Genomic DNA, 115,405 nt, shown 5'->3' on the forward strand with positions numbered 1-115,405 from the left:
ACTCCCTTTTGCCTTCAGAACTGCCTTAATTCGTGGCATAGAATTAAGGTACTGATAACATTCCTCAGAGAGTCTGGTCCATATTGACATGAGAGCATCACGCAGTTGCTGCAGATTTGTCAGCTGCACTTTCATGATGCGAATCTCCCGTTCCACCACATCCCAAAGGGTCTCTGTTGGATTGAGATCTGGTGACTGTGGAGACCATTCGAGTACATTGAACTCATTGTTATGTTCAAGAAACCAGTCTGAGATTATTCGCGCTTTACGACATGGTGCGTTATCCTGCTGGAAGTAGCCATCAGAAGATGGGTACACTGTGGTCATAAAGGGATGGACATGGTCAGCAACAATACTCAGGTAGGCTGTGGCATTGACACGGTGCTCAAATGGTACTAATGGGCCCAAAGTGTGCCAGGAAAATATCCTCCACACCATTGCATCACCACCACCAGCCTGAACCGTTGATAAAAGACAGGATGGATCCATTCTTTCATGTTCTTGACACCAAATTCTGACCGTACCATAAGAATGTTGCAGCAGAAATCAAGACTCATCAGACCAGACGTTTTTCCAATCTTCTATTGTCCAATTTTGGCGAGCGTGCAGGAATTGTAGTCTCAGTTTCCTGTTCTTAGCAGACAGTAGTGGCATCTGTGGTCTTCTGCTGCTGTAGCCCATCCACCTCAAGGTTCGACGTGTTGTGCGTTCAGAGATGCTCTTCTGCATGCCCCGATTGTAATGACTGGTTATTTGAGTTACTGTTGTCGTTCTATCAGCTCGATCCAGTCTGGTCATTCTGCTCTGACCTCTGGTATCAACAAGGCATTTGCACCAACAGAACTGCCATTCACTGGGTATTTTCTTTTTTGGACCATTCTCTGTAAACGATGGTGGTGCGTGAATATCCCTGTAGATCAGCAGTTTCTGAAATACTCAGACCAGCCTGTCTGGCACCAACAACCATGCCATGTTCAAAGTTACTTAAACCATGTGATTGGCTGATTCGACATTTACGTTAATGAGCAGTTGGACAGGTGTACCTAATAAAGTAGCCAGTGTGTTTAGATAAAAAATATTTACACTACTTTGTCTAGTTTCTCATCGTACTGTAGGATTTTATCAATGTCACAAAGAAAACACAATGACTATGCAGTGTGAATTTAAAATGTTGCTGTTAGCATTAATTTGAGTGTTTTGTATATATCAGAGGAATCTTGCAAGAATCTTTTACACTTATCATTTTATCATTTATCATGTTAAAGTATAGAGAATGCAAGAATGAAGCAAAAGCAAGAATTATACATGATTTTATTTTTAGATTATGTTAATATGCTCAATTACTCATTACCAGGTAGATTAACATAAGAGGGTTTTGTGTAAGTCTGTGTACAAGTTATAATTTTATGGAATTTAATTTAATCCTACAATGGAAACAAAATTCTACACACCCATTAAATTATAAGCTGCTGTAAGTTAAAAAATCTAAAATATCACCACAAGCTAAGAAGGTGACAGAAATTAACTTGGTGGATAATTTATTTTATTTTGTAATAAAGACATCTGGTCATATGGAAAATGAATGAACCTGAATTCATTAAAAAACCCATACCATGTAGCAAATTACAGTGGTCACAGAAAGAACAGTAGTTTTCAAATGTAAGACTAAATAGCAAGAATGTACAAAAATATAACCACAGGAACAACATGGATTTTAAAGGATCAACTGATTGAATTATTCTCTATAGTATAGCATTTCTTTTCAACTACTACTGAAACATCACTGTCATATAATTCTTCCATTGACTGGGATATGGGCTATTGCATGACTGCACTGATTATGTAAATTCAGCAATGCAAATTTGTCAAAGTTGTCACAGTCTATGAACTGTTTGGCAATTTCAGTGAACCAGATCTGATCATAAACTGAGAACATGTAAAAAAAATATTGTGAAAACGTGCAAATGATACCATTCCATAGCTTGAGACATAGCTCAACTCAAAGCATATTTGTAGATGTTTTAGTAGCACAATTTCAGTAAATACCTGGAAAAGTAAAATAAATGTGTATAATCATATACATTTCATTTACAATATGTAAGCATGTAGGTCCACAATCTCTTTGTTTTATTAAACAGCCAAACAAAGTATATTTGGCTGCTGTAAATATTTAAAAGTTTAATCATGTATGACAAACAGAACAAATGAATAAATGAAAACAGATACCTCACATCAGTAATAACATTACAATCAGTAATAAAGCACGTATTCTAAAGTATGCAGTTTACCCAAGCAAGGCTCACAATAATAAATAATTTCTTTCAATATAATAAAAAACCATGTTTGTTTTTTAATACAAATATTCTTAAATATCCAGTGTAGGACCTCAGACACAAAGGTAAGAATAGAAAACCAAAAGTCGTCAACTGTCAGTCATTTTAGAGCAGAATTACTGACCTTTGGGTTTGTTGGTGAATGAGTTTAACAACTACACCAGTGGAAAGCAAAACTACCTTTGAGATTCTTGCTCCTGCAGACTGCTAAAATCCATCACCACTTGATAAAAACAAGACCTGCTAAAAGACCATATCCCAAGACGAGGAAGAGCACCTTCAGTAGTCTATCATGCTTATCCTCCAGCTCTTGTGAGAGGATTTCAAAGAAAGTTATAAAAAGGAATGTACCTGCAGCGAGACCTTGGAGCACCACAGAAATAATACTTCCTGCCAGGTTCTGGGCACTCTCGATGCCCATTCCGAGGCCAATGCCAACGGGTATCATGAGACTGACTGTGATGGCCAGCTTGCTGGCATCTTGCAGCAACAGTCCTGATTTTGCAACACTGACACCTAAAGCCACAGCAGCCAGAGTCTCATGAATTGCCACTCCGATGAAAAGGCTTCCTAGCTTTGCCCCATCTTCCTGAAGCCCTAGGGCAAGACCTTCAAAAACTGAGTGAGCAGAGAGGGCCAGAACCAAGCTGGCTAGCCGCAGGGGCCCCGCACGTGTCAGTTCTGCAGGGCTGAAGTGTCCATGATGGTGCAAATGGTGCTGGTGGCCGGGCGAGCTCCGAGGGGGGGCAATGAACGGAGTGTCATATTCCGAGTCACTTCCCGCCTCCGAGCCTCCAGCATTAAAGGTCTCCAGATCAATGAAGGAAGGTTTCTCTTTCCTGAAGGTCAACACAGCCTGCTCAATAAACACTGTGAGTGAAAAAGCCAATAAAAAAGCCAAGCATCATCATTGTCTCTGCCAGTGGGTAGTCTGGAGTCTTATTTAGCATTTCAAGGACTTTCTCCACCTGGTGGAAAATAGACAAAGAATGAGTTCGTTTGTACTCACAAAAGGTTGAAGGATAGGCTAAAAAAAAAGTGAAAGCAATCCCTGCTAGTAAAATGATAGCTAATAATGCCATTTTCGGAACCTCGATATGGAAGGTTCTTGCTTTTACTTGTGCATAGAAACATTGGGAATGCTGTTTACCAAAGAAGAGGGGATCGGGTTCCTAAACTCACCTTTTCTCTAACAGCTGGCAGAAGAGCATTGAAACATGTAGCCAGGAAAACACCGCCTCCAAAAGAATTACTCAGCGAAACCACCTTCCTGTACCTTGCGGCTTTGTCCAAATCCGACTGTATCACACGCACCGGGATGAGAATGCCGCCCAGCATAAGGGCAAAGACCCCTAACAAGCACAGAATCTTGGCCACAACTATCTCCATGCTGTCGTGGGGAGGCTGTGGTCGACTCACAGCATGTTCCTCAGAAACTCAAGCGCATGGCTTGGCCACAAAAGTCTTCCCTTCGCCGTGCCACACGCAGAATGGAGGAGCGCAGCGGTCAGGCCGTGGTCCTGGGCAGCATCTTCCACTAAATAAAGGAGAATAAGGGTCTTAGCGAGGAGGCACCTTAGAAATAATCAGCTCTCTCTAACTGCCATACTGACATATTTCAAGAGTGAGGAGACAGCTTGGTCTTCAAGCTGACTGGAGATGTTTACGCAGCTAGTCTGGTTAGCAAGCTAGCCGACTCGTCAACTAACCCACCATAATTGTGCTAGCTAGCAAGGCCATAAGTCGTGATTGTATTCTTTTGGACAAGTTAGCTGCATTTTATGCTTTAAAAATTATTCGTTGTATAATATTAAGATGAACCCTCAAGAGCTAGCCACGGCATTGCTAGCTAGCTAGCGTCGTTTGCCAACACGAGTACAAGCGCCGTTTCACGACGGCACTAGTCCGGCGACCTGTAGTTTATTACTTTTGTTCAAGGAGCAAACGTCTCGGCGTGCGAGTGAAGACGACATGCTCGCTATCTCGCTTTTATTTAAGCCGTTACCTCCGTTTATTTGCCTTCGTTTCCCCCAGTACTTCCTGCCGTCTCCTCAGTGGGCGACGTGTTAGCCGGTGTGGAGGTCCGCACATATACCGCCTACTTTCTTACCAACTAACCGCCAGCCAGACATCCAAGTGAGCATTTGGTTCAAAACATCTTAATTTCAATCAACATCTTACGAATAGATGTAGTGAGTTTCGAAAGCACTTAAATGGTACGTGCCAGTGGATGACAAAGACGTTTTACTTGAAATTTGACATTTAATACCCATAACGTTGACATTGTACATATCCCTTACAAACTCCTCATCAAGGACAGCTGTGACTGTAGAGAGAGATCACTCTGGGGTCCACACTGCGAGTCTGCGTCCAGTCCATGTAGCAGTGACTTATGTATGTCGATCCATGATTGTGGATTAGTTACACCGACATCTTACTGTTAGACCAGTCTGTGAAACATCTGTACAACTGAACAGGTTTTTTGTGGTATTCTTTTGTTGGCCTGTCGTGACCTAAAAATTTTAGCTAGACTGGTTTCTTCTGAAATGGGGAAGGCAGGGAGTGGAGCCAGTCACACATGCACTAATTGTGATGTAAAATTGGTCTTGTCCCTGGGGGTTAAGAGAAATATTTTTTTTTTTTAAAGAAGAAAAAGAAAAGAAACAAAAAAGCAGTCAGCCAGACTTCGTGTGTCCCCATGATGATTCTTGAGCTATTGAGAAATAAAAACACAGGGAGTCTAAGGAACAGGGCAGTGACCATTTCTATTTTAAGCTTTGTTCCTGCATATGGACCTAAAACTTCACCAATACTAATACTTCATAAAACAGTAACTATGAAGTTAAAGTGCAATATGTTAACTTAATTCACAGGTATTTACATCTACAGGTGCAGAATGTATATAGTGCTCTCCCAGGTCTATAATATACTCATCAGTTCCTGCATTTTTTTTGTTGCCTTGTGTCTTGTTTTCTGAAAAGGGTTCATGTCTGGCGGCTGATTTGGTAACTTTCTCATCCTGAAAAATGTCATCACTGATTTAGTAGTATGAGAACAGAAACCTCTATCAAAGTAAACAATCTTCCACCAAGATGCCATATTAAGGGCTTACTGGTACATTTTAATATCCGCAAATGTGTGGTTATATGGTATGTCTGTAATGCAGGCATTTTCTTTTCCATGTGAACCTATTTCCATAATAATTGTATATCTAGGGATACAGGCTTATACATTACTTTTAGTTGGCTGTTTAGGGGCTGAGCAATAGTTGTATTCTTAAGTAAAACTGAGGTCATGCTCAGATATTCTCTTCATGACACAGTCAAACCAATATGCATGGAAATACCCTACTGTGAATTAAAACCCCCCCATTTGGCATTATATTCATAGTTTTTGTTTAGTTTTAAATATGCACAAGAGTACACAACCAAAATAATAAGAATTATTAAAAGTCCTCACTATGCATGCTCTTCTTCTAATCTTAATGTGCCAATATGAACTACTTCATATTTCTGGAATGCATAAATATATTCAGGACACACTATTAATCATGGTATTAAAAACATTACTGTTTTAGGTTGGACCAACAAAAGAATCAACCTTACCATTTCAAGCCTCACTGCTCCTCATTACTAGCACTGGGTGGCCGGCTTCGGATTTGACTCCTTAACTGCTCAATGAGCTCAGGATTCTGCTGCTGCATTTGCTGGGCAAACTGTTGGCCACTGTCCAGGAGGAAGAAAAACATGACTTCATATAAAAGCCACCAGCTCACAATGTGACGGCAGTTTGGCATCTTAACTTGTAGAGAAGCGACATCTGTGCTTACGCTTGAATAAGACCCGAAAGGTCTGAGGGAGCCGCCGCTGCTGCTGCGGCCGCTGCTGAAGATGATGAAGACGACGATGATGAAGACCCAGATCCTGCTGATGCGGTGGTGCCGCCCATAGGACCATACGCCCCCGACATCATTCCTGACATGCTGAACAGTCACAGCCCTTCTATATGATTTTCTGCTAGTGTACATGACTATGCATTTATCATATAATAGGCATGATCTGTGTTGTAATGTATTGCATACTACTCACAGTTGTTGCACTTGTGGGTTATTCATCAAATTAGAAGCCTGGAAATTAAACATCAGTTCCTGAATACAATTACTGAACACTGGCCGTGTTAGGTAGACACTGTCAAATATACTCACCATGCTCATGAAACCTGGATTACTAAGCAATCCAGCCAGATCAACCCCACCCATACCCCCTGTCTGAAAAGAGAAAGACCAAATAGTGAATCTATGTTTTTTTATTATTATTATTATTATTCTATTGCCAAATTGAACTGAATTTAGCTTGTAATTATGAGGACTCACTGGACTGGCTGTTTCTTTAAGTTTCTGTTCGGCTATTTTCAAATTTGATTTGTACGTCTCATTGTCAGGGTCCAGTTCCAGGGCTTTCCTGTAGTAGCTCACAGCCTCAGTGTGTTTGTTCAAACTGGCAAGAGCCAGTCTGGTTAACAGAGGAAAACACCATTTACTTACATTACAGCAGGAGTCATGTGCTATAAACATAGAAAGAATGCTTCACAGTTATTCCAAATGTTCCACTTTCATCAAATGTAATGGAAGCTTCTAATCACCAGCATCACAAGCTTCCAGTACTTGTTAGCTATCTTTGTTTTGTATTATAAAGAAAAGCAAAATGTACACACTGAGCATGTATTGCATGATCATCTACATATCAGGTGAAGGGACATCATGTCTAAATATGATCCTGCCCTATTCATTAAACACCATATATGGAATGGATCAATGTTTATGCGGGTCTAGTTATGGTCCATCTTACCCCATTCGTCCATAAGCTTTGCTGTAGTTTGGATCAATACCAATTGCAAGTTCGCAGTCTTGAACCGCTCCAGCATAGTTGCCAAGTTTGCTGTATGCTGCGGCTCTTCAACATCATAAAAAACAACAAGCCTTAGAACATTTTACAGATCAAATCAGGGTTGCTATTTCAATCGAGGTTTGACGTGTGAGGCATTACCTGTTGCAGTAATACACTGCATTTTGGGGATTAATCTGAATGGCTTTTGAGTAGAATTCCACTGCTGCACTGAAGTTTTCTACCTTCATTTGATCATTGCCTATGTTGAACACATTTTGCATCTATTACATAGTAGAATAACAGTGCGACACCTATACATCATCTACCTTTTCTTTCCTATTAGTATCTAACACATTTGATAACTATAGTTTTAAGACATAAAGCCATTTTCTTATGTTATTTGCATCCACAAAACATCACTTTACCTATAGTTTTCCTATATTCATATTCAAGAGGGATATCCAAACAATTTTTCCAAAATGTTTGTTTTATTCAAACAAAAAAATTCTGTAGAGCTGTTTTGTGGATACGCTAAAATTTCGTATATCCCCCCCCCCCCCCCCCCCCCCCACACACACACACACCACCTTACCATCGCTTTTGAGTTGTTCTGCTTCTGCAAGCTGTTCCTCTGTAGGGGAACTACAGGATGAGTTGATTTTAACTTGAGGTGTTTCCGGTAACTGGCAAACACAACACATTCAGTTAGGCAAATATTAATGAACAGAATTTCTGGTGGTGAGCTAGGAAACAGACTTGACATACGTTACCTTGGCTGTGGCCATTGCAAATATTTCTGGCAAGGTTTGAGAAACTTCTAAACTCTGGTCTTCAGTAGACACGCCAAACGCTGTCTCCAGACACTGGGCAGCAACTGGAAAGCAGTTCAGAAGTAATTACAAATCAGTAATACAAATCTACACTGAGATGTAGTTAATGAGTTTGAAATTAGTAATATTTACCCTCTAAACTTTCTTGAGCATCTGAAGACAGTGTCCCAGACCTGAGCTGGTCGTGGAGAAACTGAATAATGGAATAAGCAAGGCGCTTTGTCTCTGTCATTTTGGCTGGAGGGTAAGAACTCTCCAATTATTGATGGAGATCTGAAATACAAATCAACAAGAGCCACAATGTCAATGTTAATAAAGAAAAAAGATGAATCACCTTTGACTGTAAAAAACAAACAAACTGAAGACTTATTGGAACCATAGGCCATATAACATTACAGTCCACAAACGCAGATGCAGAAACAGGATTGCGGAGTTACAACTGAGATCTAATAACTCTGAATCATAGTTCCTTACAGTCTGGTGCGTTAGAGTAAGTCTGAGCAGGACAGTATAACTCGAAATCTAAAAGGCTGTTCAACAACTAACTGTTAAGTCCTTACCAAGTTTTCGGGTGGGTGGTTTAAATCGGAGATCTAACCTAACCCGCAGTATTGCTGCTCCCCTCAAGATTGGATTTGACACCAGTGTACCTGCATTACAATACCCACATTACTGACATCGAGGTCACTTAGTTGTGGCTAGCAATACCCATCACAGAAGACGCACAATGTACAAAGTACAAAGTTAGCCAACCTAGCTAGCTGATGTTAGCCCCAACCAACCCCAACTATCTAGTTAGGTAGCAAAAAGATTTTAGTTCTGATGGAGCAATTCAGTCTAACGTAGGTATGTTATAGTCTGTAAACCGGATTAAACGAATCAATGCAGTTATATTTTGGTATCTCATCTTGTGAAACTACTAGCTATCTGCATTTGAGGCAGAATATTCTAGCAAATACTGAGTACTAGGGTGATGTATAGGTTACGTTAGTCAACGTTAACGTCTCCTCCCTACATTATTAGCCATCTACACACGGTCTGTATTGGACTGCGGGTGGTAATTCACTTTGATTTAGGGCGATGGTCGCCAGGTGGGTTAGCGTGCTGCGTAAATCCCGCTAGCAACCCAACAGTGTAGCACGTCTGCTAACGACACTTGGCTAACTACATTATGCTATACGCCTAGCTAGCAGTCCCAATATTGTTTGCTGTTAGATTAAGCTCGCTGCGTTCCTTAGCTATCTAGCTAGCTACGAAAAAAAAAACAAAGACTGAAAATCACGAATTTTCCGAGATTAGGTGACATTTGAAATCATGTCCTACGCACTGTTACCATTCAGGCGCAATCAAATTACACAAACGACTGCGCTTTGCAGCGTCTTAGTACTCACTAATCGTCCCACTTGAGGGATTCCTCGCCCGCGAGCCTCTTTCCTGCGCGAGCCGCTTTCCTCCGCGAGACGTACGTACACTTTTCGCCTCGTGCGGAAAACGCAATTCTACGTAACACTGGCCGTCAATCAAGGCATGTCCGTTGGTAAAGGTCGCATATGTAATGTGTTTACTTATTTTACTGTCTTTAAATAAGTATTAAGCATTAAGTATCATTGGGGGCAATTTATTCTAGATATATGTGTTCTGCTTACGAATTAATTAAATTGTCTGCAATAAAGATAATTACATTCTAAGTGAGAGTTTTTTCCACTGAGGTTTATTTTAATAAAATGAATACAAATTACAAAGAGCAATATTTAAAAAGCATTTAAGATGGTATACAAAACAAAAAAAGCAGCGGTAAACTCGTAACTTGCAGTTTCTAGTTTTCCCCACGTTATATCCGACAGGCCTGTCGCAGTTCTTAAAGGGTGGGTCGCACTGATTGACACCCAGATGGTCCAATCGTTTTGCTGGGCTGCGTAACTCGTAATCTTAGGCGGGATTATCCTAGCAATTTACACGGGCTGCTCGTGGAGTATCGCACATTGATTTAGCTAGCTAGCAAACCGTATAAAATAATGGCACCTACAGGTAAGTTAGGACATTTGGGGATTTTGCCACAGTAACTGATATTTAAAAAATATATTTTACTTTTTTGTTCTGCTAGTGGTATATGTTGCCCAACAGTTCAATAAATAACATTTAGTCCATACCTAGCTAACTAGCTAGGTTGTATACATAGCTGGGAAAACATCACTAGCTAGCCACCAGTTATGCTACATTGTGCCACCATTACAAACACACGTTAACTACCTCTAGCTAAACCGCTGACCTCCATATCCTCTAAAGTGTTTTATTCGTAACAGTCGTTTTTTGGGAGGAAACGTCCTACTGTTCGGGTGTCAAGCCTTCTGTCAAGCCTAACCTGCTAGCTAGGACACCGGTGTCTTACTTGCGGTTAGCCGGTTAGCTAGCCAGTTATTATGATCCTGTCATGGTGAATTGTGTTCTGTCATTCTTAGTAAATTAATGAGAATTATAGCAATAGCTTTTCGACAGTAATTTTTCCATATCACTAGCGAATTTTAACTTATTTTAAATCCATGAATAATGGGGAAAATGTCTGCTTATATCTTAAAAGCATATCTGACCTGGCTGGTTCAATTAAAAATAAATACTTTTTACTGTATTCTCATTCAGGTGAAGTGGTATTTGGCAGTGTGAACAGAGTTTGTTCAGAGAATCGTTTGCGCTGGGATCTTACACCCGATCAAATAAAAGAGCAAACGGATGAGCTCATTGCGAAGACCAAGAAGATCTATGACATTGTTGGGGCCCTGGACTTGGCTAGTGTCGACTATGAGAACACCCTGAAGGCCCTAGCCGACGTGGAGGTGGAGTACACAGGTAATCACTTTTTATTCACGTGTATGTCGGATATGTATGTTTAATACACATTAAAAATAACCATAACATTTTTATTTTTCAAGGCAAGTGTTTTTCATACGCAAAAAACAGTTTTGGTCAATATTAATAGCTCAAAGAGACACAGAACGTGGGTCTTGGATCTATTGAATATTAACAGTCAATTCCTCAAAATTCTTGAGTTGTATTAAGATTTAAGGCCGGCTTTTCTCAAAGACAAGCTGTCGTGTAACAAATGGAATAACTTTCATTATCACTATTGTAAATGATGTAAAGGAAAAAAACAAAGAACCAAATAGCTCCCCTGACTCAGAAGCAAATCTATATGTAAAGGTATACACACCATTCAGCACTTTGGACATAAACACTGGCCAGCCAATTCACAACAGCGGTGGTTTAGTAACACTGTTACTGTGGTTTGGTATGGCACTGTTTTAGTAAAATAGCAGAGGCACTTGAAATGTGTGGTGTGTGTGTATGTGTGTATATATATATATATATATATATATATATATATATATATAAACTTAAATATAAAGAATGTCTTCTGTTCCTGTTTCCACATCGATATTGAAACTGCCATGATAGGCCCTTGTGTGGGATGCTTTCATATAAGCAGTCATTATTATGGGACTTACAATATCTTGATATCAAATCTAAACTCGTACTTGACTCATCTTGAGACATTAAACTACTGAGAACAGCCTTTTACTTTTCGTAGCATTAGTATCAGATGTGTGTAACCCTTGCTCTCTTTTTCAGTCCAGCGGAATATGCTCGATTTCCCCCAGCATGTGTCCCCCTGTAAGGATGTGCGCACAGCCAGCACTGACGCAGACAAGAAGCTCTCGGAGTTTGATGTGGAAATGAGTATGAGGGAGGATGTGTACCAGAGGATTGTTGCTCTTAAGGTCAGCTAAATGTTTCGAGGTTGTGCGTATGTGTGTTGTTATTTTTTCCCCAGCTAGATTGTTGCATTTATTGGAGTGCCTATTGCGATTAGTCAATCCAAGTGCAAAGTCACAGCACAAGGAGAAAAGCCATAAAACTGAAGGCAGCTCATGGCTTATTCATTATTATTAACTTCTCTACAGTAGGAATCCCATTCCTTCAGGATGACGATGACAAGTTATTTCATTTTCAGTGCTTCTGAAATGTCATACTTTTTTTCAGGAGAAACTAAAGGGGGAGAGTCTTGGCTCTGAAGCTAAGAGATATATGGAGAGATTGATCAAGTTGGGAGAGAGAAATGGGCTCCACCTTTCCAAGGACAAACAAGAGGTCAGACGTCATTAGCTGTTAACCGCTGTATAAATACTTTTCTTTTTAATCAGTGTCTTGTGAAGAAAACCAGTGCAGTGTAATAAATATCTTGCCTAAAGGGATTTTATTTCTTGTAACAGGAGATCAAGAACATAAAGAAGAAATTGAGTACTATGTGTATTGATTTCAACAAGCACTTGAATGAGGACACAACTAGTCTCTCTTTCACTCAGGAGGAACTGGGTTAGTATGAATCTTTATGGTTTTTTTCATAGTGAAATTTGTGTAAAAAGGTATGGAAACTTTGGCTTCAAAGTGTTGGTTATGATCTTTTCCTGATTTCTGACCAGCAAAGAACAATTCTGCTTAGGCTTGGTAGGTTTGCTAAACAACACCTTAACGATGGTCTGTCATAGGTGGCCTTCCTGATGATTTCCTTAACTCCTTGGAGAAGGAGGAGACTGGAAAGTTGAAGTTGACCCTCAAATACCCTCACTATTTCCCCACTATGAAGAAATGCTATGTCCCAGAGACGCGCAAAAAATTAGAAGAAGCCTTCAATTCCCGCTGTAAAGAGGTTGGAGTTCTGCTACTTGTGTTTAATGTAGAGTTATCTCGCACTTTTATATTTGTATTAGAATTGTAAAACTAAACTATATGATGCCATATTTTCTGGTTTTTAAGACCTGAAGCTTTAACCAATGAACTTTCTTTCACAGGAGAACTCTGCTATCCTGAAAGAGTTGGTGGAGTTACGTTCTCAAAAGAGTGCTCTGCTGGGCTTCAGCACCCATGCTGACTTTGTGCTGGAGATGAACATGTCTAAGGTGTCCCAGAAAGTTGCTACATTCCTTGGTAATCACTTTGCTTTCAGGTTCTGATTAAGTAGCCCAAAACCCAATTAATCTGTGCCCATCGGGAGGAACATTTGAGCATCTTTGCTTAGCTTTCAAGAGATGATGGTGAATAGTCTTGATCCTCACTGTTGGAGCATTCTTCAACATGTCCGTTTTGAAACATTGATGCTCATCGTTCCTGCCTTGTTCTTGTTAGAGGATCTGGCCCGGAAGCTTAGGCCCCTGGGTGAGGAGGAGCGCGCCGTCATCCTGAACCTGAAGGAGAAGGAGTGCCAGAAAAGGGGATTCCCCTTCGATGGCAAGCTGTATGCATGGGACACGCGCTACTTCATGACCCAGGTGGAAGAGACCCAGTATGCTGTGGACCAGAACCAGCTGAAGGAGTACTTCCCAATGGAGGTGGTGACCCATGGACTCCTGGACATCTACCAGGAGCTGCTGAACCTCTCCTTCCAGCAGGTGGAGGCTGCCCCTGTGTGGCATGAAGATGTCACGGTCTATTCTGTCAAGGACCGCACCCTTGGTCAAGTGGTGGGCCAGTTCTACCTGGATTTATTCCCCAGGTATGAGGATTTATTTTAACCTTTTATGAACACATTTTGCAAAGGAATTTTCAAAATTTTTTGCTAACATCCGGTTAAATGTTTTTTTTTTTTTTTTCATGATGTAGCCTGATGTCATTAATACCAATAATTCTTCCTCTTGGCAGAGAGGGAAAATACGGACATGCCGCATGTTTTGGCTTGCAGCCTGGCTGTTTGCTGCCTGATGGAACCAGGCAGATGGCTGTAGCAGCCATGGTGGCTAACTTCAGCAAGCCCACCGCCGATGCCCCTTCCCTGCTGCAGCACGACGAGGTGGAGACCTACTTCCACGAGTTTGGCCACGTCATGCACCAGCTCTGTGCCCAGGTCTGTAACCTAGACCCCTTGGTCTGTGTCCTAGACCCCTGGGGTCTGTAACTCTACCCTTCTTTACTAGTCCCACGACGTCCCTTCTGGTGTGTTTTGCAGGCGGACTTTGCCATGTTCAGTGGAACTCACGTGGAGAGGGACTTTGTGGAGGCGCCGTCTCAGATGCTGGAGAACTGGGTGTGGGAGAAGGAACCACTTCAACGCATGTCCAAACACTACAAGACTGGAAAGCCCATCCCAGAAGATCTACTGGAGAAACTCATCAAGTCCCGGCTTGCCAACACTGGTAACAACTTTCACTTCACTTAACATGGAGTAAACTGAGTTTGTGTTGGATTGTTGGTAGGCAAGGTTTTAATTTACACAATTGATTGATTAAATGTATAGTGTGTGTGTGCGCGCGCACAAACCAGTGAAATTGAGAACTGCTGTATTCAGAATCATGGAATCAGTCAGCTGCAAGGTACTCTGTGTTTAAGGACCAAACTGCTCCGTGACCAAAGTTGTTGTGTAAGACTTAAACCTTGCACTGCAGGCAGCCCTTAAACAACATAGTTGGCTTGCTTGAACCTTTTGAATGGACCTATGATAAAAAGAATTAGCTGCCTGGTTCTCTTTGTTCCATAATTTCTAGGCCTGGTGCAACTGATGAGCATCAATAGGGCCTTCAGATGGGCAGCCTGGAAAACTCCGCCCACATGGTTTAATTACTGCAGCTGGTTCATGGAATCATGAGCCATACATGTTCATCAATGGCATCACTTGTCTTTTAAATGCTGCAATGTGTGCCAAGATAAACACACGCACTGATGCTTCCAATCTAACTTCTTTTAGATGGGATAAAATGTTGCAATTTAAATTATCTATAAAAAAAATAAAGGAGTTTTTTTTTATTTACAGATTTGCCCAAATATCAATAATTGAAACATCAACATTTATGTAGCTTTAACACGCACATGGATCCTTTCACTTAATACACATGTCGGCAATGCTCCGGGGACCTCCTCAATAAGTATATGTACTCCCTTAAGAAAGATGACTTGACTGTGGTTTCGTCATGCACAGCATGACAAACAAGCACACACTCGGAGTGACTTAACGTCTCCGCTAGCCTGTTTAGATCTACATCCTGCTATAATAAAAAATTGGATTTCTCATTAAAAACAGAGGTCCTCTTGAATTGCTCAAATGCATTGAGTAAGTATTTTTGCAGTTTTTACAGCTGACGTTACAAAAACTCCCATCCAGTAAATCAGTGTTCTTTCAGTTAGAAAACTTATTTAAAAAAAAAAAAAATTCATTAGCTAATTCAGTATCCTCAAATCGTTAAAAAGCATGGACATTGAATGGAACACATGATCAAAATGCCCGCAAGCATCTATTGCAGGTATCACCAAATGGCGGACCGCGGTCCGGATCCGGACCCGAACGCCGTCCTGTCCGGACCCAATTACATTCCTGATTAACTGGATACGGACCCAAATGCCAAAAAAATTTTAACGGGAGACTATATTCTAAACCGGAGACGAGTGTTACGTTCGCCACCCCCCCCCCCCCCCCCCCCCCCCCCCCCCCCCCCCCCCCCCGCTCAACAACTTTCGTTCGCCACCGCGGACCCGGACCTAAGGTCTGAGCTATCTGCCAAAAATGGACCGCGGAAAGATTTAATTGATTACCCCTGATCTATTGTTTCCTTTGTAACCGTATGGTTTAGTGCTTCTGTGCTCAGCTGGTTGTACATGTGAGAATGCTTCATGTTTTCCTCAAATGTTTCCTCTCACTGACCTGTTTCTGTATGTTGCTCAGGTCTGTTCAACCTGAGGCAGATTGTGCTGGCTAAAGTAGACCAAGCTCTCCACACCAAGACAGGACTGGACCCAGCGGAGGAGTATGCCAAGCTCTGTCAGGAGATCCTGGGAGTGCCAGCCTCCCCAGGTGAACACACGCTGCCGTTAGCCACATCTCTGCTGTGGCCCTGGGCCTTATGTCCACAATTATTTTAAGGGTTTACTGGAAATGGAACATAAGTGTAGATCAGAAAGAGGTCAGAGAAGAATGGAAAATCGCGTAAAGAAACTATGCCTAGTCTTAATCGCATATTCAGCATTGGTGTGTAGAACGTCAGCTCAGAACGCTGTGTCTTAATAGTCTTTGTCTACTAGTGGTCAATAACAGTTGCGTCAGGTGAGAGTTTTGTCCAGTGGGACACATTGTTATCAGAACGGCACCAGTGAGGTTTAGGAGAAAGTAGGAGGGTCCTGTTTGGAATACAGTCTCCCAACACATCGATAAGATCCCTGGAGAAAAGTAGCAGGATCCTGATGGATTTGAATTTGGTACAAGCACCATGAGGCATGTGACATACATCAGGTCAGCTGACTGACTGAACCGGGCCCTGTATGCTGGACCTTATGCATGTTGTCTGTCTTTATGAACAGTGCTAACGAGAAGACTAGTTTTTTAAAAATAATAGAAATTGCATCTGTATCGAAACCGTATTCCGAAAAGGGTGTAGAGCTAACTGGGTTGTTATTTTGGATGCAGGGACAAACATGCCGGCCACCTTTGGCCATTTGGCAGGTGGGTACGATGCCCAGTACTACGGTTATCTCTGGAGTGAGGTCTTCTCCATGGACATGTTCTATGCACGCTTCAGAAAGGAGGGCGTCATGAACCCCAAGGTCAGTACAAACTGCCATTTACAGCTGTGATTAATTTACGACGAGTGGAAGAGAAACGCTTGAGATAAATCATAACATGACTTTGCTGTGCCCTCCAGGTGGGTCTGGACTACAGGAACTGTATCTTGAAACCGGGAGGCTCAGAGGATGCGGTAGAAATGCTGAAGAAATTCCTGGGACGAGAGCCCAAGCAAGAGGCCTTCCTCTTGAGCAAAGGACTTTCAGTTGAACTGGAGCCGGGCACGCCGTGTGCTTGCTGACCAGTTACACCTGCACTAGAGTGCATTATCCATGCCTCTCTGGGGAAGATGTATCGCGCACTAGAGACTGATCACTCCGATCTGTCTTACTACCCTAAAATGTCTCTTATTCTCTCACAAGTTATCTCAGCAGTTATACTTGATCTATGGTTCAAAACATGTTCAGATGCTGTTCTCTCTCTCTCTCTCTCTCTTGAGCCATGGATAGTCGTTTTAAAAATGTAAAATTGTATTGAATCAAGTGAGCAGAAAAGAAAACATTTAGCAAAATGACCTTTTGACTGTGTACTTCGTTTTTAGCCCTAGTTGTTTGGTTACTTTTTCAAGTGAAAGAATCTCCATAGTAAATTCACTTAATAGTCATCACTGTATGAAGTGAAATGTGAAGAGGTTAATGTGATATGAATATTCGTATACAAGTTACCAGTTGCTGGCCCACTGCGTAAATGGGAAAATGTGCTTAATCATATTCTCAATTTGAGGCAAAAATCATTCCGGCTATGCAGGTGTGTGTGTTTTGTTTTTTTATTACTATTTTTTATAAGCTGTCAGTTCTGCCAGGTGCATTCAGGCTCTGAGCTCTTGCTATACGATGTACTTGTGGACACTTAAGTCTCCGTGTCCCTTCAGGACTGTGCAGTGAGCCATGGGAGTCTGGGGATCTGTGCTACACGTGGCCACGTTTAATTGATGCAAAGGGTATATTGCTGCACAGTGGAGTTGATGAGTGTTTTATTTTCTTTTATAATTGCTCTTGAAGGTCTAGTAATACAGCAAGTGCAGGTTATTGGATTATTGTAGCCATTCCTGGTGAAATTACAGGTTTAGACGAGTGAAGGCTTATTAAGATGCTGTGGGAAGCCATGTGCACTTTGGAAAATGTTGAGAAATGCACTCAAACCCTTTAATTAATGACATTTTACAAATGCATTTTAAATTATCCTTGTTGTGAGAAATCACAAGGCATCTCCAACTGTTACACTTTATGCCTAAAGGCTCTTTTAACAGGCTAACCTGCTCCAGGTAATTAAGTGGAGCAACACCTGCTAGCTCTCCCAGGGGTCCATCACTAAGGCAGGGAGAAGGTTGTAAACAAAAGTTCCTCCAGGTGTGCCTGGTCTCTGTGGATAAAGTGTTGAAGAAAATAAGAGTACAAATATGATCCGATGAGCAGTCCACCACTGTCTTTAGTCCAGGTTGTAAGCACCTTCACCACAGGAAGGTAAGTCGTGTACGCTGTGTTGCCAACACGCTCACCGATGGCAGCAGTGTGCAAATGAGGCAGCGGTGCCTAATCGAGTCCTGTGCTTCATCGTGAAGCAGTGCGGGAGATCGGAGCAGAGCGGTGACTCGCCGGCTGGAGCTGGTAGGTGGCGGGGGGCAAGCATGGCTGTTCTGGGGATGGTGGAGGCTCTGGACGTGGGAGCACTGCGTGGACACAACACTCACGGTCTGCAGCTCCAGTCCAGCATTGTGAGGATGTTCATCAGCTCTACGTTCTCAGGTACAGAGCCTGCAGAAGAGTCTCCCTAGTGGCTTAGGACATTTAGATTAGCTGTAGGACTTTTTAATTTGTGAACTATTTGGCTAAATATTTGGTCTTTTGTAACTATTTTAACTAATTCAGTGGAATGATCAATGAAATTATTTTTATCTATAAAATAAAAATGTCAATAATAACAATTTTGCATATAAATATAGCCAAATGCCATGGTATAGTTTTCCTTGTTCATAGCATACATTACTGTAATTTCTCTTAATTGGCATCTGCCAGATTTTGCCAGTGAAAGGAATGCGTTTTGGGACAAGGCCTATTCAGATTTACAGGACTTCTGTCAGAACCTGGGCTTGGTCCTTGAGGTTTGTACTCTTGCTATGTCGGAGATTCTCTAACTCCAAACTAGAAACCTGTGTGCAGTTAATCAGTCCTAATGGTTTTGGGTGCAGAACAGAAATTACATTTTCACAATGATAATCATGTGTTGCTACTTCAAATAAATGTACTACTTTATTTTTCTCTTTTGAGTACATCATCTTATTCACTTATTGTCTTATTGCGTCTTAAAGACGTAAATGCCATTACTTAATTTGCTGTTTTTCGTATATCTGGATTACATTTTGAACTTAATTTTGAAATTTAAATTCTCTTAGGTTGTAGATTTTAGATGGGGTTTGAGCAGTTCCACTACTTTTGATCACCTGACTACTGAGCTGTGCCTAAAGGAGATACAGCTGTGTCATCAAGTGTCATCTGGCCCTAGTTTTATTGTAAGTGTTACTTTTCTATCAAATCAAAATGTGTTTAATGGATCATTTATAGACTGTGGCCTTTGCTGACTAGATTGGGTGTTTTCCTGTTCCATTGTTGGGCATTCACAGGCTTTAGTAGGAAGTCAGTATGGTCGTCGTCCAATCCCTCACGCCATAGCAGAGAATGAGTTTGAGCTTTTGCTCAGTAAACTTTCCAAAGACCAAGAGGGTTTGATGCTTCTTAATCAGTGGTTCATCAAAGACACCAACTCGGTACCTCCCGAATACGTCCTTCAGCCAGTCGCCGAGCATTACCCTCATTACGCCGACGCCGAGCCTGGTTCGGAGGCGCAGCACGACGCTGATGTCGTGGCGTGGACCGTAACGGAGGGTCGACTTATGCAACTGTTCTACACGGCCGCACTGGCAGCAGAGAGGGACGGGGACGTCGGTGCAGAACAGATACGCAACCTCTCCAAATCACGTGAGAGGATTTGATTTGATTGTCATAATCCGTTTAGTAAAAATGCAGATCTCACATCATGGTGTTTTTCTTTGCTTGGTTCGTCATACAGTGACGGAGTGGGAACTGGAGAAGGGTTTTCTCGCTTCTAAGCGGGACGGCCCTTCAGCGGTTGTGGTGGTGAGGGAACTGCCTCCTCTGAAGAAGAGTGAACAACAGAAGCGCAGCAGTGCGTTCTTTGACGTCACAGCCGATGGCCTCCTGGACACCGAGGCTCAGGAGCTCTTGAACGTCCTCAAACGGCGTCTTTATGACGCCCGTGCTGGCAGCCTCGACCTCCGCTCCATAGAGCTTGGCAAGGGCGCGATGGACACGAGTCGCAAAGAGCACAGGGACTACCTGGACGACTTCTGTGACCTGATCGCGTCTCGGGTAAAGGCGAAGATTAGCCGGCAAGCTGCTCCGCCCACGGGTCCCGGGTGGCCCTGGTTTCAGCAGGAGCTCCTCCATCATGCGACGCTGAGCGACGAGAAGTGCGCCATCTTCACCGGGCGAGATGGCCTTCTGGGCAAGCTCTGCCTCAGGATGTGGGAGTCCACAAACATCTCACACGCGCCCCTCGTGGTGTATGGACCTCCAGGGATGGGCAAGACCGCCATGCTCTGTAAGCTGGCTCGGGAGATGCGTTCCGTTCTGGAACCGCAGGCGGTGGTTGCGTGGAGATTGCTCGGCACGTCTCCGCTCAGCTCAGACGTGGACTCCGTCCTCAAAGGGGTGTGTGTCCAGGTCTGTGGCGCTTTTGGACTGGCGACCCCCTGCCCGCAGACAGCAAATACTCACGAGAAACTGGTGAGGTTTTTCCGTGCAATGCTGCAGACCGTATCGCAACAGGGAGAAACGCTCCTTCTCATCATGGATGGTCTGGACAACCTATCGCAGGCCAACAATTGTCATAAATTGCACTGGCTTCCCAAAGAAATCCCCCCCAATGTTCATTTGGTCGTATCTACCCTACATACAGGAATTCCTTTGGAGAGCTTGAGAGTACATGTTAACGATGATCAATATTTCTTTGAAGTGGACCCACTGACTTGCGATCAAGGGCAGAGCGTTGTGGACGCCTATATGAACGCCGCTGGGCGGAGACTCACCTCGGAGCAGGCAGACGCCATACTGCACAGCTTCCAGCAGAGCGGTAGTCCTCTGCACCTGAGGCTATTGCTGGACATGGCAAAGCAGTGGTCTTCCTACACTGCTGTGTCTGACATGTGCCTTGGCAGTTCTGTACATGAAGTGATATCACAGTACCTTCAGGCACTTGAGATGAAGCATGGTAGACAGCTCGTGTGCCACGCTCTGGGTTACATCAGCTTATCAAGGTTCGGACACTGTATTGACCACATCTGCACTTGTACACCATTTCTGGGAGGAGCTAAATCTGTGCTGTGCTGGGTTTTTCTTTTTTACACGTGTACGTTTGCAGATATGGCTTGTCAGAAGCAGAACTACGGGACGTCTTGTCTTTAGACGGTGATGTTCTGACGGAGGTTTACCAGAAGTGGCTCCCTCCAAACCCCACACTCCTGCGCATCCCCCCTCTCCTCTGGGCACGCCTCAGACATGACCTGGGTGGTCATCTCGCAGAGAGATGGGAACAGGGCATTTTTGTGTTGGGGTTCTCCCTCAGGTGAAATAATTTCTCTTTTTTATACTGTTATGAATCCACTGTTTTATAGTTTTACAGCAAATCTTTGATCAAGATTTCCTTGACTCCTGTTGTGCAGTGTCCCATGGGGGGTGGTGATATTCTTGCAAGCCAAACTCGAAGCTGACTCTCTAATTTTTGTTAACAGCCAGTTCACTGAGGTGGTACGAGAGAGGTATCTCTCTGTGGAGCGGAGAGTTCAAATGCACACTGTGCTCAGCGAGTACTTCTCAGGTCAGTGGAGTCAGGGCCGACCCAAACCGATACTTTTGCCTTTGCTGAAGACCCAACTGAATGCTGACAGAAAGGTATGACTGACTGAAATGGCTGCAAAATATGTATAGTGTGTTGTTGAAAACTGTGATAAACTCACAGTTTTAGGTGCCTTGTTTTCTCAAGGTGCCCTCTCAGCCCATGTGGTTCACTGAAGGAAGTGCCAATCTCAGAAAGCTGCAAGAACTGCCCTATCAGCTTGTGCATGCAGGAAAATGGGAGGAGTTGTGCCAGTCCCTGCTAGGTTAGGTTCAAAGATGAATATCAAAAGATCCCATCATAACTGCCATGGGGGATGTACTTAAAATCTGTGATTTCTCTTACAGGTAATTTGGACTGGTTGTATTGCAAGACTCTGAGCTGTGGAGTGGCCAGTGTAATCCAAGACTTGTCACTCTGTGCCAGTGTCATGGAGTCCCCTGAGATCCTCCTGATCCGAGACTGTTTCCTCCTGCTAAAGCCTACCGTAGACTTCATTGATGGGCTCATGGGTTTGTATTATTGCAGCATTATTGAAATATGTGGTGTGTTTTGTTTGTGTACACATCTTCTACATGGACATCACGTCAGTTGTATGTTGTGCAGCTGATTTCTTAATTCAAATAGTGAAATTTGGGGTGGAGATCGAATAAAATCGAATTGTTTACTGAATTCCAACATAGTAATACTAGTTTAACCATGCTGCATTAAGGATCAAAGCAGAAAGCCATTCATACATAAGCCTGACAATATTCCACATCAATAAGCTCTGAAGACACAACCAAGGCAAGGTGTGAGCTCCGCCTCCTTGTTTTGAGTCAGGTGCATTCAGAAAGGCGTTCGCGGCAGTGGTGTGGTGCACTTCCTGGCCTGCAGGTGAACTAACGTTGAGATGATCTTCTTCTTTAAAGACGCCTCCCTCCTCTTCACCGAGATCAGCAGCAGGCTTCAGCCTCTCACTCACGCGTACCCTTCCCTGATTGGACGCCTGTACTCTCAGTGCCAGGACTGGTTGGCTTCCTGCGCAGACCCAGTGCTTGTTCCCAGGTGCAGCTTCATGCAAGCCCCTGGTGGACCTTTAAAGAACACCCTCAGTGGATTTACAAAAGGCAAGCGACTATATTAATGATCTTATTGATTCATTTAGAGCTATTGGAAGGACCCATTTGCTTAAGCATGATTGTTATCTGACTAATTTCTGTATTTGGGGTGACCAATTCTGTTTGTTAATTCTAAGTGTAGCTAAACAGCACAAAGTTCCTGCTGTTGATGGTCTGTTCTATTTGCCTTGTTCATAGGAGTCACTGCTGTAGGTCTTTGCCCCAAGAGAGAGTTACTGGTAGCGGGTTCAGAGGATGGACTGTTGATTGCATGGGACTTAAAGCATCTCGAGGTGCTTCATGTATTTGTAGGACACACAGGTTAGCAAAGACTAATGTTTGTTTCAGGGTTTTTTTTGTTGTTCTTTGCAAATGGGCATGGAGGCGTGTGGTATTTACATATTCTCGCCTTCTAGGGGCGGTGCAGTCTGTGAAGCTGATAGACGGTGATGATCACTGCTTGTCTACTGGACTCGATGGCTCTCTTAGAAAATGGAGTTTGCTAAGCGGCAAACAGCTGTACTGCATTCAGGACGCAGTTGTAGTTAAAGCCCGGCCTGCTGAGCAAATCCATGTGCTGGAGTCCAGATCTGTGGTGCTGTCCAACACACAGGGAAGAGTACGCACACTTCCCGTTCTTTGTTTCTTTTGTTTCTATTTTGAATTTCATAGTTACTGCTATTCAGAACATGGACTACAAGTGTTATTGTATGTTTGTAGGTAAAAAAAAACGTGATGCATATCTAGGTCATCTGTGTATTCATCCTTCCTTCTAAACTACTGTACATGTGCAGATCAAAGCCTGGCATTTAGACACCGGTGAGATGCTTTATGAAGTGGATGGGGAAGGAGGTTGTTGGATCGTCGGTGTGTTGGGGGAGGACATGGCAGTCATGTCCCCCGATGGCCAGTTCTGGCTCCAGGACGGTTGCACTGGCCTGCAGAAATCCCACACGCTGCTCAGCTCTGCTGACAGTTTCACTCTAACCGTTGTCCTCACGCTTGCAAGGCATGGAAAGCTCCTCATGGCGTCTCGCCAGTGTTCTCTGATCTTGGTAATGGTTCCTGTCTGATCTTGGTATAACATATTAAGTCCTAACGTATTAACTTCTTCCTGCTCTGCTTCAAAGTGACTTTCACTTTGGCCTTTGTCACCAGGTTGCGGCCATGGGCAAGATGGCCGAGACTGAGCTTCCTGCTCCGGCTTCATTCATGTGTGCCTCTGATGATGAGAACACGCTCTTTGCAGGTCTTTTTCTGTTCTTCTCTTTAGCTGAATGTTCATATACATTTCCTTAATCTTCATCATTCACACCATTAAAGGGAGGGAAGGAGGGAAGGAGGGAAGGAGGGAGGGAAGGAGGGAAGGAGGGAAGGAGGGAAGGAGGGAAGGAGGGAAGGAGGGAAGGAGGGAGGGAGGGAGGGAGAGAGGGAGAGAGGGAGAGAGGGAGAGAGGGAGAGAGGGAGAGAGGGAGAGAGAGAGAGAGAGAGAGAGAGAGAGAGAGCGCGCGCGCGAGCATGCACTGATGAACATGCCGTGTTTGCTGTTCGTATCCACTGATTCCTCGGGTCAAGGCTGTGGAAGAACGCTGGTTGTTTTCAGTGTGAGGACAACATCTCTACACAGGACCCAAGACCTACTGCATGACGCTGCAGTCCTATCAGCCTTTTCCTACAGTCGTGGAAATAAAGTCATCACAGGTTCTCGGGACCAAATCATACGGGTCAGTTTCACTGGAACAGAAACTTAAAATCCTCTTTAAATGAATACCAACCAGTGTTGCGAATAACGTAGTTAAAAGTAACGGCATTAGGTAACGGCATCATTTTGTTAGTAACGGGATAATATAATTAATTACTTTTCCTGTCGTTACAACGCCGTTGACGTTGCTGGTCATTAAAAGCGATGCATTACTATATATTGATATACTAACAGTAATCCGAGCGACTGCTGCCCAGGCTAGTGAGGAGTAACAGATCTCGATAGGTCACAGTTCTTGGTGTAACACCTGTTTAACTTAACAAGTCAGTAAGCAATTGGCTAAGGCAGCGTTATGGTAGCCAATCAGAGTCAGTGTTTTTTACACGTGCGCCGAAGCACACCAGTGACACACCAAACGGAGAAGAGGCAGAAATGGCGAGTCAGGAGCAAGCCGAAGAAAAATTTGCATTTTCAAGGTGGCGATATAAACATTATTTAAGAAAATACTAGAAGTTCCTGAATGTCTACCAGACTGGGTATTTGATTTATTTAATTAAGAATAGAGATTTTATTGTTAAGTTTGCTTCTGTTGTGAACAAACCAGTTGAATCGGGTTGAGAAAATTTAATTTTATTTGATAGATGTAAATGCACTTTATATAGTGTAATCCTGCACTGGTCTGTTGATGTGCAATAAATATCAAGTTAAACAACTTTCTGATCTACTCATTTCAACTGACTGTGAAAACTGCTTTTCAAAAAATCCTTACTCATTGCCATATAACTTTTTTTAAACTGTAATGCAAATAGTTACTTTCCCTGGTAACGAGGTACTTTTATTATAGAGTAATTTAGTTACTAACTCAGTTACTTTTTTGAACAAGTAGTGAGTAACTATAACTAATGACTTTTTTAAAGTAACGTTCCCAACACTGATACCAACCAATCATTTTAGTTTGTTTTCACAGGGAGTCTAAACTGAAAACCATAGCAAGATAACCTAGTGACATGGTTCACTGGACTATTACATTGTAATGCACAAGGAACAGAACTGATGGCTGTATGCTGATATTCAATGTTGTCTGTCAATCGAAGGTTTGGGGTTTAATCACTGGACAGCTGCTGGATTCCATCAGCGGAATGGGGTCTCCTGTCACCTTCGTGTCTGTGCATGATGGCACCATCATCTCTGCATCCAGCAGCTCCCCCCGCCTCAAACTCTGGCAGCTAGCCTACGATCCCAACCACAGACGCCAGGCCTGTATTCCTGCCAACTGCTCGAGAGTGGTCATATCCAAAGATGGCAACACCATACATCTGGTTAGAGAAGATGACGGAACAAAGGTGTTCAACTGGAGCTCCACTGAAGGCGAGTCACCGTGCTGTGAACGTTTGTAGGAATTTGAATGTAAAACAAGTGGCTCTTTCCTTGTAGTTGTGTTAAGATCTTGGAGTTTTCTTGGAGTGGTGTGAATGTAAAAATGTGGGTTCCTCAGAGAGTACACAGTGTCACTGTGTAACAGGTGTGAGTGTAAATATGTGACTTCCTCAGAGAATACATGACATCTCTGTGTAACGGGTCTGACCGTAAACCTCTACGTCTTGCTCAGGTCTATCCCGTGAATCCATGGCGGTGTCCTCTGAGGTCTGCTGTCTGGAACTGGCTCAGCAAAAGCAGCTGCTCTTCTGCGGTTTGCGCACAGGCACCGTCCTCATCTACCCCTTAGCCTTTCCCGAGGAAACCCTGTGCCTCCCCCCTCCAGAGAGCCTGCCCGCCGTGCGGAGCATGGCCATCAGCCCCCGTGAAGACCGAGTGGCTGTGGCCCATGAGGACGTGGTGCACCTGTTCGAGGTCACGGCCAGAGACAGCTTCCCCTGCGTGGAAGGCCCTTTCCACAGCTACTCGCTCACCCTTCTGCACTCGCCCGTGTCCGCCATGGCACTTTTGCACGACTGCCGCCTGCTCTACGGCACCCTCGGCGGGGAGGTGGCTGTCTACGACTTCAAAAGCGCCAAAGCAGCTGAGGTCGACCGCCATGGGGATGCTATTACCTGCGTCGCGCTGAGCAACTGGGACACGCACGCTCTGATTGGTTCTCAGGACTGTGTCCAGAAACTTTGGAGTTTGAATCCCTTGTTGCTGGATCATACTATGGAGTACAAGGTAGTGAATTTTTTAAATGAGTCATTTCAATTAAATTCTGAATATTAATTAATACATTAAATATCTATATAATGCTAAATGCTAAAACAATTGCTTTCCTGTGGTATTTGATTAAGCACAGGAGATTTGGTCCCGTAACTCCACTTGAATTCACATGCATGTGCCCTGTGCTCACTCTTTGATCTTCTCCTTGTCCAGGGCTTCTACTTTGAGGGGGTCCTGTGTGCAGCCTTTTCTGTAAATGATAAGCATGTGTTCACTGGATCTCGGGACAAAACCATCAAAGTGTGGGATGTTACTACAGGTTAGTAGTTCTGATAGGATTCATTGCTCTGAACTGAATGACTTAGCAAATTTGTTTTATTAGATGCACCAACGACATGCCTGAACTTTGATTCATTTTCATTTAAAATTCAAATGAATGCCCCAGCTTTAATTCTTGCTGTGACTCAGTACCACAATTACATTTACATTACACAAATGAAATTAGTTGCCCCTCTTGTCCTCTGCACATAGCCTCTGTGTACCGCCATGCATGTTTTAATACACTCACAATTTTTTTTTCTTGTTGCAATTGCAGGGTCTTTATTATATATACAGTATGTATATGCCACAATCATGAAAGTTACCCCCTATAAGGATGGGTTTGTAGCCATCTCTCAGGATGGGTCTTATATTAAGGAGGGTTTCCGTTGTCCTGACAGTCCGTCACCGGAGTACAACCCACTCCGGAATTTCAGGGCACGTTACCGTGTAACTTCACGTGAGAAGATCCTTGAGCGACCCCACTCCTACCTCAGAGGGGTGCAGGATTATAATCCAGCACAGTTTAACTTTGTAAACATATTCAAGACAAAACAGTCCAATACGTGTGTTCTACTATGAGAAATATGTGCACTGTGTTTTTATATATAGTTAACCATTGTGGTAGTTAGACAGAATGCTTTATGAAAAAAGATTTAAGTAGACTGTAAACATATGATGTAAACAATAGAACACAAATGTATTTATTCACATTGAGGATGTCAACATTTTGGAAAAGGCTCATTCACAGGAATTGAAAGACCATGTAATAGATTTGGTAAAGTTTGTGATTTTTGAATTTTTTGTTTTGCTTCCTTGAATCACAAACTTTTTAAAGAATCTATTCCACAAACAGTAAATGTCCCATTACATTCACATTTTAACAAGCTTTATATGTGTAAGTGATAAATTTGTTGGACATGGAACATCAAAGGGCTTTCTCCATCAGGGTTTAGGACCTTCAGGAGATCCGGTCACCTCTGGGTTGCAGAACGTTTCGTTTGGCCACCTGCTTTCTTCATCTTCTCTTGCACTGTTTGAATTTGACCAATCTGAGCAGCTGCCAGTGTGATCATACATATCTGAGAGAAAATGGAGTTAAAGAGTTTGTGAAATGTATATTACGGTTATTTTACAGTGTCACATTTTATTGATGGATGGTTGTATACATTAAAAAAATAAATTACTATATGATTTCGGATTAGAATAATTCTATGTAGCATGATTATTATCTGATCATTAAGTGAAGATCAGTTTTAAACTGATTCAATAATAGTCTTTTAACTCTCCATATGGATAAATAAATAATTCTATTAAGAAGTCTTGTATGGTAAATTTAAAAGGAAATGAGATTCTGTATAATCTGATGTGATCTGTTAGCTGTTGCTCCCATGGTGTATATATGGATGTGCACAAGTCACTGCAAGGTGCGTGTTTCCACTGGCAATGTCGTGCTTTAAGATGCCATGTAGCTAAGCTGATCTTTAGGTCACATGCATATTTATTCCCCATGTGTAAATGTGTTTGAGTCTAGCTTTACTAGAAAACAATTTATGAAACAAATCATAGTATATTATTTTATGAACTTCCAGAGAATATTGCTGAACAAAAATGTAAGTACAGCGAGACTCACCTCCAGGCAGAGTAAACTGGTGCTGAATCCTCCCAACAGCAGAAGGTTCTGTTCCCCCCACAGAACTATCTTATCCAAGCAGCCGTGGGTGTAAATTTGTTTTTTAATTGAGGATTCTTCCTTCCTCTGACTCTCGTAGCCACACATGGAATTGAACACAGTCTGAAAACAAAACCAGTCCACAGCAACAGTCTTAAAATCACATGAAGGAACATTTCTGGAAAAAACTTTTTGGCCTTTGGGAGGTTTTTGTAGATCGATAGAAAATATTTAACAAATAGCCAAATAGGTTAGTTTAAATGCTTTCTGTAGGCTATAGAATATAAATGTAGAGATAAGCTGGTCACCATATGAAACACTTGCTTCCTGGTAGATAGCAGAAAAGGAATGTTTATTTTACCTCATCTCTTATTTTACCTCTTTCTTTTTTACTATGAAATCATTAAATGTAAAAACGTGTTGTGAATATGTTGCTACTGACAGGTTAGGTGTTACTGGGTTAGAACCTTTAATCTTTGGGTCTGACCTCATTTAGTTGTCGTACACAGCAAGAGAAAGGTACTCCACAAGCCTCCAGACTGGGGTTATTTTCAGAGCAGTTAAAATATGCGTTCTGAGACCAGTCTGTGTAGTAATCCACTCCACAACACAAGAACTGCAGATGACGAACAGGGATTCATGAGCAATGTTAGAAAAATGTAATGGCAGTTAATTTTTTATTAAATTCATCTCCACATTCTGAAATGTAGCCTTGCTTATATGTCTAAAATACCTTTTTCTGAACAAAGTCGATTACATTTTCTAGGTCCATATCTTCTCTATACAGGACAACGGCTTTCTTCATAAACAGTTCTGTCCTCTCTAACACCTAGAACAGGATGAGACATCCTCATTAATGGGTGAAATGTAAGTCAGTTCATTTTACAGCAATTTGTTTGCTTCCCATGTGAACAGTAGACTGTCACTAACACGTACCATGTCCGAGAAGAGAAAACCCAGAACAGCAGCCGTGATTTGCAGCAGGAAGATGACCAATAAAATACCCAAAAACTGAAAACATCAACAGAAGTTGTATTTGCTGCACATGAATAAACAATACGTGATCGGAAATCACCACATATTCTATCTTCAATACCAAACCGATCTTACAGCCGTGATTTAAAACGCCGTTTCTTATCAACTTCGCAATAGTAGCATTTCTCACCGTTTTCAGCAGTACTGATCCATCACGCAGAGCTCCAAAACACCCCAGAAATGTGATTACAAACATAAGGGATCCAACGGTGAGCACCAGGAGAGCTGGATCGGTGGTCAGAGTATCCACCACATCTGAGAAACATGACGATATTTACTGTTAACCGGCAGATATGATGAATTATAACACATGTAAGCACGGTCGAGGAGCGGTTTGTACTGAGGGACTGTACCGTTCTCCTTCGCAACTTTCGCATAAACGCCAACACATATCAGAACACCACTTGCCACCTTAAAAAACAATTTTTGAATTCAAATTAATATATAGCTAACATGACGCATTGAAATATTGTAAGATAACACCGCTAAACTACTAAAACCATGTTTTAACGTCACATGTGTTTCGTACTTTAAATAAATGAATACACCACATTTTGATGCGACTTACCCAGAATATGTAACAGCATACAAACAGAGTGTACTTAATGGCTCTATAGGTTTTCATTACTGATATTTTCTTTTATCTGTATTGTAAAATAAAGTAAGAAAGAAAACGATTTCTAAGCTTGACATGACCCATTCGGTTCCTTTCCTGTTCCTTATTTCTTTTCTTTCTTTCTTTTTTGGTGAAGGCATGCTACAGCTTGTTAGTAATGTATTCAAAAAATCTGTCTGACAGTGTAGTCTCGGTTGTAATGTGGGATACAGTGTATATATTTTATATAACTCAAACAGAGGATTATATCACACAGCATACGTTTTTTAATTTCATTTTAATTAAGCCTTCTGTCGTGTTAAAACACAGCGAACTGAACCACGGCGGTAGTTTTGCATTGTACAGTCCTTTACTGAAACACCTTATTAGTTTGTGACAGGGGGGTTGTCTCCGCTATCAAAGGTGTTGCTCTTATTCCCTACTGGACAAAGTCTGTCAGACTCCAGCTTCAAAATAGATCATGGATGCTTGTTTAATTGTGATCGGTATTACGATTCAATTTATGTTCGCTCACTGGCACTGGCACATAGTGTGATTAATAACTTGGGAAAATGAAAAAGTTTCATAATAAAAATCTTAGTCATTATTCTTAAATGAATGCAAAAACGAGTTCTCTTTTTCACCAGTCATGACAGGTGATCCTTCTCTCTCTCGTATACAATATGGAGCATCAGAACAGTAAAGCGGATTGACTGAATAAAGTCGCTCCTTGTTATGTCAGCGAAACTACCTGTGCATTAGGTGCAGCTTAAACGCCACAGGTGTTTGCATTTATGCCTATGTGTTGTTCATTCCTCAGTCTATACATGCAAAATCCCTTAATGGGAAATATATTGCCAGGTTACTTCATGTTTTCTATCTTTAAAAAGATAAAAGACCGCGTGGAGACATTTATGAAGGAGAAGAACTGTATAACTGATTGTCTCAGCAAACTTGAAGATCAAACCGGAATTAAGAAACGTTATCTTGCAGTGGGCAAGTTAAAATTCAATTTTGCAATAGTTTTATATATTGAATTAGTCCTCAATGTAATATAACAAACTGATAGAGGACAACAGTCATAATCCTTTGAGTATTACAAGTGGGACTTGTAATCAAGTTGGTATCGTCAGGTCTTTATTTAAATTTATTAAAATAGTGTGCAAAAGTCATTGTCCCAGAATTCTACAGACTTTTCTACTTCGGTCGCCCCTTTTTGTTGTCTTCGTGATCTGCCAGGCTGCTGTTTGTTATTACTGAACTCACTTCATAACAGTGTACCAGGCGCACACATTGAGGAAGAGTTGTGCTGTTCTCTGATTTAGCTATTCTCATATTCATTCCCATCATGCTCTTACTGAATGATTTGCTTATGATACAACAGCAGCAGACCACAAATGCAAACTGTCAGAACTACTTTAGGCCTTTTAGTTCTCCTGAATTAATATATTATGAATGAATGAACCGTATAAAAGTTATGCTCTTTGTAAATACATATGCTATGTGTAATTGATTTCCCCCTTTTCTCTATACACATTTACATTTGACATTTGTCATCACAAACTATTATTACAGTGATAACTCACTATATCCATTTGCCGTTGTGTCATCACAGTGTACATTACACTGCACATGTCTTCTGTTTACAGGAGCTGTTTCAACAATGGGACTTTATTTAATAATTGGCTATGGAGCCTCCCTGCTCTGCAACCTGATTGGCTTTGCATATCCTGCATACTTCTCGTAGGTGTAATAGTTCTTATGGACTACTTGTAGCTGAATTTGCTCTGAATATTTTCAGCAAATAAAGTGGCTGTCTAGTCACTCTGTTCATGATGAGGCAACTTCAAACTGCTCACCGCTCTCACGTTTGGTCTCTGTGTTGAATCTCTACTATAGTATTAAGGCTATTGAAAGTCCAAGCAAAGAAGAGGACACACAGTGGCTTACATATTGGGTCGTCTATGGATTCTTCGGCATAGCAGAGTTCTTCTCTGATATCTTTCTCTACTGGTTCCCGTTTTACTATTTGTTCAAAGTAGGTGTGTTTCATGTGCAGTCTCAATGGGCCACATGCTTTCATGTATTATTACGTGATAATGTCAAAATGTCTGTCAAAATTTCCAAAGGTTTTGTCTGTTGCCATTATATACAAACCATTTCTATTTTAGCGCATCTGTTGTTCGATGCTGGTCTTTTATGTTCCTCCGCCCCCCCTGCCACCTCTCCCTATACCCACCCGTTGGTGTTGTGATGGTGGCAGTGCGTGTTCCTGTTGTGGTGTATGGCCCCGTTCTCCTGGAACGGCTCTCGGCTGCTGTATCTTCGTTTTGTGCGGCCGCTATTCCTCAAGTACGAAGCTGCGGTGGATAACACCTTTAGCAGCTTCAACGGGAGGGCTTTTACCGCTGCAGAGACCATCACAAGAGAGGGTAGGTGTTTGGTTGAGCAAAGCTCTAATGCTTCGTTCCTCATCTACAAATTGTAATACCTGTTGTGTTTCTGTAATTCTGAATTTAGTTTTGTTTTTCTAAGCACATTTGCCTTGTATTGACTTAGTCTCACAAATATATCACATTGATCTCACTAGTAGTAGGAGATGACCACAATACATTGATGTACTTGTGTGTGGTTTTACAGTATTAGGCTACAGCCAGACTAAAACCTAGCCAGGGTGCACACACCAGTGTATTTTAGTGCCGGTCCCAAGCCCGGATAAATAGGGAGGGTTGCGTCAGGAAGGGCATCCGGTGTAAAAACTGCGCCAAATCAAATGATGCGGATCAAAAACAGAAATTCCATACCGGATCGGTCGAGGCCCGGGTTAACAACGACCACCACTGGTGCTGTTGTCCAACAGAGCATTAGTGGAAATTGGACTACTGTTGGGACAAGGAGGAGGAGGAGGAGAGGGGGGAAGAGGGTTCTGAAGATGAAGGAGAGGAGGCAGAGCAGGAGGGTGGAGGTTAGAGTTGGTACGTTGAATGTGGGCTCTATGACAGGTAAAGGGAGAGAAGGAAGATAGATATACTGTGTGTACAGGAGACCAAGGAAGGGGAGCAAGGCCAGGAGCATTGGTGATGGCTTCATCTCTTCCATCATGGTGTAGACAGGAAGAGAAATGGAGTAGAGTTAATCCTGAAGGATGAGTTTAGTAAGAGTGTAGTGGAGGTAAAGCGAGTAAGTGACAGGGTGATCTGTGTAAAGTTAAAGATTGATGGGGTGATGATGAATGTCATCAGTGCTTATGCTCCTCAGGTAGGTTGTGATGTGGAGGAGAAAGAAGAATTCTTGAGAGAGTTAGATGAAGTTGTTTTGCAGGTTCCTAAAGAAGAGAGTGGTTATTGGAGCAGATTTAAATGGACATGTTGGTGGAGGAAACAGTGGTGATGAGGAGGTGTTGGGTAGATATGGTGTTAAAGAAAGGAATACGGAAGGACAAATGGTGGTAGATTTTGCTAAACGGATAAAGATGGCTGTAGTTAACACTTACTTTAAGAAAAGGGAAGAGCACAGGGTAACGTATAAGAGTGGGGGAAGATGCACACAGGTCGACTATATCCTCTGTAGGAGATGAAACCTGAAAGAGGTTAGTGATTGCAAGGTGTTACCAGGGGAGAGTGTAGCTAAACAGCATAGGATGGTGATATGTAGGATGGGTTTGGAGGTGAAGAAGAGGAAGAGAGTGAGAGAGTGGAACCTAAGATCAGGTGGTGGAAGTTAAAGGATGAGGACTGTGGTGTAAAATTCAGGGATGAGGTGAGGTAGGACCTTCAAACTTGCAGCAGGGTGGTCAGCTCAATGATGATTTGTATTAAGAGATCTTTAAAGTTTTCCATTTGAACCTCTTGCACACCAAGGGCCTACCAGGGGGTAGAGCAGGGCCGGAGTGGGCCCCTTTTTCAGCCCGGGAGTTTCATGCCCAAATCCGGTCCAAAATTATTTTTCCCTCCCAATCGGCCCAAACTAGAGATTGACATGAGCTGGCCCATCGGGAATCCTCCCGAATCTCCCGAATCTCCCGATTAGCCACTCCGGCTCTGGAGCCTCACATTCCATCATGGTATTTACATACCTTTCATGTTCATCTCTGTGAAATTACCAATATTTGCTATTTACTGAAAAATATGCAATACAAGTAAAAATACAATTAAGAGCTAAGTCAAAAGTCTGGAGTTTAAGAGCTTAGGCTATTGGCAGTTGATCTTTTCTCATTGTACACTACGTTGCATTTCATTTATCCTCATCTTAGACGGTTGTACTGTCTTTTGTCAGTTCTTCAGACTCTGGCAAAAAATAGAGCCATTCACCCCACTGAGTCACCTGCTGGAGAGATGCCAAGCTCAACTCCTGTAAGTGATCCACTCTCCCTCCACCGTAATGTCAAGTGCAGCTATTTTGTCTTAGAACGGTTCACCTCAGAGCTCATGTTCCTCTTGCATATGCTGATTTAACATTTTCTGAAATTATGTACACACCTCTCCCCCATTTCTATGCCTCCACCCTGTGATTCAGAAAGACCCCAGTGTAGACGAAACTGTAAGTACTTTGTAATCTTGCTCAGTAATCAGTAGATTACATATTTTTAACTCCCTAATGTATGCCATGTTTGATTTACACACAGGGGGCTGCATCCGCTCATACAAAAGCTCAAGATGTGACCGAATGAAATGGAAATCATACCTTAATCACCAGGACATCAGCATTCAGGAGAAAACAAGCCTGTGCAATAGCCAATCAGGAACCTACATTAAGACTCATGGCAATTATGTGTGCCAGTGCAGATTCCATGTCAGGTTTGCACAGTTTAATCCTGTATTATTTAAATAAGTGTCCTCATATGTGACGGTACGGAGGGCCCCCTGCCGGTTGCCCCCGTCTACAACGGCAGTTGTCTTGTTGTTGCGTTGCGTTCATCCCTCAGGTGGGCGGGACCTATGATGGTCATTTGTTTGTCTATATATGTCTTGTCTTTGTAGCGGTTGACTGCTGGTTATTATATCTTTAATTCAGATCGTGTCAGATGTTTTGCCATTTGTGGATCGTCAGCAAGACACCATTGATTTCCAGTTAATGGTGATTAACCTCTACTGTGTGTTATGATATAGAGATTCTAAAAACGCAACACAACTGTCAATAATAATCTGCAACAATAACTACCTCACCAGAATGAACATCCAAGCACAAGATCTGCTCCCCAGAACCATAACATGACTACCATAATCACTACAAATGCACCCTCCCCCTCTTCTCTTGTTTACCTATACTTCCCTATTTCTTTACGTTACACTATTATTTTAGTTTGTTAATCTGATTTTCTTTCTTGTGTTTTGTTGATACGATCCTCTCCTGTAAACCATTATTATTATCATTGTATGGACAATTGATATCGCAGTCAATCAATAAATCAATGAAATTGCAGTATTCATTCAGAGAGTTGGGGGAGCAGCAGCATGTTTCTAATAAAGTGGTAGATTTCTGTGTTGGCTTACAGTCATGATAGTACTCCGGTTCAATATAAGCTTTGTTCTTAAGACATGATTCCCCACATACATTCTTGTGCTGTGAGGATGCTTTTTTTCTAATGACATATGGGGTGAATAAAAATATTTGAAACAGAATAAACATATTAAACATATTTCTGCTCATTTGTGTCGTACAAATCTATGTTTATGCATACACCGTTTATGAAAAATTATACAAGACATCGTTGTATTAGCTGTGACGTCACCCAGACCCTCCATTAATGACCAACTCGCACCAAAATAGTGGAGAAGGGTAATGCTGCAGGCCGGAGCCCCGGTGGGCGTAGGTAAAGGGCGGAGCATGTGCCAATCATTTTCGACTGCAGCCAATCAGGTACTAGACTTTCGTTGTCAATCAATTTTTATTAAGCCAATGATAATTGGCTTTAAAAAAATGATTGACAAGTCTAGTGTAGCCAGAATCTGCTTCTCTCCACGCCAGCAGGTGGCGACGTGTGCGCATGTGCGGCACGCAAGTCGGCCCGACGTAGAAACAATAGCTGTGACGCGTTGTGTGTTGCGCGAGTAGCAAGCTACCGTTTAAAATGACAGTAACGTTAGACATCTAATCTGGAAATGACCAGGAGGTTTTTTATATTTTAAATAAGTTTGTTTCCTATTCTGATTTTATCACTGCTAAAAGTCATATGTTGTCACTGCAAGGAGTTTACAGGGTTTCTGAAATGGCTAACTCCCTCCTAGTGAACTGAAAAGCCACAGCTAGCTGAGAAGCTAATGCAGTTCTAACTGCTAGCAGACTAGGTTGATTAGTAACAGAAAGAAGATGAACATGGGGTCCAAAGGAAAGAAGAGAATGGTGCTGCCAACTCGACCTGAGCCACCATCAGTGGAACAGATCATTGAAGACATAGATCGCGCCTATCCCAATGATCCAGTCTTCAGTATTTTGCAAGATCCAGTTTGTAAAGAAGGTGATGTATCTTAGCTAGTTACCTGATTAATGATCACATCTAACTTCACATCGGTTAGAGTGTTTTCCACCAACCCCTTTATTTATATTTAATATGTTATTTCCTTTGTGGTTAAGTGTTGGTGTGCAGAATATTTTACGCCATGATGTCTGTTATCTTTGCCTTTGAAAATACTAACTTGCAATATGTAATCTTAATTTTCCAGATTTGACAGAAAACTCAAACAACAGTGAAGTGGAAGCCAGGTATCTCCAGAGCAGGCGGTACCTGGAGCTGAACGAGAAGCTCCAGGAGGCACGCGCTGACCTGGTACGAAGGCGAGAGGAGCTCAGGGTTGTGGGGGAATCTTTGGAGCAGAGTGTGGCAGAGGTAAAGGGCAGAGCTGTTTGAACGTCTGTTATGTGCAGTTGGGACACTCACTGAATGAAAAAGCCACGTTGAGGAGTTACTTTGAAGTCTTGAATCTACTGAAATGGCCAATACCACAGATACAGCGGTACTGTCATGCGATGGCACATCAAAAAGGCCTCAACTATTTTGGAAGCACCAGCTTTGCTTTACTCTACCATGACTCTGTACTTAAGTGCTCTTTTTATAGCAGTTAGCAAATTTATCGAATATATCTTGAAATTTATCACAGACCCAGGGCCATTTTATTTAGCTTTCCAAGACATGAACTGTTTTGTTTTCTCAGTTTTGAGATGTTTGGATGGGAATGAATATCTAAGTTAATGATTTTGAAAAGGTTGTCAGGGAAATCAAAATATTTCCAATCATTGGAAGGTATTTCCAATCAAGGTGCTAAGGTAAAGAGCCAAGCCATCAAAACATTTCACTACCAGTTAGTTGAAGAGCTCGGTAGAACTACTGCAACAATCCAAAATCTTTGACAGGAATTGAAACACTGTATCTTATTATTGCCTTAATATGTGATTGGACATGTAAAATTGTTATTTTTTTGTTATTGTGTTTGATTCATGATACATAAACACTAGATTGCTGATTTTGCATCAGCAGAAAACATCAAATCCACCCTCTTGTCTATCTGTAATGGACAAGTCTTTGATTTTGAATCATGATGTTGCTGTTCCACTGTGGCATTTCTTCACCCCAAACATTGTACGAGTTAATAGTAATTCATCTGGAAATAAATATTCAGTCAACAGTAAGTCATTTAAAGTGCCCGTTATTAATTTCCTTTGGCATTGTGCTGGTAATAACTTGGCATGCTATGATTCGGGGTACACTAGTTAATGGCTTTAGATTTTTTATTTTTTATTTGTATTTAATTGGTTCATGCATAGTATATAGATGATTCAGAGTATGTATGCAAGGTCAGTTAAACAGTGCCTAATCTGTTAAACGAGTCTTAAAATCAAATCCATACACAGGCTTTGTGAGAACATTTATTATGGAAATCAACTCTTGGCCATCACTAATAATACTGTTGGTGACAAACACATTCAGAGTTTTGCATTTGGCAAATGGTTCTTAACATTTCCATGTACAAGTATGCTGGCCTATAGATTTGAGCATTTTTCCTCAAAGAATATAAGTACACCAGTAATTTTCGTCCTGCTGCTAACTAGTGAAATGCAACAACACTTCAAATAAGACATTTTCACTCATGGACCTGTACAGTTTCTGTATCTCACCAGCTAATGAGAAATAAAGGGATTTTTATTACGTCATTAAAGATTTTTCATAATGACACTGATTTTAAAACATTTCTGTTGACATGAGTATATTTACATGTCCCACACAAAACACTGTGCATGTCATTTTTATTAGCCACTGAAGTTCACGTGTTTGTTTGAAATGTTCTGTTGTAGAAATAACTGATAATTGGGGCTTTAAATATATGTGGTTCACTCTGTGTGGGCCAACAATGATCAAGTCTCCACACCATACCTTCAAGATATGCATTTCAGTTTATAGAGGTCACACACACACTGTATATTTGTTTGATTGTTATTAATTTCTCAATCAAGCAGGTATAAAATAGCTACACAAAGATTTTTAAACTACTGCACTTAACCATTTGCTAAATAATAAAGGATGTTATATCGTATAACTAGGACAAGAGTGGGTTTACCTGTTGCTATTCTGGTATCATCTGCTTGTGCAATGGTGGTCTGCCTTTGATTGACACAGCATTAGTGGTACTGCAGCATCGCAATGTGCTGATTAAACAGATACTTGTCGAGAAGATCGGGGGGCTTAGTTCCTCTTGAATAATCCAGAGATTTTCACCTCATTGTTGTTCTTCATGACTTAAAGCATACCTGATCATACACAAAATTACATTACCGAAGCTTTTCATATGCAGAAATATGTTAAACCAGCTAAGTGTACTACTTACAGTTGCCAAACAGTTAACAAGTATATTTTTTATTCAACAGAATAGAGATGTATGTGTTTTTTCCTCATTGCTTTCTCCAGTTTTATTATACCTCGGAGGAAAAGATTACTCAACATCAATAACGCACAGGTGTGCAAACAAGGTGAATATAGCACAGTGGTATGCAAATCAAGACCTCAAATCCAAATCCGGTCCTGTATTTTGTAATCACTAGTAGTTGATCAAATGATTAATGAAGCTTGTTGCTCACTTTGTAGTCACATTTGACTCATAGGATGGAAATTCTGTAGGACCTGGACCTTGAGGAATTTGATTTGAATACCTGAGATATACAGCATGCTATCAGTAGTGGTACTAGGAGCGGTTTTTGCTTACTGGGAAGCATTAGAGAGTATTTATCTGCAAATATGTACAGTATCACTAAATGCCAACAAGAATTACATTATGTTTTTGATGTGGTGATTTTAGCTGCTGTACCACAAATATATTTACCTGCAACAATAAAATGTGAAGGCTACGAGCTTCCAAAATCAGTGTTTGTGTGGCATAACGGCATACAAGGAATACCGTGCACAATGCATACATTTGTGGTTTTTTCTCTTTTTCACTGTAACAGTCTTATCACGTTTTTGGTGGTAAATGTTTCAAAATGTATAATAAACAAGTCTCTAATCTTGGGTGATTTGCATATTGATTTACAGGAATGGAGAATTATATGTGGTCATCCATTGTGGTCCATAAGCAACAGTATGTGTGACATTTTGTATGTTCAAGTGTTCAATGTTCAACAAAAATACCAATGGTTCATGTGTGAAACTGTACAAAAATATAAAAAGAAAAAGTGATCATTTCACTTGTATGGTAAGTTCCATATAATAGCTTATGTTCATTGAGAAACTACAGTTCATGCTTGTTTTTCTACATCCAATGTCCAGTGATAGAAAGCTGATAAAGACAGTGTTTGTCAGATAAATAATTTTTGATGCAACCGGCAAGCACAAGACTGAGCATCCGAGGTAAAGAGATGAATGTTGCTCACTAAACCACCTGAGTTTTTACAGCATCAGAAACAAAGTCAAGCTTGTAAAAAAATGAGAGTTTAGGCTTCAAGTTTTTCACCAACCTTCTCAGGTGTAGTTGGTGCTTGACTCTGTGTTTCTGGAGAGCAACAGGCCATAGGGCTAGGAACATAGTTGAATGGCGTGACTCTAACAGCTTTGCTAGGAGAGCTCTGACGAAAGTGAGCTCTGGGAACACTAGAAATGCTCTCCATAGATTGAAAGGTTGAGGTGGAAGCTGTGCTGTAGTTTTTGAGGGATCCATCGGAATCTCCGTCTTGAAGGGTATTTCCCGAAGACTTGCTGATTTTTCTGAGAAGAGCAAGCTTTGTGGCCTCCTCTGAAATCATAGTACCATTATCATTTGTAGGGGAGGTACTTGAGTTGGTCTTATTGGTTGAGACATCTTCAGTTTGAACTGTTGCATCACTTGTTTTGCGTGATATTAGTGTAATTGTTGGTAGTTTTCCTGGTAGTCGTGGAGGCATTGGCTTTTGTCCTTCTGGAGAAGGCATCAGAGGCAGCGCAGTAGGTGGAAGCGTACTCTTTAAAATCTGAGGGACATCTTCATCACGAATCCTTCTCCATGTGACTTTATTATTGTTTCGTGATCCACCTCTGTTCTGCCTCTGCTTTGTGTCCCTCTCACTCTTAGCCCGCCCACTTGAGTCTGAAGATGACGAACGCAGGGAAGAGCGGCTAGTGACACGGCTTAAGATATTTATACTGGGAGAAGAAGAGTATCTTTTGAATGTATCTTCTCTCTTATCCCTTTGCTTTGGCTCAGGAACATTTTTCTGAGGCACTCGTGAAGGACTTTCTGAACTTGTTCTTCTGGCCGGACGCTTCACTGTGAGATTCCTGTCACTGGAGTTTGCCCTTGATAGTACCGTACTCTGTTTAACGATGCCTTGTTGTTGTCCATTCCTTGGCCCTTGAGCTCCCTGCACTCTTCTTGGATCTTGTACTGCTGGCTTTAGTTCCTGGCAACGAGAGGAACACAGAAAAACTGCAGATGCTCCTGGACATGTTCTTCTTGGAGATGCATGCTTAGATGTAGGAACAGAGCGTGAGGAAGAAACATTTTGTCTTGAGAGGTTTGAAGATTCCTTGATGAAAGTCAGCTGTCTCAGGAATCCATTGCGATCTGATTCACCATTGCGTGACTGAGCAGATGTCATGCGAACTAAATCTACTCGATTAGATGGTAGGATTCTTTTCCCTGAAAACTGACTATGTTGTCTGTTGATAGTAGGTTGGTTTGTCACTAAGGGTGAAATTGCTCTTGATGGATTCTGCATGAACGGTATTCTCACAGGGGATTTTTGTGTTTTGTCATTTGGAGATCTTGGGTTTTGATTGGTAGTGGAATTATTTCCTTTCTTCTCTGGTGGACTGTTTGGAGCTGAAGATGCCATTTTCTGACCTTGCTTCATTATTTGAGTTGGGGAGGTTAGCTTTTTCTGAGGCTGCGTGGAAGGGGTTGAACTTTGAGATGATCCTGATGATGAGCTCTTGGGAATCCTGGCAGGAGGAGTTGAGCTTCTCTTGGGCAGTGATAGCTGAGTAGAGTCACTACAGCGCCCTAGTCTATGAAGACTTCTGGACCGGTGTTGAGCCAAATTTGGATTTTTGGGGGCATCTGTTTTGGGGTTTACTTTCATAGGTGGTGGTCTTTGTGAGAGTGTTGTCTCTTTTTTGGGCATATATATCACTGTTCTACCTCTGAAAACTACAGGCAAGTTTGGAACTGGTTTACGTGGGGCAAAATCAAGTGGCTTATTAGACTTCTTGTTGTCTTTGATAACTTTCTTCTTGTCGTTCATGTCATTTTTGGGGGTAAAGCTTGATCCAGACATGAATGAAAGAACAGACTCTGATTCTGATGATGGTTCTTGGGACTTTGAAGCTTGCAACTTTGTGATTATTGTGTTAGCTCCTTCCTGTATTGCCCGCCATTCAACACTGTTGAGATCTGAATCTTTATCAGATGCCATATCATCACTGTCCAAATAATTTTCGTGACCCCAGTCCTCATTTTCTTTTTGAGGAGTTGTTTTCTGTTTTTGTTTTTTCTCTCCTTTTCTTTTTCTGGAGACTTGTTTTTTCTTTTGCTTTGGCATAGCAGATGTTATGCATTTTAACAAAAGATCATCCTCAGAGTCCATACTGACTGAACTTGGTGAACTGTTATCTTCAAATTGATTTGGGATGTTCTGGGATTTTGGACATTGAACTAGGTTGGACATCAAATTTTGTTTATTTCTGTACCATACACACTGTGATTTCCCCTGATGTTCCTCAAAATCAGCATCACTTAAGGAGCTGAGAGATGAGCTGAGGGAGTAACATGGGGGTGCTTCTTCCATAATTAGATTTTGCTTGATTCTGTGAAATCCATTTCTTTGGAAATTGTCAACACGGCCTTTTGTGTTAGCATAGTGGAGCCCCATATTAATTTTACATGAATCGTTCAAATGTTTCTGACGATTCCTTGCCACCATTCCATCTTCATTATTCTTGTCATTATCATAGAAGCAGTAAATTGCATCATCCGTGGGCACTGGATGACAGAGGGACTGAAAAGCAGTGTTGTCCTGTGCATTACTCCTGGAATATGCCTTTTGATTTTGATATCCTTCTGTGCTTTGCTTTCTGGTTGGCAGTTCTAAATGAGGCATGCTCTGTGATAGGTTCTGTCCCTGCTTTTGCATTTGACAAACTGGGGATTGGCTTTGGACTCTTTGCTGGGTCATTTTTGCTGCCATCTCCTTAGTTTGTATGAGCAACCTCTGAGTAGGTGTCATCTGTTTGATTGTTTTGTTCATTTGGTTTGTTATGTCAGACTGGCATGGCATTTTACTTGATTTGTGGAAGCGAGAAAAAAGGCGTAGTTCTTCAATTCTCTTTGCCTCTATATCAATAAGCTTCTGTGTCTCTTTGTTGCGGGAACGCCAGTCCCTTGACCCTTTTACCTTGACAGGGTATTGAAGTGTCTCGTCACTTAATGAAGTTGTGCTCGAGAAATAAATGGGAGTACCTTCAGCAGAATCAGTGTAGGAAGAATCATCTTGATGAATATCTTTCATAGATGATCCAACCTTTCGGCCAGAGCACATCTGATTGTTATTATTCTGAAGCACCATATATACTGGTAACTGCACAGACCGTCGAGCTTGGGAATTGATGGCAGTCATCACAGTAGGTCTTACTTTTTTGAACCTTGAGGGCATTGCTGAATTGATGCATTCCTTGAGAATTTCAATGTCATCGTCCGAGTTGCCCTCACTGTACTGATCTTGATCCATACATGATGGATCATCGATAATGTCCCTCTCCTCAGAGTATTCAGGGTCTTGCTGATTTAACAAGGGAGTAAGCTTGAGCTCTACATCCTTCTGCACATAGTGCTCATGCAGAGGAAGGGCACTCAGACTAGAGGCACAAGAAAAGTTCTCCACTGGTTTTTCAACAGTGAAGTAAATCATTGTGTCCAGGTCTGGAGGTAAATTGAACCGCTCCTTAAAATCTGCAATTTCCATGAATTTCCGCAAACTGTTTTCCCACTGGCCTCCAATGGCACCAAGATTTTGCTGCTCTGGTCCATTTGTTTCAGCACAGCATGGGGTTTTACTGCGACTTGGGGGCATAGTTTGCCCTGGGCTGTCTGGGAGATCACTTGGGCTCACAGTTCCACTTATCATTTCACTACAAGGATCACTTTGTATAGAACTGGCAATTGAAGGGGACTCAAAGCTGCCAAGTGAACTTACAGAGCTGCAACGACTCATCACTAGAGGAGTTTCATGAATATAGTTGTCCGAGGAACTGGATGGGGTCCTGTCCTCTTGTATCATTGGTGATCCTGCCCTGAGGAATGTTTTCTCGTGTCTCATTGGAATCTCAATTGGATTAGTGGTACTATTACTAGTGGGACACACTTTCTGGTCAGTCATAAGCAACTGGCTGTCACTGAAATCCTCTAGAGTTTCATCCTCTTCCTCCTTCCTCACCACATCCCCATCTTCAACCTCAATGATTTCAAGAGACGAGTCACTCTCCAGCTCATTTTCACTTTGGCTCTGTCCATCAAGGGCTCCATCACCAGAAGAAAGAGAGGATAGAGAACTGCAACGTGAGAAGCAGATTGGAGTGTTCTCCACTGAATACTTTTGTGGTGTCTCAAGCTGACCTATTGTTGGGCTTCTTGCAGAGCATATTGGGGAGAACTTGCTAATACTTCCTCCAGTCATCACAGTTGGGACCCAGGCTTGTCTTCTCATTGCTTGAGCTGCCTGTACATTAATAGCTGTCTTTGCAACACCAAACTTGGCAACACTCTGGATCAGTGGAACATGTTGGTAGGAAGGAGAGAGCTTGATGGTAGGTACACTGGTATCAGAAGATACTCTTGTTGATACTGTTGCTGGTGTCTTTTCTTCATCTGTGCTACCATGATCAGGTAATGGTAGATCTTTTGCAGTCCCGGAATCTCTCTCAGGTATCTCATTCTGACACATTACTTTGGAAACACCACCACAATTTAGCAACTGCTCATGAGCTACTTTAAGTTCAAGCTTGTTTGGACGCCTTTGATCTGTTGTTCTCACAGAAGATTGAATCTGGTCCTTACTTCCACAATAGCCATCGCTAGTGCTACCACTGTTAAGGCTGTCATTGGACAAACTTGAGTTGGCCGTTTTTAGCCGCAGAAGGGCATGGGCTCTGCTGAGGCGATCTTTGTGTGAAAAAGAATTGGTTTCAGAAAGGCGACAAGGGGAACAAGAATTGGCTCGTGCCTCATGGAGATCGTCAGGTCCATAATTCCAATCTGCAAAATGGTCCTCAGAACTGAGGCTGAAGCTGTCTTCTGAGGATGTGTGCAAGGTAATATCGTCCACCAGCTTGTCAATTTTTGCCACAGTGTTGGTGATCTTTTTTGCTAACTTTTCAGCAGCCATGGTCACTTCATCTTCAGGAGGCTGGGTCTTTTTATCCTCTGATTGTAAGGGTTCTACATCTCGCTCAGGTTCTGTCTCCCTCTTGCGAGGCTGATTCTGAAGGAAGTTGGAGTTGTTCAGGAACATAGAGAGCATGGAAAATGTTCCTGTGTCTAAGCTACTTGAAACATTGGGAGCTTCATCATCATCAAAACATCCTGAATCTGAGGCATAGTCTTTAGCCAAGCTTTCAATGTGTCTTAAGGGCTTGTTAATATTCAAATGCTTAGGGCTTTGCTTCTCAATTGTATCAAATGTTTCAGCCAGGTGCTTTGCATCTAGTTCAGCTTCCAATGCTTTCTGCTTCCTCATATAAAGTGAAGGCATGCAGGAGCCAGGTGATACGACAGCTGCATCTTTGTATTTGAGTGGTCGGTTTGTGAGGAGGTTTCTCAGCGCTGCAGCACTTCCCATGGCAATCATTTTGTGCTTTGAATGGATGAGATTCCTTAGCATGCTCACAGCTCCTAGGTCCCACAGTAGTTCTTGGTCCTTTGGACTTCGAGCAGACAGGTTCCACAGGGTTCCACATGCATTGCTCACGATAGTTAAACTGTGAGATCGCAGATGCTGTAACAAAGTCTGGAGGCAGTTGTGATCCCTGAGGATTTGTCTGGATGAAAAGAAAAGGGAAAGTATTACTGATTCAATAGGAACAACAACCAAAATGTAATATTTGTCCAAGAAGGAGATCAGAAGAATACCTGTAGTCATCCCGGGTAGCAATAAGACTAGACACGTTGCGTAGAATACCTCCACCACTCTCAATGATTGCAAGTGAATTGGTCTGACAGCGATAGGTAAGGGTACTGACCAGAAACCCAAGAGCACCATCAACAGAGCAAATTGCCACCTTATTCTCAGTGCTATGTGCTGATAAATTCCATAAAGCACTTAGAACACTTTTTAAGGTGGATTCCTGTGTAGACATAAAAATACTGGATTTAATACATTGTAATGTGAACTATTTTAATAGTAGTTATTTATAATTATCAATAGGAATATTTTACCTTTGTGGCCTGAAGTGCACAGGCCATTAATGCTGACACACTGCCTACATCACGAAGGGCTCTCTTGCTGTTAATATCAGCACGCCATGAAAGATTCCTCAGAATGCTTGAGACCACCTGCACAGAAAAAACAATTTTTAAAATGTGAATATAATAAAACATCGCAAAATAATATTTTTCTTTAATTTGGTCTCTGTTATAAGTAGTTAAATATGCGTTCAGATACTACCTGCTGTAATTCCTCACTATCAGATGCAAGCTGGGCAACAATGGCTTGAAGGCAACTTTTCTTTGAACAAAGTGTGGCCTGTAATGAAATGAACATGGTATCCTCATAGCAGCACAAAACCTACAAAACATCATCCAATTGCTCTAGGTCATCTCATCTGTAGTTTACCTTATTTACAACATCTCCATAAGTAAGGTTAGTGAGTGCCATCCCAGCATATCTTCGCAGGGCCATGTTCATTGGCTCATTCTGCATGCCATACAACTCCTGCTCCAGCTGCATTACCTCTGCAATGGCCTGAAGGCCCCCTACATCAAACACACAAACCCAATTAATGTCTTGCATAGGTGTCACAAACTTCTCCTCCAATAGAATAGAAACTTAATGTGATCATAAATCATACAATTTTTTTTGAGAATTCAGGAGTAAAATGTGAGTATGTTTGAATTTAGTAAGCATCTTATGTACTCATGGATTAATTTTAATACGGCTTGCAATAATTTTATTTAAAATTCCTGCAATCTCATACAATTGCTCCACGTTACAAAGCAGATGTACTAAAATCTTGTGATTGAGCAGTGATTCTACATACCAAGTTCATTCATGGCCCTCCGGTACTCCTCTTCAAAGGAGAGCTTCATTATGGCACACAAGGCCTGACAAATCTGGGGATCTACTGGCTCTGGGATGTCTGCATAGTTCAAATCAAAACACGTGAATGTCAGTAATCATGCTGCTGTTGCTTCACATGGGATAAGATCATAATTCAGTTAGGTTGGTTTGCATTATCACGCATTGCCTCTGCACTTTGTCGAAACGCCAGGTGATGGCGTTGTGAGGTGGTTCTCCATCCAGTCCCAGCAGTTCTCGCAGTGTGAGCGGATCTGCTCCAGAACGTGCAGGACCCTCATCTCCCGGCGGGCCTGGCCCTCGTCGGGCTGCGAGTACACAATGTTGTGCAGGGCAGCGCTGGCTCGAGACCGGGCCTCACGGCTGCAGCTGGCGGCCCCAGGTGCCTCTCCACCGCCCCCATCATGCAGCATCTGCACCAGTAGGGGGACACAGCCCGACTTGCGCATGGCAAGGCAGCTTTCCTGCGAGCTGGACATGGCTAACAAGGTACGGGACATCTCTTCCCGATCTCTGGAGGCCAACATAGATAGTAGCCAGAACACCATCTCCACCTGTGGAGCATATTCAGTACAATACAAATATTCAATACAAATAATTCTTTAGGGACATTTTTTTAAACAACATTGTGTTATACATGTTTTATATCAAAATCTCCACACCAAAACACTGGATGACTATAATTATTGTCCACCATTGACACTGACTGTCATGATGTGCTATGCATTGGAGCTTTGAGAAAACAGCAACGGGCAACACAGGTGACATACACTCACTGGCCACGTCATTAGGTACACCTGTCCAACTGCTCATTAACGCAAATGTCAAATCAGCCAATTGCATGGCAGCAACTCAATGCATTTAGGCGTGTAGACATAGCCAAGAAGATCTGCTGCAGTTCAAACTGAGCATCAGAATGGGGAAGAAATGGTGGCATGGTGTCAGATGGGCTGGTCTGAGTATTTCAGAAACTGCTGATCTACTGGGATTTTCACACACAACCATCTCTAGGTTTTACAGAGAATGGTCAGATAAAGAGAAAATATCCAGTGAGCAGCAGTTCTGTGGGCGCAAATGCCTTGTTGATGCCAGAGGTCAGAGGAGAATGTCCAGACTGGTTTGAGCTGATAGAACAGCAACAGTAACTCAAATAACCAGTCATTACAAGAAAAGGCATGTACAAGAACATCTCTGAATGCACAACACCTCCAACCTTGAGGCAGATGGGCTACAGCAGCAGAAGACCACACCAGATGCCACTCCTGTCAGCTAAGAACAGGAAACTGAGGCTACAATTCGCACAGGTTCACCAAAATTGGACACTAGAAGACTAGAAATGTTGCCTGGTCTGATGAGTCTCGATTTCTGCTGTGGCATTCAGATGGTAGGGTGAGAATTTGGCGTCAAAAACATGAAAGCATGGATCCATCCTGCCTTGTATCAACGATTCAGGCTGGTGGTGGTGCAATGGTGTGGGAGATATTTTCCTGGCACACTTTGGGCCCATTAGTACCAATTGAGCATCATGTATTGTTGCTGACTATGTCCATCCCTTTATGACCACAGTTTACCCATCTTCTGATGGCTACTTCCAGCAGGATAACGCAACATGTCATAAAGCGCGAATCATCTCAGACTGGTTTCTTGAACACGACAATGAGTTCACTATGCTCAAATGGCCTCCACAGTCACCAGATCTCAATCCAATAGACCTTTGGGATGTGGTGGAACGAGAGATTTGAATTATGGATGTGCAGCCGACAAATCTGCAGCAACTGCTTGATGCTATCATGTCAATATGGACCAGACTCTCTGAGGAATGTTTCCAGTACCTTGTTGAATCTATGCAGTTCTGAAGGCAAGAGGGGGTCCAACCCAGTACTAGCAAGGTGTACCTAATGAAGTGGCCTGAGTGTAGAGCACACAGATGGTGTGTGAGGACTTCACTCTCTTACTTTGCTTCCTGCTTCTCCAGGTGCCTCAACCGAGCTGTTGCATGCTCCACTTTCCATCTCGGGGACAGACACTTTTGAAAGGGTGTCACTGCTCTGTAGAAATGTATATGAACAAGTGTGTGTTTCTGATACTGCTCTGGGTGTGAGGTGTACTGAAAATAATGCTTAATGGCTCTCTAAAATAACTCATGTTGTCATTTCAAAAACATCCGATTTATTTACTTATGAAAGCTTGTCATTCATGTTTAATTCATTTGAAAGAGATGAAAGCAGCTTTATCACTCTACAGCTAGTGCGGAGGGCAGTGATCCAGCTGAGATGTTTGCATCGGTCAGCCCACTGGGCTCCACAGCAAATCCTCAGACAGCCAAACCAGTAAATTCGTCCTTTCAACTCCAAGCCCATCACTATGGCAACCTTCAGTGCCATGGGAAGACATGTGATCTCATGAGGTCTTCTGAGTCACGTGTGGGCTACACACATGCTACCCTAGATGTCTTTAAAATTAAAATTAGGTATTGGTGGAATGAACACAGTTGCTAAGTAACATAAACTATGTTAAAGTATAAACTCTGTCTTCTTCTTTCATGGCTAAAGTAACATCTGTCATTTAATGATAATTACACTGTTAACCATTAAAAGGTTGCTCTTGCTCTTAATTGAACTGAACAACCAACATGGTGTAGAGAAGTCATTGCTTGTTTAATATGGTCCTCTAGCAGAAGAGTCTGGGCTGGTGTATAAATTAAAGATAGTGAACAGGTAGCAATTGGTACTAAATCTACTCAATGAACACATAATACCCACTACAGTTTCTTTTTCTTGATATTTGGAGTTATCTTTCAACATGAATATTAAAACATTGGATATGGTACATGCACATTAAACAGTGAATTATGTACAGACTATAAGACTGACAAACACTATGACACGTGTACAGTATGTGAACTGCGGTATCTGTGGAATAAGTGTCAGTAATATTTGGAGTAAGACTTAGACTTAGACTTAGAGGCACTTGTCATCCACTTATTTGTCACAGAATTGACCAAATATCAATGTTCTCTTCAGTGAGAGATCGCCATTATGGATAATGTATGGATGAGGTGTTAAATACTATCAGAGTTTGTACTGTATGTCCTGCTTGGTGATTCAGGATTCTACTTTGTTGTCTCATCGTAATATACTTGCTGTCTGCCCCATGACAACACAGATAGATAGTGATGAAGCATATCTGGGTGGGCGGGTGGGCGAGCCCTCCGTCTTACCTGACTCTCTGATTGGGTGGGCTTCTCCTGGGAGCTGCAAGAGCTGTGAACCTCCTGCAGCTCCTTCTCGAGCTGCTCCAGACGAGCCACGCGGATCTGCAGAGCATGAGTGACGAAAGGTTGGGTTAGCTAACATACTCTTAATTCAGTTAACCAACACATAGTAGTAATAGTTTGGTTCATATGAACTATAAAAAAATTAATATGAATTTGAAATGAAAATTAATTTATGCATATATAATAATGTATATGTAATTAACAATAAGGCATTTAGTTTAAAGAAGAAATAGGCTGTGGGCTAAAGCTTTTTTGCCTATGCTTTTTGCCTAACATTATGATAGGTGAAACCTTTACTACTGGAGTTTGACACATTTATACATTTCATGTATAATCCCGGTCATAGCTCAGTTTTATATTTATCTACCACCTTAACTGTCAATATTTTGAACTACACATTTTTTATTCCATGTCACAACTCTTCAAGGTTACTCCTTTGACACATATATACATGGGATATAGATGCCATTCATATTACAAATCACAACAAATCTGATTCACGGTCTGGCTGTTTTTACTCTCCTAACTTTTCTTTACCTGTGTTCTCTGGACCATTTCATCACTGGTACCAAAGCGTTCTTCCATAACGGATCGCAGCTGCTGGGCCTCAAACTCTAACTGCTGGCGAATGAGATCCATTTGTATGGAGAACTGAGACACAGACAAAACACATACACAAGCAGTGATGGTGCTGGCCAGGTCCTACATAATCAAGGCATGCTGCTTTGAGACAAACTGTGCCTTTATAAAAACTCGGCCCTTAAACGCAAACACAAATTGTATTCGTGCACAAGAGCATGTGCTCAGTGACATAATCTCATTTCAGTCTGGGACTTGTAGCGGTCATCTATCAAAAACACTGTGAAACCAGGTGACCTGATTTTCAAACTGAGAGTGTGTGTTTGGCACAAGCGTTAGGGCTGGGGGGGGGGGGGGGGGGGGGACTCTCACGGTGTCGATGTGGGGTAGCTCTGCCAGTCGCTGCGACAGGGCCTGTAGCTGGGAGTAGTACCATCGTCGCTCGCGCTCCTCTTTCTCGATTTCGCTCAACAGCATCGTCCTGCCAAAACAACAAACATGGCACGCAGTCGATCAAGCTCCGAGCCAGAGTGCCCATTCCAGGACTTACAGGGTGCGAGGAGTTGCACTAGCCATGGATGTTATTGTTCAACGTGGTTGGGGTGTGCAAAAGAATCTTGGCTGCTCGGGTTTGAAATGAGTAGTTCGCATGTGTTATTCACATTAGGTGGCATTGCCTCTTTTAAAAAGTGCTTGTTGCACAAAAGGCTGCAGTACGATTCAGTGGTTTGTGCCAAAGAGGCCCGTCTCTGGATCTTACCTCTCCTTGCAGAGTTCCTCTAAGTGCTGGGCAGTGATACGGCCCTCCCCCATAGTGGCGAGGTGCCCGGGGTGTACGGCCGTGCCCTCTCCGGACACAGAGGAGCTCTGACGAGAAGACAAGCAGACAGGGCTGCGTGCTCTGCTCACGCCGCCTGGAGGCGGAGGCGTCCTGTCGTCCCCGTCGCCTGCCGGCTTGACCGCGCTTTTGGCGAACGCCCGCAGATTGTGAGGCTGATGCTTCAGCTCGTAGTAGTTGGTTAAGTCCATATGCAACTCTGAGAACAGGTTTCAAACAAAGACCTAATCAGACTTTTTATATAAGTATATATAGTTGTAATATTGCATATAACGTGAACAGTGGAACTGTATAAGTGTGCGTGCTGTGCTCTGGTCACCTTTGAGCTGGTGGAGCACATCGGCCCTCCCCGAGGAGGCGAGCGTGCAGGCCTCCTGCTCCAGCTTGTTCTGCAGCTGCTTCAGCACCTCCTAAAATGGCGGGAGAGTGTTCACGCTTTGCCTCTAGTCAGTAGCCAACAGCATGCTGACCACAAGCACAGCCCAGGATGGTGTGCGCAGATATTAGCATCTACCCAGCCAACATCCCACTCTGTCTGATGACGGGATGAACTGACCTTCACTGTAAAAGCTGAGCAGGGATTATTCAGCATCTGGGCATGTGTCACGTGTGGGATCACTGGACTTGTGAAATATGACCCATAAGACCACTGCATTACTAAATGCTGCTTTTAAGGTCAGTTAAAAAAATACTTGGTCACAGGTCTTTCGAGAGCTGTATGACTTTGAGTTTACAAGTTTGTGTGTGGTGTCTGAAAATGGTGGCCAAGGGCATTCAAGTGTAAAATCAATCTGTAAACTATTATGGCTGCAATAAAAGCTACATTTGTACTTCAAACGATTTGAGACTATTATTCCACCACGTCTGCCCAGCTCCTCACAGTACACTTTATGAGACTATTAACTTCCTCTGTGCTACATTTTATATATTTACTAATTAAACTGCAAATATAAGGTTTCATGAAATTATGCAGATTAAGACAAAAGTAAAAAAATAAATAAAAACTTCAATGTCACAAAAGCATTTTCCCCCTCATTTGTGTAGTTTTTCAGTGTTGTTAACCTTAACACTGGGATCGCTTTAAAATTAAGAGCCAATGTCATTAGTGTGTGTGTGTGTGTGTGTGTGTGTGTGTGTGTGTGTGTGTGTGTGTGTGTGTGTGTGTGTCTGTCTGTCTGTCATGCTTCAAATGGCTTTGAACTGAATAACCCCACAGCTGTATCACTGGGGTTTTAAAGTTTGATAGTCCAACAGCAGAGTTGTTCACCCACAGAATCCGACCCAGCTGTCTGTGTTTCTCTGCCAGAGTTGAATACAGAAGCATCCAGCTGAATTAAGTCATATTTCTGCACAGCGATCTGAAGGCCTGATGTTTTGAAGGTGTGCATGGGTGGGTTGAAACAGGTCCCATGAATTTTAATTTTGCATTTTGAAATAATTCCAAATTTTCTGCAGATGCAGGCCCTGGCCTGAAAGGCAGTGATCTCTTTAGTGGTTTTCTTCAGTGCTAATGATTTATGTCTCTTTGCAGCATAGAGTGGATCCAAATGAAAGACTTGGCTTGGAAGAGCAGGATTCCCTGGATTAATGCCCAAGATCTGACCTTTTACACAGCAAAAGGAAAGAGCGCTGATGGCATTGGACCCTGAATGGATCTTAAAGGTTTGTAATTATTTACCTTGTCTTTAGCATTAAAAAACTGTAGGTTTAGCTTTAGTGTAACAGCTATACAACAGTCGGTAAACTTGAAACACAACTCTTACTGGAATTCATCGTGAGACTTTGGAGGAATGATGCCATCTCAAACCTGTAACAGTAACTCTGCAATCTGACACTCAGGATCAATACCAAGTGGTTTGGTAGTAAGCGTCACCTTGTATTCCATTTTTATCTTGCACAGAGTTTTTCCTGACCTTCTGGTTTCTGTACAGTAACAGGGACATTACAATGTATTCAACGCATTGGCTCTGAGATGTAGGGCTGGCTCTGTGTAGAGGCTTCACTTAGACGGTGAATTATGCCTGCTACTCATTAGTATCTCGAGACATTTTGTGGAAATTGGGTCGACACTGAACCAAAGACATGCAAATGGAGCTTTCCATTTACTGCAAGGCTCACATAGAGAGCATTTTGTCTTCTGAGATTGCAAAATAGCATTTCAACAATCAAAAGAAAATAATGTGACGTGAACATGCATGTCATTTTCTGCTCTGACTGGGTTTTTGTTATTGCAGGCAGGTTCGGTTCAAACTTGCACACCGGTGAATGGACGGCCTGAGAAGGTCCCGCTCACCTTCATGTCAGAGGTCTCGTTTTCCAGCTTGGACAGGTGATGGGAGTTGTCCTCCAGCTCACGGCGCAGGTGAGAGTTCTCCTTGCGGAGATCCTCCACCTGTTGCACCAGCTGGTCATAGGAGGCCACTGAGTTTGACATCCTCACACAGCCGAGCGCCTGGAAGAGTCAAAGAGCACATTTCAAAACAGCAGCAAGACAACAAAATCCAAAAAGTTGGTTCAGATCAGTCAACCCATGCTAATTTGTTTAGCATAGTCTAAAGCACAAAATCTCGTACTGCCCTTTACTGTGGAAACAAACAATTCAGCTGAGAAAAGTTTCTTTGGTAAAGGACACCACCTTGGGATGTTATCAAATATAACATATCCAACTTATGTATGCTAAGGTTCACAGAGGAAATTTCATCATCTGTCACACTTTATCTCCATTCTCAAAAATGTTTTCACATGGCCGAGCCTGAATGCATACCCGCTGTTCTTGAGAACAGAGAACCCTCCACAAAAGCGGGCTCATAAAGATCCTGTTACAGTAGATGATCCTGTTTCAATAGATGATCCTGTTACATTAGGTGATCCTATTACATTGGGGGATCTTGTTACATTTGACCCACATCGTCTTACATTTGTATGATGCAAGAGGGGACAACTGATATAATTAAGATGGAAATTAAAACCAATGTCCTTGATCTGTGCCTCATGTTTGGACTGAAACCACTAACGCTCCAAAACCTCATCTGTAGCCCGAACACCAAACTTAACATTTTATAGTGCAAAACAAAATAGTATAACTTAATAAAAATTTCACACCTGATATTCAGGATCAAATCATACATTCACAACAAAAACAGAATACAATGTAGCAACCCAGGTTTTAAAGTAATGTAAATAATTTCCAGTATTGAGCAATGATTCTCATGGGACTAATTTGTTTCCAAATGACCTCTATGGATGTCACCTGTCATCAGATTATGAGAATATGAAGAAACCAAGAAGGTAAATGACTTTTGCAAATGTATTGTAAATGTATTGTAAATGTATTGTAAATGTATTGTAAATGTATTGTAAATTAGAATCATTAGGCTAAATGAGCAGATTCTCGGTGCATTATTATCACAGATTTCTCCTTTTCATGGCCAGATTGGCTCTTACAGATTCTCTTGATGTGTACCACATTCACACAGTGATGCTCTAGGCAGGCAGCTGCTGTTTTGGAAAGGGGCTAAAAACTACAAGGCTCAGAATTTTTGTGCCTCCCTGCCATGTTGTCAGCCAGGCGCTCTCCGCGCTGCAGAACTGGAGATGGAGCTGTCTATCTCTCACAGTGCTCTCTGTGATGGAGATGGAGCTGTCTATCTCTCACAGTGCTCTCTGTGATGGAGATGGAGCTGTCTGTCTCTCCCAGTGCTCTCTGTGATGGAGATGGAGCTGCCTGTCTCCCGCAGTGCTCTCTGTGATGGAGATGGAGCTGTCTGTCTCTCGCAGTGCTCTCTGTGATGGAGATGGAGCTGTCTGTCTCTCGCAGTGCTCTCTGTGATGGAGTGCAGCACACCAGTGAAGCTGGCTTTGTTGCGAAGGCTTTGTTGTGCACTGCTGTGCAGGCTGCCTCGATGGGGGAGGTGAGCTGAGCTCCTCCAACATCTAAACTAGTTCCATGAAGGCTTGCTGAAGTCCCCATCAAAATGGGGGACGTGTCCGCTGTTTGGGAGGTCACGCGATAGACCTCCGTGGTTGGGATACTGGCAGGAACACTGCAGTACAAAAGCTTCGATGTTGAATGTAGTGCATATCACAGATGACACAGTTGTTCACATTACTCACATGCTGGTCCTGGCTAGGATGAAACCATCATATATTTATTATATTCACATAAATGACATATTCACTCAAAGCACTGTATTCCAAACCAGGTACTGTTGGGTAATGGCTATTCCCCAGTAAAGGAATCAATAATATAAATAAGTGTGTTATGCAGCCATTTGTAGCTGTCTGTTTGGATTCTATTGAAGTACATTTAAGGGCACACTCAGTTATGTAAAATCAGTTCCTGACTTAGAATCAATCAAACATTGACAGAGGAACAGTGATCAATGCTGAACCAACTGAGGTAGAGTGTAAAACCAGGGTCTTTATTACCATGGCCAACTCCCACACCATGTCATTTACATGGAAACTGTGCCAACTACAGTATAAGCACTGTAGGACCAAAACGTTTTTAAGGGGTGATGATGATGATGATGATGATGTCTACACAAGACAGAATAAGAGTTTCTGATTGTACTAGCTGGCACAGGAGGACACAATGTTAGAGGCTGTGTTTTCATTTGGAATGGCATGAACTAATTAATGCATTCATTATTTTTAACATATTTGGAAGGACAAAAATGAGAGAGTTTGTACAATTTCAAGCAAAGACATTGAGGAAGGAGGTTACAGCATGTAGTACAACCCTCAGGGATTTATACACAAGATGGTTCATCCTCTTCATCCACTTTTTAAACAATTTCTGCACTAATTGACTGAATTCATGACCAGTTGGAAACCAGTCCCTGTATCCCTCATCTCTGAATCTTAATTGGCTCCCGGATATGTGTGCGGTGCAGTGAAGCCTGCGTCTTAAGCTAAGAAATAGACCCATATTCTTCTTTCTTCTCGGATCCTCCTCCACCATGTTTTTATCTGCAGTGGGGCCAGCTGGGCACTCTGGTTGGAGATCCGTCCCTCGAGGAAAATAATTCAGATGGAGCCAAAAGGCATTGATAGCAAGCTGCCAATGAGGTACTGCCACTGTACACCGTTACCATGGTGACACCCAATCTCTGTACCGATGGGTTTTTTTGGAGGGGGTTTGGTGTGTGTGTGTTTGTGTGTGAGTGCTTATTTTGCAGTTATATGGAGAAGTATAAATATATCAAAACAAAGTGCTTCTATTTTGATGCCGTTTTCCAGCTGGTCAACTACAGTATCTGGTGTGTCATTACTGAGGTCTTTGTACACTAAGCTCCCAGAGGTGCCGGTTAACGAAATAGCAGCATATCGTCCATATCTAATATGTGCCTTTTGCTATATATGAATAATCACAATGCTACAGAGATTGCATAACACATCTGGCTATTTTCAGGAATGTTAGTTCTACAAAGACAGTACTGTTTTTCCATGAACACTCACTTCACCAGTACAGTATAATCTGAAAATAGCATGTCCACAAACAAATTACCTTAGCATGAACTACACAGCAGGTTAGGATAGTTAGATGCTCACAGTGCTTACAATTAACTTCTATTATTAGAATTAAGACCAAGCACAGACTAAAATATCATTAATAACAAAATTATAAAAAAAAAATATCAGCTAGTGAAGTCAACACAATCCAGTTTTACATTAGTTGTGTGAATCAAGTTAAAAACATTTCAAGTATTTAGGACAAAACTAAGCCCCTTGATAGGTTTAAGGTGTGCTTGTTGATAGGCAGGGTTAAACAGTCTACAGTACAAGGTCTCATTTCCCCAAATAATTATAGTGTTAAGATCTTAATGAGAGAGAGAGAGAGAGAGAGAGAGAGAGAGAGAGAGAGAGAGAGTGTGTGTGTGTGTGTGTGTGTGTATTCTGTATAATACTCACACTACCATTTTAAGATCTTTGTTTTATGATGCTTTTGGGAAACCCAGCCCTGTTTATTTCATCATCTACGCAGCAAACAACCTTCCCAGTAACACAATCCCAGTCCTGTCTTTACTAGAGGCTGTTCAGTCATGCACACACAATGGCACCCAGTAGACCCAGGACATATTGACAGAATAAAATTACTGCTGCAGATATCCAGCGAAACAAAAGCGTCTCGGTGACAATCAGATCAGAGTGACACTCATCTCCACCTCACTTCATCAGCACCTTTCCTTTCTGCAGAAAACGGTATTAACTGGGAGAAGGCAGCTGGTAGGGCAACGACTGAACTGGGAAAATATTCTCTTTCGCTATCTGTGAAGATTGAATATGGGCTCGGGATTATCCTGTTAAAGAGGAAAGGGCAGGTATGAAAACACAGATGCAAAATGACAGCTTCTCTCAAGGTAATAAAAAACAGGAAAGGCATCGTTTTTTGGCAGGGGTCCTAATTTGTAATATTGGCCTCAGCAGGACCGAGAACAAAGACGAAGGAGTGTAGTACAATCCTCCACCCCTCCCCCCCATCGTCCCCCTCCCTCCCCGCCCACATTACCCACCACCCATTTACTCCGAGACTGTCTGGTTGCTGTGGAAACGACACCTGCGACGGAGGGCAGCATGCCTGTGAATTCTCATTGGGAGACAGAGTGTTCCCATGGTCCTTTATTCCAACAATGACACTGGTACTGTAGTTAGGTGGAGCGCACCACCGTGCCAGGGTTAGTTTTAAACACAGCCTGCTTGTTAAATATGGTCGATAAAGAGACATTATGTTTTAAAATGCTCCATTCTGAAAAAATATATAGAAATGTGGACATTAAAAAAAATTAGTTTTTAGTGTCCCCTAAAGATACATATACATGCTTAGAAAGAAGCTGTGAAAACACAAGGTAAAAAATTATTTTCTTTTTGCAAGATTGACTACAGAAAGAAAACACTACATTAAACTTGTGTAATTGTGAATAGATAAGATTAGTGTCTTTCATTCCACAGGGCGAGGACACAGAACACAGGACACAGGTCTGGAACACCGTGGCCAGGGGACCTGACCCCTGCATGGCCAACAGTGCTGTAGGTTTGCTCATACAGCAACATAGATTTGCCCTTCCAAAGTACATGTACCGAATTATTCACCAGACCAAGAGCCCTGATAATAGTTTAATGTGTCATCAACAATTTTTTCGACACACATAAGGGGTATACACAGCATAAAAATGTAAAACCATGTTCCTGATGTATTTCAGATGAATCAAACAGACACCATACTTTAATGCTGTATAGTAGTTGTCAATGTCAATATGTGGATTGTGAATGAAGTACGAAGACGGATATCACAGGGAGACGGTCGAAACAACCGATATCTTCTCAAAGCATTTCCAAATAGTGCATGGTTGAACCCTTTAGTCACATCTGCTCTTCCTGACTGCAACATCATGTTTATCTTCAACAGGAAAAACCACACCAAGCCTCCTTTAAAAATTGCGTTTTCCTGGCAAGGTGAACAGTGCGTTAAGTGCATCACCTGAAGAGCATCCAGATGCACGGTGATTCTGCTCATTTACAATGTTCAGCAAAGCACCTGGCTCAATGGCTACACTTAACGCAGTTTTAAGGATAAGAGGAAATGTGACTCAAGTTAGTTAACACCTCTGTTGGCTTGTGATCACGTGACACCTTGATGTTATATTGGCCACCACCCAAAACCTTAGAGTGGAAATTCACAAAATAATGGCTTAAGCAGTCACAGCAGTAAATATCAGTTCATCAGTTAATATAAATGTAATGTATTTAATGTAATGGAAATGGTTGAGGAAGACTAAATGTTCTGGTACCCATGATCCCTTTCACATTTTCCATCAAGCACATTACAGTCAGTACTGTGTACTTTACAATACAGTACTTAAGAAGTACTTTACAATAACTCGTGAAACAGACAGACCAAGCAACCCAGCAGCTACTCACTGGGGCAAAATATGATAATAATTGAAACAATTATGTTTATACATCTGGATAAAATATGTTCTTGGTTCAAGAGTAGACAGTACCTGCAGTTGTTGTATTCCAATGAATGAATCTAACTGACATGAAATCTTTATATTTTTCTTTATATTTTATTTACAATGGTGTAAAGTAAGTGAGCTGAGTGAAACGTCTCTGCACAGTGGTGCAAAGGTAAGGGGTTGAATGCAGCTCTAAAGATAGCCAGGAATTATAGCCCAGATTATACCATAGCACTAACACCTAAAAATGATCTAGCACGCTTAACTCACCATCGGTTTTTCCATTTCCTAATTGTATTCCTCAAGAAAATCGTGAAAACACAAGATCATGATGTTAATGTATTCCCTAAAATGAATAAATTAGCATAACATAAGAAAAGGTCACGAAGTTTCTAGCCTTTCTGTGGCTCATCCAGGGGACCATCGCCCTCGGGTTTCTGGCTGCACAAGTTTTAGTTGCAGTAACATGCAGAAACAGGTGAAATAAGCTGTTTGCTGATAGCTCGAGGGCCTGTGTGTTGCATCTAATGTTGTTTTGCATGTGTGACGTGTGACATACATATCAGTCGTTATTCATATAGGCAATTGGCTATCATTCTCGTTGCATATTTTATAAAACACAGTCCTGTTACATATTTTTCTGTTTTTTCCTTCTATTCACATCCGTGCATATGCCTCCATGTTCTTGTTCAATTCGTGCACGTCAACACAACCAAAATGTGTTCGCATAGCCCACAGAAATTCAGATGGATCACATTCAGCGGTATTAGAAAAATATTCTAGGTCACGGTGATACACTATCCTGCAGTCCTAACAAATGACTAAACGTAGTCCTACTGGCGCGAATACCTCAAATATGCTACATATACATTTACAAAGTGCATTAAAATTAATCCCTGTTATTGAACACATAAATCCCTAAACTAATGAATAATATCTTCATCTCTCCCAAAGAGAACCACCCATTCTCGCTTCACACAAATTATTAATTCATTTCTATTGCTTGAAGATGCCTTTTCGATGATATTTCATATATAAGATCGCCTTTTCTGTAACATCTTTTGTCCTTTTTCTGAAATAGCGGAGTGGATGGTGGCCATAGTCGCAGCAGAGCATCCGTTTTACCTCTTGATTGTAATTGACGCAGTAGTAAAGATGCGCATAAGATATTACTGAGATATTATTTAGGAGTTTTGTCGTATTTAATCAAATGTTTTCTTCAGATGTCACCTAAATTATGTTTAGCAGCTAATAATTCGAAATCCTCAGGTAGAGCACCTACCTACGATTTTGCTGTCGACCTTGGTCGTGGCTTCCACGTCAGTGTGTTGAGGGGAGAAACATCGCCTTGTATGGTGTAATAAACCGGATTTCTCCCGGAGCCTATACGCAGGTAAATCTAGAATCTAGTCTTATTGTCGTTTTGCAATAATATATATTTGTTGTTTACGAAGCAATGGCACGAGCAGCCATGTTAAGACCTCTCTTGTCCTCATAAATATTCTCATCAGGACCCCGTTCCTTTGCGACGACACAAACAGCTCATTCATGCATTGTAGACCTATTTGGGCGACACAGATTTACGCGATACACTGTTCTGCACAGCAATAAGAAGCAAATCTTTTAACACCCGAATCTTACCTCATTTTCAGCAGCGTTGATGGTTACTGGGCGTGGATGTGGAACTATCCTTCTCTAAGACTACGCCGCGCTACGCGCAGTGATGCTGCGTGGTTTGATGTCACTACCACCCCTCTCTCTCCCACTCTCTCCCTCTCTCTCTCTCTCTCTCTCTCGCTCTCTTCTCCTCTTCTCTCTTTCTCTCTTTCTTTCTCCCTTGTCTCTCTCAGGTCTTCTTCGCAAGAAATACAACCTTTAAGCGTTTGCTTGCACCAGCAAATGGGGTGCAAGTGAACTATCAACACAGAATATATCATTGTAAAAATGATATTAAATACAGTATAGTCAAATTGAGTTCTACATAATGTAATGTTTCCTTAGTGAATTTCCTTTCCAGTGTAATCTCTTGATGATAATGTCATTCAAAAACTATATTACACAAAGAATACTGTAGTTAGGGTTTGGAACAATGATGTACATACATTGATCAGAATTAGATTTTGAATTAGATAAAAATTGCAAATAAACTTGCTGATTGCATGCAAATGTTCAAAAGTTAAAAATATGAAGAAGTGTTTGAAACCACATGATTTCACTTCAGATAAAAAAAGGCTGTTCCATCTGATACATTATGGCCCGGACATCTACATAAAACGGACATCTCATAGTCCATCTCAAATAATCTAGAATACGCTGCCGATTACAGATGTAACACTTTTAGTTAGGTCATTAGGAATTTTTTAATGATATTCACTGTCTGATCTTGTAACTGTGGCAGGAACACTTGGCTGATTTTCAGTAATACCTGTAGGCCCTGCTTCATATGCTGCAATAGAGCCTACAATATGAACACCTCCACTCTTATTCTGTAGTACCATATGAACACCTCCGCTCTTATTCTGTAGTACCATATGAACACATCCACTCTTATTCTGTAGTACCATATGAACACATCCACTCTTATTCTGTAGTACCATATGAACACATCCGCTCTTATTCTGTAGTACCATATGAACACCTCCACTCTTATTCTGTAGTACCATATGAACACATCCGCTCTTATTCTATATGCACACCTCCGCTCCTATTCTGTAGTACCATATGAACACCTACGCTCTTATTCTGTAGTACCATATGAATATCTCCGCTCTTATTCTGTAGTACCATATGAACACTTCCGCTCTTATTCTGTAGTACCATATGAATATCTCCATTCTTATCCTGTGGTACCATATAAAGACATATGTTTGTATTGTTTAATACCATACCTCCATTCTTATCCTATAGTACCGTATGAAACCTTTGTTCCTGTGGTACCATTTAAAGACTTCTGTTCTTATTGTATGATACCATATGAAGACATCCATTCTGATCCTGTGGTATCATATGAACACCTCCATTCTTATCCAGTAGTACCATATGAACACCTCAGTTCTTATCCAGTAGTACCATATAAAGACCTCTGTTCTTATTACATGATACCATATGAAAACCTCCATTCTTATTCTGGGGTACCATATGAAAACCTTCGTTCTTATTCTGTAGGCTCACATGAACACTTCGATTTTTATCCTGTAGTACTGTATGAACACTCTGTCCTTATGATATTTCTTTTGATGATGACAAATGGTAAATCTGTGAAAACCTTTGTGTTTTTTTTTTGTCATTATGAAACGATTAAATTGGTATAGTGGCCATTTCCATGGCTATTTTCTATTACATTATTAGCTTCAAAACATTAATAAGTTAATCACTAGAGTAGATGGTAATCTTAAAGTAAATCTACGTCTAAGGACCAGGGAGAAAAATCTACATCTACGTGTAGGTGCCGTTTGATAAAACTCGCAATAAGGATTAATAATGTTCATTTTCATCTAATTAAGGCGGTGGATATTTTGTAGTTACTCGTTAAAACCATCGGAGGGAGACAAAGGAGACTTTTTCTGACTTTAACGCCTAGAGAGACGCTAGAGACAATTTTTTATCTTAGTAGGTGAGACGTAGTTAGGAGTCTATAGTGATGCATTGAGATGCTTTGTGAAATTCCTGGTCTGCGTTACTTTAAAAAATAACTTAACAGTTATTTCTGATTAAAGGTCCGTAAATATGAAATTCTTATTCTGGCTAGAAAATTGTCAGCTGAAGTGGTTACGTCAAAAGTCGTCTCATATAGGCCCGAAATAGCCTAGCTGTGTAGTGACAATAAGACTGGTAGTAGTGTGAAGTCATTGCAGAGCAGCGCATTTATCATTAGTTTCAAAACTCTGCTAATTGGCAATCTGCGTAGGCAATCACAGTTCCTCTGAAATGTCGATAATACGGTCAACGAATAATACAGTGTTAAAAGTATGTTTTTGAACTGCCTGTGACTAGCGCAAACATTTATATAATTTGGTGAGATTTTTTTATTTATTCAGAGGTCGAAATCAGTTATCGATATTATCAAGACGTTTTTGATCAATGATTCAAGAGTATAAGCTACAGCAGGTGAGGCTCTCTCTCTCTCTCTCTCTCTCTCTCTATCTCTGTCTGTCTCTCTCTCTCTCTCTCTCATTGTCCACGTAGAGGACAATGCCGAGAAGCGGGACACAGTCCTACCCACTAAGCGGGGGTGAGCAGATGGTGTGTGCGTCAGAGGACGTGGTAGGATAGCTAGACGCGCGTTTGAAGAGCAATAACGGCACCTTTAGTCGGTGGCATCACTCCATTTATGTCATGCAAATAAAAAGACAAAATGATACGCGATTGGCATGGCATAGAATATAAGATATTTGCCGCGTATTTGGTTTCGTATTGCTTTCTATGATTTATAACCAACATTTTTGGGACATTGCAGAACAGTCGCCAGGTAAGGATGGCATCCACTCTCTTAATTTAGATTTTACTTTTATGAGAATCGCTTTGCAATCGTTCGTGTATGTAGTCGCGCAGTTACTCTCAAATGTCTTTCATGGGCGTCCTTGAATGTTGGCTATCTTGTGTGATGGACTGCGATGTTTGTCGGGCGGTTACGTGTGCTAACAAAAGAACCAAACGCATAGGCACGCAAAAACATCGACTCCAAAGACTGCTGTCATTTCATTATTTGTTGCCAAAGATGAGAGATGCTCTTTGATGACCAGGGCCTAATTTAACCGAGCCCCAAAATCAAGAGCTTATACTCCCCATCAAAATAACCGAGCCGCTCTCCCTCTCGGAATAGGACAGTGTCATAGATACTGCATAGAAGCTTAAAATAATCAAGACTCGCTATTGCATACATATTTTCATTTTCTTTTTCTGTTTTGCCCACGAATGAGAACATGTCATTAAATGGTAAATTCACTTAGATGTGGAATATTAGATAATCATATTATTTTTTTACCGTTATGTAGCGCATACTGCATCCTGTGAAACGGCATGGCATATGATAGACGACCCAATGAATCACAAGTGAATCGTCAAACTGGCTGACTCGTTTAATTTGGGTAGTTTTGTTATAATAATCGTTGTCCGTGTGCTGCATGGAACCGGAGAGACGCGTCATGTGAGTAAGGGCCGCGGTGGAAGAAGACTGATCTCATGGAGATCTCATGAAAACCTCATGTTTCTGACCTTTACACGCAAGAAAAGTCAGTAAGCACAACATTTAAATGAATGGAATTGTTGCAAATATATCGTTATGAACCTATTTAACTATTTTAACCCGCAGCCAAGCAGCACAGGTAGCCTACAACTATCAAATTAAACAGCAAGAGACAAATACATGGAACGGCTTTGTGTATGTAAGTGAGCTTTGAAGTTAGGACCTGGCAACCGTCAGCATGTGATCCTTTGAGAGCTTTGAGAGCCCGTCTGCTCGCCACTAGGTCATGTCTATGTTGTCAAAGGTGACTGTTTGGGCTTGTTATTTAATGTAGGGCAGCTCATCGTGACTTTAGATGCATGACTGGACCGCCTTGTAGGTTCAGTAACGCCATATGCATGTTTCTATACACAAGTCAGAGTGCAGTCCAAAACCAAAGCTGCTATTTTCAAATATCCACATAACGATTACGTTCATTTCACAAATAATTTCATGTTTTGAATGGCATGGCCAGTATATTTCATCCAGGGCCTGCTGGTCTGTTCTAGTAATCTCAGAAGATTATATATATTTTGTAATATAGCCTATTACATATTTTGTAAGTACCACCAGAGCAAATTGTCATGAAAAATTGTTTAGCATTTCACATTTAATGATAAGGAAATTGTGATACACTGTGTTATTTCCACTGAATTGATTGTATGTTGATCATTTATCAACAGAGGAAACATAGACTAAGTGAACAACTAAATCTCAGTAAGTATATACAGGGACACTGACTATGTCTCATTAATTCTGACTATGTCAATAACATTGTCGTATACAGCGAGTATATTTCATTTGATTTATACTTTGTTTGATCATTTTTTTCATCATTGTGGTTGTAATGTATACTTTGATGTATATTAAACCTACTATTTGTTTGCTGGTTACCAAGATAATCAAAGTGATAGAGAAAGATGACATTTTTGTGGTCTTTAATGCTCAGTGTGAGAAGTGTTAGTTCTCTCGCTCACTGTGATGAGTCCTCAGTGTGAGAAGTATTAGTTCTCTCGCTCGCTGTGATGAGTCCTCAGTGTGAGAAGTATTAGTTCTCTCGCTCACTGTGATGAGTCCTCAGTGTGAGAAGTATTAGTTCTCTCGCTCGCTGTGATGAGTCCTCAGTGTGAGGTGTGTTAGTTCTCTCGCTCACTGTGATGAGTCCTCAGTGTGAGAAGTATTAGTTCTCTTGCTTGCTGTGATGAGTCCTCAGTGTGAGGTGTGTTAGTTCTCTCGCTCACTGTGATGAGTTCTCAGTGTGAGGTGTGTTAGTTCCGTCACTCTCTGTGATGAGTTCTCAGTGTGAGGTGTGTTAGTTCCATCACTTTCTGTAATGAGTTCTCTGTGTGAGGTGTGTTAGTTCCATCACTCTCTGTGATGAGTCCTCAGTGTGAGGTGTGTTAGTTCCATCACTCTCTGTGATGAGTCCTCAGTGTGAGAGGTGTTAGTTTGCTCACTCTCTGTGATGAGTCCTCAGTGTGAGGGGTGTTAGTTTGCTCAATCTCTGTGATGATGATTCCTCTGTGTCCCTGCTCACTTCCTCTCAGTCCCTCTTGATGTCTCCCTCCACCATACCTGCCCTTAGGGCCTGTTTCCACAGTAACCGGAGAAATCCCAGAGTTCCAAAAAAAACACAGCAGAGATGTCCCAGGGATGCAGACAAAAAAAAGAGTGTCTGCTTCATGAGCACACACGGCCACACTGTAGTCCATAGGAGGGTTAGGACTCAGAGAATATTTTCATCATGACTGATTCTTCTCTACATTTTTGCCACAAAGTACAATGGAGATGCTAAAGACATATTTGAGAAGCACTACACAAGTTCTTCTGGTTTTTCTGGTCTAAAGCGTTTCCCTTGGTCTCTCTCACATTAACTTAGCCAACATGTCTTTCTGAACTATTAGCTATGCAGCACTATCAGGTATCTCACAGGAGAGCTGTAACAGTGCTGCAGAAGAACCCTGAACTCTCTGTTTTGTTTTACTTCGTTACTTTGCTTTGCTGACCATGGACAATAAACTGGTACACTGGACAACTGGAATATATATGGAACATGCCACTTGTGGTAATCTATGGTAATTCATTCTAGTTTGACAAAAATTCTCCACAAAATTTGCATTATATTTGCATTATAGAGTCAGGTGTCTGCTTAAGCCATATTAATAAACCATATTAACTGAGTGATTATTCATATCAAAGGGAGAGATTCCAGCACTTTGTGCCTTTGTGTTTTTCTCTATTATCCTGCTGGCCACAGGAATGCTTTCACATGCTGGAGTATCATCTGTTATCATCCATTATGTTCTCCTGGTCAGGGGTCCATTTCTTGTCTTTTGCTGACTACGTGACCTACATTGTGCTGTCGGCTCTTTAAGAGCTGAATGAGACTCTGTGTTGTTTGCACTGCCTGTTTATGATAATCAAATGCGTAAGCTTTGTCTGATTAATGCAAATCAGACCGGCACCTGAATATCACGTGAATAAGGATAAGCTCCCACACTGAACAGAAAAACAGAAATCAGGCAGAAATCTGAAGAGTGGATCTAGCCGGTGTGATCTAGCTGTCCCCGGCAGACCAATGGCTGCGTCTGTTTCACAGCAAGATGAGTGAGTCACTAATAGATTCTGACCTTGGTGCTGATGGCTGCAGAGAATGCACTACCTGTTCATACATGCACACACAAACACACACCAGCACACAAAAGTACATGCAAGCACACACCAGCACGCACAAGCACACATCAGCACACACAAGCACACAAGTACTCACAAGCATGGACTAAATAGTCAGTAAGTAACTGTGCCAGGCAATCGTGCAATGATTTGTTAGAACATGCTGGAACATGACTAATCAGCAGATGTCTTTAATGCAGTGGACTTATTGATACATTTTGATGATAAATGTGTAAAAGCCCTTTTTTTCTGTCCGTCCTGGATCAGACTTATAGAACAGGTGATTATGCTCTTTGGAATAGCAGAGTTGTCAGATTCATGGAATAAAAATGAATTTTTGAATTAGTTTTTGATATTTCGGTACAAACATGTCTACTCTACCCCTTCTGTGGTTTTGCTTTACAGTTTGTTATACCCATCAGTGTGCATATATGACCTTGGGAAAAATATATCAGATGATATTAGTCGATATGATGTATGATATTGTATTTATCAAACACTTTGTCTTTTGGATTGATTTGTTTGTTTTTTGTTTAGATCTCAGGGTTTAATTAAGTGAGAACACGGACACGCCCTGAGTCTACTGTACCAACATGCCAGAGCAGAGTAATGACTACCGCGTGGTGGTGTTCGGAGCCGGGGGCGTGGGAAAGAGCTCCCTGGTCCTGCGATTCGTGAAGGGCACCTTCAGGGACACCTACATCCCGACGGTGGAGGATACCTACCGGCAGGTGATCAGCTGCGACAAGAGCGTGTGCACACTGGAGATCACCGACACCACCGGCAGCCACCAGTTCCCTGCCATGCAGCGTCTGTCCATCTCCAAGGGCCATGCCTTCATCCTGGTCTACTCCATCACCAGCCGCCAGTCCCTGGAGGAGCTGAAACCCATTTACCAGCAGGTGCTGGCCATCAAGGGCAACGTGGAGGGCATCCCCATCATGCTGGTGGGCAACAAGAGTGACGAGACGCAGCGTGAGGTGGACACCAAGGAAGGAGAAGCCCAGGCCAACCACTGGAAGTGTGCCTTCATGGAGACCTCGGCCAAGACCAACCACAACGTCACCGAGCTCTTCCAGGAGCTCCTCAACCTGGACAAGAAACGCGACATGAGTCTCAACATGCGCTCCAGCAAGCAGAGGAGGGCAGACAAGCTGAAGGCCAAGTGCAGTGTGATGTAGGAACGGCGGAGGAACAAAGGTGCGGTCACTTCCGCAACGGCGTGACTCACTGAAAATGTACAGAAAAAGTCCCTCATCACATCTAATCCCCCGTCTTTGGATCTGAATCAGGTATTTCTCCGGTGCACAGTCAACCAACCAGACTCCTTTTCTTTGTCTTTCGTCTGGCTCGTGTAGCGAGCGCTGGGATGGAGAGCGAGTCGTGAGGTCTGACCCCACACCACCCCTCTTGCATTTGACTGCGCTGACGTTAACATCTCGAGTGTTAACCCGCCACTCTCCTCTCCCCCTGCCCCTCCCTCATGCACAGCTTTCAACAAGGTTTGTTTTCAGCCTGTGATAAATATGTAAAAAAAAAATTATTATAATAATAATCTAGTCATCATTGTCGTCACTTATAGGCCTGTGTCTTGTAAAGGATTTCATTCATAAGCCGGATAGAAAACGTCTTGAACTGGTTATGCACTTTATTGTAATCTCAGTGGGCAGACAGGACAATGAGCATGACAAGGCAGCATCCAGTTCTTCCAAATTGGACATGATAACAGCACAATAGCATGTTAGAGGTCACAAGATTTGGGACCACAGACTTTCTTTGCTGGCTATGTAATAGTACAAACTGGTTCAACGAGCAAACGTCAATACTGAATGATGCATATTTGAAGGTGTAGAACTGCCTTCCTCCTCATTGTGATAGCGATTTGTCATTACGTACAGAGCTTTACCTAAAGAAAGCACATCATAACAGTTTTTAAATGGCGATCGGTTCTGAAAGCATTCTTTTTCCAGTTATTTGTGGCACATGAAAACCTGAAAATATGCATTAATCATTTAACTGATAACATTTAACTTGTGTGTGGAATTCTAAATGAAATCTAAACGTGTATTCCTCTCATTTGTATTGAACACCCTTGTACAGTTCATGGTTTTTCTTTATTCAATGTGTATATTTCCTCTCACTATTTAACGCCATTGCTTTAGCAATACACTATATAAAAGCACTTTTAGAATCTTGAGCACATTAAAAACATTGAAAATGAACCTTTACAAAACGTTTTTGTCGAAACACTCTGCGTTTACAGTTTTAAAGCAGGTACAGTGTTTATCTAATAATATTATGTGAAGGACCAGAGAAACAAAATAAAGAAGCACAAACATGTGGTGTAAACAAACCTCTGTTGTCTTCGTCTGTGGTATTGGAATGCTCCTTTGAATGTGCTTGTTCTGTGATGCACTAAATGAACAAATGAAAAAACGCTTGTTACGAAACTGGTGAGTTGAATATATATTTCTAATCACATTATTATTATTATTATTATTATTATTATTATTATTATTATTATTATTATTATTATTCTACAGAGGAGTGTCTACAGATACAGTAGTATGTGAGTATGCATATTCTTCTCTAAGCTTCTCTTCTTCTGTGGAGCATTTTTGACATTATGTTTTCCTGCTTGGCTGTTGTCCAGACACATTTTATAGATGCAGAACCACATTTGCACATATTTCACAAGTGTCGTGAAACTGAATGACTTAAACCAGTGTTAAGCATCTAAGAACAAGGAGATGTCCCAGTGCAGGGACGGGGGTCTGCCTGCCCAAACCCTCAACGTGTTTACTACCCTCTATTATCTTTTGCGTCTTTAAAGAGTCACTTGTGAAATATATCAGCTATAAAAATAACATTTTGACATTACAAACGGTGAACGGAAGTAATAAAGACTATTTTATTTAAATATTGCCATCTAGTGGAGGAAAGTGTAGTTGCCCAAGACTACAAATGTTGACTCTTGCACAGCTGTTAATTCTTTATGTTGATTCATTTTTTTCAGGAAGATCATACAGACAAAGAAGAAGAATTATATTTTTTAAAGATGCTACTGGTATATATTTGATATCCCAACACTAGAATAACCAAGACACGAATTGTGTGGAAATTATGCGTAATCGCGACAATCACACCTCCGTGAGACTGCTGTTCATCTCGTTCCAACACCACAGGCATTAGTATGGAGTGAGGCTCCACGTCCGTCTACATGCCGGACAAGGTCCACGTCCACTCTTCAGGAAGGCCTTCCACAGAATTTCAGAGTGTGTCTGTGGGAATTCAATGCTTTTTCACTTAAAACAACATTTTTGAGGTCAGGCACTGATGTTGGACGATAGGAACTTGCTCACAAACAACGTTCCAGTTCATCCCAAAGGTGTTCAGAGGAGTTGCGGTTAGGGCTGGGTGCTGGCTACTGGAGTTCTTCAACACCAAACTTGTTAAATTACGACTTTACAGATGCAGCTTTGTGCACAGGAGCACGGTCACACACACATACTGAACAGGAAATGGCCCTCCCCAAACCGCTATAGAATTGTATACAATGTCTTTATATGCTGTAGCATTAACATTACCCTTCACTGGGCCTCAGCAGCCTAGCCCAAACCCTGGAAACCAGCATGGCCATTAACTACTATGCCAGACGTTACTGGTGGCACTATGAAACTTCTCCTGATATTCACGAAGACCCAGAAACACTGCCAGATAACGTTATTCATCGCATGTTCCAGTGGTGGTCTGTTATACACATATACTTTAGTGGGTTAATAATATATGTAGCAACTTACAATCGCATTCTCAGGCTCATCATACATGTGGATTAATTGCGTATGTGCCATTTTTCACCAGTGAGGGGCAGTATTGCTTCATGGATTTTAATCAATTGCCATCAGAGTCATGTCATTTTGGCCCTTCTGTCATTCGAAATTTGGATAACATTTATTATAAATAACATGAATTCAATTAACTAGCAAAAACTAAAAGTAAGAAAATGTGTTTTCTTTTAAAAATCAAAGACAACCGACCAAGCAAAAATAAAAAAGTACAACCATCAACAACAAAACATGGTTCCTAACACTGCCACAATGTTGCTATGGATTTATTTGGGGAAGGTGTTTGGAAATCATTCCATTTGGCCAAATCATTTAAGTGGTTTCATGAAGCTTTTTGGCCAGTATGAAAAGCTTTTTAATTAAAGCTTGTTAGCATATGTTTGCATGACTGGGGCACTTGAGACTCATCCCAAGCTGACCATAGATAAGCTGTGAATGTATCTTTAGAAATAAGTGATATAAGTGTACCTTTGCAAACCACTGGTTACACGACACCTCAACATGTTATACGGATAGTAGTATAGGTAAATGTGTGTGTTCATTTTGTTTAACATTTCATGCTAATTTTATGATAACCGACTCGATTTACATTATTAAAATTCACAACCTGACCTCTTCCTCAAAATCATACAGCCATTTTAATCCAATCATACTTCTGTTTCCGTAACTGCGCCCGCACCACTTCCTGGTCACGTATGATACTGGACACGTGAAGGTTTGTAATGCTGGTGCAATAACTCCACTAGAACTCCACTAAAACTCTGGCCCTAGAACTCCACTAAACCGCTATGGCTTTGTACAAGTGCAGGAGTTCTCTGTCAGATGTGTCTGTTCTCCTGACAGCTCAGCTAGATCACCATCTACATCTACCTTCCTCTACTGTGTGTTCCCTTAGCAAAAATAAGTTTATTCAAGTGTACTATGATTATACTAATTTTTTAATTAACTAGAAATGTTCCAATTTAGTCCGTAAAAGTATTAAATTGGTATACTTTCTAGTCCACTTAACGTATATGGTCTGTATATATATATATATATATATATATATATATATATATATATATATATATATATATATATATATATATATATATATATATACTTGCTATACTTATACTGAAGTATACTTAATAAAATTAACTTTATACTACCTTTTGCTAAGGGTTGTCATATCAGCACAAGAAGGAATAATGGCAAAATGGTACAAAAAGGTTTCCTTACTTACAAATATTGTACAATATAGCATTTAAAATTAATTAATAAACAGGCCTACTCTAACATCATTATACTATTAATAAAAATGTAAACATCATGATGTTTTGTAGTAGCACCAATTTGTGGGTTGACATTTTATGCAGAGCAAATTGCATTCAAAAATCAAAGCCTGGCTGATTTTAATTTATTTTGATTGATTTTAGTGCTCTGGCAACTTTGTTGTTAGAGCCTATTACAGTATTATGAAATTTTGAGTATACCTTTTATACCTTAAGACTAGATTGAAAAGTTGTTTGCAGGAAAACTATCTTTTAGAGCACTTCCTTTCTTTATGCAAATCCTTGTTTTTTGCACTGAAACTAGACATTCCCCTGACCGCACTTTGAGCTTAACTGGTCCAGTCAGATCTGTGGCTTGTCCTAACCTGCTTGATCAAATGCAGTCCAGTTGGAACCAGAGACCGTATGGACGGCACGTCGCCGTTGACTCCCATTGAAAATTTTTGAAGCTACCAAGATGGCTGTCATGGACTCTGCCATCTTGGATGCGCTTACCTACACAAAGGAGGAATCTTGTGAATCGGCATTTGGATCAAGTTACTCAAGTTACAGAAAAAAAAATCCAAACTCAACCAGATGGTCTTTTAGAAATAAGCCACCTAGCTAACTACTACTGAACAAAGATGTTGTTTCACTTAAAAAATGTAAAAATGAAAAAAAAAAAAAAAAAAAAACACAAAAAACTATTGGCTAACAGAGCCAAATACAAAAAGCACGGTTAGTTTGATGAGGTTTAATGTGAATGACTTCAACTATATATACATAATTGTATGTGTAGGCTATACCGTATATATATAGGCCTACTAGTGGTGGGCCGTTAACGGCGTTAACGACACATGTGACTATGGTGTTCACAGTAGTGGCTACTTGTCCTAAACTAAATCAACTGTAGCCACTTGCCTGGGTAGAAATGTAATTAACGTGCATCCAGCACCAACAACTTCAAAAATCCAAACCCCTGTTGGATTCCGACAACGATGATGTAAAAGACTTGCAGCCCAACTATTTACTGAATACAGTGAAGTTAAACCCCAATATTATTTGAACCAAGAGACTGCAGACTAATAGTGCAGTACATTCAGAGCACGAACAATACCACCAACTTAACAACTGCGCCTCATGCTTTAGATGAGCTACTTTCGAGCGCTTGGCGCATGCGTTATGGGGCACCACCGTCTGTGCTTCTTACGTTTTTTCCCCGCTGTGGCTATATAACGCCTGACTCGTGTCACCTGACTTACTACCCGATACATAGCGCCCTCTCGTGGTTCACAAAATAATTCTACATACATAAACGAATTTAATATGGCTCCTGCAGACACTTTTATTAGATAAATAAATAAAGAAACCGAATGTTTTGTTATTCTTCAGAAACTTGGAACTTGCTGCATCAGAACACAATTTTCTTGCTGAAGGTAAAGTTCATTTTGTAAATGTTCTTTGGAAGATTTCTATATATTTTTCTTAAATTGCTTTGCTATACCCTTATTTCTACTACCTTACATGGTATTCAGTAACTACTGCAGACCACGTTCGTGTCACAGTGACTAAGTGAAAGTCTAAAGAGGCTCGTGCTGTTTCTGTTTGCTCTCTCGCTGCACTCTGATCCAAAGCTAAACGGGCCAGGCGACACACGTAGAACATTACATGAGCAAGACGTGCAGAAGGTTTCTGTTAGAGGGGAACATAAACACACTCACACACACACACACACACACACACACACACACACACACACACCCCTTCCCTCGGCACATTACCTCTATCAAGCATGTGTGAGCACAAACACGAGAGGTATGGTTTATTTACTCGTGGCAGCGTAATTGTATTTTGCTTTACATATCACTTACCTTCTCGTGCAATGTTCTGTGCAAGTGATTTGAAGGCTGGCCAGACAGACAAATGCTTCAGCTCCTCTGAGGGTAGCGATGTAGATCAAATGTTTACCCTCTTTTAGTCACTTCGACGCACAATGGCAGACATATCCGATCATTAATTAAGCGATGCGCGGTCAGCTACTTTTCACTTTTTTGTTTGTTTCCTTGCATTTTAACTGTAGACTGGAACAGTGAATGAAACCAACAATGGTGTCTAATAGTACCTTTATTTAGATTTCCTGAAGCAAAATTATCATAAGATCATAAGATATTTGACAGAGTTCCAAAGATCCTTTTTTATACTACAGGCAAAAGAGTTTAAGCTGTAAGGACAACGTGATATTGCTCAGTGACCCCACAGTACAGACTTCACACCACGAATCATCAAACGCAAGTGAACAATATTAGGCATGTCGTTCAGCGTCACCAATGCCTTCATCTGTGGCGCGTGGCTGTCATTGTGCTGCGGATTACGCCACGCGCGCTGCAGCAGCGCTCATGCATTGGGACGTTAGTTCTGTTCACTGCTGAAGGCGTGAGCACTCTCTGCTGGGCCGATTTGCGTCCTTTCTCTTGGCGTCGGCCTCTCACTCACTCTGCGTCATCCGCATGCTTTCCTGCTGAGCACTCCCTACCGTGAAGTCATTCCGTTTCGCTCCGCTCCAAGCCCGGGTGGGCGCGACAATGCGGCCGGGTACCAGCTGCCATGCACCTAGCCGCCGTGGAGCTGCGGTCCCTGCCAGGTCGCGCTCTTTGGCCGCCGATCTGAGTTGCAGTTTCCAGTTTACATGTATTTGGCAGGGACAAGGACCAGCTGTCCTGCTTTGTCATGCTGTTTTTAGCCTTCATCATCATGCTCGAAGTCGTGCATGATATATCCCATATATATATATATATATATATATATATATATATATATATATATATATATATATATCATGCATTTTATGATATATGATATATGATATATCCCACATATATATATATATATATATATATATATATATATATATATATATATATATATATATATATATATATATATATATATATATATATAAACACACAACACATACTGGATATGGGATGCATCATCTACGACTTCGGCAATAATCCTTGAGGTGATTAATGGTGTAATGGGTGCCTTTGCCACGTGCGTGTATAGACATGCATGTGTGTGGACTGCACGTTGCTCTGGAGCGCTCGACCCTGAAGGTAATCCTGTGCCCCAATTTGCTTGCATGACCATGTGACTAACCAGAACCTGGATGTTTCCTGTTAACTATTACGTGAGCTTCGAGTGATCCTTAATCTCAGGGTGTTGTCTACAAAGGTCCCCCTCCCCTCACCATTTCAAATAAACGTGATATGAAATGAGACTCAATAAATCAGTGCATTTGACCACTAGATGTGAGCCAATGTGGAAACTCCCGACTCCCAGAACGGCGTGTCCCTCTTGCGCACGTTATTTCGGTTAATATTGCAGCGTGTGAATAACTGATTTGTATGAGTGTGAATACCTGGTTAGTATACTCGTGTTTTTTTTTCTTTTGTGATCAGTGCGTTTAAAGTGCGCCTTTGAGGTGTGCCTGCTCACTAGCTCCTCCCAAGTTTTCTTATGTGGGCGTGGTTCCGTTTTTGTTTATTGATATCGCACTTCTTAAAAAGTGCATTGTTAACAGAGATTACTTTTGTGTTCTTTTTCCATACGCATAATCTAATATTAATATAGGGGTGCATCAAAACATCATGGAGCTGCCATGTCTATGTTAAATAATGCTGATGTTGGTTCGTGTACTGACCGGTAATCATGTGATGTGTTTTTCCCGCGGGGGAGTTGTGGACGTCATAGGAGTAATGATAAGTCATCGCTCTATTAAAATTCATGTCCTCTGACATGCATGCTAAGAATGCTCACTCCCAGAATGCATTGGACCCAAATCCTATGTTAAGGAGAGAGTCAGGGGGAAAATGTTTGTGCATAACAACTAACATTTCCCACTGTATAAAACTCATATCTTCCTTCCTTTAAATCTTCAAATTTAAAATAGGACTATGTGCAGTGCCTGTGTAGTTAACCATGAAACAATGCCCTGGCTTTCAGCCTTGAAGTTTAAGGAATGTTCATTTGAATGTTCCATTGTACTGTCAAATCACTCAACTCGTATGTCTGACAAAAGGTTAATTTGTCTGGCTCTTTCCTGGTTGATGGAAATTCTTTTAGAAAGTGATCCACTCGTGGTAGAATATGCACAACCGGCAACCTGGGTCCCATTATCAGTTGTTATCTGTGCTGTACAGATGTTCGCTAAGGACAAACGTGGCAAGCCAAAAGAACAAACACTGGACACACACGGGCCCCACCAGAACACAAGGGTGGGCCTGGAAAAACCTTATTTACTCCACAATCTTTCCCCACAAAGGGATTCTCGCCACAGAGGAAACCCCATCTATGCCTGTTGATCCTGGGCAGGAGGTCCCGTTGTTCTTTCCCCCCACCATCGTTATGACACGTGCAGACAGGGTGTGGAACAAACCAGTGCCTGGCGGCCTGGACCCACTGGAGCCACAGCTGGAGTCTGAGCTGGCCGCTGGCCCAACGTGACTCTGCAAGCAGCAGCCCCCCCCCCCCCCCCCCCCGTATAGTGAAATACATCTACTATACAGTTCCCCCAGTTGTCAACATGAAGCATGCGCGCATACATAAATTCATACGCACACATATGTACACACAGGCCACTTTATTGGGTAGTCCATGCTAGTACTGGGTTTGACTTCCTTTTGCCTTCAGAACTTCCTTAATTATTTGTGGCATAGATTCAATAAGCTACGGCAAAAAATTCCTCAGAAATTCTGGTCCATATTGACATAATGGTGTCGCACAGCTGCTGCAGATCCATGGAGACTCATCAGGCCTCTTCCTTTGTTTGGCAAGCCAGTGTGAATTGTAGGTTGGGGTGCTTGTTCCTGACAGGGGTGGCCCTGGTCATCTGTTGCTGTAGCCCCTCTGATTCAAGGTTGATGTGTTGTGCATTCAGAGATGCTCTTCTGCACACCTCAGTTGTAATGGGTGGTTATTTGACTTAAAGGTTTTTGGTTAAATTCACAATAACACAATAACTTTATTGCAAGGCATATATTTGATAAGATCCATTCCATATAATTGCAGTACGGTATTTTAGCCATTTCCTGTAGCCCAAGTTTGTGATTACCCATGGATAAACCATTTGTTTGAGCATGGCTGCAAAAACCCTGGTGCAACTTGACTGAAATGGTGACAGTGTTGTGACTGAAGCTCAACTGTTGACGAAGCTTAATTGAAGTGTCCGTAATTGAGCAAAGCACTTTACAAGAACCGTTATTAAACCAAAACTGTGTCTCATCATCTTTAAACACATAACTGCATGAGTCAGTTCTGCAAGTGCAGGAAGACTTACAAAGCAACACAGTCTCAAAAGCAGTGACGATCGGCTAGATTGCAGAAGTCCTTTGCAGCTTGGGGTGCACCAGGTGCACTCTTACGACCCGTACATTTGGTCCAGTAAACAAATCAGTGTCTTCCTTGCTCTGACCCTAAAACACACATGGCGGTGGAGTCGTGTTCTGGCTGTGATGCAGGAACGCGTCCCACACCACTTGCCCACTCACACTATCGATCTGTTTCTGTACCGCTGCACACGTTGCGAAATGCTTGGTTGCTGTCTGGTGACATCATGAGCCGGAATACCACTCACAAGCCCGGAACCTTCCAAAACGCCTGCCTCCACATTGGATGAGGCGAGCTCGCTGATTGGTTAAGAGGGGTGGTAGCAGCAATCTGATGGACTGTGTAGATAGCAGCATCTGCAATGCTATTGGCCAGGCTGAAGATGTCTTTGTGTACTGTGTGTTATTTATTGATTTATTGTCTTTTCTGTCAGCTGTGCATTGATGGGAATTCTGAAAGATTCGGGCATCGTAAGACACTTACTTACCAACATCATGCTGGGAAATCCACCCCCCCCCCCCCCCCCCCAATCACCAACACCCTGCTCCGGCTTAAACTGTTCAGGGGAGGTTGGTGTTTACAGCCTCCAGGCATTACTGTGCCTTTCTCCTCAGTGACTTTTTTGCAGAGATGACTCACCACTGTGTCTCAACAGATCGAGTGCTCAGAGGACGCAGCCATTTTGCCACCACAAGGGAGATATTGACGCATGAATTTTCTAATGTATTGCACACATTTAATATTAGATCAGTGCATTATGTTAAAAACCATTCTAATATATGAGCTAGTATATGATTTTAGGGAGTCTCCGAATATTGGTATGTTAGTCATTGCATATAAGAAATCACTAAAACAAAATGAACTGTTTTATGCCCAGCATAATAGTGGATTTGTGGTCCGTCGTTGTCATGCACGCAAATTTACCCTCCGGTGCTACCAGCAGGTGTCAGTATGATACTGCTATAATAGCGCTTATGTCCCGTCTTCCCTCGGTTAGTCGTTCCAGTGCAGGGCAGCCAGCCAATACGGGCTGAGGCTGAGTTAAATTCCTGCACCGTTACATCAGTTCTCCAGTAGACTTTGACTCACAAGGTGGCCAGACTTTTGGGGTCCTGTCTGAGACAACTTCTTCAGGAAACCAGACGGGCTAGACGTCTCGCTACAGTCTAAATTCCCAACATACTGATGCGTGTTGTTTTCCCCTCAATGTCTGGAAAAGTGTCTATTATTCAAGACGGTAGTGAGAGTGATTTTACCAGCGTGCTATATTTAAACCACAGCCTAACAATAACTCGATGCTCATGCTAGATGCATATCTTGACGTTTACACAAAGACTTCATGGCACAGCTGGAATACTTTTGACCACTAGATTATTCTATCAGAGTATTGTGTAGAGAAAAATAACTTCATATCGTTTTCATATCTTTTACGGTTAATGTGTTATTTAATCCGTAACCAATTTTCCTTTTGAACGTTAGATGTGTTTAGGAAGGTTATCAGTTCCAAAGTTCTAGCGCTTCACTGCTGTGTTGGAGGATCAGTTGCGGCCATATTTCATCACCTGCGGCTAAGACACTGTGCTGAGTCACCGAAAAACATCAGCGTAGTTTTACTCGGAGCTCCAATGACTCAGCGCTTATCAGAGAGCGCCTCCTGCCTTCTCTCTCATTTATTGAGGATGGAGTGGACAACAACACCATTTCCTCTAACGCACACGGGCAGCAAACTTTTAGTAGTTTCAGAAAAAAAACAACACGAAAATCTGAAGACCCTGTTTCGTCCCCCATTCTCCCATTCCGTAATCACCTTCTCCAAAGGCTGCTGCAGAATTGGGTCATGTTGTGATGTGAGGACCGCGGCGACATTGGGCTGTGGCTTAGCAGAGCTGTTCCTGCCCCCCACCCCACACATACACACTCGGATGGGTTTCCCCCTCTATCACACGTGTCCTGGTCTGCCTCGAAACAGACTGGGGAGTGGTAGAAAAGAAATAAGTGAGCAGGGGAGGGGGGGGGATTGGTCAGGGAAATGCCTGGGCTGTTTTTGCCGGGTGATGTTTTTCACCGCAGATAAGTTGAATTGCAGGACAGTTGCCTCATATCGTGTTTTCCATGTCTGATGTCAACACCTGCAACTTTGTTTATTCATTTCAATAAGTCTAAAACGAAATACTGTATGTGTCCACCAAATATTCAGTGATGCAAGAGTTCTGAAACCCAGTGTCCTGAGCACAGATGAGATTAAAGCCAAACGAGATTAAATACCGTTGAACACTGAATAAGGGTGCCGTTATAACACAAATCACAGATACTGTAACTTCAGACACCACCTTCGAATCAGTCAGTGCTGTCCACGTTCATCTTATCAAGACAGCACGCGCTGCTCCCCTCTGGTGTCCAGCCAGTACCTTTCACCCAGTTCCCTCCTGCTTTATGTGCTGTGTTCACTCTGCATCTGCAGAAGCACAGAGCTCCACGCTTTTCACACTCCCACACCGCGGCATCTCTCCCCTGGACGCGGGGGTAACGTCTTTCTGCTCAGCCGCCCACGGCCACCGCCCACGCGTGCGCGCGTGCGTCTGTGCGTTTGCGTGCGCAGCGTAACCTTTAGCTTCTGAAAGCTCGGGCTCGCCCCACCGCCCCCCTCTTCTCACTCCCAGAGAAAAGAGTACGAACGGGATTACTCGCCTGACCTTTATCTATTGACCGTGCGCGAGTCATAGATTAGATAACTGCACTGCTGCTTAAGAAGCATGATGCTCTTTTTTCGGTACTGGCGCGTTCGCTGTTGTCTCGTGGCGATCTTTCTCATCTTTCGGGTTTTTAGGTTATGATAGGGTGAGTGCACTCCAAAAGCCCCTTCAGCCAGCCAATCATTTTCAACAAGGCTGTTAGCGCTACTGATTATCAAAAACGCACTGAAACAAAATGCAAGGTTGTATGGTGTTTTGACTGAACGTAAAATCCACTGAAATATGCCATGTTACTCATCTTTCTCTGTGTCGGTGTGTTACAAAGGTTACAAAGAATATGGTAGTTATGAAATGCCACATACTGCAGATGCTCAAATGTCATGTGGTAAGGGGGTATATACTTCAAGAATGTGGGTCAGTCAACCAATTTATCACACAGCTTGAATGATTAAGTCTCTTTTATCTAAATTTCAGTGTTCTGAAAAGGCACCCATGATGGGTTTAGGGTTAGGGTTAGGGTTAGGGTTAGGGTCTTCCTCTTCTGCACACCTGAGTTCTGTGCATTCCAGCGCTTCCTGCTCGAGGTCTTTCCGTTCTGTCGTACAGCTGCATGCCCTGATTGTGTGCTCACTGCTCACATAAAAGATTTTTTTAAACATCAGACAACAATAGTACATATTTGGACATTTTGCATCATAATAAAAGCAGCTTCTGCATAGCGAGCGTATGAATGTGGTGGTGATTTCAGTGTGGGACGAGCACAGCCCCTAAAAAGAATGTTCATGCTTCGCATTGTTTCTCAGGCTGAATCACCGTCTCCATGAGCTGTGCTTTGCATGCTCCAACGCTCCCTGCATACTTTACATTGAGAGGACTGTTTAAAGCAAAGGCACAGGCACCTGGCACAGTGCTAGCATTCCTTTTTATTACAAGTAGCAGAGCTACAAGCAAAGGAACACTTGGCAGGTTCCTGCCTTTATTAATTATCAGTGACCGTATTTAAGCACACGGTGTGCGTTACGTCGTGTGCCAGACTGGAAGAAGTTACTCCTTTTGTCTTGGTAACAGTTGGGAACACACATACACACACACACCTACACACACACGCGCGAACATGTGCACACACACGTGCATGCACACAAACACGTGCATGCAAACATACACACACACACGCGCGAACTGTGGTCTAATAGGTTTGGAATGCAGTAGGCTATATTCCCAAGAGAATGTTAGCACAATGCTAGTATCATCAAAAATATTTTTGGAAACATTATTTGGAAAACTTTACACACAGACGATTCCTTTGTGGCATTTTGTTCGGGGTGTGATGAGCACAAAAGAATGAAAAGAATCTACCACCTTGGTGACAAGAACACTGATAGAGGAATTCCTCATCGGATGCATTTTGACTGAACTCTCACTGTCTGTCCTCTTGTCTAGATACTATGCGTACACATGCAGACAGGATGTGCATCACTGCCACCAGCCGTCTGGTCTGGCGCTGTATCTGCGGAATGTGCATGCCGTCACAGTTCAACCTGAGGAGTCTGTTTGCTCTGGAGCGTATGGCTGTGTGTCCCACCTTCTTCCTGTTTTCATGTGGGGGGGGAAAGGGCCATTTGTGCATAATTTATAAGCAGAGGGCCCGAATGGTGCATGGTGCACGTTATAAGGACGCCCAAGGCGTGGAGTCTCAGTGATATTTAACCAGAGCTAGTCCTGGTCAAACTGCCCAAGCTGGAATTTTTTTTTTCAAAGGGTCTTCAGAGTCTGCCCTCAGTCACAAAACAATATCAGACTTTCTATCAGCAATGTCTGGTGCGTCTACGAATGCAACTCATTATGCACAGTTCGTTCAGGATATGGGAACACCTGGGCAGGTGACGGCGTGTCGTGTGACGGCAGGTATGTGATGGCGTGGGCTGCAGGTGCCTTAGCTCACGGGCAGCCTGAAGGCACACTCTATACCCACTCCAGACAGGTTCCAGACAGGCACAAGATCCTCGTGTTCCTCTCACTTTTAAAGACCTTCAGTAAATGTGATTCAACTATTTTTTTTTCCGCTTTCCCTCCACAGGAGTGCATATGACGCAGGGTGAGGGGCCTCATTTCTTGGGGGTCCTGTGCAGGACACAGACTTCCTTCCTCTCTGATGATCTGTCAGGCACATGAAGCATCTGAGCACGCTGTTTGTCACATGTTGTAATCAGCATTTGTACTATCTGGGCTCTGTCCATGGAACACACTGTGCCAACACTGATTTATGACCCATTTCCCATTCTCTCTCAGCTGCTGACATTAATGGAGCTTAACCAATCCGTTTTTCTTGTTCAGCTTTACGTGGCCGTCAGCTACACAGGGTGACTTGTTACTGTGTGGCACACATCCAAGATTTAATTTCAATGTCAAGCGTTCGGTGTCGTGTCAAACGTTTGTTTTGCATTGTGGTTTAGAGATGTGCAGAACAGGCTGTCTGTGTTTGCAGATTAATTCTTATCACGAAGGTATTGCATCATTATAAATATATCTTGCAGCCAGAATATTGGTTGATTTTGGTCGTATCAGACACATGTCCTACTCTTGCTATGCAAGAGTGCCCATTCAAACATTTTCACCTTTCCTTGGGAAAGCACGGATGGCTGGTTGGGACTTTTATCTGTCTCCAGGTCAGCAGGCCAGCGAGGCGGTGACCGGCCACCGAGCCATAAAACCATGCCGCCCTAACGGCCTCCATCAGTAAGATCAACAAGGAGCCGTGACTCTTCTCAGGCAGCGGTGTCACTCGAGGTTGCGGTCTGGGGCGTTCGTTCCCACACTCTGCTCCGCCCCCCCCCACCCCCACCCCACCCCCACCCCGCAGAGCCCTCCTCACTGTTGGGCTTGCTCCTGCACTCTCGCACCTCCTCCTCCTCCTCCTCCTCTCACGCCTGTCCCGTCAGGCTCAACACAACACTCACTACGCCACCTCGGTTCCGTTCCAGCTCTGCATAAGCACCTCTCGGACTTCCACTGCTGAACCACTGGAAGAACCTGCAGTGAAATCACGAGATCATGTGTGTGAGCATGTGAGAACATTGCTCTCAAGATAGCAACAAAGCCTGAGGAACTGTACCTCACTTCCTTTGTTTGCAAACTTTCTTTTTCCCTGGTTGTGTCATGCACACGGTTGCTTCTCCCATGACCTGTAGTGGAGGTGTCGCACCCGAGGGGTCAGGACTCCCCTTGGAGCTGAAGTTGTGTACTCACGCAGGCTGCTAAATCTGACACCTCGTCCTGGCTACAGCCCCCCCCCCCCCTTGTCAGTCCACGTAAATGACTCGGGCTGTAGCTGTACCTGCTGTTTAAGCCTGTTTGCATTAGCCGTTGAACCACCTAAAATACTCAAACGTCAGCTGAACTGCAGTAGATGAGCAGTATTTGAAAAGTTTAGTGTTCCAACACTGATCACAGTCAGTATTGCAACAGCTACGCTAAACTGTAAAGGTCCGTGTATGCGTACGAGATAAGTAATTTTGCAAAGAACTCCAAAGAACTCTGAGTACCTCTTTAGTTAAGATTTACTGACTTTATCGCCAAACAAACATTCTTTAACTTTTAACGCTTCATACAGTAGAAACAGTGAGATATCCAAGTATACATTGTTTGCTTGTACAGTTCTTACAACTGCACTAAGCAAATGTCTAATCTCCTCGCTCTCAAGTTCCAAGTTTACAAGTTCCCAGTAGTTACAAGTCTGTTATTTCCATATTTGTTTCAATTTTTTTGCTCACAAACATGTGATCACGTTCCTATACTTGCTTCTTTGAAAGATGTCCATAACAATAGGAAATTCCTTTTCCTTGGCCATTTTCATGACCTTTCAACCTGCAGCATGCTCTCTTCGTTGATTCATCCACACTTTTCCCATAAGTCAAATGATTGCGGAGAGTCACCACTTCAGTGCAGAGGTGCAAATTGGTGAAGTACCTCTGATTCAGAGGGGCCTGACTAAAAATGTCTTGGAATGCCAACGCTGATTCATATACAACTGTACTGTCACATCACAAACACACTGTATATAAAAAAAAAACACAAGCAATTTATGCACAGTCCCCCAGAAGGATACAAAACATGAGAGTTGGGGTGTGGCAAGAAGAACAGAATAAGGTTCTATAAATGAATAGAAATAAATAGAACTGCAAGCTTGCAATAACAATGTGTTTAAGGACACAAAAGATCGCATTTATTAAGGCAATTGAAAAAGTTTTACAAGGTGTATAGATGGTATTAGAAGGTATTAAAAATCAATAGCTGTGTGTGTGTGTGTGTGTGTGTATGTGTGTGTGTGTGTGTGTGTGTGTGTGTGTGTGTGTGTGTGTGTGTGTGTGTGTGTGTGTGTGTGTGTTCAAAGTCTTTAACCATGTAAAACTAAAGTAAAAGGACCAAAACATTCAGGATCACACTCATGCTCAAATTAGCTCCATAATCAATAGCAGGCCTCTCTGCTCTTCCACACACATAGATGACCACCTACAGGATGATAAGAGTTATCTTTTACAGCCTGAGCACTGGAATAATGATTAGCACATTCCAAGAAGTGATTTTATGAATGGGAGTCATAAACACCAATCAGGTCTGAATGTAAACCAATGTTTTAAATAAGCAATTATATGCCTTAAAGTAATTACTTATTTCTTTATGGCAGTCTATCATGATGTTGACTGATGGACTGTTGCTCTGGGTTTCTTATTTCTTAAGTCCCTTATTCACCACTTCCCAATTACCAGAGAAATTCTAATGCATTTCGTGCTAACTCAGTTATACATTTTTGCAGTATAGACAAATAAGAAGATCTATGCTCTATCTATCCATGATGGAATACCCTCATATGGTAATATACTGTATATATATAATATGTAATGTAATAATATATATACATACATACATACACAGTACAATGAACCAATCTTTGGGAGCTGGGATCAGAGTCTGCCTTCATACAGCAGGAGCACACAGGACCAAATCACTTGCTCAAGCGCCCAGCAGTGGATGCACAGCAGAGCCAGTACTCAACCCCCGGCCTTCCGGTTCCCAGCCCAGTGTGCTAGTCACTGGGCCCCTTGGCTCACCTTTCACTAAGGTGACTGTAGCGTGAAGGACTCGTTTGCCTGTTTGGATTGGTGCGTGAAGGCCAACGGTCTTCTATCTGCCTCCAGACGCTGCTGCTGGCGAGCTGGTGGTGATTTGCTACATGTCTTGGGTCACATCTCGTTGTCTGCAGACTGACGTCTGTGAGATCTTGCTGATCGTGTTGTTTTTGTGCTTAGTTCAGTGTTTGGCTCCTCATTTTCCACACCTGTTTTCATTACTGCGCTCCTCTTACAGAAAACGCACATCGCTTTTGTAAAGCTCTGAGTGGAACCATGAAAGTGAACTTTTTCCTCACGGACATGCTGGTGAATACAGCGTGTCAAATGAAACTGTGCTCATTTACCACAATGTATTTACTCTGTTCCATTCACTAAAAATCAAGCACTGACCACAATAGTTGTCACATGTGTGAAAAATGCTTATTTAGCTTCTGTAAGGTTTCTTCAGGTGAGATGAGGAAGGTTCATTTTGTTGGTAACGAAGCCGGGGGGCTGTTACTTGTGTCTGGTCCGAGTCAGGCCAGAGCACATTATTAAAGGTGTGATTTCTAATGGATGTGCTCTTGCTTATTTAAAATGCATAACGCAGGCTGTCTGATGCGGCGTGGTAATGCTTTGATGACGCGTGAGCAGTGGGTCAACCGTTCTGAAGTGTGGGGTGAGCTCTTCCACAAGACATCCTACGATTGGTCTCGTGTTAATTACCTGCATGCTTACAGCCTTATCATGACACAATGATGGATTCAGAGTGTTAAAGCAGGCCCGTTGTGGCCAATCACAGCTATTAGATAAGTCTAACGCACCGTTTCCTCAATCGCCAATGCGAGTCAGTCCACATCTCCAGTACACATGCTCCCACCTGAGATGTCTTTAAGAAAATTGACATCCAGAGCTTTAGAGACAACAGCCTGGTATAATCAGCCTCTGCTGATTTTGATGACATATCACCTTCAGATGTTTCATGATACAGTTTGTACAACAATGTTAGGTATATAATTCTGAATTGTTAAGTTTGAGTTTACACGAGTTTGTAAATAGAGGGTTTTAAAAAATAATAATTTAATGTGCCATTTCAAGAACAAGAATTTATAAAGCAGCTGCAACTCCGGCTGTTTAGGAATATAAATACCATTTGGTCTATATGCTAATACAATGCTGAATGATGATTCAGTTGCTTGCTTAGATAAGGAGCCTCTCCTGAAGGAGCAGGAGTTTCTGTGCCTTGTGACGTACCTTGTTGAACAAGTACCTAAGCAGATGTCGTTTTGCCCTGAAGAGAAGAGAAGATTGTGTCTCTGTTGCTGGTGGGAAGAGTCTTCCGTCCTAGCCCCCAGGACAAAGGCATGAGGCTTTCACACCTTCACAGCTGAACTTCTCCTAGGGGGCAAGAGGTCAAAACAAGGGACAGGGGGAGATAATTAAAAGGGGTTGTTTACCATTCTTATTTTGGGGGTGGAGGTGCTGCTGTTGTTTGTGTGAGCCTCCTTTTTACATCTCTCTTGTGGAAAGGTGTGAATGACCCCCAGTGCGTGTGCATGCGTGCGCACACACACACGCACACACATAAATGAGGGAACGAAATAAACGTCTGGTGGTGTGAGAATTCTTTTAACTGGGGCAGACGCTATAAATGGAGCAGCCTGCTGTGTTGCTGTGTTTGTCTGCAGGGCTGCATTGCGTTTCCAAACTCTGCCAGCAGCACAGCAGAAGTGTGGACAACTGCAGGGCCTAGAATTCACATCCCCAGAGGCCCAGATGCACAGGCCTAACGGCACTTGTTAAGTGCAGCCTGCTCTTTGTTTTACCATATGCCTTATTTGATGTGTTAATCTTAACCTGCTGCCTACACAGCCTAGATGGCTGAGCGGTGTTTCATTCGCACAGTAGATAGTGCATGCACAGCGAGCCAGAGCTCTTTGAAATGTCTGCATGCATGTAATGGATTTATAAGCCCATGTTTGCAGGATGAGCTGCCTTGTAGTCACTCAACCCCCCCGGGTCACAGCAGAGAGGAACCAGATACACGAGAGATTGGCTGGGAGGGAAAGAGAGAGGAACTGAGAGTGAAACTGAGATGGAGTGAAAGAGCAGCAGGGAGAAGACCGTGTGTGTGTGAGTGTGCGTGTGTGTGTGTGTACCCAGCACAGCGTAAAAACGAGTGGCTGCGTGGACCAACCACTCATCACCACCAGGGTCGGCTGTGACTCATGTGCTCTTTCAGTGGGCTAGAATGACACACACTCTCACACAGCTCACACACAGTCACACACAGCTCACAGACAATGCCGCCGTCTTGCAGGCAGCCGTGCTTTGAAGGTTCGCCCTTCTGTCTTCTGTTGCTCACCCACACACGCACTCTCACAATGTTATTGCCTCTTGCACCACCACCACCCCACACACACCTCCACCCCAGCAAAATCCACACACCCATCTCCACCCCCAACCATCATCCACCCCCACCTCTTTGCATCCTTTCACAAATCTTGTAGTCCCATTAATGTTTATTGTAGGCTTAAGTAATATATTTTTCATGAGTCTCCTGAGTTCAAGAAAAGTCCCCCAGGCACTTTAAGGTTGCTGTACATTTTACTGCAAAAAAAGGCATTGTCATCGCAGTACTACAGGTGACCTGGAAATTACAAGACCGGGACTCTGAATGTCCCGCAAACAAAGATTTTATAGAATGGACGAAAAGGATTCACACATTCTTGTACTGCTAAAAATATCTAGCTTATATCTTGCCAGTTATTGCTTATATGATTCTCGTGAACTGAGTGAAAGAGGGATGTGTTATGAGAAATACGGTTACCTGTTGCCTTGCTAAGTTTTGACATTGCTGTGTTAGGGGACTTCCACTCACACAAGGGGGAAAGATTGTTTAACTCATTTAAGCTCTACTGCAAAAGTAACCCCCCCCCCTTCTCAGAAAAATGCACTTTAGATAAACTCTCTACACTTACTTTCTCTAAATGAATAATTGGTTTCAGATTATGCAGATTATACTCTACCAGAGCTAATTAAGCAGATTATAGCTTAGCATTACAATAATTTTTTTCTTCAGTGATTCTTTGCCAGTGGGAAATATCAGTTATTCTTGCTAGAAGGTTGTTGAAAACAACTTTAAAAAAAGAAAAGAAACCTCTCCACAGAGTACGAGAGTCCCACTAACCTCGTTCTCTATACACACTATTGGTCTATGCATGCAGAAGCATCACAGTATGAAGATTTGGAGTGCTGTTAGGAGGCCTTTATATTAGTGCCATTTTATCACTGGTTGCTAAGTGTTATGAAAAAGTCCAAATTTCCATGTTTAAAGTTTGAGATGCGCCTTTGTTGTCTGTGTACCTGCTAATTTGCACTTTCTTTCATCATTTTGTTTTTTTCCCTCTTTCTTTCTCTCCTCCTGCTGCCTCGGAGGGGCTGATGGCTGAGCTGGTCCAGCCCTCCCTCTCTCCATCTGTCTCCTGCCTGCTCTCTCGTCTTCCTCCTCCTCCTCCTCCTCCTCTTTCAGCTTGTGTTACAGACACCAGTGAGTATGGCGCCCCCTTAATATGCCAGTCTCTTTGTTTTTCCACAAGAGTAGAGCAGTGCTCTGGGTCTTATGGAAGAAGGCAGTAGCACATTGGCCATCAGGCATCGAATGCATTACAAAACACAGTGTGCTGTGGATTCATGAATATGTTTCATAAAACCTTTCCATCTCTGCGTGACGTCTGTTCAGGTTTAGTGTGAGATGATGATTCAACATAGGGGAAAACTCGCCTGTGAATTCGGTCACTGCAGGAATTAACGTGTTTTATTGTTGTGTAATGTGATATTCCCCATGTCGTGATTTCCAAATGTCTAATGGTCCCTCCACAAGGCAAAGCCTTATGATTCTTGCAGTCTCTTAGATGTCTGATATTTAGGCACTTATGTGGCTCTTGAATTACTTGTCAAATGTATCTCAACAGATTTAACCTTTCAAAGGCCAAAGTGTCTTGTAGGTTGTGAAAGGATATTTTGGGTTGAAACATTTGTGATTATGAAATAGTTTGGCTTTATGTGTTTTAGACAAAAGTAATCGAATGCCCTGCACATAGCATATTCTTTGTTAGTTGTTGTTTGATCATTCCTCTAGATTAACCCATCAGACTGGCACCTCCATCACCTGCTGCCTGGTAATCTAATATCTCATGTAAAGATGATAGAAACAAGCAATTCTCCAGTGTGTGATATTCATTCGTTTGGCCACTGTACTTTCCTCCCACACTCGCTGCATGTGTGTAAAGCGCGTAAGAGTGCTTTTAAAGGGGTGAGTCAGACCAGCCCGTCACTGCTGAGGGGCAGCATGGCCACTACTGCCTCACACACACACACTCGCATTCAGTGATGACATCAAACCTGGTGTGATGATCTCATCACGCTCAGCCTAGAGAGGAGGATGGTGACTGTGTTATGTACCATGGTGAGCAAAGAAGAGGACTGGTGTGGAGGAGGGGCCCCGGGCCACACAGGGCCGGTGTGGAGGAGGGGCCCCGGGCCACACAGGGCCAGTGTGGAGGCGGAAGACAGGGCAGGATGGAGCCCCAGCTGAAGCATTATTCAGGAAAGCCCCAGGCCTCTCCAGTACAGTTTGAGTCAGGCCTCTTCCTGCTGTGTGGCTGACTTGTGCCATTTTAATGTTTGTAGGTAGAGTTTGCTGGCTAACACCAGCTAGTTGTGGACTGTTGGTAATAGATAAATGGCTCAGAACTCAGGAAGTCCAATTGCATTTTGACTTTGAGCATGCAAATTAATTTCCACAGAGGTGCATAATATACATGTGTCTGTGTGTGCTTTGCTAAACACCCCCAGCTTAGATCGGTTGTGCAATCCGCTGGATGAAAAAGAACATTTTTCTAGAACATCTTTTTAGTCCGCATTAAGGAATTATGAAAACCCAAATTTGAATTTGTGCTGTATGGCTTTAAAGAAAACAATCTTTTAGACACAACACAGGACAAAAGCTGAAGCTGCTGCCATGGCAACACTGCTGCCCAAGCATTTTTAAAAATAAGTTGTATTAGCATGGATACTGTGGCATACATTTTATCAAAGCGCGCGCGCACACACACACACACACACACACACACACACACACACACACAATCATTTACATTTATACACATCCTCAGATAAAGCAGTATCCATAAAGGGGGATTTGAATCCATAAATCCATAAAATTCATATTCACCTATGTCAAAGTACTGTTGCTCCTTGTAAACACAGCTTGCTTCATTATGAACATTATTATGCGTATGTATTGATGTATTATTATTTTTATTTTATTATTTATTTATATAATTTCATTACGAATTTATTATTGTGCGCTATTAGTATGGAACCTGATGACTCTATAGTTCACCATGATTCTGTACCGTTTATTACTGCATGCACGCTCTGTCCGGCAAGCCACAGATTAAGAGCACATAAACGCGCACGCTCATCCGACACAGCTGTCGACGCTCGAGCGCCCTACTCGAGAGACACGCCCACTGCCCCTCAAGGCACCTTCCCAATCCTGCTGCGCATTGTTCCCTCGCTGCTGTTACTAGACGCCCCGCGTGTTTACCGCGCTCTTTTGCCGCGTCTCCGCGCCTCTGGAGTTTCTGCGCCTGTGCTTTTCAGCCAGTTCTACAACGTGCTCCTTTGTTCATTCCTGTTGAGACAACGACATCCCAAACTTACACTTGCATCTCCCTCTCTCCCTGCACCCGTGATAACCGCAACCAATAAAAACACGGAACGTTTGAATTTGAATGTATAATTTAAACATTTGCATAATATAATTAGCATATCGTTTATTTCTTTAAATTTTCTCTCTCTTTTTTGCCACCTGCACATTTTTTTTTGCGTGCATGTGTCATGTTTTCACGGCTCCTGGCCCACACTGCCTGCGTAGAGAGGCTCATCGCAGTGCGTTGTGGAACAAAGCGAACGCCGTTTCTGCGGGGTGCCGCTGAGGGGGAGTCGCTCTGACACGTTCACACACTCGCAGCTGAGGGGGATTGCCTGGCGAGTGGGCGGCAGCGCTCGCGCCACAGAAAAACAACAGCGCGAGCGAAACTCTGCTGCGGTTACCGTGACGCTGCGAGTGGGTGCCAGTCTCCACGCCACTGACCCGCTGGTGTTTAGCTGAGGTAAAGGAGAGGGATTCCAGAGGTTGGGTTTTTCTTTTGCGGCCGAGAGGCAAGACCTTTTATTTTGCTGTGCGAAATGCTGAAAATGTTTTTGACCTGCCCCCTTTCCCTTCTTTCGCACTCTCACTACACTGCTAGGGTATATTGTGTCAACTGACCTTGAGTTGAACTTCAGGTTTGCAGCCGTATCTTTAAAACTTCCGCAGCGTTTGTAACTTCTATGGCCTTAGAATTATTCAAATCTGCGTGTGCCCTGATTCAGACACTAGCAGAGTCACGCATGTCTGTTGTCTCGTGCTCTGGAGCTGTGTCGGGCCCTTTATCCTGCCCTTGTGCCCTTCATGAGCGCGACTGCAATCGCAGTTTTGCGTCATAAGCTGTTTGGCAGCGCACCCTGACCCTTTCTGCGCTCTCAAGCGCTTAAACGCACGGGCAAACTGCCCGTAGCCCAAGATAACCTGCAGTAAATTAAAAAATAAGTATATTATGCATTGTAAAGCGTCCAACTTTGTTGTTCTGTTTTTATTTTGAATGACAGCTGCTTTGAATCAGGTATCATTTAACATGCCCCGCTGCTGCAGTCTATTTGGTGGTGATGATGCACTCGGCTAGATGCACAACCTGGTTGGACTGATGTCATTTACTGGTTCAGGCCTCCAGCATTGCATTAGGTTGCTTAATAATGTTGTTATAACTGCCAGCAATCCAATTGCTCCATTTGTTAGGGATCTTATTGCAAGTGCTTTGAGCTCTGGTTAGTTTTATTCCACCTCTTTGGGGGTATTTTGATCGTCGTGTTCTATATTTCAGCTAATCAATTATTTTGTTCTGATGACCCACAAGTGGAGAAACGCATGCTGGTGAATACACCGACGTGTGTGTGTAGAAGACACATGAGCGAATGAACCACAAGGGAAGAGCAGGGGGGCTGTGCGGGTGAGATTTCCAGATTGTACTGGAAATCACATGACGCCTCAAGTGGCCCACCACTTCCTGGTTCTCACTCTAGCTCCGCCCCTAGCCCTAATATGGTCATGCAGAGAGGAGCGTGAGTTCCGTCACTGCTCGCATCACGCGATCCTCTCTCCCCGTCTCTCACACGCCCTCTCGCGCTCTCTCACACTCTCGCTCACCCTCCCTCTCCTGCTCAGCTCGCGATTGTTCCCCGCGCTGCTCGCTTGTCCAATAACGTGCTCTCCTCCACAAACAGTGATGTGGCTCTCAGGGATGTGGCTCTAGCCCAGCACTGATTCAGAAGCTGCCCTGTCACCCTAAATGTCAGGTCAAACTACTGACAGCTAAATATACACCTGGAGAATTGATGTGTTCATTTTATCTCTCATCAAGCTCTGTGCAACTTAAAAGCAATTTGACATAATTTGGTACGACTTCTATTGGTGTCTTTATTGCACTAGTGGGTTTTTACCTAGAAATTGCGTTCTGTGGCCGGGGGACCTTTTCAGAGACCCTTTAAAGCCTACACTCTCCCACAGAGATGTGTGCATGCGTGCATGTGCAGCTTGGTTTCATCATACACCCTGTTGGGCTTCTTCCACCTTTCCTTATAAATCCATCCTGAGGAGGAGTAGCAGGACCCGATGGGCGAGCTCGCTGGGTCTCGGCTCCAGATCCCGCGTTGCAGCCTCAGATGGTGGTCCCAGCTATTTTCAGCTTTTAAATCTCTCCGGGCTTTTCAGCGTTTCACAGGAAGCAGGCGTGGGTTCTGTAATCTCATCCCGAACACTAAAATGGAATTGTAGGTGTTATTCAACACCAGGAGCATAAAAGTGCATATTGTGGGGTGGAAAGAGAGGGGTCCGGTGGAGAGGAAGGAGCCCGGGAGAACCGCTCCTCTCTGGGCCAGACGCCAGAGCCCACGGCTCCGGCAGGGCGGTGGAGTGAGAATGCGCTGTCCTTTGCCTACTGCTGTCTCTGCTCCCACACACACGCTGGCACTCACATGCATGCGGAGCTGGGACTCTAGAAGCAGCCAGAGCAATTGGCTGCTATGTCAGGGCATGCACGAACACTCACTAGAAGAGGACAGATAGACAACTTAAAGAAGAGCCCACTGCTTAGAGGGGTTTGCATGATATCCGATTAAAACGATTGTTTAGCGATAAATGATAGTTGCTGATGTGTGGGCGGCTGGGTCTGGGACAAATCCTGCAATTTTAACGTGTTAACTGACCACAAACTCAATTCTGGATGGTGGTAGCCAGGTGTCCTGTTACGTGTCAAGGGAGTGAGTGTGCGTGTCATTTACAAATGTGTGTGCAGGTGTGCGTGTGTATGGGACGGCATGCAAATCTCTGTCTCCTTGGAAAAGTTTTGTGGGCGCGTTTCCCTGACACGCATTCCTGATGGAAACAATTGAATACCTTGAAGTGAAACGGTGCTCTTAGATTAAACAAATTAGGGGAGGTGCATTTCGCCCTGGTTCCTTCCAGATGAAAAGGTCAGTGATTTGCAGTATCATGCTCCTGCAGCACCATGTGGGTCACGCCTGTAAAAGGCTTTGTGGCTATTCTAAAAGATGAAAACACCTAGGCATTCAACTCGAGCATTCAACGCCTGTGGATGTCAGGAAGGTCTCTCTCGGTGCAGGAGGAGAAACCGTGCTACTCCAACTTATGACCTTGGCCTACTGGTCACACGACACTGCAATGACTGGAACCCAAATCCCATCCTGCAGGTCGAACCACTTTAATTATGCGAGGCATTCTGAGGTAGCACTGCTGCCTCCAAATGAGCCGTACGATTATTAATACTTACATTTGATGACATCATGTCACATAAATCTGTGTAAGTAAAATAAAAGCTACATTTTTTTGCAAGCATTTTCTACTGTGGTGTGAAGAGGACCCCCAAATTCAAGGCCTAGAGTCCCACGCACTTATGAAGTACCTGCAGAATGCATAACTTCCATTCTGATTCTTGTGTACATTTTTTTTTCCGCTTTCCTTCCTTTAAATGTGTGGTTTCTGCCTGCAGGCGAAAATCTCCTCTCTCTCTGCTCGGCCTGCTCAACCTGCCTGTCCCGTTGCCTTCCCAGATGAACTGGTTCCCACTCCCAAACTTCTATCCATGGGGCAGCACTCCGTTCCACCCAACAGGGAGCCGCATATTTTAACGAGGTGTGGGAAGTATGCACATTCCTCCTGTAACTGCTCGAATAAACTCAGTTTACACATAACTGCTTCTTTTTAAGGATGGTTTCGGGTAATACGCTTACTGTAATTACAGCCATCATCATTATGACTGTCACCTTTTTGTGACTAATTACTTTTGCATGAAGGTTGTAGCTTTTGGAACAGCTCTTAGTATGAATTAAAGTTGCATAGTACGTGCAAGTCAGTAAGATGTCAAATGAAAATATCAGTGCTTCTGAGCTCTGACTACACTAAAACATTTTGATTATAGGAGAAGAGACAGGACTAACCTGCACTAATCAAACTGTCTTGAGGTGTCTTTTGGTGCATGGGACACTAGTGGAGCCCGAGCTGGTTGGCATGGCTGAGTGGGTCATTGAGAGGCGCGATACGTTTGCTAAGCAGAGTACCAGGGGAAGGAAGTGACATCGTGAACAGGCACTACATAGAAGGGAAGTAGGAATTAAACTCCATCCTGTCACACAGGAAGCAACCGTAGTCTGTAGGAAGCGACTTTATTATTACTCTTTTTGGTTTAATTGAAGTATAATTTAGTGTAGTATAATTAATTCCTTTTTTTAAGTCAGTTTATAACATCCTGACAGAACTGAAATAGTGACTACTCCAAACCCACCAGGGATTACTGTAAATCTAATATACTGGTAATGCTAACTGTGTTCACTGAGTTTTTCACTTAGTCATCTAGTTCTTTAGTTTACAGGAGGAGTACAGTGAGTAAAAACTGAAGCTATAGTTAGAGTTGTAGACCCAGTATCGGTGACTGCGGCTGTTGTTATTGTACACTCATGATTACGGTTATCCGTTCATGGGATTTTCTCATGTTTTTGTTCCTGTTTCATGAGAGAGTGAGTGCCGCGTCTCGAGACTACCATGAGGAGACCTCTCGCCTTCACGCACCACCCTCAGACCTTCTTTCAAAATTACTTTTTTGAAGGAAAAAGTTGCAAGATGTGGGAACATCTGCTGTCGGCTGTGGGAGAACTGTGAATGAAAGACGGAGCCCTGAGCAAAAACACAGAGTGTTGTGTGAATTTCTAGGACCTTTCCGTGTCTATTTGTGTAAAACACATGCCTCTCGGCCGTTTTTGTGTTCTTTTCCCAGATCTCCCAGCAGCCTCCGGGATGGCTGGGGCTGATTTGTGTGTGAAGTGTGTGGGAGCTGGCTAGAAGCCCAGTATCACATGACATCTAGCTGAGAAAGTGAGCTTCGAATCCAGGGAGGGGCTTGGGAATGCTCCGGTTCTTCTATGTCCATAAGAGCTGTTCTCGGATCAGTTGTGTCTGCCTCTGCTCGGATCATATTCAAACTAACCACGAGCAAAGCTTTTCTCGTAACACAAGAAGAAAGTATCCCTGCAGTCTTTGTGAAGGGCTTGTGGAGCTTGGCACCGGTTGCTTTAAATGTTGATCTAGTACCTGTTTTTGAAGAGTGGGTCAAGCACAAATGTATTTACAGAAAACGATCTCTTTCAGTCGAACTTACCTGATCTATAAATTTGCAGCATGCATACCAAGAGTCAAATAACAAGTGTGCAACACCATGCCAATGTTCTAGTGCAAGAGGAGAAGAGAGAGTCTCCACTGCACAGGAGCAAGGATCTGCCCATCCCAAATTTTCCCTTTGATGACATTAATGTGTATGCTTTGAACAGACAGGCAATGAATCATCTTGCAGATGAAAACCAGTAATGTATGAATGCACAATTTTGGTCTACAGTCAGCACACCACGGATCACTTGGACAGAAATAAAAGGAAACTTTAATTGTTCAAATAACACATAATAAATCGTTGGGTTAAGATGCAGCAGCGGCCCAAGACTTTGCTTTCATGTTAGAAGAACGTGTGGAAGATATCGATACGCTTTACCCCCAGATCATCCCATAGAAGAAACACTTCTGTGATAAAGTACGTTGGCAAAGGTTCCTGTCGTAAATCTGAAGCTCTGTAGCAGTCATTTCAGTAAGATTTATGAGTTCAGTAATACAGACCCAAGTATTCAGGTTCACCAAGTATCCCTTGTTTCCAGTGACATGAAAGAATACCCTTCCTTTCTTTTCCCCCCATGTGGCTCGGTTCGGGAATGCCTTTGTCGCAATCCAAAAAGCACATCCAGAGAGAGAGAGAATGTTCTTCCTCTGTGAACCAGGACAACTTGACCCTGACATCTTAAATAATAAGAAATGTGGAGTAAGCTGATTAAAATAAGACTCTAGGAAGATCTTGGTGCACTTGGAGCGAACTAAATAGAGCTAGAACTAAACGACCATTTGAATTATGTTTTTTTTTTCTAACCTTCGCCATGTACTGATTTGTTCTCCTTCAGTTCCATTCACTTCTCCTTTTGCTATGAAAAGGGACTTGGAAAGGACCGTGTCGTGAGTGGACTTGGCCTGTTGTGCTGGTGTGTCTTGACAGCATCCCCGAGATGAAGAGATCTGAGCTCAGGTCAGTGTGACCCCTGTCCTTGCTTACCCTAACTACAGGGATACTAAATGACAGACTGATCCTAATTCATCCCAGGCTACCACAGTTGCCTGCTGTGTCTGTGCATTATCAGTACTGCGGGTTCTGCCTTGAACACAATGCCCTTTAGCAAAAAGATTTTCTTCTGCCAGTCAGATAGCACCTCTCTTGGCTCCTGAGTGTGTGTGTGTGTGTGTGTGTGTGTGTGTGTGTGTGTGTGTGTGTGTGTGTGTGTACAAATGCACACACAATGTCCTAGCTGAACCAAGAATTTTTAACCACCCAGAAATTCAAAAGCTTACCACAGACAACCCTGCACTCATGCTATTAATAAAGCCTCCATGAGTCCATTTAATATAGATGTGCACTGTATCAAAAATAACCTCTCTAAGTTCTATTTATGTTCATCGTTCTAGTACCTAAAGAAGTACCAATTTTCCTCCTAACACACATTGATGAGACGTGGTCGGTGCTGGAGGCACGCTGGCAGTCCGGTCCACTCAGTCGAGTAAATGTCAGTGCAGCAGTGTAGCCACATGACTACAGCCTTGGTATGAGGTCACCGCCTGCGTTTTGGTCCTGTGGCTCTGATGCAGTTAGGCCTGTAATTACTCATAAACCCTTCAGAGTCACGTGATACCCGTGCTCATCAGAGGTCATAGGACATTAGGAACAAAGTACCATGATTCAACAAATGACATTGTGATGCTGCATTGTCAGACATATCTTAAAATATATATATATATATGTATATAAAATATATTAGTCATTCTTAGGATCTTTCTGCCTCCTTTTACCAGGTGCTTTTCACAGGTGTTTTGGTGCAGTGCTGCTCCAAGGTTGTGACAGCAAAGAAACTGTTTCAGATGCTAATGTGCACGTGCAGCAGTGCAGAAGCCCTGCATCAAACACAGCCATGTCTGGATTAAGCCCCAGTGGTACGTCTGGATTAAACCCCAGTGGTACGTCTGGATTAAGCCCCAGTGGTACGTCTGGATTAAGCCCCAGTGGCGATGTTGTGAGCAAAACAGTCTGTACTATAGATGACTTTAGGTTTTCCTTGAAAGGCATTGTAGGTTGTTTATCATCTTTCTCCCACAGTCAATCTCTCGGGGACTTGGTGCTGTGTGTTCTCATCTGTCAATGTGCCCAGGTTGAGGGGAGTCATGCCTTGCTGTTGTGTAAACAACAATGTGTGACAGTGGTCGAAGGAGATTGGCGTGATTGACGGGTCAGGAGGAAGAGCCACAGCTTCGTAATCGTCTCGTGCATCCTCACTGGCTGACGCACACATCACACAGGCACACATCACTAGCCCGTGCGCAACACCCCCCCCGGTCTATCCCCCATCCGATTAGCCGATACAGCCTCTCGGCACACTGCTGTCTTCCAATCACTGGCGAGTTTGTGCTAGAGTGAGCTCATGCGCTTACTCACCCATCACATGAGCTCATCTATCCCCTCTCTCTATAACACACACGTGCACACACACACTTTGCTCCCTCTGCATTTCCAACAAAAGGAGCCCTGCTTTTCCGGGAAACCGGGAGTGTGTGTCGTCGCAGGAGTGTGTCTTTCCCCAGTGAGGTCAGACTTCATTTTGTGCAGCTGATCTCAGTGGTGGAAAAAGTAGTGGCAGCGTGCCACCTTCACGCCGGGCGGACAGCGCTGGAGTGCAGAGAGGAGGGCGCGTTTCTCGTACGGACACGTGACTTCAGCCCAACTTCTCACGCGGCCGCATTGTCTTTGCCCTCGACCCTCTCTGACTCAACAGCCCCCCATTGTTTCCCCTCTTCCTTCAAAAGAATGACTTGTTCTTCTTGTATGGTCTGCATGTGCACAGAGGTTTACGAAATGAGTGCAGAGAGACCCACTGACCGCCTTTAGACAGGGGCTTCCCCCTGAACACTGGGGACCTTTACTGTGGTTCGTTTGGCTATGACTGCGGTGATCGGGCTTGTGAGGCGTAAGCGTGTCATCAGCGACAGGCCGATGACGAAGTCAGAGGTCAACTGGTCACATGGGGCTGGGTACAGACGTGATCCCAGGGTAAACATGAGCCCGTGGTATGGGCATGTGTCCAGACTGTCTTGATACTTCCAGACAGTGCAGGCTGCACAGGTAAAACCCATGAAGTGCACTGTGCAGGGACTTTTGGGCTTCACCTCATTTATTGTTCTGTTGGCATTCTTGTTTGTTTGCTGTTATTGTTGTTGTGTTAGTTTTAAATTCATGCTTAATAATTTAGCATTCTCCTAAATTATCCAGCCAGAAAGTCATGTGAAAGATGGAGTTACCATGGAGTGTTATTTGCCCGCTTTTCAACCGGCTGTTCATGTGGACACACTCGTGCTGTTTCCTGTGTGTGACAGGAAACACGAGTGCTTCACCGGTCACCATGACACGACAGCGTAGAGTGTCGGGCCCTGCAAACACTGCGGATGCAAGCCAAGTACAATGTCATTTTGACCAGCAAAGCTATTCTTCTGTGACAAACTGCCCTGTCACAACTTCTAAACACGTTATCTAAAAGCTGTTTCTTAAAATTGTGATTTTTTTCAGTTCTCACTACTACAATTATTCAGCAACGGTAACAATTTTTTAAAATCTAAAAAGTAGTTATTTGTTTAACATTCAAATAGTCTTAGCAGACTGGTTTCAATACTTCCAAACTTCTTAAGGGCAGAATCTCGTGTTTTGCTGACTTTATTACTGTTTGATCTTAAATGTGTGCTAGATTGCCACTTGCACAGTCATACAGTATAGTCAAACTCTGTTGTCTTTGCACTGAAATGTCATGATATCAGCATTTCACGATAGACAGCGCTGACACTGACAGGTGATGAAAAACCACGAGGTTACGCTTGAGGTCGGAGTACTTCCCCCGACACCAGGCTTGCGGGAATCGCACATGCAGCTGAAAAGACTATCCCTCTGTGCTCACACTACAGTGCACCATCGCCACTCGAGATCTCTGCTCACCGTTACCTCGCTGTCCATAACAGACGTCAGGTTTGCCCTCATCTCCTCTGGTGTGCTGTCCTGTACTGTGGGCAGGGTGGGAACACAGGGAAGAGCCTGCAGCTTTGACCAAGTTTTTATCAACTGCCTTATTTTATCAAGTATACCTGAAATTTTCCACAGACTTTTTCCATTAAGGTTTGTTTTTGTTTTTTTATCTTTTGCTATTGGTTTGCTTGTGCAATCATACGTAGAGTAATAATCAGCCTAAGCTCTGCTAACGTGAAACTAATGACAAAGGAATAACCCTGTAGGTGGATCCCTGGTGGGTGTATTTACCACTGCAATGGAAAAGGAGTCTTCCTCAGTCCCCACCCACTATAAACACACTCACGCCCTCAAACATACACACACTGTTTACCCTGTACCTACACTCTTCTGTGCACTGTGCTACCTAGAACAGGATTTTTTAATCTTATCTACAGTTCCTGCTGTGGAATGCAATCTTTTTCCTACTTCCAGAGCCCAGGTGGCCCGGTCTCTCGCCCTGTGGCCGGTATGAGGGGCCTGCAGCTTTGCAAGACCCACAAACAGGTGGGATCCACTGGGCCGCGAACTTGGGGTCAACCTCTCCTCAACGTGGTGGTCCCTCAGGACAGCAGCTCTTCTTGACAAACAGCAACGGCTGTGCGCACCCCCCCCCCCCCCACCCCCCCCTCCGGCCACCCCGAGAGTCCTCTCCCTCCCCGGGCCGCTCGAGCCAGCTGCAGCTTGTGTACGCTCAAGTCCATCATATATCTGTTGTGCATGCATGTACATGTGCAGATACATGTGCAAGATGTTAATGCTAAGACTCGAAGACTAGTATTCTTGCAAAACGCCCTGGAGAAAAGCGTTGGCTAGTTGCTCCGAATGCAGGTCGTGCAGGTAATGTGTGATGCCTGGAGATCAAACGATCGCTTGCTCTTTTTCCTTCCACGTGGTTCACTGTGGATTTGAACCACAACGAGTCGAGCACATTGAGCAATAAACGGTACACTATACAAACCACGAATTTGCATTTCTAAACAGACTTTCTAAAGGAACCTTTCTGTCAGTTCCTGTTACGCCAGCACAAGATCTGCTCGTGCACCAGCCACAAGAGTTGGTCAAGCAGTCTGCAGTAAAACGCTAACATGTGACTGTCAGGCCCTTAAGAGTCCTCATGCAGAGCTGATGCAATCTTGGCATTTTCCCACATGCTCACAGATGTATAACTAACAAATCAAGCTAAGCTACACACTTGTCTAACTGCAGGCCGGCTCTTAACCCAGTTCTTGGAGTTTCTAGTTCTTGGAATCCAGTGCGGTGCCTCTGGGGGGGAAGTGGGGCTCGGACGGCACAGATAAAGGCCAGGCGCCAATGGGGGCTTCGTAAGATCGAGCCGTTTTACCAGGAAAGGGCTTTTGTGAAGAGGGGCACATGTCCCATGTCTCCTGCCTGTAACAAGGCACTCTGCCTGCTCTTGTCATCGTGTCAAACAGGACAGCTCAGGGCCGGCCGCGCGCAGAGCAGCGTGCAGCTACTTTGCATTGGGGGTGTGTGTGTGTGTGTATGTGTGTGTGTGTGTGTGTGTGTGTGCACACAGGAGCTGCTTTGGTGTAAATGGACTTTAACTGGCATCATTATGACTGTGTTTTTCTTTGGATGATTAATATTCCTTCAAAATCCCTAATTGATCTCTATAACACCTTTTAAATAGTGATTTAGTAGTTTTATTTAATTGAAAGGCCCCGTTGACAAAGCCAGCAAGATAATGCTGTTAGTAATTGATTGTTACTTCACTTGTATTGTTGTTGCTCAGATGTGAGACCATTAATTTTACCATCTGACCTGAAGTCAGTCTGGACAGAATGGTGCTTTTAGTTTTAGTGAGGTTGGGTTCTGGTGACAGCTGATCCTGGACCAGCTGCCCGAGCCTAGTAACGGTTTTCTCCCTGGGTATGAGAACATGCAGCTGTCACCACACCACCCAGCAGGAGGTCTGAGTAATTAGGCCAGGCGTGTTAATCTCACGATGCTACTTACTCCTTCCTGACTATCAGAGGAGCCTTGCAGGCAGGGTTATCAGAGGTTACCCTCACTGATTGCACTTTGCAGCTAAGATATTCTCGTGGTTTACCTCAGTGATTACTTTCATCATCAGTCAGAAGGCCCATGCCATGTGAAATGGGCCAGGAAAATGTGCTCTGACTACACAAAGCAGAAGACACCGTCTCCGTGATGTCTACGTAAGCCTAGTCCGAATATAGCCATGGCTTCACCCAGCTGCCAAGTGGACATCAGAGCGTTTGTTTTCTCTGGGAACGGTAGAGGTGCTGAGACACAAGGGAATACTCATCACCGGGCTCCGCTCAGAGAGTGTCCGGAGGGTTCGCACCATGCAGGAGGGGGAGGTCTGCTCTTAGAACGCCCCTGCTAAGAGCCTTTGTCTGCAGGCTTAAACAAGGCCAGACCAGCAGTGGCCCAATTACACACAGCCAGCCTGCAGACGCACCAAATCCCCAGTTCACTCAGTTTAATTAGCTGAGCACACCTCCCTGTGCTGTATAGCACACACACACACACACACACACACATATGTGGGTGTGCACGCTGACATGCTTAATAACCACCCTAACCACCTTTGTCTGCAGAGTTATACTTGGGGTATGCACTTATGTAAAGATGTATTTATAACCCCTCCCCCGTTGTGAAAAACAGAACTAAATAATTTTCCCTCTAACAGGCACAAAACATGGATGGTTTGTGTCATATGACCAAGCCATGCGGAGGTACAGAGTGCACTGCCCACACCCACTAATTCACTACAACTGTTTCTATGAATTTCTTCTCACGCAGTGCACTGTAATGTTTCGTTTTAATCCAATCAGCACTTGACCTCTAGTCTCAGGTAGTGAGTGACTGTAATGCTCCCTCACTGCCCTGTCGCCCTAGTAACACGTGTTGGTCGTCTTGGCCATTTTACTCCCGCTGTTCTTGAACAATATTCTGGCCTGTGCTCTCTCTCTCTCACACACACACACATACACTCACACACACACACACACACACACACACACACACACTCATGGACAGACACACACAATTACACGTGATGGTGGCAGGGCAACACGCTGTTCTATTCTAGCCAGTGGCCTCAGGTTGTGATGGCACGTTGTCTCTGGGGTAGTGTGAGCAAGACGAGGAACAGGGAGTTCTGGGAACAGAGGGCGAGACGACGGAACCATGCAGACGGGTCTCCTTTCATCTTCCACTCATGTGCTTGACTTTATTAATGGAGGAATTCTGTCACCTTGTCAGCATGAGCAGAACTGAACATCACGGTCCAGCCAGCAGCCATGATGTCATTAATATATAATAATGAAAATGACAACGCAGGTAGTGTGTAAGAGTATTCACACAGTAGATCTTTTAAGGGATTTTTGTGGGCACACTGCACTGAAAAAGTTTGTAAGGTCAGTTCTGGGAAAGGAACCCATGTTCTAGGCATCCTTATGCTTAGACATGAATAGCTACAGTGTAAACTGTGTGTGTGTGTGTGCGTGTGTGTGTGTGTGTGTGTGGATATGTGTAGCGGCTCTGCATGTGGTGCAGCTCAGTGTAGTATAGTGCAGTGTAATGTAGTGTAGTACAGTGAAGTAAAGTGTAGTGTTGTGAGATATCCTTCTCATTTCTCGAACCTACCTGGTACTGCTGGAAAATTAAACAAAACACATGCTGGTCTGTCTTACATGCCTAACCCCCCCCCCCCCCCCCCAACACACACACACACACACACACACACACACGTTCCCTCTCTCCTGCCTGGGGCTGCTGCACGGGGTTCCCTCTGTGGTGTCCTGTGTGTGAGCACAGCTGTTCTCAGATCAGTCTTGGTGTGGTGGTAGAGACCAGCTGTTGACTTACTGCCCCCCCCCCCCCCCCCCCACACACACACACACACACACTTTCTCTCCAGCATCCAGATGTGATGTGTGCTCTCCCCGAACTCCTGGGACCTACAGGAGGAGGTCTAGCAGTGAGAGCCCCAGAACCATGTCTCTCTTCACCATCATTCACTTAAGGAAGGAAGGTTCTGTCCCCACACACTTCTCCATATTAATCATTCCTGTTTCATTTCTGTATCATGCCAGGTTTCTGTTCAGTGTGTTGTAATGAACAATATTGATTGTTTATCTTGCCCTTTGTGTCTAATAAGAGTGTCTCTGGAAGTAGCTGTTATCTTGCATGTGTCCTGTTTCATGGTGTTGTTATTCACCCTGGACAACTTTCTCTGGATCCAATAGTTTTGACCTGACTGCATCATTGCAATACAACAGCACTCTGTTACTACCAGTCAATCACTCACACACACACACCTTGTCCGTTCCTCTGTTTTCCGTGATAGCCTTATTGTGAGCATGAATGTCATTGTTTGGGTTGAGGTGGTCCCTATGGAAACCACCTTGTCATCATGTGGATGTTTCTTTCATGAGATATGATTTCAACAGCCTGTCCAATGTGTTAGCTGTTCCATTGGCATTTTACTTATTGTTTGCAGGAAATATGTACTTAAGACGCAAACTTGAGCCATAAACACAATTGCCTCGTGACCAACTGTCCACCAAATACAGAATTCACTGAGTTAGAATAGAATTAGAATAGAATACAGTGGCCTGTATGAGTCATGCACTCTTATGACAGAGAGGCCGCTCATAATTATGGACACTGATATCAATCTTTTTGGAGTGGACTATAATGTGAACAAACGCAGGCTTGTGTGACACTGCCTGTCAGAACTGTGGATGTTCAGAATTACGCAAGTAACATGTGACGATCCCGTTGCCTGTGTGTCACATGAAGTTGTTGGACGCAGGCCCACACTGCCAAAGAGGAGCAATTATGTGTTTGCGTGTGCAAAATGTGTGCGTGTGTTAAATGTATTTCTATTAACAGAATCCCCTCACCATATTTTTCTTGGCTCAGGAATAGCCCAGAGAGGGCTGCGAACAGAGGGCTGGGGCGGCCCGGCCAGGCCCATGAAGGTTGAACAAAACCGGATTGTGAGCTTTGATTTGCGGCATGACACTGGGGGCAGCCCACACTGGCCTTTGTTGATGATTCAGAGATGCGTGGGGATGATCCCGTGGACATGACGGGGGCCTTACTCAGCCCCTAACGCAGCACATGCTGCTTGGCGAATTTGCAGGAAAACATGAAAACAAGCGGAAGAATGGGCTCTTGGTTGCATTTTGAAAGCTGACCTTATGGAGATGCGTGACTTTCACTTACTGGGCTGTCCTCATGGCATTGTTCCCAAATGAAGCTCTTTCGTGTGATGCAGCGGACACGCTGACGGAAGCACGAGATCCTGAAGGCAGTGAGACTTGTCATGTATTTTGAAGATCATCTCAGAGTGCGATCTTCATCAAAGCCTTCAGTGGCTTGCTTAGCAGAGACTGTCGGACTGTCTCCAGCTGTCTGCGTGCTCTCCACTATGGAAACAGCAACCTGAACCTGGGCAATTTTGATAAATTATAGAATACACGGCAAGTAATCCGATAACAGGTCTTGAGCAGTGTTTTGGTGATCACCAAGGAGATTCTATCAGTGTTGTCGACTCTTTGATTGTTGGATCACCTGACTCCACGTTGCCATGAGTGGTTTCCATGGATTCGGAGCCGGTCAACAGCGGCTGTGGCGAGACAGGGCCTCCCAGTGGTGAGGGGAAAATTGTGTAAAGTGACTGACTCAGGCCTCCCACCTCCGTGGAATTCAGGGTCTTTTTCTTGTGTTTGGGCCAAATGTGTTTCCACCGCCGTGAGCAAGCCACCCAGAAAAGCCGCGTGCCAGCCGTCTCAAGGCACCCCACGGCTGACTGAAGACCACTGCGTCTGGCAAAAACGAGCCACAAAGGTTGGCTTAAAAAAGAAAAACTAACCAAGAAGGAGCTCGGCTGAGACGTGTGGCTAGCCATGCAGGTCTGCAGGAGTGCCTCTCTGCTCGAGGCCCTATAACAGCCCTGGAGGGCAGAGACTCAAAACAGCATTGTTGCCATGGCCACAGCGTCACATGGTTCCCGGAGCAACCCAAACACATTCCACATTCCTGCCTGTGCCATCTGATCTCTAACCATTTGATAAGGCAATTAATTTATCTAAACCTGATTGTTGTTTTATATTTCCTTCCTTTAGTTGTCCAGTAATTATGACTTACTCTATTTATAGGCTGCCGTAGCCTAAAGTGGTTGCAACATTCTGATTTGTTCTTTATTATTTTTGGCTAAGCATGTGGAGAAAAGATGTGTAATCACTGTCATGTTCCTGTCACTGGCTGGAACGGTTTCCTTCAGGGGCGTTTTGGATCAGGGCGAGAAGGGGGCTTATTAATGAATACTGATTTGTTTTTGAACAGCTCTAGCACTGGGCAGTTTTATTTTTGCAGTTCCAGTAATTCCATTTCTACTCTCTGTCATGTCTGTGTTTCTACAGAACAGATGGGGAAGGACTGAAGTCTCCCAGCTCCACACCTCCCTAATAAGGAAATGTATTGATGTTTCCTTGGAAAGAATCGGTCTGCACATGCAAAAATGAGATGTTCCATGTACTCCAGCCCATGTGGGCATGAGCTTGTGTATTTGTGTGTGGCTAGGTCATTCTGGAAATCCGTTCATGTGGGGTTATTCTTGGGGTGTGGGACGGGGGTGGGGGGTGACTTGCATCTCTTATAGACAAAATACATAGAGTCTTGCCATGGGAACCAGAGGCAGAGGCAACCTCCATGGAAATGGCAAGAATTCCCAAATTTCCCTGAACGTTAAGAAGGGAGAGCTCTTGTGTTCTTTAGAAGAACACATTGTCTCCCCTTAGAACTGACAGGTAGTTCTTAGTAGCTCTACGTGGTACTCACAAGTGTACTACTGTCATATGAAAATATTATTTAGTTATCAGAAATGGTATGTTATTAGTAGATCTCGTTAGATTGCTGGTGGTTTTACCCTAAGCTTCTTTGAATGTGCAGAGGACAAGCAGGGATTTCCAAGAAGGACACACCTGCTTTCTGTGTAAGGGTTGCCTCAGCCAGCTCGTGCTGTGTTTCTGTTTAGCTTTATCTGTTTGGAGGGGCCTTTGTCTCGGCGCCAGGTGTATCGCACACACAGTCCTAAGCTGGACACCATGCTCCCATACTGTACAGTGCGCTTTGTAATGAAATCCAGGAAGCCGAATGCTAAAAATATCAGAGGTTATTAAAAGGGACGAGTGGTGCTGGAGGAAGACATAGCACATCTATGAGCACCGGGTTAAATCAGGACCATGGGCTTTTACTTGAATCGGACACTCCTCATGTGTTTGCTCAGGTGACTTACACACATGCACATATGCACACACAGATATATAACAAACTGCCAATTAGTTCATGTTAAGATAAGCAATAAAGGAGGTCATTACTAGACTATAGCCTTTTGAAAATCACCATTGTCCTTTAGATATTAATTATTCATGACATTCTTTGCAACCTCATAACACATAAATTAGAACACAACAAAGTGTGTCAACAAACTCACTTTTCCTCTTGCAAAAACACTGAGGTTATAATGTTTAGTAATGGGCTGTTGAAGCTCTCGCCGGTATTAATCTGCAAACACCTCTTGCACTGACCCTAGTCAAGTTGTCCCATGACCCAACATCATAAACAAACCTCAGCGTGGGCCACTTAATCTGTTTTCCCCAGTCTTTCTAGGTAAGCACTACTTTCCAGGTAGTCATTGGCCCAAAGCCAGAGGATAGTAAACATGTCCTATTCATGCACAAACACAACAGCATATGCTAAGATCTCTCTCTCTCTCTCTCTCTCTCTCTCTCTCTCTCTCTTCCCCACTCACTCCATCTCTCCCTCTCTCTTTCTCTCCCTCCCCCCCTCTCCCTCTCTGCCTAGTTTGTTGTATTTTGACGTACACGTCCTTCCACCCCTCACCCCTACTCACACATAAACACTGAGTCCACCTTATCATGATGCATAATGTAAAAGTGATTACTCATTCACCCCCCCTCCTTCTCCAAAGGGAAAACACCGTCATAACATGTTATTCCATTGGTGTGTTCCTCATATCCGGCTGTTTTTGTAGGCGTGAGGCTGAAGGACTGCTGTTGCAAAGGATACGTTGGGGTTTTTTTCCACCCTTCATCACGTGAGGTATTGATTAATAATTGTATTGATATCCCTGCCATGTTATTCTAGTACTGGGTGTTGCAATGAGGTGTAGCCCATCCTGCACAGCAACTCCACCCATGCAAAAATACGCCGCCTCCCTAAAGACAACTGGTACTTTAATGGCAGGGATCAGAGGAGAATTTTGTTGCTCATTCCTTTGCATGGGCATGTAGTCCTTACACAATATGCTGGTGTCAAGCATGTAGTCTTTACACAGTGTGCTGGTGTGAAGCATGTATTCCTTAGACAATGGCTCTTTAATGGTACTAAGTTAGAACACAACTCCATTGCATAATGTCAAGGAACCTTTGTTTGTACTGCACTACAACTAGAATCTTACATACAGAATATTAAAAATATTGACTTGTTTCAGTCTGTTTTTTGGGGGGTTCAGAGTTCGTAGCCAGATGAAACGATGTGTGTATTGTTAGCACGTGTGCAGCCAGAGTGCCCCAGACACACACTCAACCTTCCCTGTTTCTTTCCACACAAGAACAAAGACGCATATATTGGACCATGACAAAAAAGACCCATCCAACCCCCCCCTCCACATACACACACACACACACTCACACACACTGAGGTGCTTCGGTTTTTCACATTTTCAATGTGTCTATATATTCACTATTCGAAAAATAATAGAATAAGTATTTGAATGGCAGACAAGCTTTGGTGCAAGTTCAGATCTGCAAATATTGTCTTAGATCATAACCCTTAATCCTGTTATATGTTTGTTTCTTAAACGGTCAAACTAATGTATCTGTGGGGGCATCAGCTTGCATAACTAGAATGTACTTATATTTCAGCACTTTCAAATTCAACTGTTTGGAATTTGAAAGATATAGTGAGAAGTCCTTTCATATACACAGCCCTAAAACCATTAACATATGATCTTGGAGTTCAGCCTGTAACAGTTTGTAATAGAACTCTGTCCTCTCTTGAAGCATGCATGATCTCTCTCTCTCTTTCTCTCTCTCTCTCTCGCTCTCACTCACACACACACACACACACACACACACACACACACACACACACAATCTCATATAAACATGCAGTACATATTGTGCAACAGAAAGAGGGTCTGTGCATGGACTGGAGTAGGAAAAGTGCCCTCCCAGTACTGTTGTTTTGGCACACACCTACCCTCCTGATTGGCTGACAGGGCTGAGAGCACGAGTGAGACAGAATGTTCCAGGGTATTCTGGACTTTATTTACGAGCTACAAGCAGAGAGGAGATGTGGGTGGGGATTTAACTCTGCAGAAAGAAATTAAAAGTGCTGCAACTGCATGAACACGTGAAGGAACAATTGCCCTTCACATATTCCACCACGTGCATCCCAAGTGGTCCACTACAACAATGCACCTTTTACATGTGCAGGAGACCATGCATTTGACTAGCATTAAATTGCACGTCAAAAATCACACGCTGTGCCTTGCAAAAATTCCAATAAACCTCCATTCTGACTTCAGTAATGCGAGCATGCTGTTTGTGCACGAGTCCACACCGGAACACCCTGATCAGCACTAGGTGATCTGGACATTGCCTTTAGAGGATGTGAGAGTCCACAACACATTCTAAGAACACTTAATGGGCATGTTGTTATTTTTCTCATGGCCTCTTTGCACGAAGACCTTTCACACAGACTCCTGGGGCCTTCCAAGATGTACAGTGTTCCTGCTAGTGAAAAAGCTAATGATCTATTTGTCTATATCCTGCAGTTACAGAAGAGTGCACAGCATGCAGATTTATAGATAAAAGTCCTCTGCAAACATCACCACAATTGCTTATGATGAATAAAATAAATGCACAGATATCTCAACGTTAGGCCTGCAGTCATTTGAAGCCTCCTGCCTGAACACTGCAGTTATTTTACATGTGCACCAGGCCACGGATGTGCCTGCATTTGGACCCTGGCACTCTATCATGACTGTACCTATTGCTCTTCAAATAATTTGCAGACCCCCCCCCCCTCCCCCCCCCCCTCCATTCCTCACACACATATGCATTTGCAGACACCCCTCCCCCACCCCCAACACATGCTCCTGGTTTTCATTTGCCTTTGAGTTTCTCAATGCTATCTTGATGCACACATTGCCATATCATTGTCGTAGATGTAATATCTCATGGTCCAACTGATCACTCATTTTGGCAACCCTGGTTGTATGAACAAATGTTGCATCCTCCCACAGGTCGCGCTGATAAAGGCATGTTAGGTGGCCTGACCCTAATAAAAGCTGATGTTGCAAGGCCTGCTGGCAACGCTTGGGCTCAAAACTTGGCCGGGAGAAAGGACGTCTTGATTAGTAACGTGAAAGTTGGTCATAAACTACGCAAATTAACCACAGAGTCCGTCGGAGTTCATGGCATTTGTAACACTAATAGAGGAGCCAGAATTAAACATCTACAAATATATTTATACAAAGAAATTATACGTTGAAAAAGAAATTATAATGTACATCAGCATTAAAACAATGAGTTTTTCATGCTGCAGTAGAAGTAGAAACCGAGATTCCAAGGTCCATGTACAAGATCGTGTGGTCATGAAGTTTAACGTGAGCAAGCGCTGTGGGTGACTCGATCACAAGGTCGGCGCGCCTGAAATCAGGTGGGTCCACGCTGACCCATGTACAGTTTCCAGTCCAGCGCCACCCGAACAGAATGTGTCGGGCGGGTCACCCACCTACACCGGAGGGTGGAGAGCGCGTGGAGCATTCCTCCAACGCACCGTCACTGCATTTCATAGCTCCGGGTAGCGCAGCGGACCGCTGGTAACGTACCGGTGCCTTCAGCTCGTCACTGACGGATAACAGCTGGGGTCCAAATGACTCGGAATAGCTGTTCGACCCATTTGGTCATAGTGACGCTGCTTCCGCTAAGTCATGATGTATAAAAAGCTCTTCAACTCTTCACTGCCATGTACATCAGAACACAGACACGGTTGCTTTTCTTAGCGTCGGACTTTATTTAATTCTCAGTATAATAAATAGTTGGTATATGTGAATTACTCGAAACCGTCAGATTCGATTACGGTTTTTAACGCTATAGTACGCGTTTTATAAGTTGTCTTTGGTGTAAATGTGCTGTATTTTTAGGAGCTGTGCTGTTTATTATTTCTGCAGCCACGTGGCTCAGTCCCATGTTACCGGTGTGATGAGTATTCAGTCACCCACATGGTGATGCTCCCCCGTGTTTCACCCGAGTCGTGACTTCCTGTCATGACCAGCACAGCTGCAACATCACACCGCAATTTCGAGTAACAGACGTGACATCCTATAGGGACTTCTCGGCGCGCAATGACTAGCCTAAACGGCAATTAGTAAGCACCTTGAAAGACGTTAGGTAATCGATACATGAAAAGGTATGCTAATGTTAAAAGTAATAGCAAGTGTAAACAAGTCGATGCCTTTAAAATGATTAATTAAGTAAGTAATTTTCCCTTCAAAATGCCTCCGACGTTTAAAAATGCATGGTTCGATGCAATAGATCTGAAATTGGATAAGCCGGGCTATTTTAGCACGTTCATATCAACGTCCCAATGTGTGTGCCTGTAGCCACTTTTAGACTGTCCTTTTCCACCACAGCTTTCAGTCATACTTTACTAACTGGGGCAGGCAAGATCCCATCCCGCAGCTAAATCCACGCTGGCAAGCCTTGGCCAACATGCTTAGTTATAAAAGGTCTTTGAAGGACGTGTGCTGGTGGGTCAGAGTTCTTAACTGGGCTCTGTTTAACCCTTGAGTTTATCACACTTAATGTTGTCTCACGTACATTGTATTCCTGCATGCATGCTTAGAGACTAATGGTCCTGTGATCTGCGGGTGCCGGCGTGCAGCTGTTATCGGTGTATAGAGGATGGAGCAGAGTAATAGAAATATGTACAAAAACAGCACCGTGAGGTGAAAGAGCTTAAACGCTGTTCTGTTCCTGCACTGTGCTGAGATCTAATGTTCAGACACAGATTGTCTGCAGAGGCTCTGTGGCTTTGTTTCCTCTTTCCTCCCTTTGTGGCGGAGGACTACAGGGGCTCTGGGAACAGAGTGAGTCCCTCCTTCCTGCAGGGTGCAGAGGAGACAATGAGAGAGCCAGAGGTGCTTAGACTTTGGGAAGCACGACCTTGACCCTTCTTCCCCATGTCCAGAACCCCATTCTCCCTTGCCACTCGCCTGGCTCTGGGTGCCTTCATTGTCATGCCAGTCAATTCTGGGCTCTTCTCCTGAAGCTGATTCCCAAGTCCTGCCCAGGTTTATTGGGCCAGCACTGGGACAATACTCTTTTGTCATTCGAGCCCTGGTGACTTCCGCTCACAGACCTGTCATGCAGCCTCACCACTGTATAATGCCACTGATGGATGGCTCTCAGGGAAGTGACTGAAATACACACTGTAATGTTACTCGGTGACAGTTTCATGAAAAATAATAATTATGTGTTAGCAGTATGGACAATGGATAAGTGTTTTGGTCATCACTTTTTGCAGCTGTGCAAAACTCGATCCAACTTGGTTGACTATAACCTACTGAACTGTCACATTTAGAGGTTAGAACTGCACTTGATGTCCTATTCCAAGCTATGCTACGGTGCTAAATATTAACACATGCACACGCACTACATTATCATGGTTACTTGAACTGGAGGTGATTGTTTATGTGTGTTCGTGAAGGTTGAGTTTTCAAGGTGCTGCTGGTTTAGGTCACCGGCTCAAGCTGGAGTTTTGCTCTCATTCTGGGGTAAAGGTCACTCCTTTGCCAAGGCTATCTTCCAGGAAATGGGGCCCCTGTGCCTCACTGCTCTTCTGATCTGACAGAATAGCACGAGATTGGTGAGAGCGAGGACACGGAGAGCTTTGCTAGTGTCTTTGGCACCGGCTCAGGTTAATGAGTGCAGATAGCTCGCATCATGCTAACACGTCATCACATGTTTTTGAAAAAGTTCAAAATGTCCCAGGAGATCCTGAGTGTCTTTTGACAACTTTTCCTCTTACCCCACAATTGCATTCAACAGAAACTACTGGTGAATGAAAAAAAAGAAATAAAGTAAATCAATATTTGATGTCATGGTTTCAGGCTGTATATTTTCCTGCTTGATTTGGTGCACGTTTCATTTGCAATGGCTATTTGATTTTCATATTGTGATCCGTCGTGTCCCACTAGATCTGTGGGGGCAGTCAGCCATGTGCTGGTCAGCAGACAAACGCATGCAAGGATGTGTGACATGAGACAGCAGACCTTATGAGTTCGGTTGCATAGCTGTTCTCCGTTGGCCTCTGAAGGCCCTCATGCACTGAAACGACACGCGCTCTCAATTGAAGCATTCTCTTAGCCTCAAAAATTAATCCCAAACAAAAGGTCACAGAAACTGTGGTCAACAAAAAATGCATATTCATCTCTGTGTGCCTGTTTGTGTGTGGGTGCATGTGCATGCGGTTTCTGGTTCCTGGTTAGCCTTGCTGATGTTTGGGTAACCCTGCCCTGCCCCCTTCATGAAACACATTTAACACGAGGACGAGAGGGAGGACACCGCTTGATTCGGTGGGAATCTTTCAAGCAATTTCTCAGGAAACAAGTCTTGCATATCCACACACAGTCCTGATCTTAACTCACATCTTTCTGTAATGGGAGGGGGGGGGGATCACCTATCAGTCAGAGATGGTGGGAAATGAGAGGTCTGAGGGGGAGGATAGTCGTTCCCACACCCTTAGGACACGATGAGAAAACAACGTAGTGACAGAGAAAAGAGGAGCCGAAAGAGAAACAGGTTTAGCAGGCTTTGCGTGGGAAAAGAAAATGTAACGGGGCAGAAAGAAAGGGGTTTGAACACAAAACCCACCTCGGAGGCACATCTTTTCAGAAGCCCAATGAGATCGCAGCCGGATCCTGCCTCAAGCAAAGCTCTATCGCGGCACAAGTTCAACTCTTGTCAACCGTGAGCAGTGTCAAGTGCTCTGCCCTTGCTTAAGGGGACAGAGAAACCGAAGCGCCTCCATATACGCTAGACACCGGCGCACTTCGTGAGCATCAAGATTCGTGGGGCACTTGCGTGTTTGTCAACATTTGCCAGTGTTCTCATCTTCCTTTCAGCCATCAGCTCACCAAGGCCGCTTGTCCAACGTGGGCTTTGAGCTGCTGGCTGTGCTAAAGCATGTGTTTAAGCACTGCTGTCTGTAGCCGTGGGCGGAACCAGGCAGCACGTTACTCAGCCTTTCACAGCTCTGGGAAATCCCTCCCACTTATTTTTGGAACATTATTTATGGCGCCTGAAATGTGGCTCAGGATTCTTAGGGAGGATAAACTGTCAGATGGAGCATGTTTGTCAGATGAGCAAAGCTCTGAAGGGTAAGTTCAGCATTGGCTGTGTGGGTATCGTAGGATAAGTTCAGCATTGGCTTTATGGGTTTGACTTTCTTGCAACTGTAATAGCCTTAGGATCCTCTGTTTCTGTCAGGCCATGCTGACGGTGTGTCCCACGCTGGTCTCACCTGTGCAACCAGAGCCCCACGCCGTGCTCTCTCCCACATGCTTCCTGAGCCCAGCCAGGCCTGTGCATGTCTGGGAGAGAAGATTTATTGTAATTGAGCTAGGACGAACTGCTGACAACTCCACTAGAGGTTCTTTTGCAGTACCCCCCCCACCCCCCCCCCCATCCCAACTGCAGCAGCTGGAGAAGCGTTTGTGTGTGTTGTGGCGGTGGTG

General features: G+C 43.2%; 9 protein-coding genes and 3 long non-coding RNA genes across 19 annotated transcripts; 7 read left to right on the plus strand and 5 right to left on the minus strand.

The window, feature by feature from the left end:
* Positions 1-1,294: 1,294 nt before the first annotated feature.
* Positions 1,295-4,497, minus strand: LOC143528852 (zinc transporter ZIP3-like). The gene is given in 4 exon segments (XM_077024769.1): positions 1,295-3,210; positions 3,212-3,301; positions 3,516-3,870; positions 4,339-4,497. Coding segments are annotated over 3 exon segments (957 nt in total). The 5' UTR covers positions 3,723-3,870; positions 4,339-4,497; the 3' UTR covers positions 1,295-2,550.
* Positions 4,498-4,560: 63 nt separating this feature from the next.
* On the minus strand, positions 4,561-9,594 carry sgta (small glutamine rich tetratricopeptide repeat co-chaperone alpha). Of its 3 annotated transcripts, XM_077024767.1 has the most exons (13): positions 9,441-9,537; positions 8,610-8,699; positions 8,182-8,322; positions 7,990-8,093; positions 7,812-7,902; positions 7,379-7,478; positions 7,181-7,285; positions 6,706-6,844; positions 6,538-6,600; positions 6,422-6,459; positions 6,163-6,315; positions 5,939-6,058; positions 4,561-5,046 (listed from the first exon to the last, which is right to left on the minus strand). In XM_077024767.1, exons 3-12 carry the CDS (start codon positions 8,279-8,281, stop codon positions 5,950-5,952), a joined length of 1,002 nt encoding a protein of 333 aa, XP_076880882.1. In that variant the 5' UTR covers positions 8,282-8,322; positions 8,610-8,699; positions 9,441-9,537; the 3' UTR covers positions 4,561-5,046; positions 5,939-5,949. The 3 variants fall into 3 exon arrangements, with proteins under 3 accessions (XP_076880882.1, XP_076880883.1, XP_076880881.1); XM_077024768.1 differs by lacking the exon at positions 8,610-8,699 and having other exon boundaries at positions 4,561-4,945; positions 9,441-9,594; XM_077024766.1 differs by lacking the exon at positions 8,610-8,699 and having other exon boundaries at positions 9,441-9,594.
* Positions 9,595-9,939: 345 nt separating this feature from the next.
* On the plus strand, positions 9,940-17,389 carry thop1 (thimet oligopeptidase 1). The gene is made up of 13 exons (XM_077024771.1): positions 9,940-10,077; positions 10,687-10,893; positions 11,674-11,822; positions 12,085-12,192; positions 12,315-12,417; positions 12,591-12,751; positions 12,894-13,029; positions 13,228-13,594; positions 13,741-13,942; positions 14,045-14,231; positions 15,752-15,880; positions 16,490-16,626; positions 16,725-17,389. The coding sequence occupies exons 1-13, from the start codon at positions 10,065-10,067 to the stop codon at positions 16,884-16,886; spliced, it is 2,061 nt and encodes a 686-aa protein (XP_076880886.1). The 5' UTR covers positions 9,940-10,064; the 3' UTR covers positions 16,887-17,389.
* Positions 17,390-17,524: 135 nt separating this feature from the next.
* Positions 17,525-27,422, plus strand: nwd1 (NACHT and WD repeat domain containing 1). The gene is made up of 20 exons (XM_077024770.1): positions 17,525-18,108; positions 18,210-18,390; positions 18,661-18,746; positions 19,038-19,154; positions 19,266-19,620; positions 19,712-20,978; positions 21,083-21,286; positions 21,453-21,612; positions 21,704-21,821; positions 21,904-22,068; positions 22,468-22,665; positions 22,855-22,977; positions 23,073-23,275; positions 23,451-23,711; positions 23,815-23,905; positions 24,232-24,380; positions 25,453-25,726; positions 25,968-26,521; positions 26,720-26,825; positions 27,102-27,422. The coding sequence occupies exons 2-20, from the start codon at positions 18,273-18,275 to the stop codon at positions 27,404-27,406; spliced, it is 4,854 nt and encodes a 1,617-aa protein (XP_076880885.1). The 5' UTR covers positions 17,525-18,108; positions 18,210-18,272; the 3' UTR covers positions 27,407-27,422.
* A 78-nt stretch (positions 27,423-27,500) lies between these two features.
* Positions 27,501-30,244, minus strand: LOC143528856 (tetraspanin-33). Its single transcript, XM_077024772.1, has 8 exons — positions 30,100-30,244; positions 29,885-29,942; positions 29,662-29,786; positions 29,433-29,507; positions 29,230-29,325; positions 28,984-29,112; positions 28,458-28,619; positions 27,501-27,906 (listed from the first exon to the last, which is right to left on the minus strand). Exons 1-8 carry the CDS (start codon positions 30,154-30,156, stop codon positions 27,799-27,801), a joined length of 810 nt encoding a protein of 269 aa, XP_076880887.1. The 5' UTR covers positions 30,157-30,244; the 3' UTR covers positions 27,501-27,798.
* Positions 30,245-30,995: 751 nt separating this feature from the next.
* On the plus strand, positions 30,996-34,580 carry reep6 (receptor accessory protein 6). Its single transcript, XM_077024140.1, has 5 exons — positions 30,996-31,122; positions 31,776-31,869; positions 32,026-32,164; positions 32,390-32,558; positions 34,402-34,580. Exons 1-5 carry the CDS (start codon positions 30,996-30,998, stop codon positions 34,578-34,580), a joined length of 708 nt encoding a protein of 235 aa, XP_076880255.1.
* A 1,545-nt stretch (positions 34,581-36,125) lies between these two features.
* Positions 36,126-37,756, plus strand: c12h19orf25 (chromosome 12 C19orf25 homolog). The gene is made up of 2 exons (XM_077024776.1): positions 36,126-36,583; positions 36,789-37,756. The coding sequence occupies exons 1-2, from the start codon at positions 36,436-36,438 to the stop codon at positions 36,971-36,973; spliced, it is 333 nt and encodes a 110-aa protein (XP_076880891.1). The 5' UTR covers positions 36,126-36,435; the 3' UTR covers positions 36,974-37,756.
* A 540-nt stretch (positions 37,757-38,296) lies between these two features.
* apc2 (APC regulator of WNT signaling pathway 2) lies at positions 38,297-61,269 on the minus strand. Of its 3 annotated transcripts, XM_077024775.1 has the most exons (16): positions 61,166-61,269; positions 53,860-54,018; positions 51,886-51,976; positions 51,489-51,765; positions 51,101-51,209; positions 50,687-50,800; positions 50,093-50,188; positions 48,828-48,920; positions 47,042-47,426; positions 46,835-46,933; positions 46,411-46,550; positions 46,243-46,320; positions 46,014-46,130; positions 45,708-45,922; positions 40,069-45,616; positions 38,297-38,868 (listed from the first exon to the last, which is right to left on the minus strand). In XM_077024775.1, exons 2-16 carry the CDS (start codon positions 53,998-54,000, stop codon positions 38,851-38,853), a joined length of 7,521 nt encoding a protein of 2,506 aa, XP_076880890.1. In that variant the 5' UTR covers positions 54,001-54,018; positions 61,166-61,269; the 3' UTR covers positions 38,297-38,850. The 3 variants fall into 3 exon arrangements, with proteins under 3 accessions (XP_076880890.1, XP_076880888.1, XP_076880889.1); XM_077024773.1 differs by having other exon boundaries at positions 38,297-45,616; XM_077024774.1 differs by lacking the exon at positions 61,166-61,269 and adding an exon at positions 60,807-61,104 and having other exon boundaries at positions 38,297-45,616.
* Positions 53,097-57,903, plus strand: LOC143528859 (uncharacterized). Its single transcript, XR_013134537.1, has 4 exons — positions 53,097-53,228; positions 53,801-53,928; positions 56,544-56,636; positions 57,765-57,903. It is a non-coding gene; the product is annotated as an uncharacterized LOC143528859 (long non-coding RNA).
* Positions 61,270-63,720: 2,451 nt separating the features above from the next.
* Positions 63,721-69,643, plus strand: diras1a (DIRAS family, GTP-binding RAS-like 1a). Its single transcript, XM_077024777.1, has 2 exons — positions 63,721-63,992; positions 67,959-69,643. The coding sequence occupies exon 2, from the start codon at positions 68,015-68,017 to the stop codon at positions 68,600-68,602; it is 588 nt and encodes a 195-aa protein (XP_076880892.1). The 5' UTR covers positions 63,721-63,992; positions 67,959-68,014; the 3' UTR covers positions 68,603-69,643.
* On the minus strand, positions 69,365-74,550 carry LOC143528863 (uncharacterized). 2 transcript variants are annotated; one of them, XR_013134541.1, is made up of 3 exons: positions 74,391-74,550; positions 70,568-70,702; positions 69,365-69,836 (listed from the first exon to the last, which is right to left on the minus strand). It is a non-coding gene; the product is annotated as an uncharacterized LOC143528863 (long non-coding RNA). The 2 variants fall into 2 exon arrangements; XR_013134542.1 differs by lacking the exon at positions 74,391-74,550 and adding an exon at positions 72,906-72,994.
* On the plus strand, positions 73,839-109,089 carry LOC143528862 (uncharacterized). 3 transcript variants are annotated; one of them, XR_013134539.1, is made up of 5 exons: positions 73,839-73,955; positions 89,144-89,255; positions 94,882-95,024; positions 97,416-97,506; positions 106,998-109,089. It is a non-coding gene; the product is annotated as an uncharacterized LOC143528862 (long non-coding RNA). The 3 variants fall into 3 exon arrangements; XR_013134538.1 differs by lacking the exon at positions 73,839-73,955 and having other exon boundaries at positions 85,464-89,255; XR_013134540.1 differs by lacking the exons at positions 73,839-73,955; positions 97,416-97,506 and having other exon boundaries at positions 85,465-89,255.
* The last annotated feature ends 6,316 nt before the right edge of the window (positions 109,090-115,405 follow it).

The sequence above is a fragment of the Brachyhypopomus gauderio genome, chromosome 12 (assembly GCF_052324685.1).
Source record: "Brachyhypopomus gauderio isolate BG-103 chromosome 12, BGAUD_0.2, whole genome shotgun sequence".
In the NCBI taxonomy this organism is placed as follows: Eukaryota; Metazoa; Chordata; class Actinopteri; order Gymnotiformes; family Hypopomidae; genus Brachyhypopomus; species Brachyhypopomus gauderio.

Bases quoted from the DNA above. Each gene is read 5' to 3' on its own strand.
- sgta (XM_077024768.1), bottom strand. From the start codon at position 8,281: ATGACAGAGACAAAGCGCCTTGCTTATTCCATTATTCAGTTTCTCCAC. The intron at 8,094-8,181 runs GTAAATATTACT...ACTGCTTTCCAG, and splicing joins TGCTCAAGAAAGTTTAGAGG to TTGCTGCCCAGTGTCTGGAG. The intron at 7,286-7,378 runs GTAATGCCTCAC...ATGATGTTGAAG, and splicing joins GCAGTGTATTACTGCAACAG to AGCCGCAGCATACAGCAAAC.
- thop1 (XM_077024771.1), top strand. The intron at 12,193-12,314 runs GTCAGACGTCAT...TTCTTGTAACAG, and splicing joins TTTCCAAGGACAAACAAGAG to GAGATCAAGAACATAAAGAA. The intron at 13,030-13,227 runs GTAATCACTTTG...TGTTCTTGTTAG, and splicing joins GAAAGTTGCTACATTCCTTG to AGGATCTGGCCCGGAAGCTT.
- nwd1 (XM_077024770.1), top strand. From the start codon at position 18,273: ATGGCTGTTCTGGGGATGGTGGAGGCTCTGGACGTGGGAGCACTGCGT. The intron at 21,613-21,703 runs GTATGACTGACT...TGTTTTCTCAAG, and splicing joins AACTGAATGCTGACAGAAAG to GTGCCCTCTCAGCCCATGTG. The intron at 21,822-21,903 runs GTTAGGTTCAAA...TTTCTCTTACAG, and splicing joins GTTGTGCCAGTCCCTGCTAG to GTAATTTGGACTGGTTGTAT.
- LOC143528856 (XM_077024772.1), bottom strand. From the start codon at position 30,156: ATGAAAACCTATAGAGCCATTAAGTACACTCTGTTTGTATGCTGTTAC. The intron at 29,943-30,099 runs GTAAGTCGCATC...TTGTTTTTTAAG, and splicing joins TATGCTGTTACATATTCTGG to GTGGCAAGTGGTGTTCTGAT. The intron at 29,508-29,661 runs GTGAGAAATGCT...TGATGTTTTCAG, and splicing joins GATCAGTACTGCTGAAAACG to TTTTTGGGTATTTTATTGGT.
- reep6 (XM_077024140.1), top strand. From the start codon at position 30,996: ATGTTTTCTATCTTTAAAAAGATAAAAGACCGCGTGGAGACATTTATG. The intron at 31,123-31,775 runs GCAAGTTAAAAT...TTCTGTTTACAG, and splicing joins GAAACGTTATCTTGCAGTGG to GAGCTGTTTCAACAATGGGA. The intron at 32,165-32,389 runs GTAGGTGTGTTT...TGATGGTGGCAG, and splicing joins CGTTTTACTATTTGTTCAAA to TGCGTGTTCCTGTTGTGGTG.
- c12h19orf25 (XM_077024776.1), top strand. From the start codon at position 36,436: ATGAACATGGGGTCCAAAGGAAAGAAGAGAATGGTGCTGCCAACTCGA. The intron at 36,584-36,788 runs GTGATGTATCTT...TTAATTTTCCAG, and splicing joins AGATCCAGTTTGTAAAGAAG to ATTTGACAGAAAACTCAAAC.
- apc2 (XM_077024773.1), bottom strand. From the start codon at position 54,000: ATGTCAAACTCAGTGGCCTCCTATGACCAGCTGGTGCAACAGGTGGAG. The intron at 47,427-48,827 runs GTAAGAGAGTGA...TATGCTCCACAG, and splicing joins CTGGAGAAGCAGGAAGCAAA to GTGGAGATGGTGTTCTGGCT. The intron at 46,551-46,834 runs GTATGTAGAATC...TGTTTGATGTAG, and splicing joins GAGGGCCATGAATGAACTTG to GGGGCCTTCAGGCCATTGCA.
- diras1a (XM_077024777.1), top strand. From the start codon at position 68,015: ATGCCAGAGCAGAGTAATGACTACCGCGTGGTGGTGTTCGGAGCCGGG.